The 144,179-nt window shown below is 35.6% G+C and overlaps 2 long non-coding RNA genes across 2 annotated transcripts in view; both read left to right on the top strand.

Annotated features, from left to right (window-relative positions):
• The window catches only part of LOC116421110, a 21,100-nt gene extending 15,222 nt beyond the window's left edge, over nt 1-5,878 (top strand). The window contains exons 5-6 of the long non-coding RNA XR_004231426.1: nt 4,204-4,357; nt 5,679-5,878. This is a non-coding gene — a long non-coding RNA (uncharacterized LOC116421110). The remainder of the gene's footprint in view (nt 1-4,203; nt 4,358-5,678) is intronic.
• A 55,579-nt stretch (nt 5,879-61,457) lies between these two features.
• On the top strand, nt 61,458-117,270 carry LOC116421494. The gene is made up of 4 exons (XR_004231868.1): nt 61,458-62,440; nt 101,332-101,447; nt 103,382-103,494; nt 117,145-117,270. It is a non-coding gene; the product is annotated as an uncharacterized LOC116421494 (long non-coding RNA).
• Nucleotides 117,271-144,179: the final 26,909 nt, after the last annotated feature.

Raw genomic sequence — 144,179 nt, 5'->3', positions numbered from 1 at the left:
TTAATCTTAAGGACTAACATTTTTCTCCATCACTTCTTTAAATCTAGATAATCAGCAAAACAATAGATCAAACCCTTATTTGTAGCATTTGTGATTTCTGAAGTTTAAATGTTCACACTGAAAATTTAACCAATTCAAGCTGATTCAACACTGCCCCAGTTGCAATATATGGTAGAGAGTACACTATAGTCTTGAATTTTGGAGACCTAGACTGCCAGCTACATGATCTTGGGAAAGTAATTTCTCCTCTTTTGACTTGAGTTTTCTGCTCTATAAAACCAGGATATTAGACTAGAAGACTTCTATCTCCAAATTCTCTAACAATTTTCTAGTGGCTTTTTTTTTTTTTTTTTTGCATCCCCAATACCAATTGTATAAAACATGCTTAATAAGTATTTGTTGAATTGGGATGGAGTTGTATTGAATTGATTCATGTAAGTGCTGATACTGAAGAAAATCTAAAGGGCAAAAACAAGAGGCCCAGAAATACTTGTTTGTGTTTTCTAGAACCCAAAATCAACAAGGATAGGAGAAGGCTTTCCCAGTTGTTGCTACCATTGCTGATAATATTCCTGCTAACTTCTTTCTTTCCTGTCTATACATTCTAAGAGATTCTGGTGGGAGAGAAAAAAATTTGTTTAGGGATTTGATTCCTGAATAGCAATAATAGATGCATTAGCACTTTAGTGTTTGCAAAGTGATTTACAAGTATTATTTCATTTGAACCTTACAATAGCACTGGGAGATAGTTGCTATTATTATCCACATTTTACAGCTGCGGAAACTGAGGTTGACAGAGTTTAAGTGAGTTCTCTGAGACATCAAATTAGTGTTAGAAATTGGATTTAAAATCAAATCTGTCTTGACTTAAGGCCCAGCACTCGACTTGCTGTGCTACCTTGATGTTTTCTCTTTTCTCTATCCCTCTATGGCTCCAAAGGTACTTCTGCTAAGCAGAAAGTGGTGAAACCCCCCTTCCTCTTTCCTACTCCCAGGAAGCTCCATATTCAACTAAACACTTTTTTCTCCCCTTTGATCACTCTGGCCATTTGGTTTTTTATTGTTCAGCCACTAGCATGTGGTTCTGAGGCTCTAGCTGGTACAGCCAAGGAAAGCAAGAAAAGTTAAAAACTTAATGCTTAATTTGGTTACCCATAGTTAACCTCCCCTATTGACTCTTTATGTCTAAGTGCAGGGCTAGGAGAAAAAGATTTGATTGGAAAGGGTTGTTTGTTTGTTTGTTTTTTTGACCAAGAAGATAAGGCTGAAATTTGTTCTATATTTTAGGAGAAGGGTCTGCAATTTGCATTTTTTTAAAGTAAAGTTTGCATTTTTTAAAAAGTAGATATAAAGACTAAATGTATATTCTCATTAGTATAGTAAACTCCAGGTGAAGGAACTCCTTCTACCAATGCAAGTCAGCACACTCTCTGCAACTTTCTAGAGCATTGAGAGTTTAGGTAGCTTGTCTAGGGTCATAGGGATGTGAAGTCACACCATTCCTGGCTTTAAGTCCAGGCCTCTACTCACTGTATCAAGGTGCCTCTCCTTCTATTCAATTAACTTAAAGAAAAATGAATTGGTTAAATTTTAGTTTCTTTACTAAATTAAAAATTAATGTCTCATATATAAGTATGCAATAAATATTGGCCTTCTACTAAAAAAAAAAAAAAAGTAAAACTCCCTAGGTTCACATTTGAATACACTTACTATATGAGCAAAAGCTTTCCCACAACACTCAGTGCTATCTGGAGAATGATATATAAAGACTCTTTTGGACTGCTAACTCTTCCCCTACCTTAACATTTCACCTCTGTTTTCCATGCGTTTTCACAGGCTGCCTTTCACCAGGAATTGTCTCTGACAAGGCTCTGCCCAGGGGCTACATCATTCATGAAACCTCTTCTGTGATTCCCCTTACTCTCTCTGCATTCTCCCTTCTCTCCTCCCCTCCCTCCCCCTGGTACCATTGGTACTTTTTCTCTACTGTAATAATATTAGAAGTTGGGCAGATCTTTTGTCCCACTATCCTTGTCTCTGTCCATAATGTATCTCCCTTCTCCTAAGAGGATGTAAGCTTCTTGAGAGTGAAGGCTGTTTCTTTTTTGCCTTATCCTCAGTCTGACCCAGTGCTTGGTCCAAAAGTAGTTGCTTAAGAAATATTTGTTGAATTGAATAGGGAAGGACTCCATTCATGGACAGAGGTGGCAGGTGGAAGTCACTCAGTCAATAAACTTTATTAAGTGCCTGCTATGTATCACACACTTTACTACTACTATTTACTACTAAATACTGAGGATTACACAGACAGTGTGAATCTTTGAGGAGCTCACAATCTAATAGGAGAGACAACATGCAAACAATTACATTCAAACAAGTTTCATATAAGATAAAAAAAAATAATCAACAAAAGGAAGGAAACTTGGCTTTCTACCTCTCCTACTTTTCTGTATCAAACCCTATTCTCCCTAGGTAAACTATGACTGAAGAAGAATCTACATGAGTCTTGTAGGACGAATAAAGGACAACAGATTGACCACCTTACTAGCAGACTTGCTGCCATGAGACCACAAATGGTCAACTTGATAGGATAAATCACTTTTCAAGCTGCTTGAACCAAGATGAGAACAGAGAATATGTAAGGGGGAAGGTGGGGAAAGCAGGGACAGTCATTGATTCAGGTATTCTATACTAAGAACTGATAGATTTTAATAGGAGTATGAGAGCCATTTACAAACTTTGCAATTCACAAAGTGCTTTCATACTCCTCATATTATTTGACTCATATGACATCTGCATGAAATAAAAAGTAAACTGAAAAAACTGAGATTCATAGACAGGCAAGCAATAAGCATTAAGTGCCAAGTACTGGGGATACAAAGACAAGCAAAAAAAATAATAATAATGTAAGAAGCTTACATAAATTGAGTGGACATTTTCATACATAAAAGAGAAAAAAAGGATTTCACATGAAATTCTGTTACATGTAATTTGCTTTTCTTTTAAAATATATAATAATTTCACAATGTAACTTTTAAAGCTGTACTCCTTGTTTGTGTTTCTTTCTGGATTTCTTTTTTTTCCTGTAAATTGAAAAAAAATGTTTCAATGACCTTTTTCTTTTGCTTTTCTTTTGAGTGAGGAGGGGAAAGGAAGTTAACCTAACCCTAGACATAAAGTTCTACCCTTCTTCAAATAAAAATCAAAAACCAAAATTCTTTTAATAAATAGTCTGCTATTCTTTTTGCTTTCATACAATATCCTACTACCATTAATGTCCTTGGAGTCCGTGATCCAATGACACTTGGACCTTTGGTTAGTTATTAAGGTATGCTAATACCAAGAGAGACAACATTTTGTCTGGGAGTTTCCAGGGCCTATAACTGGTTACTGAACTGTCAGAGAGGTCACAAATTCACTCTGTGGGTGAACTTTATCCTCTTACTGAATAATTAAAATTATTTGTACTTGTTGGCCTCTAAAACACATTCACACAAATGGATTTGTGACCTCATCCATGTAGATATTACTCCAGTGATGCAGACTACAACCTCATCTAGGCTTGCCCAAACTATGAAACTCTTGTCCATGTCTTCCTATAAATCTGCCACAGAAGCCCATTGTTTTTTTCTTTATTTTTTGACATCACAAGGATCCCAGAAGAGTATGCTCATGAATCAGTCAACAAGCATTTAGTACATGAGCTACAATGATTACATGTTATCTGTTATTTTTAACATGTGACAACTCCATTTTTTGTTTTTGATCATACAATTCTTTGATGACATTCTTTGCTCTTGTTCTCCTTTGTTTTTCCTTGTTTGTTATGTTTTGCATTCTGTTCACACCACCTGCACGTTGCCCTCTGGGAAGACCTGACTGACTTTGAGCTCCAATGGCACAGCCTTGTTAGGAGCCCATGATCCTTTTCCCCTGCCCCAGTCCTGTCTTTTTTTTTTTTTTTTTTTTTTTTTTAATACAATGAAGCATTAAAGTAAGACTTTTTTCAGATTTGTAAGACTTCATTCTGAAATGACCATTATGTGATTTTCATTCTCTCTGCCTCATAAAAGACAGTGTATAGTAGCCTAATCAGAAACCTTGGGGCCCAGCTCCAACTTATCTGTGTGACTTTGAGGAGCCCCTGAGCCTCAGCTTTCCCCTCTATCAGATGGGGATAACAGCTATTATGTTGCTTCACAGGGCTCTTGTAAGGAGCAAATAAGCTACGATGCTGTGCCATGTATCCTATCAGTATGTTTGACTGATGCAATTCCTCATCTAGACTAGGCTGGTGAGCCAGCTTCTCAGAGAATCATCACGATGTGTAACACAAGTACCTTGAAGAGATTTGGAGGTATGTGTAGACATTCTGAACTGCTTCCAGTTAACACCACAGGGTGGACAGCAGCCACTTTGGCTACAACTGAGGAACTAGAAGAGGGAGTCAGGCCTTTAAAAAGCCTTAGTCAGCTGTGACTGTCTCTTAGTTGGATCTCCATTCTTGGCTTGGTTCCTTCTAGGGGTTCTCCTGAATACTTTGAGGTATGTCATTTTTTGACCCCTAGGAACAACTTCTGGTAAAGATAATTTTGGGAGGTGAGAGGTGTTTGCCCTTTGAGGCTAACCTTTGGCCCCAGATATAAAAGTCTCAGATATTTGCCTGCCTTTTTGTTCTGTTCCATTTTAAATGAAAGAGCTCAGTTTTTAGGACATGATCTTTTGAATTTCAAAAGATCAGGCAAGTGAGTTATTTGGGCATCCTGGTATCCAAGCATCTGAGAGCTTGGAAGTCAACTCCCTGCCAGGTATTGCAGATATCCCAGATATGATGCCCTAAGGCTAGAAGAGTAAATGTCAGGACCCAAATCAGTAAATGCTGAAAAAAAAAACTTATCCAACATATATGCCAAATTTATATGTGAACTTAGTGTACTGGAGGACTGTGATATGAGTTAGCCCATTCTCTCTCAAGACCAAGAAAGTTTAAGGAAAAAGATATCCCCAACCCAAGGTAATATCTTCAAGTTAACTTCTTTCTAAAAACTAATTTTTGTTAAGTGGGTAAGTGGAACTTGGTCTCCAGTCACTTACTGATAGTTCACAGTAAATGGAGCATAACTGGTGGATAATGCCAACAGCATTAAAAAAATGACATACCTCAAAGTATTCAGGAGAATCCCTAGAATTCTGAGAGGGAGATATAGCCAGAGCAAGGCCAGAGAATAGTAGCCACATTAGTGTATGAGATGTTTTTGTAGGGATAGTGTATAAGTTATTTTCCCACACTGCCTATGTTCAAGAATTTGTGACAGAACGATTTACTATTAACCAGAGGTATGTTTGATGGTACTGTGGGCAAAGCATTGGGCCTAAACATCTGACTTCAAATTTAGACTTAGGCATTTACTAGTTGTATGTTCATGGGGCAAGTCATTTAATCTGTTTGCCCCAATTACTTCAACTTAAAATATAAATAATAATAGCACCCATCTCCCAGGACTATTCTAAGAATGAAATGAAATAATATTTGTAAAATATTTTACATGGGACCTGGAACATAATAGGAATTTAATAAATGTTTCCTTTCTTCTTTCCATTACCACAATGGATAAAGCAAATTTGATTATGGAGTGTGTGTTTAATTTTTAAATTTCATTTTATGTTTTTTACTTTAGGTCCTGGAAATCCCAAGGAACAGATCATTACAGAATTTATCTGAAGTCCATTCATGTCAATTAAGCTAGCTTTGAAGAGGAAAAAGGACAGATGAGACCCAGAGGATTTCTGCTGAAGAAATGCATGAAGCTCTTCTTCCAATGTTGATATTTCATTCCAGGCTTCTCCAAATCACTGATAATAAATACTTTGATAGCTTGCCTAGAATTTTGTTGTTCAGTTGTGTGTGACACTTCATGACTCCAGAGTCCTTACCATCCATGGGGTTTTCTTGGCAAAGATAGTAAAGTGATTTGCCATTTCTTCCTCTAGCTCATTTTACAGATGAGGAAATCGAGGCAAACAGGATTAAGTGACTTATCCAGGATCACATAGCTAGTTAGTGTCTGAGGCCCAATTTTAACTCAAGTTCTTCAGAATTCAGGCCCTGAGTTGCCTCGTTGCCTAAAATAGATGTCTCATAAACGTCTGTTGATTGATTTCTGAATGAGAAAACCAGAATGATTTAGTGGAAAAGACAGAGTTTAAAGACAGAAGAGCTAAGTTCAACTTCAGACTGTGTCACTTACTATCTAGCTGAGCTTAGTCAAATCATTTATTTCACTTTGGGACTCATTTGTAAACTGAGGAAACTAAACTAGATGATCTGAGGAACCCCAAATAGATCTAAGACTATATTTATTTTTTATTTCAAGACTGGACAGATCAGTCGTTTTTACCTCTCCAAACCTCTACTTCCTTATTTGTAAAATGGATCTATATTATCTGATTTACCTGTCTCACAGGCAAGGCTCACATGAGCTAGTACAAGGTAAAGACCTATATAAATGCAATCAGTTGTTACCTCACTCTTAACAAACAGGAAATGTTTACTATTGAGATAATGTCAGCCTTTTATCAGAAGCAAAGCAAGGAAGAGGATGGCAATTCTAAATTTTATATTTTGCACTGATTCATTCAATTGACATTTTTAAAAAGGATTTGTGTACTAGATTGAGACATTAGAAATCTGAGTTTATAGTCAGAAAGCCCTGAATTCTAATCCTGTATTTGTAGTGGCAGTAAATTGTGTGGCCATAAGCAAATAAATCACTTAATCTCACATTTCCCTAGGCACTTCTTTAAGACTATAAATTAAAGCACATTGTCCATCTGTTTCATTGGAGGGTATTATAGGTTCCCTCCCTTCATGATAAAATCACTGGTTCTGATCAAAATATACATTCAAAACAGCTTCTTGAACTAACAAGTATCTTTAAAATTCAGATTGATTCTAATCCACTTGAGATAGTTTGAAAGGAATCTTCTCTATTAATGAGATCAGGAAGTAGGTAATCTATAAAAGTTTCTCCTAACTTTTGCAATTTACTACTTCCTAAGAGAGAGTAGGAAACAGACTGGTTTCAAGGCAGGAGGGGAGGGATTAAATTGCATTTTTTTTTTTAAAAAGCAAAATTCAATTTGACCTAAGGATACTAATGATTAAACTCACATTTATAGAGTGCCTCAAGTTTTGAAAAGTGTTTTATATTCATCTCTTTTGAACCTCGCAACCATTCTGTGAAGTTAGTACTATTTTTATATCCATTTTATAGATGAGAACACTGATGTTCGTAGGGGTTAAATGGCTTTCCCAGAGTCCCGTTGCTAATAAGCAGCATTTGAGGCAGTATTGAAACCCAAATGTTCTCATCTCCAAGTTCAGCATTCACTAAGCCATATTTGTTCTATGTCAAGGCAGATGACTACATGTCTGAGGAACATGAGGTTTTGCCTAAATGGTCACTAAGATGGGAAAGTCCCTATAAAAGGTTTCATTCTTCAAATTTAGGTCTTTCAGTCTGCAGGGAAAGGTCACAACGACCTGCTCCTGCTTCTGCTCTTAGAAGTTTCAAAGCCTGTGTCTTCTTTGGCCCTTTGTGCCAAATCAGTTATAGGGAAAGGTTTCTCTTTCATCTCTCTAGGAGGGTTGGCTGCTGGGAGACAAGGTTTTGAAAAACCACGTGACACCCAATTATGCAAATAAGCTTTTCCCCTGAGAATTCACTTTGCTCTGAACTTCAAACATCTTGACCAATAATTTCACACTATACTGTCTTTAAGTAGATTATATCTGCCCCCTAACCAATTAATTTAGCTCAGGGAAAGTTTACCAAACACTTCTCTTTGATCAAACAATCCATTTTCCCTACAAAGGATGCATTACTTCCCTGATGGTGGTTGGCCAGTGATACCTTTCCCACACCACTTTCAATTAATATCCTCATCAACAAAGAAGAAAACGGCCCAATTCCGGAGGCCATATTGTTTTCTCAAATATAAACTCCTTATTCCTTTGTTGAAGGCCTTTCACAATCTTACTCTCACTTTTGTTTCATTTTGTTTTTCTGATTCCTTTCCTTTATACTTGATCTTGTTCTTAGTTCTTTGATTTCATCCTGTCCTCTTTCACTTCTATGCATTCCTCAATAACTAGAATACCTAATTATGACTGTTAACCCTTTTCTTCCTTCAGAGACAAAGTCATGTGTCACAACTTTTATGAAGCCTTTCCCAGTCTCCCTGATGAAAAGTAGTTCTCCCTCCTTCTTCAAATTACCCTATGTCACCATGTCTGGATCTCACTTGTGCATTTAGCTACAATCTACTTTTTAGCATATTCAAGCAGATGCATTACCTTGCTTCCTTTCCTGCTGTCCCATTACATCATAAACACTTTGAGAGTTGAGATTATGTAATTTTTTACTTTGGTTCCCAGGAGCCTGGTAAATCACCTTTTGAATATAGTAAATATTTAATAAATGTTTGTTGAATTAAAGTGAATTGAACTGAAAACATGGGTGTTTCAGATGCCATTATCTAAGAGATCTCTCTGTGTTGTTTGGGGTTCTCAATGTCTTCTCCAGTTTCAAACTTTTCTCTACTACTTAAAAGATATAGAAGGCAATTTGGGAGATCCCAGAAGAGAATTCCTAAGAATAAGAGAGTCCAGAGAGAATTAAGAGCCCTCAATTCTCTCCTACAAACGAAACACGAATCCCTTCTTTATTAGAACAGAATAATTATTATGCCAAGTTCAGATTGTGACATTGGGAGAATGACTTTGTCTCTCTGAGCCTCAGTTTCCTCCTCTGTAAAATAAGCAAGTTGGACTAGGTGATGTCGAATGCCATTCCCAACATACTGTGATTATCAAAAGATAAAGTCTGCCCCAACTAATCTTTTCAGCTCTGTCCCTTATCATTTCAGGTTTACTTGTCATTCAAGTTCATCAAGATGTGGATACATATGAGTCATTTTCTTTTTTTCTTATTATTATTATAGCTTTTTATTTACAAGATATATATGCATGGTAATTTTTCAGCATTGACAATTGCAAAACCTTTTGTTCCAATTTTTCCTCTCCTTCCCCCTCCCCCCTCTCCCTGATGGCAGGTAGACCAATACATGTTAAATATCTTAAAGTACATATGAGTCATTTAAAAATCATAGATATGCAATAATTCTGATAGATGTATATATGCATGAGTTAGGATGAGTAAAGGGGTTTCTAGGTGGCAGTAGTAGGCAGTCTCACATATCCCATTTCTCACTCTTTCTCCTCAGTGCCATCACCCTTTGGGGAGCACAGTTGAAGGGATATTTCTTCCCCTTTCATAAACCACCCAAAAATCATATAGCAAAAAAAAAAAAAAGAGATTCTTGAACTTGTAATCCTGCAGAACACATTTTAAATTTAGCCCTTGATCCTTCTTTGTCTTCCATCTCATTACAAAGACACCACTAAAAGATAGCAGACATTATTAGTATCATAAGGTGCACGTTCCAGGGCATTGGATCTGGAGGCAGAAAACATTAGTTCAAAGTTTGACTGTACACATTGCTTGATACATAACCTTGGATGAGTCACTTCCTTTCTCAAAGCTTCTGTTTCTTCTTATACAATGAGTGGATTACACTAGATTATTTCCAAGGTCCCTTTCAATTTTTTAGACTACTACATAGTGATTCTTTCATTATCTTCCCTTCCCACATGGAGAAATTAAGTTTTGGAAGTGACTTGAACCTGAACTGTAACTCAAAAAACCAACAAATCCTCAGACTGATTCTTCTGGACTCATTAGCTATGTGACCTTAGGTAAATTAATCCTGGGTTAGTCAGTCTCAGGCATACAAAATCAAGGTTCCTGTTCAGTTGTCTCTCAGGTCCCTTCCAACTCTTGACATTGTATGATACAATCAATGTCTTTAGCTATATGGGTCAGTGAATATAATGACTCATCATTCCATCATCTGTGTGACAATTAGAGGCTGGTATGTACAGCTCAAAGTGATGATCCAATTCAGGAAGCTGTGCCTAGGCCTTTCGAATCAACCCTTGCCTGAGGAGAAAGTATCCCCAAACAAGCCTAATGTAGATAGAGCCCTCTGTGCCAGACCCAAACCTGTTCCATTGCACAAGTCTCCTTCCTGTTGTGTTGGGGAGACAGAGGGATTAATTGGGGAGTCAACTAGAATGCCTAGAAGACATCTGGGGGTGGCAGTCATCTGGGAAAAAGTGCCAAGAACATTTAATAACTGATACAAGTCTTTGTTATTTTCTTTGGTACATGATTTTATTAAATATCTATTGCTCTGATTTCATGAGTCATCTGGTGTGGTCTGGCCCGTAGTCATTGGACGGGGGCTCAGGGCTGCGGATTTGAAAAGACAATGATCCAAACATTACTCTGATCACTGGGGGGCTGAGGAGGTGCCACATCGGGGGGGGTCTACGCCACACAATCTTTGTGCAGTGCTTGGAATTCACTGAGTTGGCCACATAATAGTAAGAGTAACAATGCCAAAGACAGATTTGTACAGCTTCCATTACATAATCTGGCTTTCTCTGGTGCCCCAATTTAAATACCTCCCCTTGTTAGATGACTTTATGACTCAGAAACCTCTGGGATCAATCCAAAACCAGGAGAAAAGCCATCGCTTCCTTCTCCCATGGGGAAAAAAACAATAATAATAACAATACTACACAAAAACAAAGAACCTCAGATTAATATTGTGGCTTTGCTTTGTTGAAACCCTACCTGAAAGTAAAGATAAAGGAGCACATTAAAATTGCATACCATGGATATTATTGTAGTGACCAAGTCAGTAAATTTCAAAACTACTTTGGGGATTAAGCCCTGAGATGGTCTCTTCTTGCTTAGACTGATGTGTAACAACACCTCCCCTCACACTAAGCTCTGGACCATTATCATAAGATAAGCTGGACGGAATCCTGTCTACTCTAAGCCCTTTGCTTTACAGAGGAAACTTAGACCTGGGAATGGATAGTGACTTACCTAAATTTACAAAGGATCTAAGTGGCAGAGCTGGGACTAGAATATATGTCCGAGGATACTTAATCCAGAGTTCTGTCCATCACATTATTTGGCCTCTTTTGCAGAAGTAGCTAGGTGGTACAGCAGAGAGAACACCAGGCCCAGAACTAGAAAGACTTCTTCCTCAGTTCAGATCCTGTCTCAGATACTTCCTCGCTGTGAGACCCTGGGTGAATTATTTAACCCTGTTTGTCTCAGTTTCCTCATCTGCAAAATGAACTGAAGGAAGGAAACGGCTAACCATTCCTGTATCTCTGCCAAGAAAACCCCAAATAGGTTGTAAATGACTGAAACAACCAAAACGAAAGACTGACAACAGCTCGCTCTACTCAGATCTACCATAAAATCTTTCCCTGGTGCCTTCCTCAGATGCCTCACCACCCAGGCTTCTCAGGGTCAATAGAGCCAACGCTTTAGCTGGCATACCAAGCTGAGAGAGCTCCAGGCACGGGCCTAGTGACAGCCTTTGTCTATTGGCCTAAAGTAAGTCCAGCTAAGGTGCGATGTGGTTTATCCACAAAGGGCTAGAAATTAGGTGACTAATTTTTTGATGAGAGGACAGGGGACACAGCAACTCATGAAACAGATAAAAAATCCAGAGTGACTGTCAGCATTCCAATGCTGCTTCTGCTTCCAGCTGATTGTGGTAGAGAGGCTGAAGACAGGCTAGGGTATGGTGAGAATCTCACAGATTTTTATATAGTCAATTAATGGTTAATGGCTAAAATTAATTGGTATTCTCATTGTGTGATCTTTGTCCAATGGCTGAGCTGACTTAACTGCCTGAGGAGATGCATCACTTTGCCTCCCTCCAACATTCTACTCTCCCTGGGCCCATAATTCTAAAGTACCTAGACCTGAGGCCCTCTCTCCTCTAGCCAGAAACCCAACAGACCTAAAGGAGCCAATTATAGAAGAATATTCTCTAAAACATCCAGATTCTAAAGTCTACTTACCAAATGAGCATGTCACAACCATCTGCCAGTTACTAATACTGACTCTCCAGTTCCAGGTATCTAGCATCCCTTTCTTACATGTAAGTGGCATGACGATGGCTCCATTCACTCAAATGAGATAATATTTGTAAAGTGTCTGGTGTGTGGTATATGGTGCTTAATAAATGCTTGTTTCCTTCCTCTTTTCCCCCCTTCATATGTTTTTAATATTTAATATTTTTATTTCCCCCAGTTATGTGTAAAACATTTTTTTACATTGTTTTTAAAACCTTGAATCCCAGATTCTCTTACTTCCTCCCTACCCCAAGCTCCCATTAGGAAGGCACATGTGAAGATCTGCAAAACATTTCCATAAAAATCATGTTATAAAAGAAAACATACATCTCCCCCTCCCAGAAAAAGAAACCCTCAAGAAAAATAAAGTTTTTTTTTTTTTTTTTTAAAGTATGCTTCAATCTGTATTCAGATACAATGAGTTTTTTCTCTGGGTATAGATAGCAATTTTTCATAAGTCCTTTAGAGTAGTCATGGATCATTTTATTGCTGAGGATAAGTCATTCTTAGCTGATCATCCCACAATATAGCTATTACTTTGTACATAGTACATTTCACTTTGCTTGAGTTCATGGTAGACTTTCTGAGAGTGTCCTGTTCATTATTTCCCATAGAATAATAATATTCCATCATGATGACATACCACAACTTATTCAGCCATTCCCCAATTGATGGCATCCCTTCAATTTCCAGTTCTTTGTCCTGAGAAGAGAGCTGCTATAAATTTCCCCTTTCCTTCAACCACATCTTCATCTTGTTCTACTCATCCTGTCTACCCAGTTCCTAGACTATTTTATTCTGCCTCTTGGAATCTGAACTCTATTATCAATAAACTCCACATCCCATACTTGAAAAAATAGATTTTTATATATATATTTAAATCATCTGAATTTTTACCCATATCCCACTGCTTTACCCTTCCCAGAGAGCCATTTTTTAAAAATAGTAAAATATTTTTTAAAAGAAAATTTGCTAAAAATCTAATCAAATCATCAAAAAAGTTCATATCTATGAACTGTCACCTTGCAGAGGAGTGAGGGAAGTTGTCTTTACATATATCTCTTTTTTTACTATATATGTATGTGGAGGAAAGAGGGAATTTGGTTATTATAATTTTGCAATATTTAGTTTTGATTGTTTTAATGGTATTCTTTCCATTTATACCATTGTAGTCATTGTGTATATTCTTTCCCTGGCTCTGCTTACTTGAATGAGAGAAGTCTCATTCCATCCTGTTCTCATACTGACAGATCTAGGTTCTCAGAGAAGGACCATCACACAAGTTGTTCTTAACCTCTCTTAGGATGCTAGGAATAACCTTGAAGAAAGGCAGTGTAATCCTTGTATTTAACATTTTAGCTCATGATCTCCCAGATATTCATTCCTATTTACAGAAACAAGTTCTTTACAATAATGACATTTTCAGATCTTAAACGTAATTATTTACTTTAAATAGGACAAAATAAATAAGAAATAACTTCAGAGATACTTACATCATTAAAACAAATGCATGAGTAATAAATACATCACAAAATACACAGAAATTTATTCATTTTCCATCAATGTACCCAGTATCTCTAACACAGAGTAAGGCACACAAGTGAGGAAAATCCATGTGCTCAAGCTAACTCTGCTCTGGGACTAAAATTTTCTTTTTGTTGTTGTTGTTTCCATAATTTGATTTTATTAATTTTTTTAGGTTAAACATATGCAGTTCTTCTAAACATATTTCCATATTTGTCATGTTGTGCAAGGAAAATCAGATCAAAAGGGGAAAAAGCCAACAAACAAACAAACAAAAAAAAATAACACCCCCAAAAGGTTAAAATAGTACACTTTGATGGACATTCAGTCTACATAGTTCTCTCTCTACATGCAAATGGCTCTTTCCATCCACAAGTCTATCAGAATTGCCTTGAAATCACTTCATTGTTGAAAAGAGTCAAGGGACTATAATTTTATTTTTCTTTCTTTTTTTTTTTTTTTAAATAACTTTTTATTGACAGAACCCATGCCACGGTAATTTTTTACAACATTATCCCTTGCACTCACTTCTGTTCCAATTTTTCCCCTCTCTCCTTCCACCCCCTCCTCCAGATGGCAAGCAATCCTATACATGTTAAATAGGTTACAGTAGATCTTGGATACAATATATGTGTGCAGAACCGAACAGTTCTCTTGTTGCTCAGGGAGAATTGGATTTAATAGGTATAAATAACCTGGGAAGAAGAACAAAAATGCAAACAGTTTACATTCATTTCCTAGTGTTCTTTCTTTGGGTGTAGCTGCTTCTGTCTATCCTTGATCAATTGAAACTAAGTTAGATCTTCTCTTTGTCAAAGAAATCCACTTCCACCAGAATATATCCTCATACAGTATTGTTGTTGACGTATATAATGATCTCCTGGTTCTGCTCATTTCACTCAGCATCACTTCATGTAAGTCTCACCAATCCTCTCTGTATTCATCCTGCTGGTCGTTTCTTACAGAACAATAATATTCCATAGCATTCATATACCACAATTTTCTCAACTATTCTCCAATTGATGGGCATCCATTCATTCTCCAGCTTCTAGCCACTACAAACAGGGCTTCCACAAACATTTTGGCACATACAGGCCCCTCTCCCTTCTTTAAAATTTCTTTGGGATATAAGCCCAGTAGAAACACTGCTGGATCAAAGGGTATGCACAGTTTGATAACTTTTTGGGTATAGTTCCAAATTGTTCTCCAGAATGGCTGGATGTGTTCTCAATTCTACCAACAATGTATCAGTGTCCCTGTTTTCCCACATCCCCTCCAACATTCCACATTATCTTTCCCTGTCATTTTAGCCAATCTGACAGGTGTGTAGTGGTATCTCAGAGTTCTCTTAATTTGCATTTCTCTGATCAATAGTGATTTGGAACACTCTTTGATATGAGTGGTAATAGTTTCAATTTCATCATCTGAAAATTGTCTGTTCATATCCTTTGACCATTTATCAATTGGAGAATGGCTTGATTTCTTATAAATTAGAGTCAATTCTCTATATATTTTGGAAATGAGGCCTTTATCAGAACCTTTGACTGTAAAAATGTTTTCCCAGTTTATTGTTTCTCTTCTAATCTTGCCTGCATTAGTTTTGTTTGTACAAAAACTTTTCAATTTAATATAATCAAAATTTTCTATTTTGTAGTCAATAGTGATTTCTAGTTCTTGTTTGGTCATAAATTCCTTCCTCTTCCATAGGTCTGAGAGGTAAACTATCCTATGCTCTTTCAATTTATTTATAATCTCATTCTTTATGCCTAGATCATGGACCCATTTTGACCTTATCTTGGTGTACGGTGTTAAGTGTGGATCAATGCCTAGTTTCTGCCATACTAATTTCCAGTTTTTCCAACAATTTTCGTCAAAAATTGCATTCTTATCCCCAAAACTGGGCTCTTTGGGTTTGTCAAACACTAGATAATTAAAGTTATTGGCTGTTTTGTCCTTTGAACCTAACCTATTCCATTGATCAACTAGTCTATTTCTTAGCCAATACCAGATGGTTTTAGTAACTGCTGCTTTATAATATAATTTTAGATGTGGTGGGACTATAATTTTCTAAGTCCTCTTTCTGTCAGAAAAACTATTCATAAAAATTCCTTATAAATACAGTTTCTTTGTCAAACAGATGCTTTCACAGTTAAGCTGGGATGATCCATACTATGTTTGACCTATATCTCACAAGGCATTATGTCTCAACTAAACTAGTCAATTTACTGGGTGATTTCACTGATTTATTCCTGCTCAGCTAGACTTAGTCCTCAATAGCAAAAATAGTACACATGTCAGTTCCAGCTTCAAGCTTAGCTGATGGATATCTGAAATCTGTCTTTTCCCCCTTCTTTTCTCTTATCTTTCTGAGTTCAGACTTGGGCCCTCTCTATAAAAGACTTCTCTTTAACTGTGGTCTATAACTAAATTCTCATCTTCTTTCTATAATCAAGTAAATCATATTTGTCCCACATGACATAGTTGTATTATCTATATCTTTCAGAATTCTACACCTTATTACAATGGGAAAAAAAAAGTGGTCTCAGAAATGAGAGCTGGAATAATTATTTTTCTTAAAACTGCCTATCCTTGAAACAAGTGACCTGTGAATACAGATTTAAATCAGCAGTAAATTACTAGTACAGTATCTTACACATACTAATCTGTATTAATCAATTTAATAGTTTCATATACCTTAATAATGTCATTATGTTAGTGGATCAAAATTTGTTTAGTCATTCTCAAATTCATTATCACCTTTGTTTCTATTTCTTCACTAACACAGAGACACATACACAAAAGTACAATTATAAATATTTTGATATATATGGAAATTTTCTTTTTTGTCATTGACTTCCTTGGTTAATATGACTAGCAGTGGAATCTTTGCTCAAAATGTATTAATTTTTAGTCACTTTATTTGCTTAATTCAAAATTGCTTTCTGGATTGGTGGTACTAATTGACATCTCCAAGAATGCATTGGAGTGTATATTGGAGTATGACCATTGTTCAGATATTGATTATTCTTTTTATTTCTTCTAATTTTGTAATCTTTCATCTTATTAATTTTTTATTTTGCTAATTTGATTTTTGTTTTTAATCTATTCTTTTTAATCGGACTGGCTAAAGGCTTATCTTTTTTTTTTAGTTTTTTTCAAAGAAATATTTTCAGTTTTGTTTATCAGTATGATGTTTTGTTTTCCCATTTATCTATTTCTTTTCTAATTTTAAAGGATTTTTCTTTAGTGCTTGTTAATTTTTTTCTAATGTTTTCACAATGCAGATTTAGTTCATTAATACTCATTCCTATCCTGTTAATGACTTCATGAATACAATTTTTCTCTAAGGAAAACTTTAGCTGAATTTCAGAATTCTTCATATTTGCCTCATCATTATCTTTCACATAATTATGAATTGTTCTTATGATTTGTTTTTGGCTTTCATATTATTTTCAATGTCATTATGACCTCTATTTACTTTAATCTTTTGTTTGTATTCCATAAATTGATGATTATTTTTACTGTTTTCTGTCTCTAAAGGATATGTTTAACATTTTTGATTTTTTACATTTTTTTCATTTTAAACTTAATCAAAATATTATTTTATATTTATCATTGTTATTGTAATTATTTAAGTTCTCTGTGTCTTAACTCTGGTCTATTTTTATAAGCATGATACTAAGAAACATATATGTTCTTTTATGGTCCTATTCAGAATGTGCTATAATCATTTCACTCTAAAATTTTCCAAAAGTTTATTCTGGTCTATATTTTTCCCTTTTGGTTATATTTATTATATTTGTCAAACTCTGAAACAGAATTTCAAAAGCACTGCTATAATATTATTATCTAAGTCTATTGTAATTTAGTGAATTTCTTCTTTATCAGTATGAATGCTATACTATTTGAAGCATATATATTTAATATTGATATTGGTTCAATGTGAAGACTTCAAACCATGATAGCTAGGTGAACACAGATCACAGTATAGCTCCCACATAAAAATTCAATAAATCTCAATATTCAAAGAAAATTCCAATAAATCCAAAAACTCAAAGAAAAATATAAGTGAATGATAATTAAGAAAATGAATGAGAAATTATGGCAAATTATTTCTTGTACCACAGAATTGCACAAGTCACTGGGACAATAGAAATGGGGGCCACTAGCTAAGTTAATGCCAGCACCAGCAAATAAGCCAGCAACTTCTCAGCATTATTAGAGATAGGCTATATATAGTATGCATGGTCTAAAATGCTTTCTGTCCAATGGAAATCAGACATTAATTTTATTTTATCCTAAGCCAAAAGAGGGACATGAAAGGCTTTTAAATAGAGGGATTATATGGTCAGGCTTATGCTTTTGGAAGTTTTTTTTGTTTTGTTTTGTTTTTTGACAATTGCATGGTAGATAGATTGGAAAATGGAATAACTGTAGGCATGGAGACCAAATTGGAGGCTGCAATGACTGTATGCAAATTAAATAAGTAAATTACTAAGATTTCTACAGGTTCATTTTAATTTTACCTCTTTTTCATTGTAATATAGAAGACTAGATATATAGAAACAATTTAAGTATCATAGGCCTCTCAGAATAGCTTAGCAGATCAAAAAATTCTGAACATCACAGTCTCTAAAAACAAAAACAAATCTTATGGCACAAACTCCAAGACACATAGGGATTCATTACAACAATTTCCATGACAAAACAACAAATTATGCAAATGATCAGGAAAAAAAAACTTAAAATATCAAGGGAAGGAAACTCAAATAGTACAAATCACAGGAGGGAATGGAATAATATACTCTTAAAAAAAGTAAAAGAGCTAAAATGGTGACCAAAAATAACATATCTTATTAATACTACTAATTACTAATAGTAATTATCAATTTAAAAATATGGCTATTCAATAGGAGAGTTTGAAACATTTCTACATGCAAAATAAAAACATACTATTTAATGTGCAATACCTGAAACAACAGAAACAAAAGAAAAGTTAATAAATATAACTACCAAATATGGTACAAATACCAAGTTGCTCCATCTCTAGAGATTCTTTTAAAAGGAAAAAAGTTAGAAAGGGAAATTTATAAAAAAAAAGAAATAACAATAGAAGGAGTATTTTGAAATTTCTTTGTACACAATAGAATAAAGAGGAAAGTAGAATTAAAACAAACAAAAAAGACAGTGGAGGACAGGCTTAAAATACCACACACTAAACATCATATCTCACTCTCTTAGAAGTGAATCAACAAATTATAAGAGATTAAATTATAGAATAGGATTATAAAAGGACAAGGGAGATAGAAGGTAGAAGGGAAGATATGATGTACCATGGTACAAATCAGTGATAAAAAATGAAAGTAAAATAATTTCTATCCTCTTAGCAAGCAGAAAGCCAACTGGAGAATGTATACAGTGACATTCTAAGGAGAGATTTAAATAGATGAAAAAAGAGACCTCAATTCAGTGGTGGGAGAAGGTCCCAATGTAGAACACTTTCATGGAGAAAGATTTTTGTAATGAGAGAAAGGGGCATTACAATGAATATAATCTGCAGGAATCTGGTACTTAGAGAGACCGCTTTTTTTGAGAGAGTGTTGTACCTCTATGAATAATATCTTCAGAAGAACAGCTTCAGAAGAATGGAATTCAAAACTACTGAGAGTAACATCCAAGAGTGTAGAATGACATAGACCAAAATAAGAAATTTTACAGCAAATGGGGGATAGAATTAGAACTGGAACTCCCCAGGGAAATATCTAAGATGGGGCAATGTTTATATCTTCCTTACCTTTTGCATATATTGATAATTCTAAGAGTGAAGTTCAAGAGGAAAAAAGGGAGCAGGAGGAGGCAAGATCTAGAAAGCAATAAAACAAATTGTTTAGAAGAAGGAACTCATAGTTGCCACTTTAAAGACTTTAATTCTATAAGGAACCCAAAGAAAATAAAAGGGAATACATAAGTACAAAGATCAAGAATCAAGGAATAAAAGTTTAGGACATTAAAAAAAAGAAAAGAGAATTAATAAATAGAACATAGTAAAGAATTTTTTTTTTAGAAAAAAATACAGAAATTAAAAAAAAAAACAAAACCCTAACCAACAAATGAAGATGAAGAGAAAGACCAGAGAGGAGATTTTAATGAATTACTTAATTGAGGGGAAAGGGAGGAAGTAGGGAAGAATTATATAACAATAAAAGGAAGGGGGGAAAAAAGGCACTCATAAATTATGTAAAACTCCCAAATTAGAAAATATTGTGACAAATGGACAGGAGGAATTGGGATTGAAGGAAGAAAACCTATGGAAATAAGATTGTCTTAAAGTAGATCAAACATAAATAATTTAGGGACAATGCACAGTCTCAGAAGAGGAAGAGAAATAAAAAATCCTAATTAGAAAAAAAATGATATTGATGACATAAATGGATATTCTTTACTGCCATGACTTTAAAAGTGAATGGATTAAACAATCCAACAAAACAAGAGTGATAGTCTAAGAAAACAAAACTATACAATGTTTTAAAAGAAAAAAAAAACCTGAAAAAGCAAAATCATATACAGAACAAAAATGCTGAGCTAGAATAAAATTTATTACACATGAGATGAATCCAAAAAAGCAAGAGTTAACAGTTATCCTATTAGACAAAACAAAGTCAAACATACAGCAAGAAATTAAATTATTCTGAAAGAAACCATAAACATTTAAGTGTTTTAAAAATACCTTAGCTTTTAAATCCATAAAGGAATAATTAGCTGAATTACAAGAAAATATAAAGAATGATACTGTAATAGTAGAATACTTTGATGTCATTCTCTCAGTTTTGGAAATTTTAACAGAAAGAGAAACAAAAGGGGAAATATACAATTGAATAAATTGTTAGAGAAATGAGAGCTAAAAGTCACATGACATCTTTTAAATGGAACCGTTAAAGGACATATGTATGTCTGCACTAAATGGAACTTAAAAAAAAAAATTTGACCATATATTAGAGTACACAAATACAACAAAATGTGAAAAGGCAGAAATAATGAACATATCCTTTATAGATCTTAACATTGTAAAAATAGTACTTAGTTCAGGTAGCATAAACAAAAAAAACAAAGTTCTAAATGTACAGTTAATAATGATATACTAGGTAATGAATGAATCAAAGCACAAATCATAGAAGCAATTATGCGAAAGACAATGGTAATGATTAAGTAACATTCCAGAGTTTCTGGGATACAGCTAAAGTAGTCCTTCTAAATCATATCCCTAAATACATACATTGGTAAAATAAAAAGGAGAAGATTAATTAAGTGAATGTACATTTCAAAAACTTAGAACCCCTAACAAATTCACAAATCCAAAAGGAGTATAAGTGAAAAAATATGGAAAGTAAAGGAGAGATGGACAAATTAGAAACCTAAAAGATTGTAGCAATGATAAAAACAAAAGCATGTTATTTGAAAAGACTAAAATTGATAAACCTTTAGCCAACCTGATTAAAAAGAAGAGGAATAAAATCAAATAAGCAAAATAGCAAATCTGAAATCTCAACAAAACCAAAAGGAGTTAAAAGAATTTTCAGGACCTATGATATGTCGTTATATGGTAACATTACTGAGCATACAAAATAAAGGATTACATTCAAAAATATAAAATATCCACTTTAACTAGTTGTGAAGACACTAGCAAAGGAAAAGAAAAAAATACTCCTGATTCTCATGGGTTTATCATAAGCAAGCTACAAAATAAACTCATAAAAACCAATATTTCTGAATAATATCAAAAATATAAGAGACAATAGGAAGGGAATTCTTAGGTGAAACACTTGTCTGGATTCAGTTGCACATTGCTACTTAATAAAGAATAATTTAAACAACTGGAAGAATATTTAGTATTTGTTGCTGGGCTGGACAAGTATAATAAAAATGATAATACTACCAAAATTAATTTATTATTAAAGAGATACTTCACAGCATTAGACAACAAACCAAAAACATTTATTTGGAGGAACAAAAGATCTATAATATCAATGGAATTTAATGAAGAAGGTAAGAATTAAAAGGGAATAGCATTTAAGATTTTATATTATATTGTTTCTAGACTTTACATTATAAAGCACTAGTCATCAAAACCAAATAGAGAAATATGGAACAGAATAAACATCAAATATAGTGTAACTCAATAATTTAGTTCCCTAAATTACCTAGACAAGAACTCTTTATTTAATCAGAATGGCTGGGAAAAGCAAAAAAGCAATCTGGCAAAAATTAAGCTTAGGTTGATAACTTCTATCATATTCCATAATAAATTCAAAATGGATATATGACCTGATCATATTATAATAGATTTATTATAGTACATATTTTATAATTCACAATACTAAATTATCATTAATAATTTTATTATATTAATATATTATATAATATTAAAATTATTACAATAGATCATATTATAAAAAATTATAAAAGAAACAAATCATATACCATTCATAGCTTATGGGTAGGAGATATATTCCTTAGCAAAGCATCTCTTCAGTATTCTGTACCCCTTTGAAGAGCAGAGAGTTCCTCCCAAAACTCGTATTTAAGAAGGATCCCAGGTCTTTATTTTCTACTCCAGTGGAATTCTTGAATACTTTAAATCCGTGACTTCTCTATCAGGAAATAGGTAGTTTTCATTATCAGTCCTCTGGAATTATGATTAGTATTGGCCGGTTAATGATAAAATATTTGGCCAGTCTTGAAACTGTTATAAGATGTGAAAGGATTGCAGGCTGAATCAATGGAGAGAGTTTCTTTCCTTGATGAAAAAATTATGAATCTTTTGAAGTAGTTAGGTTTTGAAGTAATGAGACCAGAAAAAGAGTTGAACCAATCATGTAAAAAAGAATGAGATACATATATTATATGTAGAGTAAAATCTGATGGTTAATTCTTGCTCCCAAAGCTATGTCTGGCAATCTGAGCAGCCCAAAGTATACCCTTAAGTTAACTTTATAAGTCACGATTTGAAAATAATAATTCTTAATAATTATGTAGTACTTTAAAGGTTGAAAAGTACCTTATATCTATTTTCTAATTTAATCCACACAATAATCCTATTATATTCCATTGTTGTGCCCATTATAATGATGAGGACAATGAGACTGAGAAGGGTTAAATGATTCATTCAGTGTGAAATAGTAAGCATTTAATGCAGGATTTAAACCCATACCTTCTTGGCTGTAAGTCCACTGTACTATTTACCATGCCATACAGTTCCCCAAAAATAATATAAGTAATTAAAAGTAATCAGTTGAATGCAAGAGGGATTAATTAGTATAGTGAAAAGCAATTCACAGAAGAACAATATTAACAAGGCTAGCCAACTGATGGCTTCTATCTTAACTGATTCTAAGTAGACATTAAGTTCAGTTATTTTTTTTTTTATTCTCTATTTTTCTTGAATCAAAGGCTCTTGATTCTTACTTGTGGCTCTGGATATCCAGAAGGAAATAAAAGAAACAGAGAAAGGCTTTTGGGGGCATGTTAGGAAGAATGGTGGGGAAAAATGTACAAAAATCACATAGAAAAAGAAGGTTGAGAGGGCTTTAAAATGGTGTCATTGAAGAGAGTGTAGACATCACTGAGATCACAGATTCTTTAATTCAATGAAGAAAAAGGTATATTTGAGGCTATCAGTCACATAACACTGTTCCTTCATGAGGTTTAAAAGTGAAGAGAATGAGAGACATAAGACAGTGGCTGGTGAAGCTAGAAAGAAAGGATTAAAGAAATTTAAGTATATTTATAGGTTCATGGGAAGAAGTCAATGAAAGTAAGCGATCAATAGTATGTGAGAAAGACGGCTGGCTAACAGATAAAGCCAGTAACAGTGGAATGTAGAGGGGAAATGATCGGGCAGAGGTATAGGAACAAGAAGTAGAACAGGAAGGAAGGAGGTTGGAATAGGAAATGATGGAGAGAAGTTTTGAGTAATGAAGGATGGTGAATAAACTTTCAAATGGTCTCTCTCTCTATTTTTTTTTTGCTGAGGCAATAGGAGCTAAGTGACTTGTCCAGGGACATACAGCCAGGAAGTATTAAGTGTCTGAGATCAGATTTGAATTCAGGTCCTCCTGAATTCAGGACTGGTGCTTTATCTACTGCGCCACCTAGCTACCTGAGGTCTCAGTCTTTTTAAAGAAGTAGGAGACTATATTATCTTCCTTTCTTGATTCCTTAAATTGGGTATTCTCTAAAAGATATGTCTTTTGTCCTCTTTCCTTTCTGTATCAGGGATTTTTAGCCTTTTTTTTTTTTTTTTTTTTTAAATCATGTATCATTTTGACCGTCTGCAGAAGTTCATGGACCTCTTCTGAGAATAATGTTTTTTAAATGCCTGTTAAAATACACAGGATCCAGCATCAGCGCTGAATTCAGGAGGACCTGAGTTCAAATTTGACCTCAGACACTTAACACTTCCTGGCTGTGTGACTCTGGGCAAGTCACTTAACTCCAATTGCCTCAGAAAAAAAATGAACAAAAAAAACCCCTAGGATTACAAAGATTAATTTTTTTCTCCCACCCAGTGTGAAGAACTAATAACCCCTGTTTTCCAAGATTTTCCTTATGGTTCACAACTAGGGTTTCCCCCAAAAGGCAAGAATAAAAAGATACTTGACATATAGCATAAACCAATATGGAACAAGTAACTTTTTTATACACAAAAGAAAAGCTAAACATAAAAGACCGTATGCATTAACAGGAATTGGGACTTAAAATTGTTACAATCTGCTGTTTTATTTAAATCTCATTTAAATATAAAAGTAGTTTGTAGATTTACCAATTAGACATTTTAAATTTCACTTTGACTTGGAACTATCCACGTAATTCCCTGTACATGTCTTCTGGTAAAATGGTCAGTCTTGAACCAATCCTCTCGGTGATTGTTTTCTCTAATTCAGAAGCTTCCCTTGCCAATAGCTCCATCTTGATGGAACTCCAGGCCTCTGGACCTTTACAGCTCACAAGACTGCTTCCGAGTCGGACATGTTCACTTCAAGTTATTCATTAACCTAATATAGAAAGAACAAATACAAAAGAGGAAGGCCAAACCCAGGCTCAGTCTATCCTAGGAGTGACATGTGCTTTGTGTTCATAACCATATACAGGTCTAAATAGGGAGATGGAGCTGGCTACTCTCAGAATGCTGCTGGACAGAGTCTGGTACACACAATGTCTGGAGTAAAGGCATTATCAGGTCTAGAGTTTCTCTAGAGATCTATCTTAACTAATCAGGATGGCTCAGCTTCCAGAAAATGTATTCCAAAGGTGTTCTTCCAACTAATTTTCTCTATAGAGTTCTTGTACACAAAGTATGGCAACCATAGGAGGAGTATGGGAAATGAATATGATATAGACACAAACATACAAAGTATACACGTATGTATAGATATATATGTAATGTATACAAAGTATGTGTACATATAACATGAATATGTATGTGTTTGGTATATGCCATGTACACACACTTTGCATTTGAGAAGATGTAATCATGTGAGAAAATTCTCTGCCCCTTCCCAGTGAGGGCCTTAATGCCAGGCTTTTTACCACACATTCTCTCAGGCTGGCCCAGGATCAAGCATCCTTCCCCCTTCTGCCTAGGAAATGATCATCAGACAAATATCTAGGACTATCTTTGCTGAGAGGGGGCATGAGTAATTAGAGGCCCATAGTCAGCAAGGGTCCACACACCAAGCCTCTCACAATTTTAGTCACCTGAACTAGCTCATTGCCAACAGGCCTCATTGCTAGTTTCCAGCCTTAGCTCATCTTTTTAGAAAATCAAATCAATATCCAAGTTTTGACCTATAACATGGTGTCTCTTCCTATTAAGAAAATATGACAGTCCACTGTTCTATGTCTAGCAAACTCTTTTTCCTTTTTCCCAAATCCCTGTGATTTGAAATTGAAGACTGCAGAGTTGGGAATTTTGTGTTCTGATATTATTACCCAAGTTTCCATCCCACTCTGTTTTAGCTCTTCTCTTTTAAAGTCTCTGTTCTCTCTGTGACCTGCCTTTCCACTGCGACCTTTAAACACCCGTTCTATTGTTAACAAAATGTCATTAACATTAAACCTTTTCCTCTCACATGCCTTTCATATTCTTGCAATCACAAAAGCCTGACTTCTGAAATTTAGCTATGGAACCTGGGGAAGTCACCTAAACTCTATTTTTCCTAACTTCTTCAACTGCAAAATGAGGATAATAAGAACACTTACCTTGTAAACTCCTCAGGATCAAATGAATTTTTACAAAAAGTGTCCAGCACCGAACCTGGCACATAGTAGGCATTATATAAATGTTTATTCTCTTCTGGGTCTCATTCCCTCTCACTTCACCTCCCTTTACTCTCTCCAGTACTGATCACCTTCTGTAAAGCTCCCCATGTATAATACCCCTAGCTGTTCACCATTATTTCCACACATTTTCTCTTTGGCCACCAGAGTAACCCCTTCTCCATTCAGACATCCTATTCAGATCCTAGTGCCAATTATCTGCCAGCACCTGGGGCATCTAGTTTCTTTCTCAAGTTCACTACCTAGTTCACAGTCCTCTACCACAACCCCTGCCTTTATATTCAGGGATTTCAGTATATAGTATGGGTTATCCTCCCTTCAAACACCTTGGCTTCCCAATTTATTAACTTCCTCACTGCTATGACCTACACCTTCACTCTAAATCATACACACGGGGTGAAAAGGAGTGAAATTGATCCCATCATCACCTACAGTCATCCAACTTTATGATCAAGAACTTTGAAATTCTTTTCTTTGATCTGAACTCCCTATCTCTCTATCTCTTATGTTTCATCCTTCCTAAATCAATTCTTTTACCTTTTAGTCATTCCTTCCTCCTTGTTTTCCATTACCTCTACTTTGACCTCACTTTCCTTTCTTTGAAATCTTCATGATAAAGTTGACTTATGTCCTCTAATCCCTTGATGGTTTATATCATCACCCTTCATCCCTTTCCAAATGCCAACTCTGGATTATCTCCTGCTCTTACTTGCATGTGGCTGATATATAGTTAGATGCAGTAACACAATATGTTGACTGAGTTAGAGATAAATTTATTATTTATTATGTAATTAGAATGATCAAACTTGTCCCTCAGGAACAAAATAGAAAAATGAAGCTTCTTCCCTACTATGCAGAGATGGGGGATGATGGACATAAAATATTACAGACTTGATTGATGCTCTAGTTAGTTTGGCCGCATTGATTTTTTTCTTTCTGTTTATTCTTTAAGAGATGGCTCTTTGAGTAGAGGCCAAAGGTAGTTGATATATAAACAAAAATATCAAAAAAAATTTTTAAGTTATATTATCTAATCTTAACTTCCCTCCCCCACTCTTGCATGGCAATCTTTTTATTTTTTTCTAATTGGTTCCTTATTTTACTCATCACAGCACTTATTCCAAACTTCATCTTCTCTCCTCAAGTCACCTTGAAACAGCCATTTGTCAACCCCTCTTAACATAGGATCTCACATCCTACTTTACTGAAAAAAATAGAGTTTATACATTGAAGAGCTCCCTTGGCTCCTCAGTGTCACACTTCAATGTCATCTCTTATTCTTTCTCCTTTTTTTTGTTTTTCAAATTTAGTTTCCTTAAGAGAAGTTTATGAAATAAATAATAATGATGTTGCTGCTGATGATTTGAAGGATTTAAGCTTTTGTATGTATTCATGGATTCTTTTTTTTTTCTCCTTTTGTTTTAGTTTCAGAAAAAGACTCCTTCTCCTCTCTAGGCTAGTTTCTCTTCTTGTGTACTTGGTCTTATTTCCTTTGAATGAATTTCTTTGAGAGGTAATCCCTTTGATAATTATCTTTCCTGCTAGTCTTTATCCTCTTGCTTCTTCCTGTTGTCTAGAAGCATAGTCTTCTCTCACTCTAAAAAACAAACAAACATGATCTTTCCATTTCCTTAAGCTGTTACCTATCTTTCACAATTTGCACAGCTGGATGGAGATTTTGGTCTGTCTCTTTCTTTCCAACCAGAAGCTGCCTAAGATGGCTGGCAGTTACCACCATTGGGGACACCCACCCATGTTGCTTTCCCCCTTCACCTCAGCAAAATTCTTCTGGAAAGGCTTGCCAGCACAAGGACTCTCTTCTCCCCTTGCTTACAAGTAAATCTAAACCAAAACAAAGAAGTAATTGGAAAAATAAAACAATACTTTTCCTTAAGGAGCCTGCATTCTTGCAGGTAAGAAACAACATATGTAAGAGAGTGGTGGCCCTAAAAGTTGTTTTGCTCTGGGAAGTATCAGAGATAGTGGTTGTAAATAATTGGACAAACAAGTGATAGTGACTGTTCAATTCAATTTAAAAAACACTGAAGTGCATACTATATGCCAGGTATACAATTAAGAAAAAAAAAAGAGTGGGACATCCCAGGTCTCAAGGAGCTTTCAATTTAATGGGGGAAGACAACACATAAAAGAGAGTTGAAAGGAATTGGGAGGCATCAGGGCATCCATCATATTGGTGGATATTTCTACAAAACCAAAACTGAGCAGAGTCGCTGATGGAAAATGGAGAATTATTAGAAAGTTGAATCTTCTATAAAAGGAAGGCTTTGGAAGGAGTTTAAAGCTCTTCTCTCTAGCCCTCCCATCAGAGAAGAGAGTAGTGGAAGGAGAAGTAGCAGAAGCCGAGTTAATCTGCATAGCATGATCAGGTGATCATTTAATTCTAGAACAGACATGGTGTTCCCATGGAATCAAGAACCACTGATGAGAAATGGAGACAACCAATTAATGGACATCTTCCATTTCCAGAAGCAATGATAGTATTGATTTTATTATGGTTCCTAAAGCAAGAGATGGAAAGAGTTATAAAAGTGTCAGCTTGGAAAATGGCCAGGGCTTAGAGGGCATGGGCTCATCTGGGGCTGTCTCATTAATCAGGAGAGTTAACCTCAGGTCAGGAGTTCTATAACATACACCTCTGCAGAACCCCTCAAAGAATATAATATGGGGTGATTTCCAGTTTAGGAAATGTAAAACAATATTCCAAGAGGCAGAGCAGGATGTTTGGATTACTGTACTCCCAAGTGAGAAGATTTGACATAAAAATCCTGACACTAACAATCTGGGCCATGTGAGTCTCAGTTTTCCCTTCAGTTAAGTGGGAGAATCAGCATGAATTAGTGAATAGAGAACTGAGTAAGAGCTGGGAGGATCTGGGTTCCTGTAATTCCTGTAATAGGCAAGTTCCTAACCTTCTCTGCTAGGTGGTGCAGCAGGAGTGCTGGGCTTGGAGTCAGAAAGACCCAACTTTGAATTCAGCCTCAGATACTTCCTAGCCATATGACCTCAGCCAAGTCACTTCAACCTATTTGCTTCAATTCCCTCAATTGTAAAATGGTGATAATAATAATAATAACTCCCAGGATTGTTGTAAAGAATAAAGTAAATAGTATTTGTAAAGTGCTTAGCACAGAGCCTGGGAGTATAATAGTATGGGGGTATAAATAATAGTATAAAAGTATGTAGCAGTATAAAATAGTATATGGTAATATAAATTATAGTATAAATGCTAGCTGTCATTATTATTTTATTCAAAGATAAGAATTCATGAAATAATTGTAGATCTGCAAATGTAAAGGGAATTTCCTCTCAGCTCTGAAATCACAGAGACAGCTACGTGGTACAGTGGATAGAATGCTGGGCCTAGAGTCAGGAAGACCTAAGTTCAAATCCAACCTCAGATACTGTCTAGGTGTTATCCTGAAAAAGTCACCTACCCCTGTTTGTCTCAGAGTCCTCATCTGTACCATGAGCTAGAGAAGGAAATGGCAAACCATTGCCATATCTCTGCCAAGAAAATCCCAAATGGGGTCGCTAAAAGTTGGACATGATTGAACAACAAAAATGAAATCGCAGGTACCAAACAACAACAGAAAAGCAATCATGATAATGTCTGCATTACTAATCTTATAAGCTTATTGGGTCACTGTGAGTAAAATGTTTCATAAATTTTAAAATACCATTTACATGCCAAATTAATGCTCTTGTTCCATGATAATATTCATTTTTCATCTTAGCTCCAACTACTAGTCTTCTGTGGATGAGAGGATTTGACTTAATGTTTGCTTATTGAGGGGATTATAGGATTCTAGAGCTGAAGAGTACTTTAGAAATAGATTATACTCACATATATTGTATTTAACATATATTTTAACATATTTAACATGTGTGGGACTACCTGCCATCTAGGAGAGGGGGTGGGGAAGGAGAGGAAAAGTTGGAACAGAAGTTTTTGCAAGGGTCAATGTTGAAAAATTACCCATGCAAATGTTTTTTTTTCAATAAAAAGCTATTAAAAAAAAAGAAATAGATTATACTCTACTCATTACTTTGAGAGTGGAGAGAGAACAAATTAAGAGAGTCAGGATTATTTAAAGTAGGGAGTCAGCATTTGAATCCAGGACTTGAGATTTCAAAGTCAGTACTGTTGTTATTATATTTCTTTGAGTGATAAAATAATTTTTTATCTCTAACATCACCCTATATTTCTAGGGTTATAGATCCTTTCTCTTGGTTTTAGTTTCTTCATCTGTCAAAGGAGGGAGTTGTAAAAGAGAACATAAAAGCACCTTCTGGCTTTGAGATTGTAACAAGACCTCCTGTGTTTCTGCCTGTGAGGTCTGATGGACTAATGCATTACATTTTCAAACCAGAAGGAAGTGTAAAATGGAAACATGAAGCCAATAGTTACTTGGGTAGACCCAGAGTCCTGTTTTGTGACTTAATATTTGAGTAGAGTGAGACACCATTTTAAGAAATCTGGATCCACTTCAATGTCTTTTCATTGCACAAGTTCCAATTCAAAAGGTCCAACCTTTCCAAAACTTTCATTTGCTTGCTGTTATAGCCTATTGTTTATTGGAGCAGCTAGACAGTGAAACTCGGGTAAGACACATGCCCAAGGATCAAGTGTTTGGAAAAGTTACACTATGAAAAGAGGGCTACTCCCTAAAGAGAATACTTATTTAATAAAATTTATTAACTGTAGCATTTATTCATTCAGAAAGAATCCTAGAAACAATCAAAGCAGATAAATGTTTATTCAAGCAATACAGGAGATGAGAAACTATGCACTTGGGTGATTGCTTCAATTGGCCCACACACATCATGAATGATAAAGCAGGAGTGACATAACCCTGTATTAAGAATCAGAAGACGTGGGTTCCAATTCTGGCTTTTTCCCTTACTAGCTGTGTGGCCCTAGACAAGTGACTAAAACTCTGAGTTTCATTTTTTTTCTTCTATAAAATGGAGGTAATACATACCCTGCCTATTTTTAAAGATATTATGAAGATCAAATAAAATAATGCATGATACAAATAGTCCAGAACACTGAATCTGTAACCAGAAAACCTGAGTTTAAATTCTAGCTCTGATATTTATGATCTCAATAATTTTGGGCAATTGAGTCCCTTTACTTTTATGGACCTCAGTTTAAATATCAGGAACATAGACTAAATTATCTCTAAGATCTCTTCCAGCTCTATACTGTATGATCCTAGAGTATGCATAGTATTTTGAAATTATAAAATCTGAAAACTGAAAATGACTTCAAAGGCCATCTGGTTCAATTCATTTTTTAAAAAGAATCCCATTTTTTCTTAACAACCACAAAAAATTGTCATCAAGCTTTCACTTAGATATCTCTAGTGGAAAAGAACCCATTCCATTTTTTTCATTGCTTCAGTACAATCAACCATTCAAAAAGTAATTATGAAATAATTGCCATATACCAGATGATGGGTATACAAAGACATAAATACCTGCTCTTAAGAAACTTATATCCTGTGGGATAGGACAAGTACAGAGTAGATATCAGGTGATAGAGGTGGGTGGTACTTAACACTGAAATTATCAGAACAGACTTCATGGAGAAAATGGCACTTTCCTTTGAAATAAACAAGGGATTCTAAGAAGTAAAGGTAAGGGGGAAATGTATTCCACAAATGGAGCACAGATGTCACAGTGACAGGAGATAGTGTCTTGTGCAAGGAACAGGAAGATGGTCAAATTACCTGAACCATAATATGCATGAAGGGGAATAACAAGGCTGAAAATGCTGATTGGATTAGGATAGTGATGTATTTTAAAAATCAAATAGTTTATATTTACTCCTCTAAGTAATAAAGAGCTGATAAAGTTTATCAAGGGAATCAGTAAGTAAAATCTGTGCTTCAGGAAAATCACTTTGGCAGCTCATTGAAGGTTAGATCAGAGTAGGGAGAGATTTGAGGTAGGATGATCATTGAAGTAATTCAGGAAAGAATTGAGAAGGTCCAGAAGTAGAATAGTGGCAAGATCAGAGGGTGAAAGTGAAGAAGGGTTTGTATCATAGTAGTGAGAAGGGTCTAAGGTAAAACTTTGTCATCTCTGTGGAGAGTGGATTGAAGAGGGGAGACAGAGGAAATCAGCCAATTAGGAAGCTAGTGCTTCCAGGAGAAGTTTTTCATTGCACAAGCCCCAGAAAGAGGTAATAAAGTTCTAAACATAGTCACTAAACTAGTGGTGACTATGTAAGTAGAGAAAGGAATAAATGTGAAAATTCAGCTAGCCAAGTCACTTTGGTCACATGTCATTTTGTTGCAGAGAGAGCTTGAGAGGGTGATGGGATAGTGGGCTAATATGAAGAAAAAACAAGAAATAAGAGCAGAACCAAAGAGAACATGAGAGGTCACTGGGCTGTCTGGACTTTTTAGTGTTTTCCCTTTTTTCTCTCTGGATAATCACCGATCTGCAGAAAGGAATAAAAGTTGCATGAGAGATGTTCGCATGTGTGTATGTATAGGGGTGTGTGTGTGTGTGTGTGTGTGTATATGTGTGTGCATGTGCATGTGCATGTGTGTGTGTATATATATATATATATATATCTTTCTCTCTCTCTCTCTCTCTCTCTCTCTCTCTCTCTCTCTATATATATATATATATATATATATTCCTTGAGTTGTCTAAATGGGCCCATAACTACATTGTTGAATTATCCAGAGTAAAGGTGGATTTGACCATTGGGGAATGAAGTACTATGTCATAGATTCATTTAGAATTGCAAGCCTGATTGTGCTGATTGGGTCTCTGATAGGCTCTTGTTGAGAGTTACCAGCTCACAACCCTAGGCAGTCATTAAGGTGGTAAAACCTAGTCATAGAGAGTATCAAATCTATAAAAAGGGACCATAGGCAAAGCCTTCAGCTCATGCAGCATCTTTTCAGCCACATCTGTTCACTTGAATGACAACACCATTATTAGTTTCCCATCACAAAGGATAAAGAATGTTAGAGATGGCAGGGATCTTGGTGCTTTTATATTCTCTTTTACAACTCCCTCCTTTGACAGATGAAAAAACTAAAACCAAGAGAAAGGATCTGTAACCCTAGAAATATAGGGTGATGTTAGGGATAGAAGTGATTTTATCAATCAAAGAAATATAATAACAGTACTGACTTTGAAATCTCAAGAAAAATTTGTTTTGTTGTTGGGGTAATGAAAGCCAAAGATAGAGAAAAACTGATCTGATGTCACATCACTGGTTAGTGGTGCAGGAAAAAAAGTTAGAAACTGGCTGCTTTAAAAAAAATTTAGCATCATTTATACCTTATGAGATGATATTTTCTTTTTAGCTTTATGAAAATATTTGCAGTGTTTGGACAAAACTTAGTGAAGTATCATTGCTATTTTACCACTATTGGGGTTATCAGCCCCAACAATTTTAAGCAATCATATCTGTACCTGAAAAAAATGAAAATCTCCTCCATATTCTTCCCAGCATACCTGTTAATATTCAGAAAAGACCCCTGAAATATGTCTGAGTTCTAGACTTTCAGTGCTTCTTTGGGCTGGCAGGTATTTGGGGAACATGGATCTTTTCCCATAAATAACCAACCCATCTGCAGAGCATTCAATTAGTTAGTCTACTTCAGCCACTTTTGGGCACATTGTGTCTTGCCTTTCTTCAGGGGATTCATCAAGCCATGCTTTTGATGCATTGTGTTCTGCAGATGGTGTTTCTGTTGAGTAGATCCCAAGATTTAAGACTGAAGAGTAAAAATGTTACATGAAGAGTTATTTCCTTTTAAAAACATCCCATAGATTGGTTCATTTCCAGCCTCTAGCCTTGACATGTTCAAAGGATGGGGCTTTTCTGCTGAGGAGGCCTCTCAGAGTTGGAGGACTCTTTGTCCTTGGCACACCATCTCACTGTGCCCACAGCAGGAACAAGACATCTATCTCTTTTCTGACTTTTTCAAGCAACCCTAGCCAGGCATTCTGAAATACTACCAAGCCAATATTTTATTCAATCATCCCTGGCTCCAGGGGAATGGAAATTAGCCACAATACTATTCCAACTTTAAAAATTATTCCCTAAGGATTTGCCCTTGTTGATAGTTCAGGGATCTATGATTTTTATCTGTCCATTTTCCCTCTGCTGATAGATATGGCAACCTATCCACACCTTACTATATGGTTTTCATAAATTTTTGTGGCCAAAAATTCATCCCCTAAGGGCCAATCTACACAGGATGAGCCTTTCTAGGATTAGTTAGTTTGATCCTTAGATGACAGGCATGTACCCAAATAAATTTAATACATATTCAAACAAGTGCATAGGAGAGGTACAAAAAAAGCTCAGTGAAAGATCCAAGACCTGGCAGTAAGGACAGAGGGAAATAAGAGAAGGCTTCATTAAGAAAGACATTTGAGGTCATGAGCTAAGAGACCACGGAAAGTGGAGACAGCAGCCCACGGGTGACAAAGAGCCATGAAGCACTCTGAGGCAGAGATCTTGGATGCCAAAACACAGAAGAAGCTTTGTTTCTTGGATAGGGTGAAATCCAATGCCACCATTGTAGAGAACATTAAACTCCTCACAAAACCATATCTTTGTTGGTAGATTGCCCCACAGCCCTTTCAGGTGGATCCCAAGGGAAAGTCCTTAAAGGATGAGGACTTTCCGAAAAAGCATGAAGACATTCTGCAGAGACTATGTGTGGGGATGAGAATCACCCTCTATTTCAGAGACAAGGGATCATTTGGAATCCGTGTTCTGGTCAGAATATGTGGATTCTCACCTCATTTATCTGCTGTTCCACTACCCAGTTCCCCCTTCATCTATATTTACAAGCACAACTTTAGGTCCAGCTGGCATAGTAGGGTTTGTCTTCCCTGCATCTTTTGCTCATTCCTCTATGAAGCACTTATGGGAGAAGTTTGTTCACTGCTTCTCTCGCAGAGAGAATGGCATCTTCAAGAACTATACTGTCTGCATAGCCTCTTATTAATAGCTAGCATTTATATAAGCAAATTTGAAATTTGAAAAGCACTTTACAAAAAGTATCTCATTTGATCCTTACCTGGGAGGTGGGTACTCTTATTATTTCCATTTTACAAGTGAGGAAACTGAGTCAGGCAAAGATTAAATAATATGCCCATAGTTATATAGCTAGTAAGTTCCTATGGCTGGATCTGAACTCAGTCAGGTCTTTCTGATTCCAGGACCAGGGCTCCATCCACTGTGCCTCCTGGTTCTCACTCTTTATATTCTCCCAAAATATGGTGGTCAACATGGGAGATTGGCTTTTGGCATCTTTGTTTTGCTATATAGATAACATCTCCATTTACATCACTCTTGAAAATCTGTACTTGGCAGATTCAAAGGCCCCAAAGATACCTTATAGGATCAAGAACCCTTTCCTATGATCCCTGTTGATACTGTCCCAGTTACACATGTGAGGAAAGGTCCTGCATCAAGTTTGCCAATCTGATCATGTGGCTCTTTTCTTCTTCCTTGGAGGCTTCATCCAAATGATCATCTGGGCCAAAGGAAAGCACCAGAGCTACCTGAAAGAGCTCTACAATTATGTCCCATCCCCACCTTGCTCTCCCATCATCCCTTTCCTTTTTCCAACTGCCACTTAGAGTAACTTCTCTCCTTCCTGAGTTTCAGTAGACAGCCCCATATTTTATGTCCCAAGTAGGGCACAGGATTCCCTTCACACCACTGATTAGGGGCCGTTTCAGCTCTTCCTGGGACAAAGGACTTGACTCTCATCTATTTGTCTGATTGAAATAGAGCATGGGCCCTGAAAAGAAGATGCAACACTTGGAAAGCCTTCTATTTTCTGACTACAGTAAAAAAGAAATTTGAGCTGGGCCTTGAAGATTGATTAAGATGTGAAGGAATAAAATGGTTGATGAGAGGAAGGAGGATAAGACAGAATAGGAAACAGAATAGGGTTAGGGTTGATAAGCCTGAGAAGGTAGTGTAGAAACACATGGTGAAGTAATTATCTTGAGTTCCATGTCTAATTGCTCCTCCTAAAATATCCTATGGACTGTGTATTATTATGAGAAATCTCCCCTTCCTCCTGACTCCTCTATTTCTGTTCCTGGCCATGCCATTCTTCCAGTTCCCTAGGCTCTATTATGCCTTTTACACTTTTTGATGGGCATTGACATGTTATTTTTTTTAATATCATTATAATTTTCCCAAATATCCCTGTCTCCCCAGAGCCATGCCATATAACAAGAGAGTCAGAGACAAAGAGAGAGACAGAGACAGAAAGACAGAGAAGGAGGGAGGGAAGGAGGGAGGGAGGGAGAGAGAGAGAGAGAGAGAGAGAGAGAGAGAGAGAAAGAGATTGAGAGAGAGAGAGAGAGAGAGATTGAGAGAAAGAGAAAGAGAGAGAGCGAGAGAGAGAGAGAGAGAGAGAGAGAGAGAGAAATCAATGTAACTAATTGTGAAAGGACCAGTGTCTTCCTGAAATAGTTTTGTTTCTTTCCACCTACAACATGGGGAGATTTGTACTAAAAGAAGACAAATTATCCCTCCTGGCTTCATGGTCAGCTCGGGGCATAAAAATGGCAGCTAAATGAAGTCTAAGCCTCTTAGACCTGAAACTGCCCAAGACAATTCAAGTTGCTGTACTCTAATAACCTAACCAGATGAGTTTTCATAAAGAACAACCAGTCTAGAGAATTTAGTACTATTGGATACTTCTTGTGTGTACTTGCTCTGTTAGGGGAATACAAACCTCCTTTTGTAAATTATTTGTTCAATGACTTATGAGTGCTTCATTGTATCCCAAATTTGATTCTCAATTAAGAGTATGCCAACAATAGAGTCATACCTGCAAAACTAATATATTGAAAAGATATAGAAATATATATTTCTTGTGGAACTCCCATTTCCACAGAAGCGTGGGGTGAGATGGCTTTTAGTAATTTTTCTTTTGAATCAGGTTTTTTCTTTAAAATGTAGTAAGATTCACTTGTGTATGTGTTTGCGTGTGTTTTTTCTTTCCATTTTCCATTGTATTATAAGGTTTTCTTGACTATGCTTACTTCACTCTGCATCAGGTCATATAGATTTTTCCATTCTTCTTTATATTCATCACATTCTTCATTTCTTTTTTTTTTAATAGCTTTTTATTTACAAGATATATGCATAGGTAATTTTTCAGCATTGACAGTTGCAAATCCTTTTGTTCCAACTTTTTCCCTCCTTCCCCCCATCTTTTCCCCCAGATGGCAGGTTGACCAATACATGTTAAATATGTTAAAGTATATGTTAAATACAATATATGTATACATGTCCATACAGTTATTTTGCAGTACAAAAAGAGTCAGACTTTGAAATAGTGTACTATTAGCCTGTGAAGGAAATAAAAAATGTGGGTGGACAAAAATAGAGGGATTGGGAATTCTATGTAGTGGTTCATAGTCATCTCCCAGAGTTCTTTCCCTGGTTGTAGCTGGTTCAGTTCATTACTGCTCTATTGGAACTAATTTGGTTCATCTCATTGTTGAAGAGAGCCACGTCCATCAGAATTGATCATCCTATGTATTGTTGTTGAAGTATATAATGATCTCCTGGTCCTGCTCATTTCACTCAGCATCAGTTCATGTAAGTCTCTTCAGGCCCTTCTAAAATCATCCCACTGGTCATGTCTTACAGAACAATAATATCCCATAATATTCACATACTTTATTCAGTTATTCTCAACTGATGGGCATCCATCAGTTTCCAGTTTCTGCATAAAGAGGGCTGCCATAAATATTTGCTACAGGTCCTTTCCTTCTTTAATCTCTTGGGATATAAGCCCAGTAGTAACACTGCTGGATCAAAGGGTATGCACACTTTGATCCAGCAATGTTACTACTGGGATTATATCCCAAAGAGATTATAAAGAAGGGAAAGGGACCTGTATGTGCACGAATGTTTGTGGCAGCCCTTTTTGTAGTGGCTAGAAACTGGAAACTGAATGGATGTCCATCAGTTGAGAATGGCTGAATAAATTGTGGTATATGAAAATTATGGAATATTACTGTTCTGTAAGAAATGACCAACAGGATGATTTCAGAAAGGCCTGGAGAGACTTACATGAACTGATGCTAAGTGAAATGAGCAGGACCAGGAGATCATTATATACTTCAACAACAATACTAGATGATGACCAGTCCTGATAGATCAGGCCATCCTCAGCAACGAGATCAACCAAATCATTTCTAATGGAGCAGTAATGAACTGAACTAGCTATACCCAGAAAAAGAACTCTGGGAGATGACTAAAACCATTACATTGAATTCTAGTCCCTATATTTATGCACACCTGCATCTTTGATTTCCTTCACAAGCTAATTGTACAATAATTCAGAGTCTGATTCTTTTTGTACAGCAAAATAATGTTTTGGTCATGTATACTTATTGTGTATCTAAGTTATATTTTAATATATTTAACATCTACTGGTCATCCTGCCATTTAGGGGAGGGGGGGGGGGGGGTAAGAGGTGAAAAATTGGAACAAGAGGTTTGGCAATTGTTAATGCTGTAAAGTTACCCATGTATATATCCTGTAAATTAAAGGCTATTAAATTAAAAAAAAAAAAAAAAAAAAAAAAAAAAAACAACAACAAAGGGTATGCACAGTTTGATAGCTTTTTTGAGCATAGCTCCAAATTGCTCTCCAGACATTCATCATTTCTTATAAAACAGTAATATTCCATTAGATTCATGTACCATAGTTTGTTTAGGCATTCTCCAGATGATGGACATTTATTTTGTTCCCAATTTTTTGCAATCCCCGCAAAAAGTGTGCTACAAATATTTTGTTATGTGTGGAATTTTCTTCTGTCGGTGGTTTCCTTGGGATTTAAGTCTATTAGTTAAATCTCTGGTTCAAGGAGAACTGGCATTTTAATTATTTAATTTAAATAATTATACATTACTTTCCAAAATGATTATACTGATTCACAGGTTCACCAATAATGCCTATATTTTCACAGTCTCTCCTAAATTGAATATTGACATCTTTTTCATCTTTGGCAGTTTCAAGGTCTGAGATAAAACCTAAGTTATTTGCATTTTTCTTTTTATTAATGATTTAAAGTATTCTTTTACATGGCTGCTAATACCTTAAATTTCTTTTGAGAACTCTTAGTTTAAATCTTTTGATCACTTATTTATTGGGAAATGAGAATTGTCTAAATATCTTTGATAATAAACACTTATCAGAGAAATTTGATACAAAGATTTCCCATCTCTCAATGAATTAATTTTGTTTGTGCAGAATGTTTTCAGTTTTATATAATCAAAATGATCAGTTTTATCTTTTGTAATGACCTTTATTCCTTGTTTGATTAAAAATATCTTCAGTCCTTAACTGTGAAAAGTATATGATCTTTTCCCCTTCTAGTTTTTACAATGCTCTTTTAAATATGATCTTTAATATTAATACTATCCTTTTAGAATGTATTTTTGAGTAAAATCTGACATTGGTCTTAGCCTAACTTCTGCCCCAGTTTTCCCACCAGTTTTAATCTAAAAAGCAACAGTTCTTTCTTAAATAAGATTATTGTACAGTGGACTATTGAGTTGAATTGTCTGATTCTAGTATTTTTTCCCCCTAGTCTATTTGATCTGCCTCTCTGAGGACTGCTACTTTAGAATATAGTTTGAAGCCTTAAAGTGCTATTCTTCTTTTGTTCTTCCCTCTTTTCACAACTTCCCTTAATGTTCTAGATCTTTTATCTAATGAATTATTCATTTCCAGTGCCAAGATGGCAGTCAGGAAGGAAGAATAACATGCATTCTCATTTGGATATAGCAATTTATCTTACCAAATACTTCCCTATAAGGAAATTTTTTAAATGGGGATAATAAAAGAAAGAGCAAATGATAAAAAGAAGGGTATGGTGGGGAAGGTTGTGATCAGAAATAAAACACTTGTAAGGAGGAAAAGGTTGAGAATAAGAAAGAAGGTGGGGATAAACAAGAGAAAAATAGCTTGGAAGGGAATAAAGTTATCTTAACTATAAATGTGAATGGGATGATCTCACCCATTAAATGGAAGCAGATAATAGAATGGATTAAAAACCAGAATCCTACAATATGTTGTTTATGAGAAACACAATTGAATCCGAGATATACATATGGGTAAAGGTAAGGGACTGGAGAAGAATTTTTGTTTTAGCTGAAAAAAAAAAAAAACAGAAGTAGCAATCATGATCTCAGACAAAACAAAAGCAGAAATGGATCTAATCAAAAGAGATAATGAAGTTAAAATATGTCTTGTTGAAAGGTATCATAAGCAATGAAGTCATATCAGTACTAAATATATGTGCACCAAATGGTAAAGCATCTAAATTTTTGAAGAAGTTGAATGATTTACAGGAGGAAATAGATAACAAAACTAGTGGGGACACCTTAACTTCCCTCTCTCAGAATTAGATAAATCTAACCAAAAAGTAAACAAGAAGTTAAGAAGATAAATAAAATTCTGGAAAAGTTAAATACATTAGATTTCTGGAGAAAATTGAATGGGAATACAAAGGGAATATACCTTTTTCTCAGCAATATATGACATCTACACAAAAATTAGAACATTAAAAACCTCACAACTAAATGCAGAAAAGCAGAAATAATAAATGCAACCTTTTCAGATTATAATACAATAAATGTTGCATTCAATAATTACATTCAACAATGAAAAAAGAGGTTAAAAATTAACTGGGAATTAAATAATCTAATCATAACAAATAATTGGATCAAAGAACAAATCACAGAAACAATAATTTCATTAAAGAACATGACAACAGTGAGACAACATACTGAAACCTATGGTATGCAGCCAAAGCAGTACTTGGGGAAAATTTTATATCATGAATTGCTTGCATAATAAAATAGGAGGAAAGCAAATCAATGAATTGGGCATGCAACTAAAAAAAAAAAAACTGGATAAAGAAATTAAAAATCCCCAATTAAATACCAAATTGTAAACCCCCCAAATCAAAAGAGATTAATAAAATTGAAAAAAATAACATTGAGCTAATAAAACTAGAAGCTGGTTTTGTGGGGATAACCCCAATAAAATAGATGACTCATTAATTAATTTGATTGCAAGAGAAAAGAAAACTAAATTATTAGTATGAAAAAATGAAAGGGGTGAATTCACTGCAATGAAGAGGAAATTAATGTAATGGGCTAAAACTGAGCAAATGTACTTGGATAGCTGAGCACTTAAGGCTCATTACTTATTGGACAATACTCTATTAACATATACTTGGAAAATGGCCCACCCCACTATTCTGTGCTAGCTTGATCTGTTGGTGTATAAAGAGATTTGGAGAATGGATTAGAGGGTGGAGTAAGACAAGTGAGTGTGACTCCTGGTGGAGTGAGGAAGAGGAGATTCCAATTTCCATTCCTCTCATTTCGACCAAGAATAAAGGACCAAGGATTTTTGCTTATCCCGACTCAGGTTGATTCTAACAGATTAACAGAAGAAATAAAACATTTAAGTAACCCAGTCTTTTAAAAAAATTGAACACTTGATGACTTCATCAATCAACTTCCCATGAAAAAATCCCCAAGTGGGTTCTTGAGTGAAATCTACCAAACATTTAAAGAACAATTAATCCCATTACTATATAAACTATTTGGAAAAATGGGTGAAGAAGGAATCTTACCAAATTCCCTTTATGACACAAATATGGTGCTGACATCCAAATAGGAAGAGTCAAAACAGAAAAAAAAAATCATAGACCAATTTCTCTAATGAATCTTGTTACAAAAAATGTTTAAATAAAACATTATCAAAGACATCAAAACAATTTATTATGATAATAATATGTTATGAACATATGGGATTTATGTCAGGAATGTAGAGCTAGTTTAATATTAGGAAAAAATCAGCACAACTGAAAAAACTAGTACAATAGAAATCATGATTATCCCAATATATACATAAAAAGCTTTTGACAAAATTTTACAGCACCCATTCTTGTTAAAAAAAAAAAAAAATACTAGACAGCATTGGAATAAGTGGAACTTAGCTTAAAAAGGATATATAGTATTTATCTAAAACCATTAGTAAGCATTATCTATAACAGATTTAAGCAAGAACTCTTCGCAATACAATTGGGGTGAAGCGAAAATGTGCATTATCACTTTTATTGTTTAAAATTGTACTAGAAATGTTAGCTATACAATCCTTTTTATAGTGGCAAGGAACTGATAACTGAGTGAATGCTCATCATTTGAGCAACAGGTGAATAAGTTATGGTATATCAAGGTAATGGAATATTATTGTTCTACAAGAAAAGATCAGCAGGCTGATTTTAGAAAAGCTTAAAGAGACTTACATGAACTGATGCTAAGTGAAGTGAATAGAACCAAGAGAACATTGTTACATAGCAACAACAACATTATGTGATGATCAGCTGTGATGGATTTGGCTCTTTTTCAATAATCAGGTGATTCAGGCTAGTTCCAATAGACTTGTGATGGAGAGAGCCATCTGCATTCAGAAAGAGAACTGTGGGGACTGAATGTGGATCACAACATAGCATTTTTACCATTTTTGTTGTTTACTTGCTTTTTTTTTTCTCCTCTTTCTCATTGCTTTTTCTTTTTTGATCTGATTTTTCTTGTGCCATATGTTAACTTTGGAAATACGTATAGAATAGTTGCAGATATTTAATATATAATAGATTATTTTTCTGTCCAGGAAGGTTGGGGGAAAGGGAAGGAGAAAAACTTGAAACACAAGATTTTGCAAGGGAGAATGTTGAAAACTATCTTTGTATATATATTTGCTGAGGCAATTGGGATTAAGTGACTTGACCAGGGTGTGGTCAAGCTAGGAAGTGTTAAGTGTCTGAGGTCAGATTTGAACTCAGGTCCTCCTGATTCAGGGCTGGTACTCTATCTACGGCACCACCTAGCAGCCCCTATATTTACATATATTTTGAAAATAAAAAGCTGTTATTAAAATAAAAATATATTATGTGGTCTTTTGCTTTGCTTTGTATATTTTTAAATCTAATGAAAATTTGCATAAAGAAAAGAATTTTTTTTAAAAAAAGAAATGTTAGCTATAGCAATAAGGGAAAAAAAAGTTAAATAAATTAGAATAATGAGGAAAGAAAACTATTGTTATTTGTAGATGATATGATGTTATACTCAGGAAATCCTAGAGAATAAACTAAAAAACTACTTTGAAATTATTAATAACTGTAGCAAAGTTGTAGGATACAAAATAAGCCTACATAATCATTAGCATTTCTATATATCACCAGCAAAGTTCAGCAGGAAGAGACAGAAAGAGAAATTCCATTTAAAACAACTGTCGACAATATAAAATCTTTGGATGTCTACCTGCCAATTCAAACCCAAGAACTATATGAACACAACATTTTTCTAACAAATAAAGTCAGATCTAAAAATTAGGAAAATATTAATTGATCATGGGTAGGCTGAGCCAATATAACAAAAATGATAATTCTATCTAAATTAATCTGTTTGGTGCCATAGCAAATAAACTATCAAAACATTATTTTATACAGCTAGAAAAAATAAAATTCATCTGGAAGAGCAAAAATTCAAGGATATCAAGGGACTCAACAAAAAAAATGAGAAGATAGTCTAAATGTACTAGATCTCAAATTGTGGTACAAAGCAGTAATTATCAAAACAATCTAGGTGAGTAAGAAATAGAGAATTATTTTATATAATTTATATAATCAAAATTATCTACTTTGCACTTTGTAATGCTTAGTGGATTAATAGAATAGTGAATTAGTGGAATAGATTAGGTACAAATTTCATCAAAGTAAGTGACTATAGTAATCTAAAATAAACTCAAAGATCTAAGCTTTTGGGAATAGAAGTGTAGAGGGCTGAAATTCTGAAAAGATGTGCTTAAGTCAGATAGCACTTGAATCAGATTAGCACTTAAGGCTAATTATCTGTTTGATGTGAGATAATGGCTCTATAAGCATATACTTAGATGATATGGTAATGTGATGGCTCTCCTCATGACTGGCACTTGCTGAATGTTTGGTGGTGAGGTAATCATAGGCAAGGATTGGAGGGCTGAGGGAGAGAGGTCAGGGTCACTTGGCTGCAGGACAAGGAAGAGAGAGGCTGAAGACTCCAGATTCCAGAATCCAGTATACATTTTTGGCAAGGTATGGCAGCTTGCCTGCCTCCTTCACTTCTCTCCCTAAAGACCAAGGACTTTGATTGATCTGGACTCTGACTGATCCTGAGGCCCTCCAGGGAGCTAGCCTGGACATTATACAGGAGGATCATACACACACACACACACACACACACACACCTGCTAGGAAAACTGGAAAACAATATGGCAACAACTAGGTACAGACTAACTGCTCTACTGTACACCAAGATAAGATCAAAAATGGGACATTAAAGATTTACAGATAAAGGATGACAAATTAAGCAAATTAAGAGAACATGGAGTAGTTTATCTGTCAGATTTATAGATAATGGAAGAATTTAAGACCTAAGAAGTTATATAGAGAGCATTACAAAGTGTAAAGTAGATAACTTTGATTATATAAAATTAAAAAGACTTTGCACAAACAAAACCAATGCAATCAAAATTATAAGGAAAACAGAAAATAGAATTTTTCTTTCTTTTTTTTTTTTTTTGGCAATAAGTATCTCTAATAAAGGTTTCATTTCTCAGATATATAGAGAGCTGAATCAAATTTATAAAAATATGTCATTACCCAGTTGACAAATGGTCAAAGGATTTAACTAGGCATTTTTCAGACAAAGAAATCAAAGCTATCTAGAATTATATAAAATATATATAATTATATATCTATATCTCTATATCTAGAATTATATCAAAATGCTCTAAATAACTATTTATTAAAGAAATGCAAATTAAAGCAATTTGCTTAATCTGAGGTATTACTTTACATCTATCATATGGGCAAATATGATCCCCAAAAAGTTGTATGTTGGAGGGGTATGTGGGCTGTGAGAACATTGCAACATCAATGCATTGTTGATGGAGTTATGAACTGATCCAACCATTCTGGAGAGCAATTTGGAACTATGTCCAGAGAGCCATAAAACTGCATATTATTTGATTCATCAATACCACTGCTGGGTCCATGTATCAAAGATATCCCAAAAAGGGGAAAAGGACCTATTTGTACAAAAATGTTGTAGTAATGGTTTTTGTGGTAGCTTAAAATTAGAAATCAAAAGGATGCCTATCATTTGGGGAATGGCCAGACAAGCTGTGGCATATAATTGTAATAGAATGTTATTGTGCTATAAGAAATGATGAGCAGGTTGATTTCAGAAAAAAATCTGGAAAGATTTACATAAACCAAAATGAATAGAACCAGAAGAACATTGTACACACCAACAGCTATCTTGTTCCATGAAGAATTGTGAATGTTAACTATTCTCAGCAATACAATGATCCAAGACAATCCCAAAGGTCTAATGATGAAGCATATTTTCTGAGAAAGAATTGATATTGTTTAAATACAGAGTGACAAATGCTATTTTTCACTTTCTTTCATTTTTTTTCTTTTATTCAAGTCTTATACAAAGTGATTAATTTGGAAATGTTATACATAATCATAAATGTATAAAAGATCTGATTGCTCACCATTTCAGGGAAGGGGAAGGGGAAAAGGGAAGAGAAGGATAGAATTTGGAAACCAAAAATTTAATAAAAATTTTTTTAAAAATGTAAATAGGAAACATTTAATGAAACAAATATATATATATTGTGTGTACATATATGCATATGTATGTAAATACTATCTAGTTTATGTCTAAAAAGAATTATAACTTTATCAGGTTCTATAAAGTAGAATAAATTTTTAAAGGAAGTAATGCAATCTATCAACCATATAAAATTCTCTAAATTAGTAGTAATTACAGAAATACAAATCACCACATTATTCATCAGATTAAAAGTGTTGGGGAAAGAAAAATGGCAAATGTTGGAGGGGTTCGCTATTGCTTTATTGATGAAGCTATTAATTGTTCTAGCCATTTTGGAAAGCAAATCAGAACTGTGTTTCTCTACTCCACCCCACTCCCTGCCACCACCAAAAATGGTTAAACTAGTCATATTGTTTGATCTAGCTACATGGCCACTACACCTAAATCCTTAAAGAGGTCAAAGAAAGAGGAAATCTACAAAAATATAGTGTTACAAAAGAGTTTAGGGATATTCTGTATTTGTAATAACTTCTTTCATTGTAGCTGAAAATTAGTGTCTTATTTGGAAATAACTAAATAAATTAAACAAACAAATAGAATTTATAACAGTCAAATATATATGCAATCTATCTTTAACTTTCTTGAAGGTTATGTCTAGATAATGGGATTTCTGAGTCAAAAAGCATATGAATGCAATATACATATATGTTCTGTTTAAGGTAAATGAAAGTCAAATTATATTTAGTGAAGACTAGCTGGGAATCAATCTGATACAGAAGAAGGAGCACTTAGAATTTAGAAGCTGAATTTTCTACATACTGATGTAGCAATGAATTGGAAATAAAGTAGTTCTGTCCTTCAGTTGGGGAATGGCTAAATAAATTGGAGCACATGAATGTACTAGAATATTACTATAATGTAACAAATGATGAATGTGATGAATATAGAGATGCATGGAAAGATTTACAGAAACTGATATAAAGTAAGTAGAGCCAAGAAAATAGTGTATATAATACCTACAAAATTTAAATGGAAAGAACACATGTTCATACACACACACACACACACACAGAGTTATGCAAATCAAGTTTAACCTCCCTCTCTCCTCAAATATAAAACCCATTCCTTTATACAGGTAGAAGGTCTGAAGCTATTACATATTATGCATGTTTTCAGACTATTACTGTGTAATATTGGTTATTCTTCTCCCCCCACTCTCTTCTCTGTTTTTTATCTTTAAAAGTACTATTTGGTATGTGAAATGGATGTCTGGGAAGGTGTAAGGAAGAGATACTGGTGGATATTATGAGGATATAGAAAACAAAAACATTCACAAAAATGTTTTTAAAATAAGAGCTGAGTTTATAGCCTCGCATTTGCTAGCCTTCTCACCCTGGGCAAGTCATATGACTTTTCTAAAATTCAATTTATTTCTTTCTAAAAATGAAAAATTGAAGGCCTGATACCTTAGATATTATCTAGGAATCAGGTAGGGAAAATGAGATGAATAATTTCTAGTGGAAAAGATAATAGCACCCATGCCTGGTACATATTAAGTCTTTAATAAACACTTGTTGATTTGGATTGACTCATTTAGGGTTAGAATGGTCCTTGGTAGTCATCTAGTCCAATTCTTTCATTGTACAGATGAGAAAACTAAGGCCCATTTAAATTAAATGAGCTCATTTAATAGATGAGAAAATAGAAGCAAACAGGACAAAGTGACTTGTCCAGAGTCACATAGCTAATAATTATCTAAGGGTAGATTTAAACTCAGGAAAATGAGTCTGCTTGACTTCAGTCCAAGTAGTCTAGCCACTGTGCCATCTAGCTACCCATTCTGATTTGATAAGGATGTTGATTAATATAACATTTGTTCAAGTTCCTCTGAAGGGATATAGACAAGGAAATTGTTGTGCTTATTAGCACAATCACAATAATTACTAGCAGTCTAGGCAATGAGAACATTTTAAGTGAATGGATTACATAAATGTCAGTTATTATTTGTAGTAGATTTATGATGAGAATATAAGTATGCATTTACTTAACATTTAGGGATAAACAAAACATAAGGATGCCTCAATTATTGTTTTGACCAAATTTGTCCTTCAAAATGCTTTAAAATTTTTTATTATCCTAATTATTAATACATGTGAACATTTCAATATGCAAAAGAGAACCACACCAACAAGAGAAGATTGCATTTAAATAGTGGACTTCTACTTACAGAGAATCTCAACATTATTTTGGCATGAGTTTTAGCTAAAGTTGATTTGGAGATTTCCTAATTCCAAGCAGGGGTTGAATGAATGAACCAAAGGGCTAAAAAGGTCCCATTGGTTTAGCCCCCATAAATCTCTGTAAGTCAGGAAGTTTTGGGGGACTCTGACACAAGGGTTATAATATTAATGAGTAGGTCTAACATCATCACTTATAATTTATGAATAAAAAACTAGAGCTCAGTGAGATTAACTCAGGGTCACCCAGCTAGTATCAGAACTAGGTTTTGAAACCTGGGTTTTACTGGCTTTGGATGTGGTCTTCTTACGTAAGCTTCATATTACCTTAGTGCCATGGAAAGCTCTGTATACATAATAGATACTTAAAATGTTTCTTCTTGTCATTTCCACTGCACCTGGTTAGATTAGCTACATGATTCCTAGATGTTGGCCAGGAGAAGCAGAGCAGTAGCAAAAAAAAGTTAATTATATAGCAGTGTGAAAGCTAGCAGGTAGTCAAAATGAAAGTCAAGGTTGGCAAAGGAAAAGTTTTTTTTTTTCTTTCTGGAAGTCTGGCTTTTCTTACTGTCAAATCATTTGCATACCAATAGGATAGAAAGCCCAGAAACTCTGTACCTAAACATTTCCCTGAACTCATTCATGCAACAAGCATTTGTTGGCCAGACTGGACTAAGAAACATGAAAGATAAGAAAGATGAATACCCATTCCAGGAAGCAGCCAGCCACAATACCACACCCTCTCATAGGCAAGGCTAAGAGAATCAGGAAGGATACAAAAGATACTAAAAAAAGGATGTAGTTTTCACTAATCTTATGTCAACATTATTGCCTAGCCTGAATCAGGGTGGTGGCTGTGTCAAAAAAGAGAGGGAAGAATATGCAAGAGATGTTACAAAGGAAAAACTACAGGACTTGGCCATAATTGGAGGATACTGTAATAAGTGAGGAATCAAGAATGATATATGGGTTGCAAACTTGGGTGACATTGGGGAGAAAAGTGATTGGGGATTTGGGGAGAAAAATGATAAGTTCAGTTTTGAACATGAAAAGTTTAACATATCTATGGCACATTCAATTCAAGATACCTAATACACAAGACTGAAAGTCAGGAAAAAGATAAGGCTTGAACAATTAGACCTGAAAATCGTCTGCCTAGAGAGGAAATTGAATGGATGAGATCATTAAGTAAAATGGTATGAAGGGAAATAAATGGATCATTCAGTATTTTTTTTTTTTTTTTTTTTTTTGAGAATGGGAAAGACATGGTCATGTTTGAAGGTAGTAGGGAAGCAGTCAGTAGACAGGAAGAGATTGAAGATAAATGGGAGTGAGGATGATAAGAGGAGGCATTAGGTAGTAGTTTTATAGTTAGTAGATTACCTGGAAGAGATGGGACAGAATGGGGTCATTTGTGCAATTAAAGGGGTTTGCTTTGGCAAGAAGGGCCTCCTCTTCACATGATATAGGGCAGAAGATATTTCAATGGTATGAGATGAAGGAGGGAGAAAGTTTCTGCAAAAATCTGTTTTTTCAGTGAAGTATGAGGCAAAACTTTCAACTACAAGGATAGTAGAAGGGGCATTGTGGAAGGTTTCAAGGGAGATTACAAATTTTGAAAAAGTGGATTTTGATTCCCCTTTTAATTCCACTTTACATTATACATAATAACTTAAATTTATGTTTATATACATCCATTCATTCTGTAGCATTCTAAGGATTGCAGAGGGCCTTTCCTCGCCACAACTCTGTGAGGTAGGTAGTACATTTTATAGATAATGAAACCAGAATTTGAATTCAAGGATTTTTACTTCAAGTCCAGGATTTTTTTCACTATATCACAAAGCATCCCATTATAGTATATCATCATTTTATTTTACTTGTTTGTGTGTGTATAAGCAAACACGAAAGTGGGGCTAATAGGTTGTTGTAAAGGATCAAGTGAGATGATATAAATAAAGCATTTCAAAAACCTTAAGATCCTATACATATGTGAACCATCATTATTACTAACTAACTTGAGATTTCAGGGAGTTTCTAGGAAGGATGATCTCTCTACATATGCAAATTAGCAATAACCCTACAATTTACATTTTTAGAAAATTGCCTTTGGCACTGACATGTTAACTGGCTCACTCATGCCCACATATCCACCATGTGTCAGAGTTAGGATTTGAATGCATTGCCCTGATTCCGAAGTTGGTCTATGCACCTTAAACACAACTTCCCCCAATCTCTTTTCCTTACTGGATTGAAAACTCCATAAAAGAAGGAGCAAAGTAGAGTCTGGTTCATTTTTGTATATTTGGCACACTAGTGAGCATCGAGAAAAATGTGCCTATGAATGTTAGCAATTGGATTCTTGCTAAATCTTTTGAAAAAGCTAATGAAGGGTAAGTGATTAGATAGAATTGGGGTGGTGATTTTTGGCATCTAACAATGGAACAAACTCACCAGAATGGAGGATCAATCTGATAGCATTAAAGATTTTCCTAATCAGTGATATTCCTAGAACCCTGAGGGGAAAAAGTAGCAGGATTTTCTCTGGAAGAGTGAGTCTAGAGTAAATCATTGCATTTACATAGTCCTGGCATAAGCGTAAGTACATAGTAGGGACTCAGGAAATATTTGTTGACTGAATCCAGTAGATGTAACGTCATTCAGTCAGCTTTTCCCGTTTCCCGTACTCCTACAAGTCTCGCTTAACCCTGATGAGCTGTAACAAAAGGAAGTGGTTTGCTGAGGTGGTGGTTAAGCAGGTCCTCCTATTAGGAACCACACTGGAATTAGCTTCCAATGCCTCCACATTTCACTGAACACAATAATGAAACTTGAAACAACAGAGTCTAGATCCAGGTTTAGCCTTAGGCGTAGATTGGAAAGCTAATAGTCCTCTTGATAGAATATGATTGTCACTGAAAGACATTCCTTCTCTTAAATAAGAGCTACACTTGTCTGATTAGGCATCTGACTATCCGTCATTAGATTTACTTCCTCAAATAAATACAGAAGACTTACAATCAATGCAAAAGCATTATTTGGAGAGAAAACAGAACTCTTAAGTCCTAGTCTCATCAGAGATGCAAGTAGCCTCTCTGTATCTTTATCTCATATATAAAATGAGAGGTTTAGATGAAATGATCTTATAGTTAATTTTCATTCTACAATTATATTACATGGATAGCACTTCTTAAATATTTTACAAAAAACATTAAAATGTTGTAAATATTATGTTAGATATCTTTCTTACTGACTTTCACTGAAGCTCCTTGAGGACACCAACTGGGTACTATTCATCTTTGTATCCCCCTCAACACTTTGTCTAGGCAAGTATGAACTCAGTAAAGGATTGTTGAATAACCAATTAATACGCAAATATCAATTAAATGTTTGGATTATCTATTGAGTATCTGGCAAAAAGCAGACACAGAACAGTACATTTCAACGGGCATGAAGAAATTGTAAAATTCCCTAATCCACCCTATAAGGGATGAGAAAAAGCTGCAAAAATAACCTTCAGACCTTGGATTTCAAAGCCCCAGGGGAAACAAGGTGTTGTTATGAGAAACTTCCTCTTTGAAGCAGCTATGTCCATTCCTAGATCTTCTTATCTCTTATGGTCTATTTTATTTCATCCTGTCTTCTTGTCTGGCTTTGGCTCCTTATTTCATCCTAACCACCAATATCTATATACTCTCTGACTTCTTCACTCCTTGGTCTCTTGACTTCTAATTTCTCTATACTTCCTAAGTTCAAACCATCCCCTTCACTTGTTCCTAAATGAATCTCCTATATGTCCAATTCCAATAGACTTGGGATAGAAAATACCATCTGCATTCAGAGAAAGAACTATGGAGATCGAATACAATTCGAAGCATACTATTTTCACCTTTGTTGTTGTTGTTTGCTTTTTAAAATATTTTTTTCTTTTCTCTGATTTTTCTTTCACAACATGACTACAATGGAAATATGTTTACAATGATTATACCAGTATAACCTATATTAGATAACTTGTTGTCTTGAGTGGAGTGTTTGGGGGGAGGCAAAGAAGGGAAGAAGATAAAAATTGGATCTCAAAATCTTATAAAAATGGACATTGAAAACTATTTTTACATGTAATTAGAAAAATAAAATATTATTGGAAATTTTTAAAGTACTTTTCTTTGAACAGCCTGTAAAAATAGGTAATAAAAGCATCATTATCTCCATTTTATAGATAAAGAAACTGAGGTCAAAGACACAAGTGACTTGCTCAGGATCACATAGTCAAGAAGTTTCAGAACTGAGACTGAAATCTACGTCTGCTGCCTCCAGAAACAGGGCTTCTCTACCCAATACTAAAGGAGTCTGTACACTCTGATCTTCTGTAACTTTGCTGTGGGATCCTAGATTAATACATCAAATACCTAGTTTTTATTGCTGAGTATCTTAGGAGGAATGGAATGCATTATGTCTAACATTTCTGTCGTATTTTAAAAAGTGAACTTGGGAAGTGATCAGCAAGTTAGGAAGACTGAGATTGTGATCTGGTATTCTGGATCAGTTTCAAATAATAGGAATAACAAGTTCATCAAAGACTGAGAGGACCTAATAGAGATGGGTACGAACATATTTGTTGAGTGTTTTAGAAATCTTTTTTAAAAGACTTTAAAACTGGAGAAAATGAGGGTGAAAGAAGAAAACTAACAATGTTTATTAATTAGACTAGACATAATAGAATGACTATAATGAAAGACAAAGAATATTTGAAATACCCAGAAATTCACGAGACAATATCCCTCAAAATGGCAACTGACAAAACCTATACTCTGTGTTTATACATAAATGCCCAAAGTTAAAGATAACACATAATATAAATAAGAAGTCCTAATGCAAGGAGTTATATTTTTTTCAAAGGCATTACCAAGACTTGGTAAAATGAAATCCTGGACTAAATCATGGATTTGGACTGATAGAATTTTATTGAAGAGAATTTTATTGAATGAGGAGAGATTACAGAGGAAAGGGGAGGGATAAAGGGGGGGAAATTAGCATTGCATATTGCTGTTGCTCAGTTATTTCAGTTATGTCTGACTCTTCATAACTCCATTTTCTTTTTTTTTTTTTTAATAGCTTTTTATTTTACAAGTTATATGCTTGGGTAATTGTACAGCATTGACAATTGCCAAACCTTTTATTCCAATTTTTCCCCTCCTTTCCCCCATCCCCTCCCCCGATAGCAGGTTGACCAATACATATTAAATATGTTAAAGTATAAATTAAATACAAAATAAGTATATCCAAACAGTTATTTTGCTGTACAAAAAGAATTGGACTTTGAAATAGTGTACTATTAGCCTGTGAAGGAAATCAAAAATGCAGGCAGACAAAGGTAGAGGGATTGGGAATTCTATGTAGTGGTTCATACTCACTGGGTATAGCTGCATAACTCCATTTTCTTGGCAAAGATACGGAAGTGATTTTCCATTTCCTTCTTTCAGTTCATTTTTCAGATGAGGGAATGGAGGCAAATAGGGTTAAGTGGCCTGCTTTAGGCTCACACAAATAGTGTGACTGAAGTCTTCCTGACTTCAAGCCTATCACTCTATCCATTATACCACTTCGCTGGCCAAAGACTCATCTTCCTAAGTTAAAATCCAGACTCATATTTTGTGCTTAGTTCTGTGCTGTTTAGCATTTTCATTATTGCAAAGGCATAGATGACATGCATGTTAAATCTGCAAATTTCACAAAACTGGGAGGAATAATTAACAAATCAGACAACAGATTCCAGATCTAAAAACATCTTGACAAGCCAAATCACTGGGATGATAATGAATAAAGGCAAAAATAAAATCTTTTACTTGGGTTCAAAAGATGAGTGAGGATTGATCTGCTGAGGTTTATAGATGGTAAGATCAATGAGATAGCAAAGTGCTATGGAAGCCAAAAAAGTTCATGTAATTCTGACTGACAGACAGTTTGTCTGATTACATCTAGAGTTTTGTGTCTAGCTCTGGGTACCATGGTTGAGAAATCCAGCAATAAATTGGAGAGCATGCAGAGAAGGATAACCAGATTGATGAAAAGCCTTGAGTCCTTTCCATATAATAATAGCTTACATTTATAGAGAGCCTAGCATGTGCCAGGCACAGTGCTAAGAGCTTTATAAATATTATCTCATTTTATTCTCACAACGCCCAGGGAGGTAAGTGCTATTATTATCCCCATTTTACAGATGAGGAAATGGAGGTAACCAGAGATTAAGTAACTTTCCCAGACTTACAGAGCTGATATTATCTGAGACTGTATTTGAATTCAGGTCTTCCTGACTCCAAGCCCAGAGCTTAATCCATTTTGCCACCTAGCTGCCAATGAACCATCCTGTGATGGCCAGTGAAAAGAACTGGAAATATTTAGCCTGGAGAAGTGAGAATGCAGGGAGACACAATAACTATTTCCATATGTTTGAAAAATAGTCATGGGCAAGAGGAATTACATTCATTCTGTTTGGCCTTGAAGGAATGGTTAAAGTTGGAGAGAGGCAAATTTATTTGTGACATAACAGAAATCTCCCTAACAATCAGAGGTATCCTAATATGGAATGGGCTGCCTTGGAAGGTTGTAACTCCTCAATGAAGGACTTTAAGCAGAGGCTGGGCATCTACTTCTGGGAATGTTATACCGGTGATTCCTTTTGTAAAATGATTGGATTAGATGACCACTGAGTTCCCTTCCAACCCTAAATCCTTTGATTCTAACCTACAAAAGACATATGAAGGAAGATCTATCTCTATCCAGAAAAAAGAAATGATAAATAGAAGTTTATACAGAATGATTTTACATATGTATGTATATCCACATATATGTATTTATGGCTAATAGTGGCCATCTCTAAAGTGGGGGGAAGAAAAATGGGGGAAAGGTAATTTATATAATAACTTTATTAAATATTTAAAAAGAATAGCAAGTTGTATATAATAGATTTGCAGTTTCATATGCAATCTTTTTTAAAATTATACTATGTTAGAGAAATGCTTGTTTAATTCTGTAAATTAAAAATAAAATCATTCAAAAAAAGTTTTTTCCCTCCATCCACCAGGGAGATAGGTATTTCAAGTATAATTATATCCAGTTGAGCAATGTGAGACTAAGTGATAGAAAATAAATTGTTAGAGTCTTTCAGAGACAGGATTTAAATGGACTTCAAATGTAAACATTCAGGGACTAATCCCCCACAAGTACACCACTTTAAAAGTGGTGGAGACAAATTTCCTAGGCTTGGAGTTAGAAGAACCACTCTAGTTCAACCCTATTACTAGATATATGGCTAAGAAGCTGAGAGGCCCCTAGCACTCAAGCAATTTGCCTAAGGTCATATGGGCATCAAGCACCAAAAATAGGGTTGGAACCTTGGGCCTTTGACTCAAAGTCCAGCATTCTTTCCACTGCACCATTCTGCCAAAGGTAGAAAGGGAAGACTAAAAATTATAGACCAATCTAAGGCTTAAAGGATAAGCTCCCTGAGAAAATAGCAGCTTGTATAAGTTGAGACTTGCTTTCAGTCTGTCATAACAGATCTATACAGATCAGGGATCTTCAAGGCTGCTGTCTGACAAGCATTTCTGGGAGGCAACAAATATAAGGATACCTATAGGATCTCTGGGACCAGACTCTTTGCTATGGGTCTTGTGGCCTAGAAGGAAAATGACCTCATCTGTTTTTTCCTTTCATTGATACTCTTAACACTGGATGACATATACAGTGTTAGTACTTTTGTTATGTTTGAGGTTTTGTGGGTTTTGTCTTACTACTCTAGAAACTTAGGATTCATGAAGTACTTTGGAAACTCTGAGAGCCTGGGATGGAGGGTGAGAAGATCTGGGTCAAATCTTTTCTCCAACACTGACTGAGCTTTATGACCTTGGACTAGTCATTTAACTTCCCTTAGATGTTCAGTGTCCAAATTTTTTATTATTTTTTAATTTTTATTTTTTTTGTTCCAGAGCTATGATTTAATCAGTAGAAGGAGGTCATAGTGAGGGAACTTCCTTTATTAGTACAAGTCAGGAACTATTTTTAGAGTGTTGTCTGGGTTAAGTGACTAGTCTACAGAGTTACACAGACAGTAGATGTTAAAGGAAGGGTTTCAGCCTAAGTCTTCTTGATTCAAATTATTTATGTTTCCTCTTCACCTGTTAAATGGAAATAATAAAACTTATACTTCTAACTTGACAGACTTTAAGGTCACAGATTTAGTTACTCTTGTAACTTTGAGATCATTGAGTCCTATCCCCTCATTTTACAGATGAAAAAACTGAAGACCAAAGAGGAATATTTCGCCCAATAAGGGACAAGAACTCAGTTTCACATATAGGTCTTTGAATTACAGATTCTATATGTTTTTCCATTGTGCCACTATTAATTGTTGCTATTCAATAGCAAGTAGGTTTTGGCAAAAGGTAGGTTGGTTTTAGAGCCCCATAAGCCATATTTAAGAGAGATGTTGTAGACATTCTGAGAGGCAGCATAGGATGTTGGAAAGAAAACTCAAGTTGGGTGAGTCTTGGCCCTGCTATGTGACTTTGAACAAATCATTTAAACCTTTCTTGTTCAAGTTTCCTCTTCTGGGTTGACTAGATGATCTCTATGGTTCATTCTTACCACCCAGTCAGATAATCTTGGAAAAGCCAGAGATGGCCAAGTCTGAATGTCAGTTCTGCTATCACAAATCTCAATCATCACTTTCTCACTACAAGATTTGTTCTTACAGTCCTTCTATGTCTCATTCATCCCAATCAAAATGACTGCAGATCCAGCAAGCATAGAGGTATCGTAGAATGTTGGGATGGGGAAAACTCCTCCAGCCCATTTTCTGATCCAGAGGCCTCCAACACAATGTAGGCAAGAAAATCCACAACCTGTTTCAGCAGTGCATTCTTTGCCAATGGACACAGTCAGTGATTATAGTGCTGGACATGAAGTATTGAAGACTTGAGTTTGAATTCTACCTTAGATCGTCACCCAAATAAATCCCTAAGCCAACTCAAATCGCCTCATGAATAAGAGAGGGATAATTATAGCACCTAACAGGGTTGTTGTAAGGATCAAAAAGGATAATTGATGCAAAATGCTTTGCAAACCTGAAAGCTTTATATAAATACTAGCTATTATTACATGTGAAGCTGGGAGCCATCGGTAATGAGGTCAAGAAAAGAGGACTAAGTCTAATGATACTGGATATGAAATTGGGAATTGGGCAAAGGACAATATTAGTTAAACAGTTGTATAAATTGGGTAACTAATTATATAACATGATTTGGTTTGTAAAGTGTTCTGCCTATGTTATATAATAATAATATTATTAATACAGCATTTACTGTGTGTCGTTCTCCCTGCTAAGTGGCTTTACAATGATTATCTCATTAGATCCTCACAACAACCCTGGGAAGTATGTACTGTCATCATTCCAGTTTTATATATGGGAACATTCCAGCTTTACACATGTTAAGCGACCTGTTCAGGGTCATATTGCCATTACATATTTGAGACAGGCTGTGAATTGAAGTTTTCAAATGAAGTGCTCCTCGCTCTTCTATTTGTTATGTCACCTCACTTGGGTTAACAGCATGAAAGAGGAGGTAGGAATACCTTTTAAAAAGCTATTGCAATAATTAAATTCAACAAACTCTTAAGGAACCATAAAGTGAGAACTCAATGTTTTCAGATATTGCATTTGCCTTAAGGTAGTATTCTGTTTAAACTAAAACTTGGCGATCTCTATACAATTTTCTCCATTTCCTTTTCTCCCCTCTGATTTAGAAGCATATTCCATAGCTATCTTGGAATATTTTCCTTTCCCATTTTGTTCACATTCTTTTTAGTTTTTCTGTATATTGATGTTTTAGCTTCCACTTAAAAGAATATAAATAAAGAAGAAATACAATCAAACCACAGTCAATTAATGAGCATTTATTAAGGACTTAGCCAAATACTATACTCAATGCTGGGGATACAAAGAAAAACAAAAGATAGGGCCTGCTCTCAAGGAGCTTACAGTCTAATGGGAGAGAGACCATAAATACAATTATATACAAACTAGTTACAGACAGGATAAATAGAAAATAACCAAATGTGCAAAGGTACTAGAATTAAGAGACAATAGGAAAGAATTAATTCTGGGACTTGAAAAAAGCCAGGGAAACCAGGGAGATGCAGAAGAGCAAAGAGAACATTTTATGCATGGAGAATAGCCAGTGAAAATGCATGGAATCAAGAGATGGAGTGTCTTATTTGAGGAACAATCAGGAGGCTAAAAGAGTACATGAGAGAGTGTAATGTATTGGAAGGCTAGAAAAGTAGGGTTTGAAAGACTTTGAATACCATATTATTCACTTTCCCTAAGAATAAAAAAAGATAGAAATCATCTCAATTTATCTCCATCAAGTCCAGCTACATTTTGACTATGCAAATTTATTATGATTATTACTAACAACCAATAGAAGATATGGGACAATCTAGGGACCTTTTCTCCTTCATTTCCTCTTCCCTAATTGAGAAAATCTGGGCTTTTGTGCTGGAGAAGATTTTGAGATCATTAAAAATGCTGCAAAATTACCAAAACACATTTTTGACCACTGTTTTCCTCCTGTCTAATTCTGGATTGAATTTGCTATTTTTAATTTTCTATCCCACATATATGTCCTCTGCTACTAACTCAATGGACTTAATATTTCATTTGTACATCATTATCTGAACAGAATACAGTTTTCCTCCATTTAATCTTTCCTCTGTGAATGACTGGGATGAAAATCCCTTTTGAGGAGATGCTGGAGAGTCCTTGCGTTTGTTGAATTAACACAAATCCTCCATAAACGAAAGTCTCTATAGGAAAATCACCATCTAGAGGGATTTCCTTCTTTAGGACTCTCCAGATGATATTCTCCATGATTACTTGTAAACACTTTTGATGAGGATATGTCTCCTTATTTAGTGCCTCATGATGTTAATAATTAGAGGGTTATTTACCAGTTATCTCCATGTTTGTATCTGTCTATCAAAGCATTATTTATGATCTTAACATAGTCATGGGAGACTCCTTGTTGGAGCAGAGCATATAAGCTATATTTTGCTTTACCAAATAATTTTTATTTTAAACAATACAATAATTTTTTAAACAATAATTGTAACACACTATTAAAACTGGGTTACCTGGCTAGCAAATGTGACTGTTGACTCTTGATGTTAGTTCTGTAACTGACTGTGTAATGAATGGTGAACAGACACTGAAGTCAAGATGACCCAGCTTTAAGTCTCATACATGCTGACTTTACAATCTTAAATGAATCATTAAACTCTCAGTGTCAAAAGCAACCCTCCAAAGCTATAAATTGCAGAGAAGGTTGATGATTGTCTTTGATAGAAGGATTTTCCTTACTGGGAGTTCTCTGGGCCAATGAAGTCATATTCAAATATGTTCAAATGAACAATGGAATCTTGTTTTCTTTGTTTTGTTTTTTTTTAAAGAAGTCATTTATGTGACAGTTACAATGTGTTCTGTGATAGAAAGTCATCTATGAAAACTTTTTAACTTTCTTCTTAGATTTTCATGAATGATGCCTTCTATACATGTGTTGATTAGTCTTATAGAGATTAGAAAGTATGCACATGGCTCAGTAATTGCTGATGTCCTATAGATTGCCTTTGGGGAGTATTAATTGTGTTTGTGGTTTTTTACCCCTTTCTTTTGGTATGTTACTCTCCCTAAATGGCTTGTAAAACGATCCCTTAATGCTTTCTGGATTGTGTCACCTTGAACAAAACAGAGTCAGCTTACACCATTTTTACTTAAAGTAACTTTTCTAGGAATATAAGCTGCTAAAAGGATGAGGACTGCTCATCTTTTCCAGGGAGATGATACTCTCTTTGAACACCCTTGTTAAAGAATATCAACAGGCTGATGGAGATGCTCTCCTAATTTATATGCAGGCAGTATATTATAGTAGGAAAAAAAAAAACAGAGTTGAATTCAAAGCAATTTGATATTGATTTTCCATATGAAGTCATGCCAAACATTTCCATATTAGCCAAGTTATAAAAGAAAGCAGGCAAAAAAGAAAAAAAACAAAGTTTTTTTTTTTTTTTTTTTTTTTTTTTAAAAGAATGCTTCAATCTGCATTTGGAATTCATTATTTCTCCCTCTTGAGGTAGACAACATTTTTTATCCTGGGTCCTTTGGAATCATCTTGGATCATTGTCTTAATCAGAGTAGCCAAGATTTTTGTAGTTGATCCTCTTTACAATATCACTGTTACTGTGAACAACATTCTCCTGATGCTACTCACTTCACTTTGCATTACTTCATAAAAGACTTCCCAGGTTTTTTTCTCAAACCATCCTTATCATTTCTTACAGCACAATGGTATTCCATCACAATCATAAACAATTTGTTTAGCCATTCCCCAATTATTGGGCATTCCTTCAGCTTCAAATTCTTTGCCACAACAAAAGGGCTGCTATAAATATTTTTTAAACCTATAGGTCCTTTTCCCTTGTCTCTTATCTCTTTGGGATACACTCCTACTAATGATATTGCTGGGTTAAAGGGTATGCATAATTTTATAGCCTTTTGGGTATAGTTCCAAATTGGAAGGACTTAGATCTTGACAAGAAATAGATATATGCAAAATATAAGAGACATTAGCAGCACAGGGGATTAGGAAGGCCTCATGTGAAAGATAGCAGCTGAGTTAAACTTTGAAAGAAACTAGCATATCTGAGAAATAAAGGTAAGGAAAGAGAATACATTTCAGTTGTGGGGGACAGATCCATAAAATGGAAGACAGAGTACTAGATATGAGGAGCAACAAGTAGAAAGGTTTTGCTGGACCGCAATGTGTGTGAATGTGAATGGCGTGCAACAACTGCAAAAATGGGTTGGGGTCAAGTTTTAAAAGATTTCAAATGCCCAACATTTATATTTTCTCCATTGAAGATTACTGAGTAGGATTGTGACAGGATGAGCTTATATTGTTTGTTGTTGGTTGTTACTTTTTGTTTTTATTTTGTTTGTTTTTTAATAAATGTTAATTTGACAGCTATGTAAAGGATGGATTGGAGAAAAGAGAAATTTGAGACAGAGTGCTCAATTAGGTAACTTTTACAATAATTTCAGGAGAGAGGTGATGAGAGCATGAACTAGGATAGTGGTTAGCTGAATGGAAAGAAGAAGACTGATGCAAGAGATGTGCAAATTAAAACAAGATTTGAAACCTGACTGGATATCTGTAGTTAGGAGTCAAAGATGATATTGAGTCTTGAAATCTGGGTGACTAGAAGAATGGTGGTGTCTTCAAAAAAAAAAGATAACTTCAGAAGATGGAAGTGTTTATGGAGTAGGGGGGAAAGAGATAATATATTCTGTTTTAGACATATCAAGTTTGAGATATCTACAGAAGATTCAAATTGAAATGTCCTTTGTGATACAAGACTAGAATTTAGAAGACTATGGTTCATTATCATAGAGATGATAATTCTACTGTGTTGGAGAGGGGTTTGAGAAGAAAGAGAGAGAGAGAGAGGGAAGGAGAAAGAGAGAAAAGACAAAGTTTAGAGGGTACACCACCAGTTAGGGGATGTCTTCTTAATTAAAACTGAGCAAAGGAGACTGAGAAGTAGTGAATGAGGTACAAGGAAAACAATTATCATTAAAACCCAGAGAAAAGAGAGTAACTAGAAAGAAATGGTGATCAACTAAGCCAAAGGCTGTTAAGAGGTCAAGAAAGATGAGAATTGAGAAAAGGGCATCAGATGTGGCAGTTAAAAGATCATTTATGGCTTTGGAAGTTGTAGTTTCAGTGATGTAGTTGTAAATGAGATTGTAGTAGATTTAGAAGAAAATGGGGAGAGAAAAGAAGACAACTAATATTGGCATTTTTTTTTCAATGCATTTAACTGAAAAAAAGGAGAAAAACTATAGGATAGATGCTTTGGGGGATACTATGATCTAGTGAGATTTCGTTTTCTTTGTTTTAAGGATGGAAAATGAATGTTTTAGAGACTTTTGTATTAGTGAATTCTCCCTAGATATTCCCATTAAGATCATCATATTTTGATAGCCATTTTATCATATAATAAAGCTTATTCCTCACTGCAGCCTAGTAAAGTGGTAGTTCAAGTATCATTCTTACTTTATAATGAAGGTAACTGAGGACCCAGAATCAGGACTCTCAGCTGGCAGATATTTCTCTCCTAGATGCTTGTTAGCTATTTAGTTTTCTACTTAAAGGCCACCAAGGGTGTAGTTGATCCTCCAATGTGTGAATGATTAACTGCTGGAATAAAAGTTGTGTGGCCCAGTGGAACACCAGAAATATTAGGACAGATGCTATATTGCTGAAACCCTCTATTCTAGACTGAGTCTGACTCAGGCCAATGTGTTGATAGTTTAGAGCAGGTATTAAAACACAAAGAGATAGATATCCACAAAGATGTCATTCAACAGTTAACAGAAGGAAATTTATTTAGCCATATCAAGGACATACACTGAAGATACCCCAAGCTGATTCAGGTGAGCAAAGCTTCCTTGCCATCTTGATCCTCCAAGAATCAGATCATGCCTTGAGTTATTTGTGATTGTTTTGTACTCAGCCAACTGGAACTTGAGCCAGAATCCTTAGTCTCTTGAGCCAATAAAGTGTTGAGGAGAGTTGTAATACCTTTTCATGAAAAAACTATCTTAGCTTGCATTAAGGCAAGAACTAGATGTGTACATTTAGGCCACAAACTTCAAGGCAATGACTTTGTATCTCTTTTCCTCTCTTGCCATAATCCTGACCATGGCCCGCCTCCTTGCTATGACTGCCTCTGCCTCACCTTCTGTACTCCCAGCTCCATATGATTTCCCTCAGGTTCTCTTCTCCAACTCAGTGGATCTGGATTTCTTTTCAAGTCTGCTTTTTGTAAACTGACTGAAATGATTTAAAAAAAGATTTTTATTGATATCATGTTTCTATTATCAAGCATTGTTTTTTTTCTCCTTAAATCTCTCCCCAAAATAAGAAAAAGAAAAACAATACCCTTATAGAAAATATGCATAGTCAAGCAAAATAAATTCCTATATTCAAAATGATTGTCTCATACTGCCTAGTGAATCCATCATCTCTTTGTCAGAAGATGAGTAACATGCTTCATCATTCATCCTCTGGAATCATGGTTGATTGCATTGACGAGATTTCTTAAATCTTTTGAAATTGTTCAATTTTGCAACGTTGTTATTTTTAAAATTGTTCTGGTTCTGTATACTTCCCACTGATTTAGTTCATACAAGTCTTCCCACTTTTCTCCAACTATCTCTTTCCTCATTTCGTATTGAATAATAGTAATCTATCCTATTCATATAGCATTTCAGTTCAGCCATTGCCCAGGTGATAGATATCTCCTTGGGTTCTAGTTATGTGTGAAAAGACACTGAAAGATTATACAAGGATGTGATCAATCATTGTTCTTCTTATAGTCCTACTCCCTTTCTCATTTACCTTAGGGACTTGTTTGTTCCTCAACTTCCTAGAGTGGCTGTATTTTTATAGTTAATTAAACACTTACTAATTAATTGCCCCTTCTCTGTAATTAGATCCTAGACTTTGAAAAGACCATCAAAGTCTAATGAATAAGATACTAGATTTGGAAGCAGAAAGAAGAACGTTTAAATCCTGCCTTAGATACTTACTGTGTGACCCAAAGCAAATCATTTAATTTGTGTCTCTGTTTCCTTATCTGTAAAATGAAGGGGCTAGACTTGATTGCCTCTCGGGTTCCTTATTGCTCTAAATCTATGATCCTATGAATTTTCTTTCAGTGGAAATTTCAGGCACAGAGGTAGAACAGTAAGAGAGTTCTTTAGGATCAGGTAATCAATAAGAATTTATTAAGTATTTATTTTATGTTTCAGGCTTGCCTTGATGATAGTTCATATTCTGATTACATACTGTAAATGAATAGTGCATACATCATGTATGTAAATGAATAAGTGCATACAAGATACACACAGAGAAGAATGAAACCAATTTCAGAGGGAAGGCACTGAGGGACAGAAGAGATAGAAGACCTCCTATAGAATAGATTTTAAATGACTTTTGAAGGAAGCCAAGCAAGCCAAGATGCAGAGGTGAAGGAACTGTCTTTTGCAGGACCTTCTTGACAATAGATCCTATTGAAAACTGCCCCTTCTGACAAACTCTGAAGAAGAGCAGATGCTAGGTCCCATCACTGATCTGACGGCTCTGAAGTTCTACTGCTTCTAGGGTGCTACAGATCATATTGAAAGAAGTGGATTCTCTTTGACATCAGGAATAAATTCAAATCTGTCAAATTATTTAATTTAATGTAAGTAGCAAAGCAAGGAGAAACAGATCTGGAAAAAGGAAACATTGAAGGATGTTTGCTCATCTAGAAGGGAAAATTTGTATAATGTATAGGAAGGCTTTATATACAGATTCATAACACTTTAGAACCAGAAGAGACCTTAGGACATAGAGCACAGAATGTTAGAACTGAAAGAGCTCTTGGGACTTGGAAAGCCAGAGCTGGAGGAAATAGGAGCGCTGTAAAGGGACTTAGAAGATATAGTTTCAAATGTAGAAGAGACACTAAAGATAACTTATCTCAAGTAGATTGGTCCAACCTTTTCATTTTACAGAAAAGGAGATAAGGTGAGAGAGATTAAAAAGGTACTTGTCAAAGTCACTTTGTGGCCACCTTGGAGCTAAAGTGATGATCATTGCGTGCTAGGGAAGGGAACAAACTTTGGTAAGGTGGCCTTAATAAAATTCTATTTTTGCTTCTATTATCCATGTTATACAATTATTTTGAATAAGTCATTCTGTCTTTGCTAATGTCAGTAATGACCTAGAGTAAATAAAATTGTATATGAATTTCACAAGAGTATTTTCATCCTTTATATCTTTATTGCAGATAAGTCAACATTGTCATATTTCAATAGATGTAGGGAAGGAATAAGATCTTGCTTAATTAACAAATGATGACCCTTCATAGGTTCATGACTTTTCTCATTTCCTCCGATACTATTTTTTGTATTACTCACTTGGGTCTTTGAGAAGAATAGAAATTTTGGTTGAAGGAAGCCAAACGGTGGTTGGGCACCCAGGAAACTGTCTTATGAGCCAATCAAAGTCAGAAGATGTCTGGGCTGGAAAGAACTTTAGAACACAAAATGTAGGAGATAACTGTAGGAAGGAGACATAACATTAAACATAGATGGAATATTAGAGACCATTCACTCCATCCTACACAATTTTCAACCAAGGAAATCTCAGTGCTATCTTTGTACCCCAAGGCACCTAACATAATTTCTCAAACATAGTAGATGCTTAATTAGAGTTTGCTGAATGAATTGCCAATCAATAAAGGATCAGTGATTGGCTCAAAGTCATATTAGTGACAGAGGCAAAACTCAGGACCAATACTTCTGACCCCCAGGCCAGTGCTCTTTCTACTATACCATCTTTCCGTGTGAAAGTGTTCTGAGAAGCCTAATGGCCTATGCAATTGTAACATACTATTAAAACTAAGTTAATTGGCTAGTAGATATGACTGTTGACTCTTAAGGCTAGGTCTATAAACTGAATGGAAAAGCCGGATTCCAGTTTCCCATGGCACACGAGGCATGGTGTCTGCCATGGCCCTCCACATGAAAGTCCCATTAGTCAGTGCTTAGACTGGAAAACTAAGAATCTCCTCCCTTCCCTTCAGGGCTTCAACCGTCTGCAGGCCCAGCAGCCCAGCCCCAGTGGGAGTCAGTCAGCCTCTTTCCTTCCTCCTCATATCTTTATTGTTGTTGTTGTCAGGGGAAGACAATAACACATAAAAACAGGAGAAAGAAGGAAAGGGGAGAGGGGTAGGGAATATCCTCTAACTTTCCGCTTCCAACGTCATAGAACATCAGAGCAAGGAAGCACCTTACGGGTCACTTCGTTTTACCCTCGAGTTTTATAGAAGATCAGGACTAAGACACGACAACTGGTTTGCCCAAGGTCACATAGCAGAGCTCTAACCTGTGTTTCCTGTCCCCGAGTCCAGGGCCTGTCTCTCTATCCTGAAGGATTGCAGTTCTTGCCCTTGTCCACCTCCCTGAGTTTTTGTGAGGGAAGTACTTTGTAAAACTTGGAGGGTTACAAAAATAGGAATTATTCTTATTTTAGAACTGCCCTCTTCTTTCCACTGAGAGGTAGGATGGTATAATAGATGGGGCCCCCAGGAGATTGAGAGTCAAGAAAAAGAATAACTGCCATTTATAAGATGTTTTAAGGTTTGCAAAATGCTCTACATGTGTTAGCTCATTTAGTCCTCATTAGAGTACTGTAATGCTGGATTTAAGTAGAGCCATAATTAGCCCCATCTTATAAATAAGGAAATCAAGCTATAAAAGGAGTGAGGCAGGATTTGAAATTGCCTCCCTGCTTCAGCCTAGCATACTATCTACTATGCAGTCTAATTGCTTCCAGAAGACCTGGGTTCAAGTCCTGTTTCAGATCCTCAATAGTTGTATGACCTTAGGTAAGGTTTTCAATCCTTCAGTTCCTTGGTTTCTTTATCTTTAAATGAGGGAGGTGAACTCTTTTCTGAAGTTCTTTTCCAATTTTGAATTTGTGATCTCATTCCTTCTGTTTTCCTCTCCATTTTTATTCCATCATTCTTTTCATTTCCTATTTCTATATGTCTTTGTCCTCTTCTCTGAAGGGATAATTTCATTCTTTTAACCTCTTCCAAATTATCTTTTTTAATATATGTCCTTCTGCAATATGTCACCTATAACCCACCAAGTTAACTCTACCCCACCAGGTTATGTCTTAGGTAGGAGTGAGGAAAGCTAGTTGATTATTTTAAAAGTTTCTTCAGTATTCCTCTCTTTATAGAGCATGAGCTCTGATTTTTAAATCAAATTTGTTTGTAGTGTTCTTTAGTTGAGGGAAGAGAAGGATGGTGTAGGATTTTCTATTGGATTTTTAATACCAACAAAGAGAGACTGAAAAATGTAGTAGGTTTATTGACCTTTCATTTATAAAACTAAGATTAAGGAGTGGAAATGAGTCAGAAGCAAATAGGCTCACCTCCCTGAAAACTTGTTGAAGGTTTGGACCTTAAGGGAAAAAAAGACTTAGCAATATGACTCAGGATGGTTTAAATGACCTTCCCTAAATGATAGTTGATACTTCTTGGGGACTGAGCCACCTGATTCCAAAAAAGTCTTCCAAAAAGTGTAAAAATATCATCGTTGTTGAATTGTTTTAGTTGTGACTGACTTTTCATTCTCTTTCGGGGGTTTCTTGGCAAAGGTACTGGAATGGTTTGCCATTTTCTTCTTTAGACCATTTTAAAGATGAGGGACTGAGGCAAACAGGGTTAAGTGATTTGAATACCAAAAAACTGTGTCTTAACATGGCTTGCAAATATACTTATTTACCACTCCCACTTATTAATGTCAAACATATTTCTTTCCTCCTTAAAACAACATCAAGAATCTTTCTGGAGTTCTGATACTCACAGCTCCCTGTTTTGAGGAGGGAGAACTGTGCTTCAGGTGGTAGAACTAAGAGAGCATGAATAATTTGTTTAGATGCTAGGTCTCAGATCTAGAATGGGGGAAACTGGGAAAGCTGAGCACAAAATTTCAGACAAGGAAGATCTAACAATTATTAATGAGAAACTAGGAAGAAGATCAGACACCAGACAAGATCAGCCATAGGAACTAAATCTGAAACTCTATCATGATTAGTCTGATGAATTTGCATAGTCCAGGCTCTGTGTATGGACATCTCCCTTCCTCTCCCATCTATAACTTATTGTTTGATAAGGCTAGGATACCTCCTTCCCCTAGAAAGTGCCCCTAAACCTTCGGATCTGTTTTGTGTAAAAGGTGAAAGATCACACAACAGGTAAAGAGCATAGAGTTCTTGGCTAACTTTCATACACCATAATGTAGCCCATAACTTTCTCAAAATAGGAAATGTCCCCAAGGCATCCAAGAATAATACTTCCTTGACCATGAAGTTAAGATTTGGCTGAAAGACCTGGAGTTGTTTAGCCTAAAAGTGACTCACAGGGGATGGGATAGCTAACTTCAAGTGAAGAACAGATATTATTCTTATTCTTCTTGATTCCAGGGACAGAACTAGGAGCCATGGGTACAAGTTACAAAGAATAATATATTGCTTTGGTACACGGAAAATCTTACTAACATTAGATCTATCTGAAAATGAAATAGGCAACCTTGCCAGATATTTTTTCTTCATTAGAGTTTTTAGAGCAAAGAATGAATAACAATTTCTTGGGTGTTGTAGAAAGAATTCTTGTTCAAGTATGGGTTTTTTAGATGGCCTTTGAGGTCCCTTCCAACTTTGAGATTCTATGAATTCTTCTTACTTATCATTACTGATAGAAGAAGTTGAAGAATCAGGGGTGGAAACCTAGGAATTTATGGGTTTTCTAGAACAGTGATGAATATAATACTAGCTCTTTATAGTCTTAGTGGACTTTAGTCAAAAGGCTACCATCATCATCAGTATTTTTGGGGAAAGCACAGCATTCTCATTAGCCCATTTCTAAAAAGTCATCTAGTCTGGAGTTTCCAGGTTCATAGGCAAACTTAGATACTGACCTTCAAGGATTCATCAGGGTTTTATGACCATTGACCACACATTTATTTATGGTCTTGAGAGGCTTTAAGTTAGTCCAAGTCCTCCAGGATAGCTTCCAACTCTTCTAGGCAATAGTAGCCTAATGAAATGGTTCTTAGAAGTATGAAGGATGAAAATAAATTGGTAGAATCGGTAGTTGATAAAAATGATATATTCTGGGTGGAAGTGGGAAACGCTTTGAGGAAATAGTGTCTTTTAATGAAGGACAATTTACCTGATAGCATTTTGTGCCCCAGAACAAAAATGATTCTCCTCCCAATCCTATTCCTGCTTCGGAACTTCAAAACCTGGCTGTCTCATCCTGGATGTTCCTTCAGCAACCAAGGCCTCTTGGATAGAACTTCCAATCATTCCCATGGCTTCCCAACATGAAATATCCCTCTGTAAGGCTCATCTTCTTTTTGCATTGGTGAGTTCCTCCTAAAACCTCCTTAGAGTTCCAGTTTACCTTCATCTCCGTCCCAACCCTGTTTCTGTCTTCTGAACTTCAAAATCTTGCTCTTATTAAATGCAATCTCCTTACAGGCAGGAACTATCATTTTCTTTACTTGGATTTCTCTTCCCAATATTTAACACAGTCCTTGGTACATACTAAGTACTTAATAAATATTTGTTTCCTTTCTTCCTTCCTCTTTCTCATTTGGCCATTATTGGAGACATGTCACACACTGGCAAGAAGGATCTTAGAAGGCAGAGTGTAGGAAAATATGGACTAGAAATAAGGAGCAGTGATCTACAAAGGGAGGTAAAGTGATCAGGTAGATCATAAAGCTGGAACATTTCCAGGAGGAGCAGTAACTCTTCTTCCATAGTAACTTTGTGCATAGAAATGCACAAAAGGAAGGAAATAAATTATTTTCATCAAAATATTCACCACCACCCTCATGGTATCCTGGCAATGGAACTGTACAGGTTGGTAGTAAAGCCCAGAGCTACCAAAGACCAGTGTAATAGCAGCACTTTAAATTTTCCTATCAGGTCCTTGACCCAGATGCTGACCACATGTAACCAGAAGTTAATAGTGTACTTCCTATAATCCCGGACCACCAAAGGTAGTTTTTTCCCTACCTTCCCATGATAAACTATGGACTAATTCTGAAAGAATTAAAGCCCTTCCATCTGTCTGTACCCAGGAGTGGAAACACATATTGAAGAGTCCATCAGAAAGAGAAGGTTGGATTTCATACAGGGTGGACAAATATGTCAAAGAGGAGTTATCCTGCCATAGTGACTACTAAATTCTCCTCTCTCTTAACTTTGGCAGGTTGGGCTGAGGGATTGCTGCTCCATATCAAAGCTCACAAATTCAGGTCTGCATATAAGACTTCAGACTGAGTTGTGTTACCATGCAATATGTTAACAAATCTTCCTGTGTCTTAGATGAAGGTGCTTAAGATTGTAGTGACTTGTCTGGGTCACCAGTAAATCCTGGACTTCTTGGGGATTGTAGAATCATGCTTCCAAAGCTGTCTTAATTGTGCTTTATCCCTTTTTGAAAACTATCGTTCTGCACTGGTAAAGAAAGTGTAGAGAAGAAATAGGCTGATTTTAATTTAATTCAAAAGGTTTATCCCCTATTAGAGGAACACAGGCTCATGGATTCTAAGCCAGAATCATCCATTCATTCATTTATTGAACATTCAAACATTTATTAAGTTCCTACTATGTGCTAAACATTATGCTAAGCTTTCAAGGAGCTCGGATCCTAATGATAGGAACAACCTATAAATAGCCATGTGCAAATAAGATACAGGAAATGCTGAGGATAATCTCAGAGAGAAGGTGTTAACATTTAGGGAGATCAGAAAAAGCTTCTTTATAGAAGGTGTAACTTTAGCTGAGACTTGAAAGAAGTTAGAAGGTAGAAGGAAAAGAGAGAACTTTCCAACCTTTGGGACTATATGGTAAAAATAATAATTGGTTTTGGGAAATATAGTGTCCTGTGAGAATAGTAAGGAAGCCAGTACTGTCCAAGTGCAGAGTATATAAAAAAGGTAAGGTGTAAAAAGACTGGAAAAACAGGAAAAAGGCATTTGTGGAAGAAGCAGTTATCAATCCACAATAGAGTGATGATCATGTCCAGTGAACCACCTCTAAAAATAATGCACCATAGACCCATCATGATCATAGGGCCTATTTATGTTGGGATGGTCTCCATTTTCTAAGGTTCATTCTCAACTCATTATAGCATACAAGGTACTCCCAAGAATTCAGTCTCTTTTTGGTTAAATTGGTATTTTTCCAACTTTGTGTGTAAGTGGTACCCAAATTACCATGGTTCCTACTAAACGGATATTTTTGTGTTCTTTGTGGAATAAACAAATGTCTTTCAAATATAGAACTAATATAGATCTGATAGATCAATAATTAAGACACTTGATATCTATTGGTGAAGAAATAATAGCCCAAACTTTAGAGGCAAGAAATGGAAAGGGATGACTCTCACTCTGGGCCCTTTCTAGATAGCCTTTCCCCCCACTCTCCCATTGTGTGGTCCAGTTGGGAAACCAAGCTTAACAATAGCGTATTTGCCCACAAGAATCCTTCTTTTAACCAATATTCTAAAAGAATCAAGTGGGACCAGATACTGCCTCATTGCCTGAGTTCCTTTGGATCAGCCACTAGAAGTACATAGCTGCCAGATTGGATTCTGAAAAGACAGATTTGAAGTATTCCCTTAATACAGAGGCTCCATATAATCAGAGTTGTCAGAAGTATGAGTGGTTTTCAGCTTGTGAATTCATCCTTTACTAAGTTCATAGGATCCCCAAACAAATGGGTCTCATTTCGAGTCTCTCTGGAAAGAATAAGCCCTGGCCCTATCTGATAACCAAGACTCTGTGTTGTTTGTTATGTCTTTAAAGAGGTCTTTACAGATTTGCTGGATATCAGAATCAGAATTCTGAGTTTTCTGTCATGGGAATAATTTTCCTTGCTCATGGCCTTACCCATTGTAGAAGTAGGTAGTGATTAATGAGAAATCACTAGGCCAAAGCTGTTAGGTAATTTATAGAGATTATAGTTTAAGGTACATTGAAATCTGGGCCAAGAACTCAGACAATCCTTGAGATTATCTAGGAAAAAAATATCCTTCTGGAGCTCAAGGCCAACAACTGATTGAAAGACTGTTTGTTAGTGCATTATCCAAAAGGAAGCCATTATTTTTCTCCTTGACCAGTAATCGGCTGAACCTGGATTCTGGGTGGGTCATTTAGGACATAATTCAGCTCGGTTGGGAGTTCTATAATTTGTTATGACTGTATCTTGGTGGGATAGAGACAAAGGAAGTCTTATATATTCTTGGGCTATCCACTGAAGGGGATTGTGGATACTGTTATCAGAAGGTACATACAATACTTATTATGTATCTAATTTATATTTTAACATATTTAACATCTACTGGTCATCCTGCCATCTGGGGGAGAGGGGAGGGGGAAGGAGGGGAAAAATTGGAAGAGATTTGGCAATTGTCAATGCTGTAAAGTTACCCATATATATAACCTGTAAATAAAAAGCTATTAAAAAAAAAAAGAAAGAAGGTACATACAAAATGTCACATCTCCAAAGGGATGGAACGTGGCAGGACCAACAGCAATTTACACCAAGTCAAGGTCTTAGTGGTGCTCTCATTTGGCTTAGCAAAGTTATTTGGGGGGAAAACAAGATCTGAGAATAGGATTTTAGACAAGGAAGGATGAGAACCTGGAGCAGGGAACCCATAACTGTGACATCAAGTTTATAAGAACTAGGAGCTTTCTCTCTTTCTTAAGTGATTGACAGAATTTGTCTGTTCAGGGATCTCTGATCTATGGAATATTCTGGGAAGAATGGGCTCTACTAATATCCTATAACTGGGCCAACAGTGAAGCCCAGAAATTCTCCAGTGGGTAGAAAGAATTGTGGACCATTCTATAGTGGACTTTGGATGCAGGAGATCTGGCTTCAAAATTCTACCCAGCCTTTCTTCCTACTTCTGTAAGAAGGATAGATCACTTTGCTTTCTAATCTTTAATTTTTTCACTCTGTAAAATGTGAGTGATTACTTCTTTATGGTCCATCTCAATGTCCTTTAAGCCATAAAGTGCTATATTACAATTGTTTTCCTTATTATTTTTGTAATAGGGAAGCATGGTGTGGTAGATAGAGAGCTGATCTGAATTCAAATTCTGCCTTTGTCACATCCCTGCTAAATGACTCTGGGCAGGTCATTTAATCTCTCTAAGTCTATAAATTATAGAAAGAGTATTGATTCGAATTCATAGAGGATGTTCCTCACTGGCCCTCCTTGCACTGATGAATTTCCAGGCCCAATCCCCATACCCTCATGAAGTATTACTGCTTATTATGTGAGTCTGGACAAGCCACTGACCATCCAAGTCTCAGGTTTGGATCTGTAAATATTATACCTATTTTACAGAAATTGTAGAACTAATAAAGGGTGGGCAGGCAGGTGGTGCAGTGCATAGAATGACAGATATGGAGTCAGGAAGATTCATCTTCTTGAGTTCAAATATATCCTCTGATACATACTAGCTGTGTGATCCTGGACAAGTCACTTAATCCTGTTTGCCTCAGTTTCCTCATCTGTGAAATGAGCTGGAGAAGGAAATGGCAAGACACTCCAGTATATTTCAAGAAACAAAACAAATCAAAACAAATATGGTCATGAAGAGTTGGATATATGGCTACCCTTTTTCTCCATTCACAGTCCAGACATCTTTCCTAGTCTAGACATCTTTCATCCCATACAAACTACTGGACTTCTGTGAGGTCCAGAGAGGTTTAATTATTTGCCTAAATCTTCTCCCTGTTTCAAATACCTCCTCATTTGAGGCCATCTTCCACTCCAAGAATCTTTCTGAAAGTATAAATATGGCACTTATCATCTCCTGACTCACAAATTCTAGTGATTTCCAATTACCTTCAGGATCTAATATGAAATCTGTTTGTTTTTAAAAGTGTTTCCTTAAGACAAAAATTTGTGTAGCAGCCCTTTTTGGTGAAGGTAAATAATTGGAGACTGAGGAGATGTCCATCAGTTGGGCACTGGCAGAGCAAGCTGTGGTATATCACTGTGACGAAATACGATTGCGGAATAAGAAAAATGGAATGGTTTCAGAAAAAAACTCAGAAGACTTAGATGAACTGATGCAAAGGGAAGTAAGTAGAACTAGGAGAACATCGTAAACAGTAGCTATTGTTGTTTATCTTTCATTCTCTAAGAGGACTATAACATCAGAGAAGTGATGCCATGACATGCATGTGAATTGGATCTGAGTAAGGGAAAGCTGTGCAGGGTTATCAGTATTGTTTCCCTTCAGAACCATCTGGGTTCAATGGCAAGATAATAATCAAGACAACTAGAGATGGTCCTGGATGAACACAGTAATAGTGATATTTTAGCAATTATCAACTATGAAAAAGCTACTCCAATCAATACAATGATCCACAACAATCCCAAAGGTCTCTTAAAGAAAAATGCTATCTGTCCTCCATAGAGAGAACTGTTGAACTCTGAGTACATGATTGAAGCGTACTATTTTCACTTAATTTTGCTTGATTTTTTTGAGGGGGCAACATGGCTAACATGGAAATATATGACTTTACATATATAATGGACATTGTTTGGCTTCTCAATGGATTAGGGAGGAACTAGAGAAAGGGAGAGAATTTGAACTCAAAATATAAATATGAAAATCAAAAGTAAAATAAGGCATTCCCTTGTCCTTTCCAATCTTCTATTCTATGATTCATTGATTCACCAACATTGGTCTCTTTATTGTTATTTCTACACAATACTCTATCTCTCTATCCTACGTTTTTCCCCCTTTTCCTCATATCTGAAATGTTCTCCCTTCTCACCTCTGTCTCCTGGCTTACATCAGCTCAATTTCTGCTTTCTGCCTTTCCTGGTCTTTCCCCACTGCCTGTGCCTTCCCCTTAGATGATTAGATTCTTAGATCCTATAAGATTACATTCCATTTATACTATCTTTATCTATTGTTTGCATCTCATCTCTCCCCATTAGGGCTTGAGTTCCTTGAGATAGGGACTAGATGTTTCCTTTCTTTGTATTCCCAGCATCTAGCATCACACTTGTCATATAGTAAGTTCTTAATAAATGTCTATTTACTGATTGGCTGCACTCTTAGGGAACTTGAGCTATGACCATCATATCACAAGATCAAGAATTTTTTAAACAGCTTTTTATTGACAGAACATATGCCTGGGTAATTTTTTACAACATTATCCCTTGCACTCACTTCTGTTCTGACTTTTCCCTTCCCTCCCTCCACCCCCTCCTCTAGACGGTAAGCAGTCTTATACATGTTAATTATGTTACAGTATAGCCTAGATACAATATATGTGTACAGAACCAAACAGTTCTCTTGTTGCACAGGGAGAATTAGATTCAGAAGGTAAAAAATAATCTGGGAAGAAAAACAAAAATGCAAACAGTTTATGCTCATTTCCCAGTGTTCCTTCTCTGGATGTAGCTGCTTCTGTCCATCATTGATCAATTGGAACTGAATTAGATCTTCTCTTTGTCAAAGAAATCCACTTCCATCAGAATGCCATCCTCATACAGTATCATTGTTGAAGTATATAATGATCTCCTAGTTCTGCTCATTTCACTTAGCATCAGTTCATGAAAGTCTCTCCAAGCCTCTCTGTATTCAAGATCAAGAATTTTTAGAAGATTTTAGAAGTTACGTAGTCTGATCATTTTATTTTATAGATGAAGAAACTGAATAGTAATGGACAGAGCCAGGTTTCAAATTCAAGTGCTTCTACTAAGACTTCTTTCCATATCACCTTGCCACAAGGTTGATTTCATTCTCTTTTAACTATCAATTGTTTGGAATGCTCCCTGGCCACGTTAGCAGAAACTAGCTATTACATCTTGCCCTAGGAAGAGATATAAATTAAAGATGAAAGGAAAACCAAAATTTTTTTCTCATCTGGGAAGAATTTGAAAACTATAAGCATTTGCTCCGGCATATTAACAGATGTAGAAGTCTGTTCATGTACATATTGGTACTATAACTCTTAACCCATCTACACCTGCTTCTTCCATTCACTCTTGTCCATGCCCTCAATGGGTCCAGCCAGTGTGCTAGGGTCACACTGACTTTTCCTTAATATTTTACAGCTACCACCAATGCTGTAAGCTATTCCCAAGTCATCCTTCCCTCTTGCTACATGACTCATCCATCCTTTTATTTCCTTCTTGATCTTTCTCTGATGATACAACTTGATACCACTTCTCCTGTGTAATTCCTCATTTGTAATGTGTAGCTTGCTTGCCTCCTTCCAGCCCATTCCATTTTCTTTTGGGATATCTTCAACTTTGTAAACTGTAGCATTCCATGACTCATAGCTTGCAGTTACATTGGAAGAACACTTCACAATTACATTAGAAGAACACTCCACAATTACATTGGAAGAATATTTCATAAAATAAGAACCTGCATTTTGTTTATTAAAAAACAAAAAGCATGCCTTCTCCAGTAAAGCTTAAGAAAAAATAGCAGAATTTATTTCCATTCTAGTGGATGAAGCAATTTCCTACCAATATCCTAGTGTGATAAATTATACATTTCATAGATTTAAAGGTGGAAGAGATATCAGAGATGTCTGAGCAAGTAGTCTAACCCCTTCTTTCTACTGAAGGATAAATTAAAGCCAGAGAGGTAAAATTATTTGCTTGAGATCATTTTGGGACTAAGTAGCAAGAGTCAGAACTTGAACCCAGGATATCTGCCTGTAAATACAGTGAAGAAACTGAAATCCAGAGAGGGAAAAATGCTTTGGAATCAAATCTGAAGGTGTCTTAGACCACAGAATCATAGATATATAAATGAAAGGGATATCATGGATTTTATCTAATTCAATCACCTCATTCTACAGATAAGGAAATCAAGGCTCAGCAAATGACTTGCTTATGATCTCACAGATAATGTCAGAATCAGTATTTGAATGCAGGTTCTCTGAATTTATATCCAGCTGTCTTTACACTGCCCCATACTGCCTTGAATGTTCTGGAAGGCGCACTGACAAATAGAATCATTGATCCTTCAAGTAAAACTACTAAAAATAAATGTGAGCTACTGTTGTTGTTGGTTATTATTACTGTTATTGTTCATTATCCACCTTGTCTTATAGAATTTTACAGTAGGGAAGGATCTTAGAAATGATCTCATTTTATACTTGAAGTAAAACCCTCTCTCTCTCTCTCTCTCTCTCTCTCTCTCTCTCTCTCTCTCTTTTCTTTTCTTTTCTTTTTTTTTAAACAGATGAAGAAATTGAGACTCAGAGAAGGAAAAGGATTGTCTCAAAGCCAGAGCTAATAAGTGGCAAAACTGGGAATCAGCCCCAGATCTTTTGTCTCCAAATCCCCAGATTTTTCCAAATCCCTATAGTTATAGAATGGAGGCTTGAAACTAAGCCTTCTCTTTCTAAATCCTATCTTTGAAAGCTAGATGAAGAAAAAGGAGCAATAGTAAAGCTCAGAGGAACTTCAGAGGCTAAAAATTCTGGATTCCACTCCAGCTGTCTCTCTCCCTAGCTGTGTTCCACCAGAATCCCCAGAGTCTCTTTCCATCATATCATGTTGTCTTCTTTTTAAAGAAAATAAGATTACAATCACATTGGGGGCATTGGAGGGCACTACCTCATTTGAAAACACTTAGTGTCCAGTTAATTCTATTATTGTATGCCCCTTGATTATTTTCCTGGGGATTCTCTAGTCTAAAAGCCTCATCTATGATCAGAAGCCCAGCAGACCCTCGGGGTATGAGTTCTAGCGGACTCTATAAAGGGCACACATATAATTATTTGTCCCAGTGCCTGAGTTAGTGCCTTAGTTCTCCACTTAGTCCTCCAGAGTAAGGACGGACTCATTTCAAATCTGACTTCAGACACTAGCTGTTTGATACTGGACAAGTCATTAAACCTCTGTCTGCCTCAGTTTCCTCAACTATAAAAAAGGGTAATAATAACACCTACCTCCTACAAGTTGTTAAGAAGATTAAATTAGATAATGTTTATAATATTTGTAAAACACTTAAGCACAGTGCCTCATACATAGTAAATGCTTAAGAAAGCTTCTGAGTGCAGGAGAAGAGAAGGAGGTTAGAGACAAGAGGGGGGATATGTAGGATTAGGGGAGAGGGGTGAGGAAAGCAAAGAAGAAATACCACTTACAATTAGGAGTCGGAGAACTTGGTAAAACCTGCCCAGAGAGCCAGCTTGCTTTCAGATTAATTAGTGAATGTCTGTACAGTACTTTGAACATGAAAAGCACTATATAAATGCTAAGTATTATTATTAAAAAGTAAAAAGTTCTCTAAGTAAACCAGCCTGGATAGCCCAGGGCTAGTTTAAATAAAGTGTACGAATGGAGAAAATTAAGCAATTAAAAGGTGATATTTCAGGATTTGCAAAAAGCTGAACAGATGCTGGCATTTTATTAAATTCTCTCCCCACCCCCCTTCTGCCTCTGCAGTGCCCTTTACCAAATTCTCATCCTGGGGCTGTCCCCACACACAGACAATTGACAGATGGTTTAGATGTCCAAACTAGACTGTTCTTCCCATTTAGTGGGGATAAGGGAAACTAGGTGGGGAAATAAACAAGGGATGAGAACTAGAGTAAAAAAGTATTTGTTAGAAAAAACTGAAAAGTTCTGGGTTCATGTTTTAGCACCATCTGTTCCTAACTATGTGCTTCTGGGTAAATGGCTTTATTTCTTTGTACCTCAGTTTCCTTGAATTCTAGGTGTAGTAGAAAGAAAACTGAATTTGGAATTGGGAAACCTGGGTTCTGGTCTAGGTCCTTTCATCAACTTGCTTTTTAACACTTAGCAAGTCTCTTTGAGAGCCAGCATGGTATAGTATGAAAAAGCACTGGTTCTGGAGCCAGAGGACCTGAGTTCAAATTCTACCCCCAACACTGAGCACTTATATTTTGTTATCATTTTCAGTCATGTCTGACTTTTTGTATGCCCCATTCAGGGTTTTCTTTGCAAAGATATTGGAGTGATTGAGCATTTCCTTCTCTCGTTCATATCACAGATGGGCACTGAGGCAAACAGTTAGGTCATTTGCCCAGGATCGTTCAGTAGAAAGTAGATTTTTTTTTTGGACTAAGTGAAAGAAGAGATCCTTTGCCTCAATTACTACCTAGTTTTAATTACTGAATGGGTCAAACTGAGACCTGGTGAAGACCTTAGCTTAAAAGTGCCAAGGTTTCCTCTAGCATTCATCTCCCCCATCTTCAGTCATCCTGATCTATATCTGGCCACCGGACCTAGATGGCTTTGGAGGGGAAAGTGAGGCAGGTGACCTTTCCCAGCCTCCCTCACTTAAGTCCAATTCACTTGCATGTCATGGTATTACCTCCCCAATGTCATTGTCCCCTCCGAGAACAAAGGACAAACAGCAATAACAGTCTGAGATTTGAATTTAGGATTATGAATCTTACTGACTCCAGTCCACCACTTTGTGCACTATGGCACCGCCAGATGCCCATTTATAGCTACTTCTATGGGCTGATCACTTACTGTCCCTGCATCCCAATTTCTTCTTCTGAAAAATGAGGAAAAATTAAACTAAATGTCTTAGTGACAGGGAGGAGTCCCTTGAGATCTATGACCCACTGACCTATTCTGGATGAAGCCATGATGGCTTTTTTTTTTCTGGGTCTGACTTTTCTTTTCCCTAAAAGGAGAAAGTTGAATGAAATAGTTTCCAAAGTCTCTTCCAGACCTGGCTTTCCATATCCATAGGATGGAGCCATGCCCAATGACCCCAATGAGACAGAGGAGCTCAAGTTAGAGCCTCATTTCAACATTTGGAGAGATCAGGCCAGGGAAACTGTTGATGCCCATCTAAAGATGGTGTTCACAAGGGGACAGGTAAAGAGGAATAATATGAATAGTAATAATTTGCATTTACATAAGCTTTGTAAAAGTTGTAAGCTTTACAAAGTGTTTTAGATATACTATCTCCTTTGATCCTTATAACCCTTGAGATGTCTTACTATTATCCCATTTTATAGGTGAGAAAAGTAAACTTGCCCAGAGTCATATAGCTATTGTTTGAGGCAAGATTCTAATCCAGACCTTCCTGACTCCAATTCAGATCTCCATTTCATATGCCAAGTAATAGATTCAAGGTACTCAATAATAACAACCAAATAAGTAGTGATGGATAGAGCACCATACACCGGGTCAGGAAGATCTGAGATCAAATGCACTCAGGTACTTAATAGCTGTGTAACTCTGGGCAATGCTCTCAACTTCTGTTTGCCTCGGTTTTCTCATCTGTACAATGGAGACAGTAGCAATACCTACCTCTTGGAATTAGTGTAAGGACCACTAGGTACTATTGTAATGTGCTTTGCAAATCTTAAACTATTATATAAATGCTAGCTATTATACAGATAATTTCCAGGAGGGGTGCTAACACCTAGGGAGTTCAGGAGAGGCCCACAGGTAAAGTAGTTCTTGAGCTGAGCTTTGAAAGAAAGTACAGATTAAAGGGAAGGGGAAGGAAACAAGCACCTATTATATCAGCTACTATGCTAAGCACTTTACAAATAGTATCTTCATCAAAAAAGTAAAGTGCCATACAACTTACTACATGACTCCCCTGCTTAATGTGTCTCTACTCTTCACAGAATGAAATGAAAACTTTATGACTTAACATTTAAGGCCTTCCTTAAGTCTGGCTACAACCAACCCATTTTTCCTGTCTTATCTTTTCTTACCTCGTTTTCTTGCATTCTACATTCCAGGTGAACAAGACTGATAGATCTTTTGCAGTAAAGTCCTGTTTTCTCTAGCTTCAGGTCTACTATGCCTGAAATATACTTGTTTTCCATCCAGGCCCACTAAATTGCTTTTATTCCTATAATGCCCATATTTATTAGGAGGAGATGCTTCTTCCTCCACGAAATCTTCCCTGAACCATCCCTACACACCCATACCCACCCACCCACACACCCACACACACCCACACACACCCCCCCACACACACACACACATACACACACACACTTTCCCCTATACACCACCCTAAGCTGTAAGGGATTTCTTATCTAATTTTTCAAGAGATGGAAATTCTATCTGCATCTCTCTTTTGCATCCATTGTATAACAGCCTGAATTAATTTTATTTGTATTCATGTCATATCTTGCTTATCCCCATCCCAACTACTTTAGATTGTTAGCTCAATTAGAGCAGGATCTATGTTACTTTCCATCTTCTGTATCTCCCCAAAGATGTTTATTGAATGTTATCAGTGAGCCCCACAGCAAAGGAGAACTATGTTTGCTTTTACTTGTTTTTCTCCAAAAAGAAAAAAAAAAGAATAAAAATACAGTAGTTAAATTAGATCCCCTTGTTCCACTTCACATGCTCTCTACCTATATGACTCTAGGCTTACTTTACTCATTTTTGTTTGTTTGTGGGGGGGGGGGTTATCTTTCTAGTAAATTTATTTTTAATACACATTGCTTTACAAACCATGTTGGGCGAGAAAAATCTGAGCAAAAACTTTAATCATTAGTAATATGAGGTGATTGTGATGAGGTTTAGATTTGGGGCACCCAAATGAAATTAGGATTTCTGGTGGTCAGGGAGTTAAATAAGGTCTAGTGGTGGTGTAAGGGGAGGGAGTTCTGAGGATTCCTTTTCTGGTGGCACAGAGTCCCCTGTAAAGGAATTTACAGACCCGAAAATCTAGATTGATAAAAGAGGTTTATTATGGAGACTGGAAGTAAGGTTAAAGTCTAGTTAAGGAAAGTGGTTAGAGTAAAGAGGCACTGGACACAGTATTCTAGTGGGCAGAGACTCTTAGCGTGCCAAGCGTGGGGCTGGCATGTTTGGAATCTTTGCAAAGAGAGGGTTTTAGTTTGGAATAATGAGAGATTTAACTAAAGGGGGCCCGTGGGTGGAGTCCCAAGTTGGCTCAGATCTAATGGGGACTGTGAGAGCCCAAGTTGACTCAGATCTGGTGGGGGCTGGGACAAGCCTGGATCTCTTATTGGAATTCAAAGGGATGCTTTTGACCAGGATTTGTGAATCAAAGGTCCTAGCTTCCTGAATTGATAATGCATCAGCCAGGGGGGCTGGGAATCAGAAAGGATTAGTTTCTTAAAGGGACTACAACCCACTTCAATTGGGTCAGATGGCCTCTGAGGCACCATCCAATTTTAGAACTATAAATCTCCCACCATCCAGTCATAGGGAATTGAATAGACAGAGGAATAATGATAATCTCTCCCTTATGTAAGGCATTTGAAAGTTTAATAAGTCCTTTTACATCCATTGGTCCCCTGTGACTTTCACAGGTCCATGAGAAAGCCAGGGCTAGGCTTTTTGCCCCCATTTTACAAAGAAGGAAACTGAGGCTCACAGAATTTCATTTTAGCTATCCATTCAGAGACTCAAAAAAGAGCCATGGAGATTCTTTTGTCTCTTGTCCAGAATGATACACACACTTAGTAGATGTCTAGGTTAAATTTGAATTCAGATCATCCTGACTCCAGGTCTAGTGCTCAATTTATCATAGTACCAGCTGCCTTTGAGAAGGAAGTCATCAAATAACCTTAGTCAGTTGATTTCTCCCCCCTCTAAACCTCTAAATGAAATTGTAGAAAGATCTGGTAATGGAAACAAAGGTAGTGTTATAATCTCAAAAGAAAGCAAAGAAATATTTATACTTTGTTATACTTTAACAAGATAAATACAAGTTTTTCAGTCAATCTTAGTGAAATTACAAGGTGCCTGACTTTTTGAAGAATCAGCCACAGCCCCAATGATTTTAAAAAGTAAAATACATTCTAGGGAACCAGTCAAGGAAAGAGAAGATTCTAGGGTGTGAATCAAGTGAGGAGTTGGCTGTGGAAGAAGAGCCTGTCCCATAAGAAGGTATCCTTCCTCACCTTGGGAGGAAAGATTTCTCTCTTATCTCCAACATGACATCTGGTAATAGGAGACACTGCTGAGAGCAGTGCTAGAAACTCCAGCAGAGTCGACTAAGGCACAAAACATGAGAAAATTTGTGAGTTGAAAAGGAATTATTTATGTCTATTAGGAGTAGAGTCAGAGTTACTAACTTAGGGATCTCAGCTGATCAACCTGTCCTACAGTTAAACTGCATCAAAAGGCAGCAATGTTAACATTTACAGACATAAGAAGTAGGGAAGAGCTCTAAGCATCTACAACAAAGAATATGGGCACTCAGGTGCTAGAGGTATGAGTTGTCTAGGCCATTGCTGCTGTTGTTCAGTTGCTTTTCAGTTGTGTCCAATTCTTTGTGGCTTCATTTGGAGTTTCCTTGGCAAAGATACTGAAGTAGTTTTTAATTTCTTTCTCCAGCTCATTTTACAGGTGAGGAAACTGAGGCAAATAGAGTGAAATGACTAGTCCAGGATCACATAGCAAGTGTCTGAGGCCAGATTAGAATTCAGGTCTTCCTGACTCCAGGCATAACACTCTATCATTCATACCAGCCTGGCTATCCATATGCTTTCCCTAAGTGTGTGTTTCACTATTAATAAATTTTATATATGTGTCTATTATTCCCACTCATGAAGTGCATATTTGTGAGAGATTGGATCCCCGATTTATGGAGGAGATATTTTGTAGCTACTATTTTTAAAATATCATCAAAGTAAATGCCTTTGTTTGATTTAAGCAAATCTGGCTGACTATTAAGGGATAATATACATATAGGGAACTGTGAGCTATAGTTTTAAGAGTGTAGAAGGAATTATAGAGGACCTTAAACCTGAGGTAGTTACATCTCGAAGGGATCCAACCTGTGACCATGAGTTGAAGGAACTTTGCTCAGAGATATGATTTTCCTTTCCACATTCTCCATTTCAGATGGAAAGAGAGGACTTGTCCTGGAGAAACACTTTTCTTCCAGAAGGAATAAACAAAATTTGTCTTCCCCAATTGCCACCAAATAAATGAAAATCTCTTCCTTCACCTCCTCCCAGTCATCTCACCTCCTCCAGAAAGCCTTGTAGCCTTGAGTTGATCCATCCCATTTCCCAACTGAATTTGAATCATATCATTGGTCTCTCATTGACTTGTCATTTTATAACTGTTCTAAAGTCCTAACTTTAGAAGACTGACTCTAACACTTCCTTTGCTGAGTGATTTGGTGGAAGTCCCTTAGTCTCAATTTCCTCTTTACTAAAATAGAGATAAGAACACAAGGTTCTTAAATCCTTATGGTCTGGAAATGTGAATTTTTAAAAAATTGTTGTTGTTATTGTCAACATTTCTTTTATATCCTTCCTATTCTTTCCATTATGACAAGCTCAACACACAGCAGCTCCTTGATAAATTCTTGTTAACTGCTCTGACCTTTCAAAGGCTTAGGCTCCCAGTCTCATGAATGGAATGCACAAATCAAGCACATATATCTCCTGACTGCTGGGCAGAACTCTGCTTCCTGCTAAAAGACAGACATTCTCCAGGATCCCTGGTAGAACACAGGCTTCTACAGAAAAAAAGGAATGGTTCTCTGTCTCTCATGTCAGCAGATCTTTCATCCCCTGTGCTCAGCAAACTATGAATTCCCCCTTGGTCCAGCATATGACTTTTTAAAAAATGCATTTGGATTACTGTTATTAATGATAATGATAGGAAGGTTCGCTTTCAATTTACATCATTTCAGAGAGTGTCCTTTATACTCATTTGAATGAATGCAGAGCCCCTCCCAGAAAGACATCAGAATGGACAGAAGAGGAGAGTCTGGCATGTTCAATCTAGCAAAGTCAAGGGTGTTTCTGGCCTTGAACTAGGGCAAGTGACACACAGTTGTCATTTGGCTTTCCTTCCTAAATAATCACTGTCTGTGGTCACCAAAGTGCAACTTGGCTCATTCATTCATTCATTCATTCATTCAAGCAAGTTTTTATTGCCAGGTTTTATCCCTTCAATGCATAATGTCTTAGTGCCACCCAGTTTCAGAGACCTAGGACACACAGAGAAGAATGAGATCCCAGGCCCCACCATCCAGGAGCTCTCAATTATGATACACCAGAAAGAGATGAAGAAAATAAAAGATAACCTTCACTTTGCAAAAGTTAGAACATCCTGGATTTAGAAATAAAAATACCTCAGAGGGTGTCAAATACCATTTTGTCTTTTAGCAAATGAAGAAACTGAGGTCCAGAGAGGAAGAAACAGTGTAGCAGGGACATACTGGCAAATATTGAAGAAATGTCCAGAAAAAAAGTTTATATGACCCATTTTAAGTTTAATCTGCCTTATTAATATTTTTCTCTTTTGCTTTCTTGAGCCTATTAAATCAACAAAGCAATCAATCATGCCCTAATTTTTAATGTTTGCAATTTCTGAGGTGTAAGTGTTTATATTGAATATTTAACAATCAGCTAGCCTTGAGATCTCATCACAAAGAAGGCACATATCCCTAAAGAGATCAAAGACATAAAGAAAGGCCCCATAAACACCCAAATATGTATAGAAATATTTTATGTAGTAGCAGAAAGCTCAGGACAAAGCAGATGCCCATCAGCAAATGATCCACAGCTAAGAAAATTGTGATACATGAATGTAATGGAATGTCACTGTCATAAATGATAAAGATGGAGATTATAGAGAAGTATAGGGAAACATAACAGCATATGAAATGAGGCAAAATGAAGCAAATGGAACAAATAAGGTAATAATTATTGCAATAAATCATTACAATAACATAAATGGAAAAAATCTCAACAATGGCAACCCCCTCCCAAAAAAGGGCAACCCTCTGAATACATGAATAATTATTTCAATGACCATGGATAGTTCCAGAGATTAAAAAAAAAAAAAGTCTTCTTTCTCTCTTCTTTGCAGAGATGGAAGACAAGTTGCTTATTGATACTTTTTTCCCCCTCCTTTTAATTTTTTTATTACAAGGTTTGATTTTTTTGAGTAGGAAAGGAGAAAGAAGAGAGAAAGACAGAGAGAGAGAGAATAGAGAGAAAGAGAGAGAGAGAGAGAGAGAGGAGCTAAATATAGATAAATATAAAGAAAGGTGACATCAAAATAAAAATCTATTAATAAATGAATGGGGATGAGAGTTAAACCCAGACCAGTAATTCTTAACACAACTATACTATAGAGTGATAAAATGTTAACATCCTCAGTTACAATTTATCCTCAAGGGATAAAGGGAAAGACAGAGTGAGAGAAGGAATGTTCTAGTTGGTTCAAGATGTTGGGCATAGAGGAATTGAATTCGAAGAGAAAAATAAATCATTAACTTGAATGTTGAAACTAAATGAGACCTTAGAGATTTTTTTAATCCAACCTATAGAAGAAGAAACTGACACCCAGAGAGGGGAACTTTCCCAAGGTGAGACATCTAGTTAATGCCTGAGCCAGAACTCAGACCTAGTCTTCTGACATCAAGAACAGTGCTTTTTCAATTCAATAAACATTTGTTAAGCAACTACTATGTGCAATACATTTTGCTATGCACTTTACAAATACTGTTTGATCCTCACAACAGCCCTGGGAAGTAGGTTCTGGTTATTATCCATATTTTATGATCATCTTCATTTTACAGTTGAAGAAATTGAGGCATTAAATGACGTGCCCAGGGTCACATAGTTGAGAAATGTTTGAAGCTGAATTTGAATTTTGATCTTCCTGACTGTAGGCCTAATGCTCTAAGTACCATACCACCTAACTGCTTATTAGACAAGCTTAGCCATCTGCTTGTCCTAAACAGAAAAAAAAAAATAAGAACAAAGGGAGGGAGTGAAATGATAGAAAAGCAGGTTTCAGGTAAATATGAAGAATTTCCCCATGATTGTTCTCCATTCATGATCCCCTCCATTGTTCTCCATTCTGTGTCAACTCATCCAACCTCAGTAAAAGTCAAGAGAATAAGTGGTCATCAAAACCATTTGGTACTGGTGAAGAAATAGAATAGTTGATCAGTGGAATAAGTTGGGTTCACAAGACACAGTAGTCAATGACTATAGTAATCTAGTGTTTGATAAACCCAAAGACCTCTGGGATAAGAACTTACTATTTGACAAAAATTTCTGGGAAAACTGGAAAATAATATGGCAGAAACTAGGCATTGACCAATACCTAATACTCTAGACCAAGATAAGGTCGAAATGGGTTCATGATTTAGACATAGTGATACTATAAGCAAATTAGAACAAAGGATAGTTTACTTCTCAGACTTTGGAGAAGGAAGGAATTTATGGCCAAAGGAAAAATAGAAAACATAAAATGCAAAATGGATAATTTTGATTACATTAAGTTAAAAAGTTTTCATACAAACAAAACCTATGCATACATGATTAGAAGGGAATCTGAAAATTGAGAAAAAAATTTTACATCCAAGATTTCTGATAAAGGCCTCATTTCTTTGTTTTTATTTTTTTATTGAAGTTTTTTTATTTTAAAAATATATGCAAGGATAAATTTTCAACACTGGCCCTTGTGTTCCAATTTTTTCCCCCTTCTTCCCACCCTCTCCCCTAGATGGCATGTAATCTAATATATGTTAAACGGTAAAATATGTATTAAATCCAACATAGGTGTATATATTTATACAATTGTCTTGCTGCACAAGAAAAATCAGATCAAAAAGTTTAAAAAAATGAGAAAGAAAATAAAATTCAAGCAAATCGCAACATTGGCTAATGGCCTCATTTCTAAAATATGTAGAGAATTGACTCATTTATAAGAATGCAAGCCATTCTCCAATTGATAAATGGCCAAAGGATATGAACAGATAATTTTTAAATGAAGAAAAACCATTTCTAGTCATATGAAAAAATGCACTATATCACTATTGATCAAAGAAATGCAAATTAAAACAACTCTGGCATACTGCTCTTACACCTCTCAGATTGGCTAAGATGACAAGAAAAGATAATGCTAAATGTTGGAGGGGATGGGGAAAAACTGGAACACTAATACATTGTTAGTGGATTTGTGAACTGATCCAACTATTTTGGAGAGCAATTTAGAAGTATGCCCAAGGAGTTATACTGTGTATACTCTTTGTGTCTCTATTGGGTCTATATCCCAAAAATATCATAAAAAAGGGAAGAGGATCCACATGTGCAAAAATGTTTGTGACAGCTCTTTTTGTAGTACCAAGAAACTGGAAACTGAGTGGATTTCCATTAGTTGCGAAATGGCTGAATCAGTTATGGTATATGAATATATGGAATATTATTGTTCTGTAAGAAATGATCAGCAGGATGATTTCAGAGAGGCCTGGAGAGATTTATATAAACTGATGCGACATGAGGAGAACCAAGAGAACATTGCATATAGCAACAACAAGATTATACAATGATCAATTCCGATGGATGTGGCTCTTTTCAGCAACCAGATAATTCAGGCCAGTTCCAATGATCTTGTGATGGAGAGAACCATCTGCATCCAGAGAGAGGACTGTGGGAATTGAATATGAATCATAACATAGTATTTTCACCCTTTTTATGTTGTTTGCTTGCTTTTTGTTTTCTTTCTCATTTTTTTCCCTTTTTGATCTGATTTTCCTTATGCAGCATGATAATTACAGAAATATGGATTTAAAAATTGCACATGTTTAACATATATTGGATTGCTTGCTGTGTAGGTGAGGGGGAGGGAGAAGGAGGGAGAAAAAATTTGGAACACAAGATTTTGCAAAGGTGAATGTTGAAAACTATCTTTGAATGTATTTTAAAAATAAAAAGATATTTTTTGCTGAGGCAATTGTGGTTAAGTGACTTGTCCAGGGTCATACAACTAGGAAGTGTTAAGTGTCTGAAACCAGATTTGAACTCAGGTCCTGCTGACTTCAGGGCTGGTGCTCTATCCACTGTATCACCTAGCTGCCCCAAAAGATATGTGAAAAAAAAGTCAATAGCATAATTACCCAGAATAATATTTCAAAGTGACACATCAGGATGGTGATAGTTCAGTGACACTTATGAATGGACTTTCAAAACTTTACAAGGGCAAGAGAGGCAGGAAATAAAGCTTCCAGAGAAAGAGACGGATTTGCCTGTAAGTAACCTGAGTATAATGCAAATAATGACTAAGCCCCCCAAAAATGAAAATCCAGTGCAGGAGGCCCACCTCATGAGAGCTCTTCTTTGCATTCTACCTCAGGTCAGGGTAAAGGAAAACGAGTTATACAACTAAATGTGCCCTTGAATCTCCAAAGTAAATTCTTTCGATTTTCAAAGTAAATAAATTCAGGCCTAAGAGGGCCTGGTTTCATTGGTATGACTTCAGTATTCTCATTATCTGAGTCAAGATTCTTTTAAATTACTTTTTTAACCAAATTGATGAAGTGCAAGAAGGTATAGTATAAATCCCACTGGCTACACTATTAGAAAGAAGAGCAGCTGTCAAATCCTAGCTTGCTACTCATTGATTATGTGCAATTGGTAAAGTCACTTAATCTCTTGGAGCCCTTGTTGCCCCATCTGTAAAATGGATCCTATTATCTAATCAAAGGATTTAAAGCTAGAAGGACTTTCAGTGGCCATAGAGTCAAATCTCTTCATGTTCCCTAGTCCAATAAATGCTTTCTACAAAACAACTACATGAAGTAGGTGGTTCATGCATCACCTTCATTTTTATTAATAAGAAACCTAAAGTGTAAATAGGTTCATTGACTTCCCCAAAGAAGTCAGTCTCAAGGGGAGACAGGCTCTTATTATTAAGAGTGGTTCAGCATAAGCAGGTCTGAGATTGAGGTGTTATTAGGGATTGGGTCAGTGCCATAAAGACAGAATTACTGTTATTTATGGAATCTTAGATGAATCACTTCTCCTTCATAGTGAATGATGGAATTGGAATAGATGACCTCCAAAAGTCCATCTACCAAAGGGTTTGCCACTCTCTGAGTGAGAAGAAACTATAGGTCACTCAGTGGATCAGCTTCTTGAACTTGTCCTAGATTTTGATTCTACAGAGAAAATGGTTCAAATCCCAGCTCTACTACTTGCTGTGATCTCACGTAGGACATTTTTTTTCCTCTGGAAGCTTCAGTTTTTATAATTAAGAGTTGAACTAAATGTCCTCTAATATCAATCTCTGTATCTTTGTGCCAAAGTCCCTTAGAAATTCAGTGATTATATGAATGCCAAGATTTCACTTATATAACTGAAAGTCTAATGTTTCTCTGGTACCATGGAAACTACCATTTTCTCCAAAGAATATCAATTCTGTTTCATACAGAGTTTGAGTGTTTCATGAAGCTTTCTTTCTCTGATGCCCCTAATATGAGAAGCAATTTAGCATAACAGAGCAATGTACTTTGAGTCAGGAAAGATCTGGGTTTGCATAATACCCCCTACACTTGCTAGGTGTGTTACCTTCAATTGAATCACTTAATGTCCCTGAGCCCCAGTTTCTCCAGCAATAAAACAGGTATAATGATACTAGTGACTCTAGACCTTATTTCACATGGTTATTGAGAGGAGTAAATGAGATAACATATGAAAAGGGGGGGGAGGGAGGAAAGAAGGAAGGAAGGCAGGAAGGCAGGAAGGCAGGAAGGCAGGAAGGCAGGAAGGAAGGAAGGAAGGAAGGAAGGAAGGAAGGAAGAGGAGGGAGAGAGGAAAGGAGGAAGGAAGGAAGGAAGATCAGGGAGGGAGAGAAGAAGGAAGAATTTATTAAGTGTTTACTATGCACTAGGAACTATCCTAAATACTTTAGGAATATTGTCCCATTTGATCCTCACAAAAACTTTGGAAAGTAGGTAATATTATCGGCCCACTTGGTAGTTGAGAAACTGGGCTACCCAGCTGCCCATCTAGAGAGCAGGAAAAGAGTGGAATAGGTGACAATCCTGCACCCTGACTTTATCATATCCACTCTAGACTGTGCTAAAAAAGTTTTATTACTAAGTCTGTTTTCTGGCTGTCATACAATGGGCTGTTGAGTGGCTTGCCTTGAATTAATTGGGGAAGAGCAGATAGTACAAAATGACTTGGTTTCTTGGAAAACTAGAATGTCAGATCTGGAAGGGTATGCAGAAATCATTTAGTTCAACTCTCTTCTTTTACACAGGAGGGAACCAAGTCCCAAAGAAGAGAAAAGTCTTGTTTACACTCATCATTTAGGGACAGAGTTAGAATTAGAACCCAGTTCTCTTGCCTATTAATCCTACCTTTAACATTTACTAGCTGTTTGACTATAAGCAGTGAAAGGAGCACTGAACTTGGACATCACCAGATAGTATTTGAAGCTTGACTCTATGTATGAAGAAGAAGGTAGGCAATGCAAACAGTGCTGATTGAACTTGGCAGTCAGAATCCTGGGTTCAAGTTTTGAATGTGTAATTTATTACCTTTTACCTGTTTCCTTGAGCAATTACTTAACCCCTCTAGGTTTCAGTTTCTTTATCTTTAAAAAATGAGAAACAGTTTCCAAGATCTATTGTTTCAGTTCTAAATCTGCGTTTCTATATATCCATGATCTCTTAGCCTCAATTTCAGGAACGGGATTGTGGAGGAAATAATAATTATCCCGTTGCTTACCTCCCCAGGTTGTTTTGAGGATAGCAGTTGCTAGCATTAAATTATTCTAGAAATGTGAGCTACCATTATTAGACAAGTGGTACTTCTACTCTGGTAGAATGCTGGTGTTAAATAAAATCATAATTTATTTCCAAGCTCAATAAGTCCTCCATCTTTTCTGCTCCCTATGGAAAACATCTGTTCTCCACAAATCATATCTTAAGAATCCACAAAGATGATGAAATACAAGAATCCTGTCTGAAACAACCTCTCTGGTGGGTCTTTCTGTTACCTCAATACTAGTATGTGAAGACATTCCCTCCCATCTTGAGGAATCTGCTCATTGGCATGATGCAGCTGGTACAGATGTGAGGAGATGACAACTACATCTGGAGGAAGGCAGTCACACACTATTCGGCTTAAAAGTTCTGCCAGTCCCTCACCATTCATCATGTACTTTGAATGTGTCTCCTGATTCATGTTAACATTTTTCTAATGGTTTACAGCTTACAAAACATTTTATATTCATTATCTCACTTGATTTTCACAACAATCCTATGAGATGAGATCTATGGCATTGTTGTTCCCATTTTGCAGAGGAAAAAAACCGAAATACTAGGGAAGTCACAAGCTAGGAAATCACTTTAGTCCGGACTTGAATCCAGATCTACCTGACTGCCAAGTTCAGTGTTCTTTCCAATGCACCACACCTTTTTTCTCATAGATAGTCTTTCCCATTTTGCAGAGGAAAAAAACCGAAATACTAGGGAAGTCACAAGCTAGGAAATCACTTTAGTCCGGACTTGAATCCAGATCTACCTGACTGCCAAGTTCAGTGTTCTTTCCAATGCACCACACCTTTTTTCTCATAGATAGTCTTGCAATAATTAGTAGTGATTTTCCATAGTGTGTAAATAGAAACCACTGGTCCATGTGGGCACAGGATGTAGATTCACTGAAGCATAATAGCTCTTCCAAACAAGAGAGGCTTGCTGGGTGTTTCTCATGAATCTCTTATCTACCACACAGAGCCCCAACCACCATCCCTACCCATAGTTTAACAACAAGTATTGGCAACCAACATTTATCCATAGCTATGAGGTTGTCTTTTTCCTAGTCTTAACAGATGGGAAGAAATGGCAAGATTCTTCCAAATATCTAAGTGCGATAGTATTGTTTATTCTAAGTGTGAATCATAAAATCTAGAAGGAATGAACCTCCACTTAGCAAAAAGCCCTTTATAACCACAGTCAGAATAATCTTTTTTCATGTATGGATTGGATCACATCACTCCTCTGGTTAAAAATCTTCAATGATTCTGTTGCCCACAAAGTAAAATTCAGACTCTAAAGTTCAGACATTAAAGTCTCTTCACACACAATCTGATCATTTTTTTTAAAGCTGTATATTACTTTACTTCACATACTCTTCCTTTTAGCCAAATTGAATTCCTCTCTGCATACAGTAAATTTGAATCTTTGCTGAATATTTTCAATTTTAGAGGGTAGGAAGCAAAGTTCTAGAATGTGTGACTTAGGCAGGGTCTAATATTCCTGGGCTAATATTTTTCTCTTAGACTATATTGTTTCTCCCCAGGATCATTCTCCATTTTAGTATTTGCAAGTTGTAACTGATTAAACAGGTGATTTGTGATTTTGTCAGTAGTATAGAATTCCCAGCAAAAGAATTCTATCAATTGAGATAGCCACTCATCTATTACCTAGCAAATAACTCCTAGAGAACTACCTGAGATCAGAGAGTTTAAGGGAGATGCTCAGGATCCTACAGCTCATTTCAAAAATAGGACTAAAATTCCAATCTTCCTTACTTGGAACTGAGGATTCTGTCCTCATGCCATGCTGCTTATGGGAATCCAAAGGACTCAGAACCTGAAGAGATGAGAGGAGAAGGAATGAGAAAGCCAAAACTAATACTAAGCTTTCAGATTTAGCAAATGGAGTAAATAGTGATGCTATGGCAGAAATAATCTAGGAAAGCAGAAGGAAGAGCTTTTGAGCTTCTTAGAGCTGTCATTATCTTAGGAGCCTGGGAAATTTACATCATCTCTTTGGGTCTCAGTATGTTGACCTCTAAAGCTCCTCCCATCTTGAAAGCCAAAATCTGATGATCCTGCTCCTTTGACTGAAGGAAAGATGGTAATCTTAATTTTGGACATTCTAAGTTTGAAGTGTCAGTAGGCTATTTAGGTAGAAATATCTTGTAAGCAATTGGAGATATGGCTCTGGACTAGGGCTCAAGAGAGAGAATAAAGTTTAAGGGAAAAGTTTTGTGGCCATCTGTATGCAATAAAGCAAATTGAAGTTATGGAAATGATTGAAATCACCAAGGCACAGATTCTAAAGAGAATGAAAAAACAGAAGCAGAAGGCAGAATATGAAGGAAAAAATGAAACAGCAAAGAGAAAGTGATATAAGGAGGTAGGAGATGAATCAGAAAGGCTAGTCTCAGTATTCAGGGGAGGAAAGAGTAATGAGAAGGGGGAAGTATAACTTTTCACAGAAAAATTAGAAGGATGAAGACTGAGAAACGGTCACTAAAATTGGCAAGAAGATAGTACTGACAACCTTAGAGACCAATTTAATAGATACTGTGAATTGCAACTTAACTGCAAGGAGTTGAGATAATGAATGCTAAAGAGATAAAAATATTGTATCTGGGCAACTTTCTCAAGAAGTTTAAACAGGAGGCATGAAGAAGGAGGAGGAGGTGGGACCTGGATAGGATAGAAGAATCAAGGCCTTTTTTTAGGACTAGGAAAATATACTTAGATCTTCCTAGTGTGCTTAGAACTTGACCTAGTTTGCCATTCTTGGCAAAATTGTAATTAGCTGTTGATACCTAGTTACCTTTTTACTGTTTAGAATGTTGATGTGGAATGTAATGCTTCACCCTTCCAATACTTGGCTGTATGAGAGTGCAAGACCTGGAGTAAGAAAAACTTGGATTCAGATCCTACCTCTGCCATTTCCTATGTGGTCATGGACCATTCACTTAATTGATGTGAATCTTGGTTTATTCACCTGTACAAGGGACATAACAAAAAAAAATGTGGCACTTATTTGTTTTTTTTTTCTATGAAAGCTTTTTTATTTTCAAAACATATATATGGATAATTTCCAACATTCACCTTTGCAAAACCTTGTGTTCCAAATTTTTCTCTCCCTTCCCCTACACATCAAGTAATCCAATATATGTTAAACAGGTGCAATTTTTATACATGTTTCCATAATTATCATGCTGCACAAGAAAAGTCAGATCAAAAAGAACAAAAATTAGAAAAAAAAAAACAAAATGCAAGCAAACAACATCAGAAAGACTGGAAATGCTATGTTGTGGTCCACACTCAGTTCCCACAGACATCTTTCTGGGTAGATGGCTCTCTTCATCACAAGATCACTGGAACTGGCCTCAGTCATCTCATTGTTGAAGAGAGCCACGTCCATCAGAATTGATTATCATATAGGCTTGTTGTTGCCCTGTGCAATGATCTCCTGGTTCTGCTCACTTCACTTACCATCAGTTCATGTAAGTCTCTCCAGGCATCTCTGAAATCATCCTGTTCTTAAAGAACAATAATATTCCATAACATTCATATATCATAATTTATTCAGCCATTCTCCAATTGATGGGCATTCACTCCATTTCCAGTTTCTAGCCACTACAAAAAGAGCTGCCACAAACATTTTTGTACATGTGGATCCTTTTCCCTCCTTTAAGATCTTTTTGGGATACAGTCCCAGTAGAGACACTGCTGTATCAAAGAGTATATATAGTTTGATAATGCTTTGGGCATAGTTCCAAATTGCTCTCCAGAATGGTTGAATCAGTTCATAACTCCACCGACAATGTATTGGTGTCCCACTTTTCCCACATTCATCATTATCTTTTCCTATCATCTTAACTTATCTGAGGTATACAGTCATACCTCAGAGTTGTCTTAAATTGCATTTCTTTGAGCAATAGTGATTTAGAACACCTTTTCATATACAAGAAACGGTTTCAATTTCTTTATTTGAAAATTAACTATTCATATCCTTTGACCATTTATCAGTTGGAGAATGGCTTGCATTCTTATAAATTTGAATCAATTCTCTATATATTTTAGAAATGATACCTTTCTCAGAACCCTAGAATGTAAAAAATTTTTCTCAGTTTATTGCATCCTTTCTAATTTTGTCTGCATTGGTTTGGTTTGTTCAAAAATTTGAAACTTTATATAATCAAAATTATCCATTTTGTATTCAATAATGTTCTCCAGTTCTTATCTGGCCATAAATTCCTTCCTTCTCCACAGATCTGAGAGGTAAACTATCCTTTGTTCTTCTAATTTGCTTATAATATCACTCTTTATGTGTAAATCATGAATCCTTTGCAAGCTTATTTTAGTATAGAGTGTTAGGTGTGGGTCATTGCCTAGTTTATGCCATACTAATTTCCAATTTTTCCAGCACTTTTTGTCAAATAGTGAGTTTTTATCCCCAAAGTTGGAGACTGTGGGTTTGTCAAACACTAGATTACTATAGTCATTGACTATTTTGTCCTGTAAACCTAACCTATTCCACTGATCAACTACTCTATTTCTTAGGCAATACCAAATAGCTTTGATGATCTCTGCTTTATAATATAGTTTTAGGTCTGGTATAGCTAGGCCACCTTCATTTGCATTTTTTCCAATTAGTTCCCTTGAAATTCTTGACCTTTTGTTCTTCCAGATTAAGTTTGTCATTATTTTTTCTAGCTCTGTAAAATAATTTCTAGAGAGTTTGATTGGTATGGCACTTAATAAGTAGATTAATTTAGGTAGTTGTCACTTTTATTATATTAGCATGACCTACCCATGATCACTTGATATTTTTCCAAATTATTTAGATCTGACTTTATTTGTATAGAAAGTGTTTTATAATTGTGTTCATATAGTTTCTGACTTTGCCTTGGCAGGTAAACTCCCAAATATTTTATATTATCTACAGTTATTTTAAATGGAATTTCTCTTTGTATCTCTTGCTCCTAGACTTTGTTGGTAATATATAAAAATGCTGATGATTTATGTGGACTTATTTTGTATTGTACAACTTTGCTAAAGGTGTGAATTGTTTTAGTTGATTCTCTAGGATTCTCTAAGTATACCATCATATCATCTGCAAAGACTAATAATTTGGTTTCCTAATTACCTACTCTAATTCCTTTTATCCCTTTTTCTTCTCTTATTGCCAAAGTTAACATATCTAATACAATATTGAATAATAATGGTGATAGTTGGCAACCCTATTTCACCCTTGATCTTATTGGGAATTACATATGATGCTTGCTGGTGGTGGTTTTAAATAGATGGTACTGACCATTTTAAGGAAAACCCCATTTATTCCTATACCTCTAGTGTTTTATTATAAACATGAGTATTAGAATGTTATGGAATGGGTATTAGATTTTGTCAAATACTTTTTTTCTACATCTATTGAGGTAATCATATGATTTTTGTTAGTTTGATTATTGATACAGTCAATTATGCTAATAGTTTTCGTATTATTGAATCAGCCTTGCATTCCTGGTATAAATCCTACTTGGTCATGGCATATTATTCTGGGAATAACTTGTAGTAATTTCTTTGCTAATATTTTCTTTAAGATTTTTGCATTTAAGTGGCATAATGGATAGAGTACCAGCCCTGAGGTCAGGAAGACCTGAGTTCAAATCTGGCCTTAGACACTTAATACTTCCTAGCTGTGTGACCCTGGGCAAGTCTCCCCCCAACTCCCCGGGGAGGGGGGGGAACTTAACTCCAATTGACTGAGCAAAAAAAAAAAAAAAAAAAAAAAGATTTTTGCATCAATATTCATTGGAGAAATTGATCTATACTTTTCTTTCTCTGTTTTGACCCTACCTAGTTTAGGTATCAGCACCATATCTGTGTCATAAAAGGAATTTGGCAGGACTTCTTCTTTCCACATTTTTTCACATATTTTGCATAATATTGGAGTTAATTGTTCTTTAAATGTTTGGTAGAATTCACATGTAAATCTATCTGGCCCTGGAGATTTTTTCTTAGGGAGCTGATTAATAGCTTATTCAATTTCTTTTTCTAAAGTGGGACTATTTAAGTAATTTATTTCCTCTAATATTAATCTGGGCAATCTATATTTCTGTAAGTATTCTTCCATTTAATTTAGATTATCAAATTTATTGGCATACAGTTGAGCAAATAGCTGCTAACTGTTGCTCTAATTCCTTCTTCATTGGTGGAGAGTTGTCCCTTTTCATTTTTGAGACTAACAATTTGATTTTCTTCTTTCCTTTTTCTAATCAAATTAACTAAAGCTCCATCTATTTTGTTGGGGGTTTTTTTCATAAAACCAACTCTTAGTTGTGTTTATTAATTCAATAGTTTTCTTACTTTCAACTTTATTAAAATCCCCTTTTATTTTCAGAATTTCCAACTTGGTATTTAATTGAGGGGATTTAATTTAATTTCTAGCTTTCTTATTTGCATACCCAATTCGTTGATCTTCTATTTTGTGCAAGTAGGTATCTAGAGATGTAAAACTTCTCCTAAGAACTACTTTGGCTATATCGCATAATTTTTGGTATGTTGTCTCATTAATGTCATTGTCTTGGATGAAATTATCAATTATGTCTATGATCTGTTGTTTCACCCACTCATTCTTTAGGGTTAGATTATTTAGTTTCCAATTGATTTTTGATCTATTTTTCCCTGGTCTTTTATTGCATGTAATTTTTATTGCATCGTGATCTGAAAAAAATGCATTTACTTTTTCTGCCTTTCTGTATTTGATTTTGAGGTTTTTCATGCCCTGGTCAATTTTTGTATAGATTCCATGTACTGACTGAGAAAAAAGTATATTCCTTTATGTCTCCATTCAAATTTCTCCAAAGGTCTATCATACCTAACTTTTCAAGAATTCTATTTACTCCTTAACTTCTTTCTTCTTTATTTTGTGGTTTGATTTATTCAGTTCTAAGAGAGCCAAGTGGAGATCCTCCACTAGTATAGTTTTGCTGTCTAATTCTTCTTGCAGTTCTCTTAATTTCTCTAGGAATTTGCATTTATCATTTGGTGCATATATGTTTAGTATTGCTATTATTTCATTATCTATGGTTCCCTTTCACAAGATGTACTTTTCTTCCTTATCTCTTTTAATTGGATCTATTTTTCTTTTGCTTGATCTGAAATCAGAATTACTACTCCTGCTTTTTTTTTTTTTTTATTTCAGCTAAAGGATAATAGTTTCTGCTCCATCTTTTATCTTTACTCTGAATGTATCATTCTGTTTTAAATGTGTTTCTTTTAAACATATTGTAAAATTCTGGCTTTTAATCCAGTCTGCTATTTGCTTCAGTTTTATGGAAGAGTTCATCCCATTCACATTCACAATTAAAATTACTAACTCTGTATTTCCTGTCATCCTGTTTTCCCCAAGTTATACTTTTTTCTTTCCTTTCCCCCTTTCCTTCCTTCCTAATATTTTGCTTCTGGCCTTTTACAGCCCCTCCTCCTTTCTTATACCTTTCCTCCTTCTACTTCTGATCTCTCTTCTATTAGCCTTTCCTTTTCCTTTCCCCTTTCCTCTTCTACTTCCCTATAGGATGAGATGTTTCTCTGTGAAGCTAAATATATCTGATATTCTCTCTTTGAGCCAAATCTGATGTGAGTAAGATTCACATTCCCCCCTCCCTACTTTCCTTCAATTGTAATAGATCTTTTTTGCCTCTTCATGAGATGTAGTTTACTCCATTTTAACTCCATTTTCCTCTTTTTCCAGTAAAATCCTCTTTCCTCCTATAGTTTCTTTTTTATATCATCACAATAAAATCAAATTATATCTGTACCCTCTAAGTATACCCATAACAGAAATACAGATCTAAAAAGAGTCAAACATATCATCCTCCCATATAGGGATATAAACTTTTTATCTTTTAAAAGAAAGTGATTTTTTCCTTTCTTTTTTACCTTTTTTATACTACTCTTGAGTTCTATATTTGAAGATAAAGTTTTTTGTTCAGCTCTGGTCTTTTCATCAGAAATAAATGAAATTCACCTGTTTCATTGACTATCCATCTTTTCCCCTGAAAGATAATGCTCAATTTTGCCAGATAGTTGATTCTTGAATGCAATCTGAGTTCTTTGCCTTTAGGAACATCAGATTCCAGGCCCTTTGATTCTTTAAAATGGAAGCTTCTGGGTCCTGGACATTCCTAATTGTGCCTTCTCAATATTTGAATTGTTTCCTTTTGGTTGTTTTATTCTCTGTTTCGAGGACATCAGGGCAGTTTTCCTTGGTGATTTCTTTAAAGATGATGTCTAGGCTCTTTTTTTCCACCATGGTTTTCAGGAAGTTCAGGAATCTCTCTCCTAGATCTATTTTCAGGTCAATTATTTTTCCAATGGGTATTTTATATTTTCTTCTATTCTTTCATTAAATGAGATATTTTGTTCATTGGAATTTTTTTCCTTTTCACAAATTCTGTTTTTCAACAAATTGGTTTCTTTTTCAAATCTATTTTGTAAAGAGTTATATGGGTTTTTTTCCCCATTTCATCAGATATATTTTGTAAAGTGTTATATGTTTTTTTTTCCATTTTGTCAAATCTATTTTGTCAAATTTAGGGAGTTATTTGCTTTTTCCATTTCACTAAATCTATTTTTAAGGAGTTTTCTTCAGATAATTTCTGTGTTTTCCTTTCCAAACTCTCTTGCAACATTCCCATTTCCTTTCCCCATTTTTCTTCTATCTTTTTGATATTCTTTTTGATTTCTTCCAAGAGAGCCTTGTGAGATGGGGACTAATTCATATTATCCTTTGGGGTTTCATCTGGAGATGATTTGCCTTTAGGATCCTCATGGTTTGAGATCTGTTCTCTTTCTCCATAAAAGCTTTCTATGGTCAGAGTTCTTTTTGCTTTTTGGTCATTTTTTTTTAAAGGTTGAGGTCTGCTCTAAGAGCAAAGGGGAGATTGTCCCAAGCTTCTTCTACAGGTGACAGCAGCTTTACTTTGCTCTAGGCCAGTGCTGCTGACTTCCTTCCAGTGCTGGGTGGGCGTGGTCAATTCCACATTATTCTGGGGTTCAGAAGCTCACTATTTGCCTTTTGTATTTGCTTTGGATGTCTCACAGCTAATCTGTTGATTCACTGGTTTGTAATCAAGATAGAATAGCCAATGCTGCTGTATTTTTACTAATAGTTTCTTGATAGATTCCCTGGCACATGAATACCACTCCACCCTGGGGTCCTTGTGCTATACCCGACTGCCTTCCCTCCTCTTCCCCACCCCCACCCCCCATACACGATTGAAACATGTTTTCTGGAGTTTTTCCAAAATATCTTTTACTGGAAATGTTACATTTCAAATATTTGTGGGTTCTGTCACTCCAAAACCAGTTTAGAGGCTTGATCTGGTGTTGATCTGAGAGATACTAGGAGGTGCTCAGATAAAGAATGATTGGGGTGATTATATACAAGAGAAATAAAATTTTAAGAGAAAAAAATAAGAATTCAAAGAATGAAAAGCTCACGAGTACTGACTAATTAAGTAATGATAAAAGCATGAAAAATGGAAGATATTATGAAGAACTTTAGAGAAGTGGAAGAGAGTTAAATAAGGATGGAGCTGAGGGTGGAGAAGTTGACTCCTCTTGGGATGGCCTCAATCTTCTCAATGTAGAAGTGGCCTAATTCATATATTATCAGGATGTGTGGAGTGGGGTTGTGAAAATGGGAATTTAAGAAGAAAGGAAAAGATTTGGGATTGTTCTGTGTAGAGAATGAAGAAAGGAAACAATGAGAGTGCTATGCTTCTTTTAACCTGTATAGGATGAAAACAAATGCCATGGCTTTCTTCATGTACATAAAGCATCATAGAAGAGGAAGCAAAGGGATCAGCTGGTAAGAGTTACATGGACTTGAGCATGTCAGGAATGGAGGAAATCAGGGAGGCAAGAGTTACTAGGATGATAGCTAACTAATTAATCATTTGGGTGCATCGGTGCATCATAAGATCAAAGGTTTTAGAGCTGGAAGGTGTCTTAGTAGTTGTCTGATCTTATTCCCTTCTCCCCTTTGTCTTTTCATTTTTACAAAAGAGGAAACTGAATCATAGAAAATTGAAGGAAGTTGCCCAAGGCCAGACAAGCTTAGCAGAGTGAGAGTTTGAATCCATATCCTCTAACTCTAAATCCTCTGCTTTTTAGGCTGCCTCTCAAAACTAAGAATGAGGTCAAGACAACAAGCACTTAGAAAGTACTTTCTACACCAAACTCTGTGAAGAAGCAAAGTTCAAAGTTGGGAAGATGACCTGGAAGATTAGGTAAGTATCAAAGCAACAAAAGGGCAAATGTGTGAATGAGAGAGTTGAAGAGGAGAAAGGATAAAAATTTTTGTAGAAGAACAGAATTTCCAAAGTCAAGATTTGGAGAGTAGTATAGTTAGCCTATTATGGGAAAGCCTAAACTGATTCTCAGAATTCTAGAGTTGAAAGGGACTTCAGAGGTCATCTAGTTTAATTGGTACTGGAGTTTAATTGGTGCCATTATGAACCATATCCAGCCATACCAATGTATGGTTAAAACTGGGGAGACAAGATTGGTATTACAGTTGAATAGGTTGAAGAATTGGGTGATCAGAGTAACCAAGGAGTCATCATTATGAATATTTAAGTCTTTAAAGATGATGGCAGGAGATGGGATGGAGAGAAAAACTTTGAAGGATGAAAATCACAGTTCCTACCCAATATACCTCACAGGGTATTTTGATCAAAGTGGGAAAGTATGGGAAAGTGTTTTGAAAAATCTAGGTTAAACTGAATGCTCTGAAATCTAAATGAACATACTTGGCCCCAAAGAAGAAACATTAAAAGGAACTTACCTTCTTCTTCCTTTATAGAAGTACGAGACTGAGGGTATAAAACATTTCATATAAAAATTACACGTTTTCCAATATAGGTTAGTTTTGTTTAATAATTCCCCCTTATTTTTTATATTGTTTATTATAAGGGAAAGATATCTGGGAGCAGAAGGAAGAGTATATTAGGAAATGTGATGTTGAAAAAAGATATCAATACAAATTTATTTTTTAAAAAGTCAAGATGCTATAAACATGTAATGAATTCTTATCATATAGGACAAATTTCTCTTTTGTTTTTCCTTATTTTTTTGAACATCTCACAGGATTGAAATGTTCAGAATATGAATTAAGGGTCAACATTCTGCTAATTGTAGATTTCTTTTAAATAAAAAAGGTATGCTATAGGGGACTAAGTTTGAATGTCCTCACTAGGCTATGCCATGTATATAGAATAAAGAATCCCTACTTCCTGGTTGACTCTCTGTTAATTCCCTAATAACTTCCAGAAGGTAGCTGTCTTCCAGTCCTTTATGGAAATCTTTTATCATTACAGCAACAGGCAGTGGAATAAAACAATTATCCTCCCTAACTGCAGGTGCATGTATGCTCTTTCTAAGTAAACCACAGGAAGGTATTATGACAACTCATTCTCAAGCCCAGAGAGCTTTACCTGTGCATTAAGCCTGGCTGCTCTAAGAAATCAGTATTGCCCATAGAGTGACATAATAAAATATCAATTTAGAAGAAAGGAAAACAAAGCTCAAAGATAAACGATGAATCAACCAACAAGCAGATACATTTGGGAGACTCTGAAAGAGGGTGGATCCTTCTGACTCACTGTGGTGATCCATTTATATATTCCTAGTGACCAATCTTAATTTTTCCATTACATGGCAATGATTCACCATTTGCTGTCAGGTCTTATGTAACTGATATTTTGATCTGTTTGGATATTCAAAACATATATATATATATATATGTATATATCATCTTCTTGCATCATTATAAGATCGCCTTTCAGATACTTTGATAACCACTTGAAGAAACAGAAGGTCAATCCCAATGACCAGAAACTATAGTTCTCCATTCTCTAATAATAAAGAATAAATCATATCTATACATATATGTATTGTTTATGACTACAAAGGACTCTATATACATTACCTCACTTAATCTGCAAAACAACTGCATGAAATAAGTAATGTACATATTCATTGGCCGCATTTTACAAATGAGGAGATTGATATTCAAAAAGGTTAATTGACATTTTCTAGGCTGCAGAATTGGTTAATGATAGGAATCTGCCAAGTCTTCTGACTCCAAGTACAGAGTGCTTCTCACAACACCATGATACTCTTTGCCATAGAATAGTTTTGATGGGTCTCTTCTTTGTTATAGGGAGACTCAAGGAAGCTTTGAGCCTGGATTCTCAAGGAAGAGTACAATCTTTGGCAAGATACAGCTAAGCTGAAAAAACTTGGAAGATGGTACCTAAGAGATCTTGAGAAAAGGTTAATTAAGTTTCTAATATTTATCAGCTATGCAGGTGTCATTGCATTTTTACTTCAGTGAAAAAAGGTAGACCTCAGTTCAAATTCTGATTCTGCCACCTAATTGCTTCTGTTACTTTAATCAAGTTGTTTAATATATTTGGGTCTCAGTTTTCTCAACTCCATTATGAGAAGGTTGAATTAGATTAGTGGTTCAAAAAAATTTTGGTTTCAGACTCCTTTTACATTTTTAAAAATTGAGAACCCCAAAGAATTTTTTAATTATATGGATTATGGCTGCTGGTTTGCCATATTAGAAATTAAACACTATTATTATGAAGCCCCTGAAAGAGTTTTGGAGATGTGCAAATAAGTTTTGCAAAGTTGAATATTGAAAATTATCTTTGCATGTATTTGGAAAAATAAAATACTACGCAAAAAAAGAAACTATTCAACTAGATGCCCCTGAAAATTCCTTCCATTTCTAGATTTATACTTTGAGTCTATGACTTTGGAAAAGCCATTTAATCTTCCTGACTCTCAATTTACTCATCTGTAAAATGGAATGCTAACCTATATACTACCCAACTCAGAAGATTGTAACAAGAAAAGTACTTTATAAACTTGAATCCTATACTAACAGGAACTTTCATTAATAAGGATCAAAATAACTAAATGCAGAAGGCTATCATTATGGCATTGACTCTAAAGTACTGAATTTTTTGGTAACCCAATACCTATAACAAATTCAAAACACAAAATGGTCCTTCTTCTTAAGTAATGACAATAGTGAAGAAGTAGAAGAGAATGCAGATGCTGGTTAAATATGCCACAGTTCTTAGATCATCTACAAATATTAAATTAGATAATATTAGACTGAATATACAATATCTTGTTCAATGGTCAATGATCAAGGAGCAGATCTTCTACTAGAGAGTCTGAATTAAATCCATTTTGATGCCATCATTACAAATAAAACTAGAAGACATCAAAAGTCATAGCTAAATGAAAGAATGATTAAAAAGTAGTTCTTGGAATAAAAGAGTAGGTGGAATTGGTTTCAAGTACCCATAAACAACAAGAAATATATTTTCACAGGACACATACTGATTTCATTTTAGTGTGCTCAAGATAAGCATAAGCAAATGGACCACCAGGAAGATAACTGCAGCTTACATGGCAACATCTGTTACAGAAGATGAAATTTAAAATAATAATAATAAAGAATTTGAAAAGATACTTCAAATTAAATCAACATATGTTTTGATACTTGCTGATTTCAGTGCCAAAGAAAACAAAAGGGAAGACAATCAAAACTATTGGAAAATATGTTTTGGGATTAAGAAATTAAAATTTTTAAAGTTATGTGGACCATTGTGTAGCCTCAAAGAATCACGGAATTGGAAGGAAACTCAAAGGCCACCATCTAGTCTGACCCTAATTTGAATAATTACAATCCTCACTGCAATATGCTTAAAGACCTCTAGTGTGAGAAAAACCATTCCACCCTAAAGCAATCCATTTCATTTTTACTCACTATGCCCAAGACCAAGTAATTCTATATCTGGAGTCCCCTTAACTACTCTGGTTGCTAGTTGCTTCTGGGCAACTATTTCTTCTCTTTGGGTTGGATACAGCTCTAGGAGGAATAATCTTCTCTTAGAGATTATGGTCTTCTAATGTGCAAAGTTTATTATTACTTTTTTTTAATCACATACTTGTCCCTACCTAATCTCCATAGAAATATCCTTTAATGTCAATCTTTCCTTTCTCTTACCACGGTGAGAGTCCTCTTCCATTACCTCTATCCCTGACTCTCTTGTCCTTTGTTTTTATGCTCCCACAATAGCTGCCCTTGTTTAAAGATTAAAGAAGTCATTATCTCTGCACTGCTCACCTATGAATTTAGTGGAGGTGTGTCTCCAGCTTCCCTTTGTTTCTTACCTCCTCTCTATCCATCCATGCAGCTTCTAATTTTATTATTTTTTTCATGAAAAATATTGATTCATATATAGGGGACTTTAGGATTTTGTTGATGGAGTATTAATTCAGCTCGTCCTCTTTCCCTTCTCTGATTCTTTAAGTTCTACTTAAATCTTTTTGGCCTCCCAAATAGTTTTTGGCCCTTAATAATATTCCCCCCCCCCTTTTTTTAAACTCCTCAGTTCAATTTTCCTTTTTTTTTTTTTTAAAAAGGGAGATAAAATTTGTGGTGTCATTAAAATTTCATAACAATCTTATTGCAATAGTGCTTGCAGTAAGCAATTATTAAAGTAATTTTAAAAGCAAATTTAAAATAAAAAAAGCCAAATTAATTGCTTAATTTTGTGTTTTTGTTATTTTGTAGTGTTTAAAAGTCAAATCTTCTCAATTGTTGTTGCTTTTTTTTTCCCCCAAGAACATCTCAAATGACTTACCAAAGGTTCATCTTATATCATTCATATTTAAAATCCTATTTTCAGGATGTTATTGTGAGTTACAACTTAAGCCTTATATCTCTTTGGAATATACTATCCCATTCTCTTCTTTGGTTTCTAATAATTATGAAATAATTCTGGGTTATCAAAAATAGCTTCAGTTCATATCAGAAGGGCTTTCTCTTTATAACATGTAAGATTTATCGTTTGTTATTGAAATTGTGAAATTTACCTACTATATACTTTGAAATTTCAAAGATTGGATTTCTTCTGCCAGTGGTTTATAGACTTGATAGACCAGTGCTTTATTTTCTTTTTTTCAAAAATTTTTAGATATTGTTATGTTATTATTTCCTGTAGTATGGAATTCACTTTTTAAAAAATCTGTCAGCTTCTTATAGAATTCTTTTTATCCTTAAATTATCTATGCACCTGTTCTTCAAGGTCATTTGCCCTGATATATAATATTCATGAGTTCTTTTAATATTGCCTTTCAGTCCTCTGTTACCAAATTTTCTTTCACTTCTATATTTTTGTGTTGTCATTTCCCTTTCAGAGCCCCTATATTTTTGGACAGAAAGTTTATTATGTCTTATAAATTCCTTATTCTGGTGTTATTTTTTTAAAAATTCTGATTCCTAACAATTTAATTCTTAATTATTTTCTTCTAACCAAAACAATTCTCTTTTGAACAACTTTGGATTTCCCTGCTTTTTTTCCATGATATTAGGGAAGGTGGAAGAATTCTCGTTTTTGACTAGGAAGTATGGGCTCATTTATCTTCAAAGTATAATGTTTGTTTCTAGAATTTTGACTTTAAAAATTTTTTAAATTCATTTTTCCTTCTGTCTTTATGTGTCTCTCTCTATTGGTTGATGTATTTGCAGACTCCATTTTTAACTTAGGTTTTTCTCCCTTGGCATTTTAGTTTTTGCACCTTTTTTTTTTTTTTTTTTTGTATTCTTACTCAATTTTTTTCTAGTTCCTTTCATATTCTTTACTCTCATCCCCTTCCTATGATGAATAGACCCACAAATCTGAGTGTCCTCAGTCTATTCTTTGGGGGAGAGGGACCATGACCCTTGCCCAGACTAAATTGTAGGGGGAAACGACTGATCTCAGGTGAGTTTCCAGTCTTCTTCTTTTTTTTTTTTTTTTTTTTTTTTTTTTTTTGGCAAAAGCTCTTTCCCTTCTGTGATTCACTCTGCTTTCTGTCACCTAGGCAAGTTACCTCATATCTCTCACCATTTCAGTTTCCTCATCTGTAAATTGAAGCTGTCAGACTAGATGAGCTCTAAGATTAAAAACTTTGAGTATAAGTTTAATTCTCAGATTTGACACTATTTATGTGACCATGAACAAGTTATTTAACATCTTGGAGCCCCAATTTCTTCTTCAGTAAAATGGAGATTATAGTACCGATCTCACAAAGTTGTAAGAATCACAAAAGGTGGTGTATGTAAAGTATCTTGGTCACCTTAAAGTGCTACATAAATGTCTTCTATGTCAATGTACATTATTTCTCTTGAACCTCAGAATAAATTTATGAAGTAAGTAAAACAACTATTCTTGATTGTAGATTTTTATGACCATGAAAGAAGTTGGGGTATTCATATAAGGAGAATGAAAACTAACAAATGCCTGAGTATCACATTGGTATCTTCTAGATGCAGAAAATATCAGCAGCACCTCACTGGGTGGATATCCTATAGAAATTTAGGGGGAAATATATACAAAATCATACAGAATAAAAATTATAGAGGGATTATCACCTATACTGGGTACAAGAGTATCCACACTGATGAGATGATGATTCCATCAAAGAACAGAGTACATATGAGTATCTATATGAGAAGATATCATTTTCATTCTACAAACATTAATTTTTATCTGACTGCCTCAAATGTGGGTGTGGTCCTGTGTTCTTGAAGGTTACACCAGTGGAGAACAAGCTCTGGTAATGTCTAACAAACTGGAAAAGGTTTGAGTATGAGTTGACAACTTCTATCCCAAGAGGATCAACCTAGCTGAGTTAATGGAAGCTCATCACCAGAAATTTAGCCACCAGGGGATGATATATATATATATTTTTTACTATAAAACAACTCATGAAAATAATATATTCAGGTATGGATAGCTTATAACCCTTGACAGAAACAATATCCAAAAGGATGAAATTTCAAGTCATTTAAAGTGGTTGAAGCTCTGAAAAAGTTCCTCAATCAAATTCATGGAATTATTACTGGCTATTAATTGATTAAAGGTTCAATCACATCATGGAAACCTTTAAACAGTAAAATATAGTTCTTTTTTTTTCTTTTTTTCTTTTTTCTTTTTTTTTTGCTGAGGCAATTGGGGTTAAGTGACTTGCTCAGGATCACATAGGTTAAGTGTCTGAGGCCAGATATAAACTCAGGTCCTGCTGACTTCAGGGCTAATACTTTCTATCCACTATACCACCTGGCTGCCTTTAAAACATAGTTCTGAGGAGATTAAATGGAAAGAGTTATCCTTGCTAGTCTAGAAGAGAACCAGCTATGAAGAAAGAATCCAGCTCTTTGCCTTTTCCTTTGAGCTTCCTGTACAGTGTATAAAGTATGAAAGTGTGGATAGGAGAAAGGATTTCTCTCCATTAATCCTACATTTTAATGTCATCTTGAAGTGATGAAACTTGCCTATTAGGAACTTACAAACCAAGGAGTCAGTTGAAAATCCAGCTATGGAACTGAGTTGAAATTATGGAGAAAAGGCCTACAGGGCCCATCAGAATATCACCACCCAGCAGAAACATTGAGCCCAAGAAAAATTAAACATAAGAAGTGTTTTCTCTTTCCAGAGGCAATGCCAGAGGTGTGAGTTGCTTTGGCCAAGTGTTTGCCATATGTGTGTGTGTGTGTGTGTGTGTGTGTCTCAAATAGTATATATGGTCATTGGTTCTGTGTGTATTTATGGGAGAGTACACACCAATTTAAGAGGACAATGTGTTGTTGCTATTGTTCCTGCTATGCTATTTCAGTAAATGTCTTCACTTTGAGGTAACTACATCTGTGAATGCTCACGAGCTATAGTTTTAAGAGTATGGACCCAGAAAATATTTTGAATCTAGAACTGGGAAATTTAACATTTGAAGTGGAGCAGGGTGGATATAGATCCAGAGATGAAGGATAAAGAGAGGATCACACCATAAAATAGTTCAATCTAGACCTAAAAAACTCCCTCTCCAACAACTATGATATTTTTTCATTCATGTTTTGCCTGAAGGTCTTCAGCAACAGGACAATTCATGACTAAAGCCTTTTTGCCTTCTTGCAATTTCCACCCAAGGCTCCTAGTCCTGCCAAGGCCAAGAGAACATGTCTGTCCTTCTTCAATGAGACATGTCTCAAAATTCTTTCTGACAACTCTAGTATTCTCATTAAGTGTTTTTCCAGTTTACACGTTCTCAGCTATTTCAACCAATCCTTACATAGTAATAGCTAGCATTTAAAAATACTTTATGGTTTGAAAAGCATTTTTTTCCTCATTTGATTCTTAAAACAATTATAGGTTGGCCCTTCAATCAGCAAATTTTTTATAAGCTCCTGCTATATGCCAAGTACTGTGCTAAGTGCTAAGAATCCAAAGAAAGCCAAAAGACTCTCTCTGCTCTCAAGGAACTCACAGTCTAATGAATAAATATTTTGTTAAACTCATTTTATAGGTGAGAAAAGTAAAACAAAAAGTTTAATGTCTTATCACTCTAGTTTCCCTCCTCTGGAGACTGCCTTGCCAGTATTCCTCCTAATATATGGTGTCTAGATTTGAACTTCATGCTCTAACTGTGTTTTAAACAGAGTGAAATACAGTGTGACTAAGATCTCCCCATTTCTGAAAGTTGTTTCCATTTTAACAAGACTACAGTAGTTTTCTTAGATGCCATATCACTCTGATGGTGCATACTGAGCTTACAATTCATTAAAAACCCAAGATAATTTTTAGATAACTGCTTAACTAGCCATATCTCTCCCACTGTGTATTTACCTATATTTTTATTAAATTTCATTTTATTCAATAGAGTCTAATGTTCTTGCTTTTGACTTTAGGCTCTCTAAACCATATGGCAGTATTATTTCTTTAAACTTTAAACAGTGTTTACCCACATCAGTAAAAAAAAAAAAATTTGAGCATACGCTTCCAATATATGTGTCCACTTAATAAATTATACATCATATCACAAAATTCTTAGGGCTGCTTTAAATTTTAGTAGTTTAAAATTATATTTTTAGGGCACTCTATATCTGTATTATTGTCTATGGGATTTCCTTGTCAAAAGATGCTGGAGTTGTTTACCATATCCTTTTCTAGTGAATTAAGGCAAACAAAAATTAGGTGACATGCCCTCTGTCACACAGCTAGTAAGTGTCTGGGACTGAATTTATATTATTGTACTGTATTGTATTAATGGCAAGAACACTGTGCTATATTTAATTGTATTACTGTATTAATAATTCTGCATAAAGTAAAACACAAAAATAGACATTTTAAATATGAAATTAAAATGAAATATTTAATTCTTCACTCTATAGGAAAAAATTTTTTATTGAATAGGGGAATAGCATGGTCAGATAAGGAGGCAACTAAGTAGTTCAGTGGATAGAGCAGTGGGCCTAGAACCAGGAGGAGTTCAAATCTAGTTTCAAACACTTACTAATTATGTCACCTTTGGAAAAGTCATTTAACCTCTGTTTGCCCTAATTCACTGGAGAAGGATATAGTAAAACACTCTAGTACCTTTGCCAAAACATCCTGCCACAGACAGGATGATCTAGTTATGACTGAATGGTAGAACAACAACATGATCAGATGAGTGCTTTAGAAATTTTGGCTGCTATATATAGATTGGAGTGAGAAGAACTTGAAGGATGGAGGCCAATAAAGAAACTATGGCAATAGCAAAGTGAGAAGTGAAGTAAAGGTTTGAACTAGGGTAGTGGCTGTGCATGAATAGAGAGGATGGAATAGATGAAAAAGATTGTAGAAGTAGAAACAATAAGATTTGGCAACTGATAAAATATATGAGGAAATGCTCTATTATATGAAGAGAGAGAGAGACAGAGAGAGAGAGAGAGAGAAAGAGAGAGAGAGAGACAGAGAGAGAGAGAGAGAGAGAGAGAGAGAGAGAGAGAGAGAGAGAGAGAATTAGCAGTTAAGCATTTAGTATTTTTCAAGAATTGTGCTAAAACAGTCCCTATCCTTAAGAAACTTCCATTCTAATAGAAAAAACAGCACATAAAGGGACTGACACGACAGCATAAGTTAGAGTTAGTCAAGAAGGGAGGTAGAAGCCTGAATCTGAGCGAGATGCAGCTCCAAATATAGCACATTTCCCCTCTCATTGTGCCTCTCATTCAGAAAACCCTGCTGGAAAAGCTGTCCCTGCCACTCACCTATCAGAGTCCAAGGTGGTTTCAAAGATTTAGTCCAACTTTCTAGGGGGAATCAGGAAGGAGAAAGGAATAGTCAGGAAATCTATTTTGGAGTGGCAGGAAAATGAGAAAGAGGAAGGGGCTAAAAAACACTGAATATGTGAACCTGAGTGAATAAATGGTACTCTCAACAGCAATTGGGAAGTTTGGAAGAAGGATTGGATTGAAGGGAAAGATAATGTAATCAGATATGCAATGAGGATCACAATCTCTGCCTTTTAATCCTGTGCTATTCATTCTATTTCACTCAAAAGAAGAGGGGAAGGCATTGTCTCAGAGAAAAGTCTACTATCTGCTATTACCATGAGGTGAATTGGGATGGCTTTTCCACCAGTGTCTTCTGAATGAGAGGCAGAATAGTATAGGAGGAAATGTACTATATTTGGAGCCATGGGATCTGGATTCAAATCCTTGTTTTTCTACTTAGAAATTGTGCTACTCTTGGCAAGATTTGGTTTTTCTTCTTATGAAAAATGATTAGATGTGTTCTTAGAGCTTTTTGAGCTATGGATGTATGGTGCAATATTAGTGGATGACCAAGTAGTAGCATAGATGGAAGTGTCAGGCGTGTTGCCAGTCATAAGACTCTTGGCCTGCCTCCACTAAGGGCTGAGGGGATTCTCCACCCTACTCCTCTCACCTTCCTGAGTAAATGACAATAGCTGACATCTATATAATTATTGAGGGTTTGCCATTATCTTGATATACATCATTTCATTTAACCCTCACAGTAACACTGTTGCATAGATGTTATTACCTTTTTTACAGTTGAGGAAACTGAGTCTTAGATTAAGTCACAGTCACACAGCTAGTAGGTGCCTGAAGCAGGATTCAAACCCAGCTCTTCTTGAGCAAAGAGCCAGTACTCAGTTCTCTGAAGTCTTTAGGTCTTTCCAAAAGTATCTGTTAAGTAAGATTTCCCTCAGAAAGTTACTAACCAAATCCAGATAAAGGCAGAATGCCTAGAAGTTGTTGTCCAAGATAATAAGATGCTTAGTTTCCAGGCTCAATAGCTGGGGTGATGAAATCTTCCAATTCTCATTGGAATAAACAGGCACAGACTGTGGAGATGCTTGTGGTCTAGAAATGGCTGGAAGTAATGCTTTTCCTAGTTATGATCCTTTCAGCAAGTTTGCCCTAACAAAATTATCTTCCTAAACCTAAGCAGCAGATAGAACAATGGTACAAAATTGAACATTTTCCAACATTGCCTAGAGGATTAGCTTTGGACACAGGTGATCCGGTTTGCTTTCTTGGCTTGTCTGGCAAGGCGCACTGAAACAAATCAATCAATCAACAGGCATTTCTTAAACTCCTATTATGCATCAGGCACTGTGCTAAACTTTGAAGATACAAAGAAAGGCAAAAGACAGACCCTTGCCCTCAAGGACATCACAAACTAATGATGGAGACGAGATGGGAACGATATTGAACATACAGAATATATACTGGATAAAAATACAGAATTTGGAGTCAGTATACATAGGTTTAAATATTGGTTCTGCCATTGAGTAACTGAATAATTGTGTAAGCTACTTATTGTGGCCTCAATTTTCTCACCTATTAAAAAAAAGATTTGGATTAAATTGGTTTAAGGTTCCTTTGAATTCCAAATCCTATAATTCTACCCTAAGAATAAGACCTAGTCAGTAACTTATTAATAAGTTCATAGTTCCATGGCACTTTAAGATTTGAAAAGCACTTTCTTCACCTGTGAAGTAGATCATAAAAAGATTTTTTATCATCCATTTGACAGATAAGGAAATAAAAATTCAGGAAGATTGTTATTTGTCCAAAGCTACTTGTAGAACTTGAATCCTATGCAGATTAAATCACTATTGACCTTTTCCTCCAGAATTTCTAAATATTGTCTTCTTTCCTCATTGTTATCCAACTTTGTTCATTTTTTCTCTCCATTTACCTATAATTCTTCCTCTTTGCACTTTGAAATTGACTGATGGTTACAAGTACTTTAAGCAAATGGAAGCCAAAAATGGTGAGAAATTTTGAGATAGAGGAAAAAATATCAGCATAATTAATTGATACAAGGAGAAAGTCTGAAAACATAAAATGTGTGATACCTGTGGATCTCCCATATCCATCAAGGAATTAAGTTAAAAGTATATTTTCATCTCTTCATTCTAGTCTAAGTTGATTTTTATAATTTTGTTACATTTATTTTTTTTAATTTTTAGTGTCACTGTTCTTTCCATTTGCATTGCAGTTACTATATAAATATTTTCTTTGTTCTCTTTATATTCATCACATACATCATTTCTTGTAGAGCAATAATATTTCATTACATTTGTGTATCACAATTTGTCAAACCTTTCCCCTATCAATAAGTATTGACTTAGCTGTTACAAAAAAATGCCATTATAACTATTTTGAAATGTGTAGGGACTTTTTTTCTTATCATTTGGTTTCCTTGAGGTATAAGCTCAATAATAGAGTTTAAGGTTCAAAGAGAAGAACATTTTAGTCACTTTATTTGAATAATTCCAAATTGCTTTCTAAAATGGCTGTGCCATTTCACAGATCCATCAACAAAGTATTAATATGCTTATCTTCTTATAAGACTCCACCATAGATTGTTATTATTTATTGTCATTTTTGCCTATTTGTAAGATGTAAGATGAAACCTCAGAGTTGTTTTGATTTCCACTTCTATTATTATTAGTTATTTGAAGCATTTTTCCATATGGTTATGAATAGTTTGCAGTTATTTTGAGAATTGTTTGTTCATGTCCTTTGATCATCTATTGGGGAATTACTATTAGTCATGCATATTTATTAATTATTTATAAATCTTGGGTACCAAACTTATAAGCAGAGAAATTTGATATGAAGGGTTTTTTCCCCCATTTAACTACCTCCTTTCTTATTCCAGATTCATTAATGTTGTCTGAGCAGAATCTTTTCAGTTTCAATAATTAAAATTATCTATTTTATCTTTTGTAAATAAATGTGAGAGTAACACAATCTTTTTCTCTTCTACTTTTTTGTGTACAATCTTTAATATTAAGGTCAAAGGGTTATTGAGTTCTATTGTTTCTGAATCTCCCTTGTTTAATTTGTTCCATTGGTCTATTTTTAACCAATATCAAATAGTTTTGATAACTATTCCTTCATAACATAGTTTGAGGAGTGAAAGTACTATTCCCTCTTCATTCTTAGTTCTTTTCATCATTTTCCCTGATAATCTAAGATGTTGTGGGTTTTTTTAATGATTTTTTTTTTATTTTATCAAGCTCTGTAAAATATCCTCTTGATTTAATAATTTGATTGTTATAGCATTAAAAATATAAATTATTTTTAATAATTGGTATGGCCTAGTGCATGAGGACTGAACAGCCATCCTACTATTTAAGTTATTCTTTAATTCTTTAAAGAGTGCTTTGGAATTGAATCTCTACAAGTCATTCAAGAGACATACTGGCTCCTGGTTTCTTGTCCAAAAGATAGAAGGTCAATATGAAGCCAGATTTAGTATACCTGTGATCCAATGAATTGTGGGGACAACACTTGTTTTCACATCCAACTCTGTATCTCTGCTCTGTAGAAGCACCTGATGTTTGCTGGGGTTTGTCCTTTCCTCCAAATCCACAGGGTTTCATTCATCTCTTTTTTTAGTCTTTTCCTATCATCCATTGTATCCCAAGCCTCATCAGTCATAATAATATTTGTATTACCATTGGATTTCAATACCTCTGAAGGAAAAAGTGAGGCTGACAACTTTGCACAGCTTCGCCCCACTTAAATCCAATTCAATTGCAAGCCAAGACAACACCCTTGTCATTTCATTGATCCTCCTTGAGAACAAAGAACCAACAACAGCATTTTTGTGCCCTTGGGGAGGTTGATACATGTTATTGCTATTTGGAATAGGATTTCCCTATTATTGCTTCTTGCGTTTTGTTATTGTTATTTAGTTTCCTGATTTATCTCTTTATTTTTTGAATGTTTATTTTTGTCTGATGTTTGATGTTTGATGATGAATGTTTGCTTTATCTGATAGCATAACAACTCTTGCAATTTTTAATTTACTTGATGCATAGAAAAAAATTTCTATTCCCTCAGGTTTATTTTGTGTATGTTTTTATTTTTATGTGTGTTTCTTGTAGAATTTTTGTTTTCTTAGTCACTCTGTCACTTTTTTTATTGGAGTGTTCAGTCCACTAACAACTAAGGGTATAAGATTTAGGTTTATATTTTCCTCCATCTATCTCTAAAATGAAGGTTGTTTTTTTTTTTTTTAAGTTATGATTTTCCCTTCTGCTATAGACACTGTTATATTCCTTCAATTATTTTACTTTCATTTTTTAAAGGTGATCCTGTTCCCACTGAATCTTTTCTTCTCAACCCTAATCCCCTCTTTTTGTTACCCTTTTCCTTTTAGAGTTTTATTTATTAGTTTCCCTGTCCTGCTTTTATCTGGTTATATATTTTTACTCTTTTTTTTTTTTTTTTTTTTTTTGCTCTTAGTCAGATTTCCCCATTCCTCTTTCCTTCAACTAGTCCTGTTTGCTAGTTTTTTGTTTTTAGCTTTTCTCAAAGTATGCTTTTGCCTTACCACATTTTCCTATTTAGTTGATCAATTTTGGATATAAAATTGCCCCCAATTTTATAATAAAAACCAATCATTTCATTATTAATGCCACAGGAAGCCAATCTCTAAGGGTGATTTTTTGTTTTGTTTTGTTTTGGGGTTTTTATCACATTCAATAGTCTTTGAGGCCAGACCTTCCATGACTAAATATTACCTCTTTCCTTGGGATGATTCAAGGAATAGATTGTTCATAATATGAGTTGGGGAGAGACCTTCCAATTCCTTCTTATTGTCTGCCTTCAACCTAGCCTGGGGTTTCGGAGTTTTCTCTCCTATTGGGGTAATCTCACAAAAAAAGCAGCTTTTCTATGTAACAAGTGAAATCTAAGAAGTGTTAGAACCAGTCATCAGTACAGTTGGCCCTTCTTCAGCCCTGCCCCCTTCTTCTCTCAGTATTAAGTAGCCCAACTCTTGTTAGCTTGTACTGTCTTCAAAGCAGTGTGGTTCCCCAGAAGTATTAATATAGTTATTCCTTCTCCTTTATTCTTCCTTAAGTTGCAAATACAGAGTTCTCTATTAGTTCAAGATGTATTACATCCCATTTTCTTGATAAGGGCTAAAAGGAGATTTTGAAAGTTATCTGGTCCAGCCCCCTCATTTTACAGAGGAGGAAACTGAGGCTTAGAAAGGGATAGTAGATTGGTAATGCTGGGATTTGCACCCAGGTCTTCTCAATCCTGGTTTAGTACTGTGAATTTTATAGTAGTAAAAAACATTATACATATAGCTAGTTAGAAAACTCAGATCTGCTAATTTTGTCAAAATTAAAGCTCTAAAGAAATGGGAGTCCTGATATACCCTACTTTGTAAAATGAAGGATCAGGTTCAAGAAGTGAGAAGTGGAAGAGGGGGGAATAGGAGACATGGAGAAACAGAAAGAATACTGGGGGTGGGGTGAGAAAGAGACAGAGAATGAGAACTGGAGAGACAATAAATATCAAAGAGGGAATTAGAATGAATAAAAGAATTCGGTTTTTAAATTGAGAAAGGGAATCAGCAAGATTAGAGAATCATAGATTTAAGAGTTGAAAGGGATCTCTAGTATGATCTGGTTTAACTTTTTCATTTTAAGGATGAGGAAACTGAGACCCATAGAAGATAAAGTGACTTACTTTTATGACTATAAATAGTAAGTGGCAGAACCAGAATTTGAATCCAAGGCCTCTGACTCCTGTTCTAGAATATTATCCACTGTTGTTTCAAGATTTAGAAGCTCATTGATGTGGGAAAAGGAAGGAGACTCTCATCTTGTAAACCAACTCCAAATTTTTTAAGCAGTTCCACTAGAGGTTAATGCCACATTAAGGTAATTCTTTTCTCATTATGATTTGATAAGTTTTATTTCACAAATTATAATACCTTGGGTTTTCTTATAGTAGCTATTTCCTCTGCCTTTTGTTCCTCCTGTGAGTTCCTCAGGTGATTTCTTATCTTGTACGATTAAGAACAAGCTGTCCAAAAGTTACATGAAGACTCTTTCTCTTACCTGAAGTCAGAGTTTTGCTAGTAGTGTGAACAGTAGTAAAATTAATGGCTATGTCAAATCAAGACAAAAGTCCCTTATTGGCCAGTAGAGTGCTTTAGAAATGGAGGAGGGAGGAAAAGGGAAGAGGAAACTTTGAAAGAAACCTAAGACTAGGAATCAGTAAACTTGTGTTCTAATGCTCCAACTCTGTCTTAAGCAGCTCAGTTTTTCCTTCTAAAGCAAAAAGATTGTACTGGATCTCCTAAATTTCTTCCAGTTCTGACTTTCTATTCTGAACAGGAAGCCATATAAAACCTGAGGTTGTTCTTTGACTTTTAATTAAATTAAAAAAAAAAAAAAAAAAAAAAAGGAATGACCACTGAGGACTGCAAAATGTTGAGCTACGAGCCAGAAAGTTCAATTTTTTTTTAGTCCAGCAGGAATATTTTTACCTAAGAGCATAGCATTTAAAATTGAAAAGTATCTTAGAACTCATCTAATTAAACCCTTTCCTTTAATATTAGAACAAACTTATTGGGAAAACAAAAAAGAAAGAAAGAGAGAGACCGAGAGAGAAGAGAAGAGAGAAGAGAAGAGAACAGAAGAGAACAGAAGAGAAGAGAACAGAAGAGAAGAGAAGAAGAGAAAAGGAAAGGGAAACTCAACTTCACACCCTAGTCATCTAGTCCTCAAATCAGTATTTTTTTCCTACTTTTCACAATTTCTTCCAAGTTCTATGCTAAAACATTCATGACAGAAGTTCTCTATTCCCAGCTACTGAGGCCATGGACAGGTATGGAAATTCATAATAAAACCAGGCCTGCTCTCTTGACAGCTGCTCTGGTTTAAGCCTACCCAATGGAGTGGTGTTATAGTCTAGCTGTCACCTTGAATAAATACCCAGTATTCTGCAACATGGAAAATAAAGGGAACAGATAATTCCTTCCACAGCCCATTGAAGTTCCCTTGGCATGGGCCTAACAAGTTAGGACTGCAGGCATACCACTAAATCTCATGAGTGAGTGGCTTGCCAATTTTTTTGGTGATGTATTTATAGGAGACCAAGAGGAGGAAAGCACAATTACATTTACAGTGTTAAGTGGAGGATTGTGAGAAGGAATAACATTAGTATTGCAGAGAAACCAAGTAAGAATGGGAGGCAAAGTAGGGTTGTGTTATTTGTTTCTCGATCTGTCACCCACTGTGATGTCAATGGAGTAAGTGCATTCATAGTTGTCTATGTTGGTTCAGGATTAGACAGTAGGTCCTTATTCATACACATCTGGTCTTTACCTTTAGAATATAAGTGTTTTGACAACAAGTGCTTTTTCTTTCCAACTCCAGCACTTGGCACACTCTCTAGAATATAAGCTCTGAATGCTCATTAGTTTATGATTAGGGTAATAATGGGGCTGTGTTGTAATCAACCTAAGACTACCTTTCTGAATTGTACCCACTGAGCTTTCTTTCTAAAGAAGGGCTCTTGGAAACAGCCTTGGATGCATGATATTTGATCAAGAAGATAGGACAAGAAGGCTTTGAGGTTGGGAAAACCCAGCATCATTGTTCCTCTGAAAGATAAAGTAGCTCTACCAGTGGCAAAGATTTAAAAAGATAGCAATAATCCATGATAGAGGGTCTGAGGAAAATAAACATTAACAATGTTGATGGAGCTATATATTGGTTGAGATAGTATTTTTAAAAAAACAGTTTGGTCTTATAAAAGTCATGAAACTTCATGTCCTTTGATCCAGTGATCCCAATATGTACCCCATAGATGCCCAAGGCAGAAAGTAATGACCTATATATATATCCACATATCCATAGCTGAACTTTTTGTTGTAGCAAAATTAAATGGAAACAAATTGTGGAATATGAACATAATGAAGTATTGTTGTGCCATTAGAAAAAAGAGAGATGAGGAATTCAGATAGGCACAGGAAGACTTGAATGAGTCAATGACAAATGAAATATATAAAATCTGGAGAAATAAAATCTGGAGAAATATGCATAATGACCAGTCACATAAATAAAAGAACTATAAAAAGTAGCTTAAATTTGAATAGTTACAATGACAATCTTGTTCCCAAAGAGTAGAAATGAGGAACTATAGATACAGAAAATTGGGTTTACTTTCAGACACAGTCATTGTTTCATTTGGTTTTATTTTTTTAAATAAAAATAAGAAAAGGGAACTGGGTTATATGACCTCTAATTCCTCTTCCAACTTTAGCTCTCTGCTCCTTTAATCTATGACTTGCTATCACTTTTTTTTTTTTTTTTTTTTTTTTTTTTTGCCAAAGTCCTATGTGCTTCTTCCACACACCTTCCACACAGATTTTCTTTGTGGCCACCAAGAAGGAGAGAGAGCAAGTTTCCATGGAGCTGGGATGGCATGTTGATGGGAGTTTGATTGTTTATGCTTCCTTAGACTTTAGGTTTTAGCTTAAAATTCCTGAGCAATAAAAATACAAAGGGTATCATGGTATAGAGGGGAAAGCTCTGGATTTGGGATCACAGGCCCAATGTAGCATAGTCCTATTGGCCTCGTATCCTTATCTCTTTCTTTCTTTCTTGAAGATAATTGGAGTGAAATTACTTGCCCATTATCACACAGCTGGTAAGTGTCTGAGACAGATTTGAACTCAGGTCTCTGACTTCATCTCTACCCACTCTGGCACATCATTGCCCCTAGTATCCTCATCTTTTCAATGAAAGATTAGATTAGATGATCTTGAAGGTCATTTGTAGTTCTAAATTCTAAGATATTTTAAATAACTACAAATATAAGTACCACTGCATTCAGCAACTGGGAAAGAGAAAAGATTTTGACCTCATGGAGCTTACAGTCTAGTAAATGAAAAAGGACAAAGAGGCTACTTTTCTTTTCAAGTGAGGAGACAATTAGTTTTGATTCACAAGTTAGTCTATGGAATCATCAGGCTGATTCAGTTTGGCAGCTTCTCATCTTGAAGCAAAAATTAACAGGGAGCCAAGAGTGTCAGCTGTGATGAATAAGAAAGAGCTTTGGGGGCATTCTGAGAGACTCATAGTAGCCATTCAATAAATCCTGGATGAGTGGAATTGAATTTCACTGTTTCCTTAATAAATTGATGATTAGTTATGTTGAGGGATGAGACAGAAAACCCTGAAGTTGGATTGAAACCCAGCCCAAGAGGTGGCTGCCTGCCCTATAACCTCCAGGACCTGCTGAAACAGGCATCTCTATCTATGCCTTGAGTTATATACAGCAACCCGCTAGTCTGTTCCAGCATACAGCGGGTCGGGTTGGGCTTCCTCCCCCTTTTTGTGGGTGCAACTCCGGCGCCCAGATTTTCCGTTTGGCCATTCATGCCAAGTTTCAGCTTCGAATAAAATCATCTATGAGTTAGAAACCTTTGAAGATATGGATTCATAATGAAAATGCTGAGACAAGCCAATTACAGTGGCAAGAATGGTAATCACTATAATAAGGTTAATTGTGTTGGATTTATTAGAGCTGACAGTGAATTTTTTTTTAAGTAGAGAAAGAAAATAATAAACTGATATTTAAACATGATTTAAGTTTTCCATTTAACTTACAGGAGGAAAAATCTTAGATGGGTTTAATGATTCTCAGGGAAAGTAGGGATCATAAAAAAGACCCTTTTTTGACTCAAATATTCTCTTAAGAACTATCAAATGAGGATGGAGGAGAAAGGAACTTAGGGAATTCATCCATGGAAGAGCTCAAAACTCCTCTAAAGAATATGAAAGAAAATGCTAGGCTTGCCTGGCTTTATATTTTAGCACTAAAATTGTTGAGAAAGTTGATACTTCTTAGCCCAAGCAGGAGACAGTATCCAGCAAAGGAACAAGTCCTTTACTTGTATCAGGGGAATCCCAGGACTAATCACCTTCTGCCTGTGTCTAGCTATGTTGAACTACAGCATCTCACTTTCTTGATCTGAGTTCTAAGTTCCTTCACTTATAAAATGAGATGGTTAACAAAAGAGGAAGAAAGGCTTGCTTCTACCTCTGAAATTCCACAGTGCTATTAATGTGTTCTGTACTCTCTACAAAATATGAAGATGTCATAATGAGTAAAAAGTGAAACAAGGACAAGAGGCCCTTTTCAGATTCTGCCTCTAGATTCAATATGTGATTACTTGGGACTTATGTGCTTGCACTGATTGAATAGGAAAAGAGAAATAATAGCTGACATTTCTCTAACACTTTAAGGTTTATGAAGCACCAAAACAATCCTAGGAGGGTATTGCAGATGAGGAAACTGCATCTCAGAGAGACTAAATGGTTTAGTTATAGTCACACAGCTAGTGGGTTTAAGTGCCAGCACTTGAACCTATCTCTTTAGAAAAAGGTTCAAGGAGAGGAGGAGATATAAATTCATTACCCTTATTGACAGATGAGGAAACTGAGACCCTGATAGTTTAAGTGACTTACCCAAGGACAAGGAAAGGAGGAACCTGACACCAAGAGAAGGTAAGTGAATTTCCCATGATTAAATAATTTCAGGCATATTTGACCCTCTGTGATCCTATTTGGGATTTTCTTAGCAGAGATACTGGGATAGTTTGCCATTTTCTTCTCCAACTCATTCTACTGATGAAGAAACTGAGGCAAACTGGATTAAGTGACTTGTCCAGGGTCATACAACTAGTAAGTGTCAGAGTTGAAATTTGAACTCAGGTCCTCCTGATTCCAGGGGCCAGTGTGCTCTACCCACTGAACCCATATCTTCTGATCCCAGATTCAGTAGGCTTTCCATTGCAATAAATAAATCATGCTTTCTGAGATTCAGGCCCTAGTGTTTTTGACAGGGATTTTTCATCTCATCTTTTCTATGTAGTTGTAATTCAAAATACTCATAAAAATATTTTAGCTCTCATGTGTCACCAGAAGGTCCTTGTAGCACAGATGGCATCCATTCAAAGTCAGTCTGATTAGGTGAAAAGAGATTAGGAACAAGGAAAACTGGTTCCAGTAGCAGTATGGGTCTTATGTGGGTCTCTTCTCTTCTCTCTCCAACTTTCTTATTTATCAGAAGAGAAGATTATAGTAAATGCCCTAGAAAATACCCACACAGATGATATTCTATATTATTCAAAGTAGAAAAGTAAATGATATATTTCATTTACAGAGTACTTTGTACCAAAGCTTCTTAAACTGTAGGTTGCAACCCCACATGGCGTCATATAACTGAATGTAGGGTTATATATAACAGTCATATAACTGAATGTGAAATTGTAATTTATTATCAGTAAATGTTTGATTTGTATATCTATTTTATATAACTATATATCTGGGATTGCATAAAATTTTTCAGGTGAAAAGGGATCATGAGTGGGAAAAGTTTAAGAAGTCTTACTTTGTGGTATTCAAAATTCCATTTAATTCTTACGTGAGGTAGTTCAGGGCCAAAATCATTACCCTTATTAACAGATGAGGAAACTGAGGCCCTGATAGTTTAAGTGACTTGCCCAAAATAACATGGTTAATTAGTGGTACATTTGAACCCAACTTCTGACTTACAGAATGAAAGAACTGCACAGTCAGTAAAAAACCTTACAAGTGATTTAATGTAACTCCAACCTAAATAAATCCTCTAGATAAAAACCCCCAAAAATTCCCCCAAAATTTGGGGTCCCAAAAGTCTTAGTGTAGTTTTAAGGTTTAACACCTTAACATAGACATAAACTTTTAAACAGTTAAAAATCCTTTGCAATTATCATAAATATTTTCTAGAAATAAACATCTCTTCGGATCATAGACTTAGAACTGGAAAGGTCATCTAGTCTTAACTCCCTCAGCTTACCAAGGAGAAAACTGAAGCTAAGAAAGATTAACTTGTTTTCCTATGATCAAAAAAATAATAATCATTTTAATAAGTAAGATTTTCAAGGTTCAATACATTAGAATTGCACTAAGACATTTGGGTTACCCTATACAATACTCCAGTCTTTACCTGAAGAACTTTAACCAGATGGGGTTTCTTATCTCACAAAGCAATACAATTTATAGTTCTCTTTTTTAAAGGAAGTTTTCACTGATATGCAGTCAAAATGAGATTTACACTGATTCCATGCATGAGTCCTTGTTCTGCCCTAGAAGGCCACTGAGAGCAAGATTGATCTTTCTAGATAACAACCCTTCACATATATAAAGGCAGCAATATTCTCCCAACATCTTCTCTTTTCCAGGCTAAACCCTCCCAATTTTCTCAATCAAAAACATTTCAAGTCTTTGTTTCAAGTCTTCATACCATCCTGGCCATTTTTTCTGGATATACTCCAAGTTATAAAAATCCATTCTAAAATGTGGTACTCACAAGTGGATACAGTCTTCCAGATGTGATTTGACCAGAGAAAATTTGGCCCTTACTACTTCTGGATACTGAATTTCTATTATTGAAGCCAAAAATGAAATGGTTTTTGGCTGCCGTATCAAACTGTTGACTTCCATTAAGTCCATGAAAGTCCCGAGAAGTCTCTATCCTGTAGACTTTTTTCAGTTATTTTTTTTTACAAGCCAAGTTAGCTTCATCTTGTTATTCCAAACTGTCAAGATCTGTTTATATCCTGACTTGGTTTTTTAGGGTGTTCACTGCTTGCTTCCAGGTTCAAGTCATCAGCAAATTGGATAAGCATGATACCTATTCTATTATCCAAGTCACTGATAAAAATGTTGAGCTGATTGGTGCCAGAGACAACTCCCTGAGCCATTTCTACTATAAATCAGCTTTCAACATGACTTGTTAATGATTTCTTTTTTAGGTCTGGTCAATTAACTAATTCTGAACCCATTTTAATGGATTATAATTCAGATTATATGTTTCTATCTTGCCCACGCAAATTGAGAGAGATGCTATAAAAAATCAGACAAATCCATTATATTGCACCCACCACATTTCTCTAATCTATTTGTCTAGTAACTCCATCAAATAAAGGGATATGAGATGAGTCCAATGTGACTTTTCCCATAATGATCCCCTGATACATCATATTGACTACGTCTTCACAAACCATTTCTTCAATATGTTCTAGCATATCACCTGGAACAGACACAATGGTCATTGGCATAGGGTTTCAAGAATTTACCTTCTTCCTCTTCCTGAAAATCAGGACAATGGTATATTCCTATGCCCTCAGAACCTTTCTTTTAAAGTCCATTTCATAGGGTAAATCAACTGCTGCATTTTGATGTTGCTGCTCACCCTTCCCAACTTAAGCCATCATGGAATGCTGGACCAAGGGTCTACTCAGGATTTGTTGCATTATTCCAAAGAAAAAAAAAAAAAAAAAAAAAAATCCTTTAGAATTTAATCACATTTGTTCCTCTGATTGTGACCAGGATACAGACTCAGTCTTTCAGAAGGTGTATTATAATAATAAGAAGAGACAACTTTTATCCCCTCCCCCAGGCATCCTAATTACAAATGTGGAGAGAGCAATGAAAAGAGCCATAAGATTACACTATTACAATTCATTTGATTTGTGAGCATGACAGAATTTGTTTCTGGATTTCTACTTCCAAAATGGAGTATCTGGTAAATTTTAAGTCATAGCAATAATCATTTAATATATGCTTAAAATGTTCCAGGCTCTGTTAGGTGTTGAGAATACAAAGACAGAAATGAAATCATTTTTCCCATCAAAAAGAGCTTATATTCTATTAGACGAGATAATGATTGCATATAAATACTTAAGGTATATACAAAATAAGTGCAAGGTAATGAGGAGTATTGGCAAATGGGAGACCAGGAAGAATTTTGTGTAGAAATTGAGGCTTGAGCTGATACCTGAAGCAAGCAAGACAGTGATGAGGGAGTGCACGCTGAGCAAAATGAACAGCTTGAACCATTGTATGGAATCAGGAGATAGAGGGGTACATGTGAGAAACAAGAAAAATGGTGTAGTTAGATCATGGAATGTAGGAAAGGACATGATGCATAACCAGACTGAAAAAAAAGTAGGTCGGAGTTAGGCTATAAAGAAATACCAAATAGAGAAGTTTATATTTTACTCTAGAAGCTATAGAGAGCTATTGGGGTTTAATGAGCAGGAAAGTGATACAGTCAGACTTGTAGCTTAGAAAAATTGCTTTGGCATTTTTATGGAGGATAAATTAGAGTGGAAAGAGATTTGAGGCAGAGGCCAATTAGGAAGCTATTGCAATGGTCCAGGCAAGAAGTGATAAGGGTGTAAAATAAGTCATATGAACAGAGAAGCTGATGAGTATAAGAGATGTTGCAGAGGTAAAAATAACATAAGAATTCAGATGGGAAGAAACTTCAGAGATAGTTTACTTCAGTCCCCTTATTTTATAGATCAAGAAATATTTGGTGCCTAAGAAAGAAGAGCATAGGTCACAGGAAATGAGGTTTTTGTTATGTTCCAAGAATTTCTGAATTTTTCTATTGTGTGATCTTGGGCAAATCATGTAGTCTATCTGAACCTCAGCGTTCTCTGTAAAATGAAAATAAAAATGCTTATTATACTTTCTATCTCTAAGGGCTGTTATGTAGAAGCTCCATAAGTTTGAAGTTGAACTATGCTAAGTAGAGGTATTCCATTTGGATTTCAGCATGTGAAAATTACAGCTTTGACCAGCAGCAAAAAAATAACAGATTTAGACCCTGCTCATCGAAAGATCCAGTGACAATATTCAACATATGTTTTCATCCTTGCCTATTTAAACATGATTGCTTTACACCTAGAAAAACAAAAAATCAAGACTATCAAAGGAATTAATATAAATTAAAAAAAAGAAAGAAGGTGCCTTAGCCATACCAGAGTTAAATTGTATTATAAAGCAACAATCATTAAAATTATTTTATGTGTTTAAGAAATAGAGTGGTACATCAGTAGGATAGATTAAGTATACAAGGCACTGTAGTAAATGATTATAGCAATTTACTGTTTGATAGACCTTAAAACTCTTACTTTTGGGATAATAACTCACTATTTGAAAAAAAAAAAACTTCTGGGAAAACTGGAAAATAATATGGCAGCAACTAGGAATAGATCTACATCTCACACTTAGTACCAGCATAAGGTCAAAATGTGTACATGATTTAGACATAGTGATACCATAAGCAAATTACAAGAGCAAAGAATAGTTTACCTGTCAGATCTACAGAGAAGGGAAAATTTTATAACCAAAAGAAGATATAGAGAATATTATGAAATGCAAAATGGATAGTTTTGATTACATTAAAGTAAAAAGGTTTTACATAAAATCAGTGCAACCAAAATTATAAGAAAAGCAGAAAAATGAGAGACAATTTTTACAGCAAGTATTTTTGGTAAAGACTTTGTCTAATATATAGAGAACTGAGTCAGATTTATAAGAATAAAAGTCATTCCCCAACTGATAAATGGTCAAAGTATATGAACAGGAAGTTTCCAGATGAAAAAATTAAAGCAATCTATATACATATGAAAAAATTCTCTAAATCATTGTTGATTAAAGAAATGCAAATTAAAACAACTCTGAGGAAGTGCCTCACACCTATCAGATTGGCTAATGTGGCAGAAAAGGAAAATGATAAATGTTGCAGATGTGAGAAAAATTGGAACACTAATGCATTGTTGGTGGAGTTGTAAGCTAATCTAACCGTCTGAAGAGCAATTTGAAACTAGGCCCAAAGGTTATAAAACTGTGCATATTCTTTCATCCAGCATTACCACTACCAACTCTGTATCCTAAAACAATCATAGAAAAAGATAAAAGCACTCATATGTCCAAAAATATTTATAGCAGTTCTTTTTGTGGTGGTAAAGGATTAGAAATTGAGGAAAAGCCCATAATTGGGGAATAGCTGAACAAGTTGTGGTACATGAATGTCATGAAATACTATTGTGTTTTAAGAAATGATAAGCAGAATGATTTCAGAAAAACTTGGAAAGAATTACATGAACTGATGGTGAGTAAAGTGAGCAGAATCAGGAAAATATATGCACAGTAATAGTTGAACATTATATAATGATCAACCATGATTTATTTAGCTTTTCTTGTAATTAAAAAAAAAGATTTTAAAAAAAGATTTATAATGAAAAATGTTATCCACTCCCATAGAAAGAATCTGGAACCTAAATGCAAATGAAAGCATAATATTATTTTCACTTTTTTTATTATTTTCTTTCTCATGGTTTTTCTTTTTTGTTCAGATTCTTCTTTCACAACATGACTAATACAGAAATATGTTTAACATGACTATACATGTGTAATATATAACTTTACTTGCAATCTTGGGGAGGAAGAGGAAAGAAGAGAAGGAAAAAAACTTGGAACTTAGAATCTTACCTATAAATGAATGTTGAAAGAATAAACTATTTTTTTAAAAAGCAGTTTTCTGTTTCTATGTATAATACTGTGTAAAGAATGTTAATTTTGGAATTCTAGAACCTGAGTTCAAAACATAGTTCTGCTTTTTTGTGTGACATTGTACAAGTTATTTAACTACCTTGGGCCTCAGTTTATTTATCTTTAAATTGAAGAAATTGTATGGGATGACTTTTACACATTGCTTTAGTTTAAAGTCTGTGATCTTAAAATTTAATTATCTCACTATTTCTTAGAACCACTTCAAGCTTCTTGGGATTAATTAATTCATGCATTCAACAAACATTTTAAAGAATTTTTTCAGACCATGGAAGCTTCAAAGAGAAATATAATCCCTGACCTTAAGTTGTTCACATTGGGTAGGGTGTAAAGGAGTAAAAGGGTAGTCAGGGCAGTGATGTTGTGAAGAAGGAAGAGCTGGACTTGGAATTATGAGACAATGCTTACTAGCTATGTAACCATGGAAAAGTCTCTTTCCCTCTCTGACCCTCAGTTTCTTCTTCTGTAAAGTTATGGATTTGAACTATAGGATTTCTAAGATCCAGGTCTAGATTCTCATTCAGAATAAGTGTCTTCATCCACTTCTTGTCCCTAGTCCTAATACTTCCATACCTTCCATCTTGCCTGATTTAATATGATCTGTATAATTTAATTCTACTTTACCCCCTTTTTCTTGGTTTTTCCTGTACATAAAACTTTTAAGTCAGTCATCTTTAGCATATCCCTCTTCTTCAACCCTGACATCCAAGTCTTTGGCAAACATTGTCATTCCTTCTGTATAATATCTCTATTATACCTTTCTCTTTCTCTTTTGTTCACAATTTAGTCATAATGTCAAGGCTAAAATCTTTCCCTTATTTGATTTCCCCTCTTCCCTTCTCTCTTCCCTGTGGTCTCTTCAAAAAGTTCCTGCCAGAATCTTTCTCAATTCTGTAACCACATCAATGTGCCTTCTTTATTTCCTCCTCTTCTTAACTGTTTTTACCTCCCCATATCTAGTCCTTGCCTAGACCTTTCCAGGCTTCTTGTGTCAAATTCTAATTTCCCTAAGAAAATAAAACTGCAGGCAGACATTGCATGTACATTTTTTCATTAGTTCTTTTTATTCTCTCTCACCAGAGAGAGATTTGTCTCTGCTGATTTGCAGACTGCATACAATATTATCTATTAACTTCAGGCTTTCTCAGTCAAATATCTTCAGTTGATCTTTTCTAATTAACCAAGAATCCAAGATGGGTACCCTCTTTCAAAAAGGGGCCTTAGTTTAGAGCTTATACAGAGAATATTTACTCTTGGAACATCCTGGTCCTAGATAGAAGTATTGAACTCTTTAGTTTATCATGTCCCCACTCTTAAGTTCCCAGCAAAAATTTCTTAATTTTTAAGTTTGATTCATGCATAAAGTTTCCTCAGAATGAATTAAATGTTCCCTCTGGGAGGATATTCAATATATAAAATTGTTAAGATATAGGACAATTGTTTATTTCCTCCATCAAAAAGGAAATTGTTGTCTATCCTTCATTTTGGAAAAGGATTGATGACATAATGTCTCGATTTATATGTGAATTGGATTTAAATGAAACAGAATTGCACCGAATCCTTAGGTCAACTCTCTCTCTTTGGGAATCATCAAGATCCAATGGAAAGACAAAAATCAGGACAACTGATGATGACCTGGAAAGTACTGGACCATGTCTGACCCAGCTGTAAGCGTTCTACAGCATTGACTTTAGCCAAATTTATGCTTGTTGGAACAAATTGTTTTTATCTGCCCATATGGGCAGAAGTCTTCACATGCTTGAGATAGACATCTACCTTTTTGAGACCTCTGGTTTAGTTTGTCTGCCGAGAAGGTCAACTGGGGTGTGGCCACTGTGCATGCCACAGCTTCTAAGCCACAGGTGAGAATTAGGTAAAGGTGGACATGAAAGGTGGATAAGCAGCCCTGAAAAGGACTCAACAAGTTGTCAAACCAAATGTTCTAGTCCTAAATACTCCATATGCTCTATAAAAGAAATGCTTAAATACAAAAGACCCATAAGCATGCTTTTGACAAATATTTATAGAACATTTTTCATAACCATCACTTCTATTGTACTTTCCCTGGAGACAAATACTTTACATATTCAAAGACTAAACATTTTATGGAACTGCTGCTGAATAGGCAGGTTACCTTCATCTGAACTAACTCTCTCTCTCTCTCTCTCTCTCTCTCTCTCTCTCTCTCTCTAATATATATATATATATATATATATATTAGCTTTTTATTTTTCAAAATACATGCAAAGATAGTTTTCAACATTCATCCTTGCAAAACCCTGTGTTCCATATTTTTCCTCCCTTCTTTGCTCCCTTCCCCTTTCCCCTAAATAGCAAGTAATCCAATATAGGTTAAATATGTACAATTCTTCTAAATGTATTTCCACATTTATCATGCTGCACAAGAAAAATCAGATCAAAAAGGGGAAAAAATGAGAGAAAAAACAAGCAAGCAAACAATAAAAAAGTGAAAATACTTTGTTGTGATCCACATTCAATCCCCACAGTCCTCTTTCTGCACATTTCACTTAGCATCAGTGCATGCAAGTCTCTCCAGGACACTCTAAAATCATCCTGCTGATCATTTCTTATAGAAAAACAATATTCCATAACATTCATATACCATAACGTATTCAGTCATTCTCTAATTGATGGTTATTCACTCAGTTTCCAGTTTCTTGCCACTATAAAAAGGGCTGCCACAAACATTTTTTGCACATGTGGGTCCTTTTCCTTTTTCTATGATCTCTTTGGGATAGCAGGTCTATCTCTTCTTAACAAATCAAGGTATGGCTTGGCCTTTTCTTCTTGTGTTTGCTCAACTCCTCCAAAAAGTTATTTCAGAGATTATGCCTTACTAGCAACCAGCATTCAGAACCAGAAGTTTCTGATCTCTTGAACTTATGAGGTTGCAATTATGGTTAGAAATATCCATCTCAGTACAACGGGGTACCCAGACTTTCTCTGCAAAGCAAAAGGAGGAAAATCTAAAATCTCATAACAAACTTTGGAAAACGTAGTTTCAGAAAAATGGAATTTTTTTTTTCTTGCAATGAGAGCAGCAAGCTAAGGAGGCAAGCTAGTTAGCATTATGGAAAGGGAACAAAATTTAATGAGCACCTACTATGTTCCATAAGCACATGTTACATTCTACAAGCATCTACTATGTGCCAGGAACTATGGTAAGAGCTTTTTGAATGTCAATTCATTTGGTCTTCACAACAACTTTGGGGAGTAGATGCTATTAATATCTTTAATATTTTAATATGCTAGTATTGAACTGAAGTATTCTGGACTCCAGGCCCACTTCTCTAACCATTGGGCACCTAGTCCAAATACTTGGTTATATCATAATTTCTCTTTGGTCACCCACACTCAGGATAACAAACACAAAGCTCACCTCGGCAAGTCTATAAACCTATGTATCTTCCCATGCAAGCATCTATCATTGCTGCTGGAACTTGGAGAGGGTAAAGAAATATTTTCCCTCTCTTCAATTAAGGTTCCAACCACACATTCACATCAGAGGAAGAAGAAAGAAAGAGAGAACAGTTGTTTTTACTTTTAGAATCCAGTGAGTAGGCAACTCTTCCTCTTCAGCTGTGAATCCTATCAAACAGAGCAAGGATATCCAGAGGGAGGAACGAAAATCTTCAATGCACACATGTCCCTTAGCAAGAGATTCCTTCAGGAGAAAGGATCAAAGTACATGTTCAGCTGGGGGAGGGGCTGGAATTTCCTTGGTATCCTTTACTATCCTCCCCAACAGGTAAATATTTGCTATCCTTAGCAAATCAGCAAGAATTATTTGACACATTTTGTCCACATAACAGAAATTTCTTGAGGAACTTGGAGAGACTCAAGCATATTTTTTGTATTTTCATCTAGTGCCTTGTATTAAAGAATTTCAATAAAGTCCATGTAGTCCTTGATGACCTGTTAATTATTTGAGAAGCTCTAGTCCTTCATTCAGCACAATTCTTAGACAACTTCAAAATTAATAGTCTCTTATGAGAGAATAGGCCTACTACCATAGGTAGTGGTCCTAGAGATTACAATCCCCCCAAATACAAATTTGTGCAAAATCAACAAAAAATTCTCATACATATCTATCTAGTACTTATAAAGGCCTGTCCCAGCCCAAAACAATTAATAAAGAAAAACTTTTAATTAAAGTCATTCTATATTCGTATGAAAAGATGTTCTAAATCACTATTGATTAGGGAAATGCAAATTAAAACAATTCCCAGGTTCCAGATTGGAACCTCCCAGATTGGCTAAGATGACAGGAAAAGATGATAAATTTTAGAGAGGATGTGGGAAAACTAGGACACTGATACATTATTGATGGAACTGTGAACAGATCCAACTATTCTAAAGAGCAGTTTGGAACTATGCTCAAAAAGCTGTCAAATTCTGCATACCCTTTGACCCAGCAGTGTCGGTACTGGGCTTATATCGCAAAGAGATACTAAAGAAGGGAAAGGGACCTGTATGTGTTTGTGGCAGCCCTTTTCATAGTGTCAAGAAACTGGAAACTGAGTGGATGCCCATCAATTGGAGAATGGCTGAACAAGTTGTGGTTTATGAATGAAGCTAATGGAATATTATTATACTATCAAAACTGATAAACAAGATGATTTTAGAGATGCCTGGAAAAATTTATGTGAATTGATGCTGAGTGAAATAAATAGAACCAAGAATACATTGTACACAGTAACAGCAAGAATGTGTAACGATAAAACCATGACAGACTTAGTTCTTCTCAGTTGTTCAGTGAACCAAGGCAATCTCCATAAACTTTGAATAGAAAATGCTATTTGCACTCAGAGAAAGTAGCAATTGAATGTAAATCAACATATTCTATGTTCACTTCTTTTTTTCCTCTTTTCTTTTTTCCTTTCCTGTGATTTTTCCCTTCTGCTCTGATTTTTTTCTCTCACTATGATACACAAAGAAATGTGTATTTAAAAAATATAATAAAAATAAAATAAAATCCTGAAAAAAAACTTTTTAAAAAAGTTCAAAGTCAAGAGAGAGTGATTTTGTTCAAAAAGAAGCAAGGAGGTCAGTGTTTTTAAATCACAGAATATAGGATGGAATGTAAGATATAAAAAATGAAAAAGGAGGCAGATTATTAAAGATTTTGCATGCTCCACAGAGGACTTTACATTTGATCCTGAAGGTTATAGGAAGCCACTGGAATTTGTCAAAAAAAAGGGGTGACATGATCAGACTTTTGCTTTAAGAAGATCATTTTGATAACAGAGTGAAGAATAGATTGGAATAAGGGGAGATTTGTGGTAGGTAGACCAGTTAAGCAATTGTCCAGGAATGAAATAATGAATACTTGAACCAAGATGATGGCAGTGGCAGTGGAGAAAAGTAGGTGTATGAGAGAAATGTTATGAAGGTATAATCAATGGAGATGAGAGAGTGAGTAGTTGAGATTGTGAGCTTGGAGGGCTGAAAATAGAGTAGTGCCCTTGAAAAAAATGGAAAAGTTTGGAAGATTGTACATTGGGGATGAGGGGAGAAAGGAGGAAGAAGATAATGAGTTCGGTTTGAGGCATGTTGAGTTTAAGATATTTATGGACTCCCAATTACAGATGTCTGTTAGAGTTAGAGATGCAAGACTGGAAGTCTGCTGGAAGATTAGATCTAGTTAAATTGATTTGAGAATCATCAGGATCTATGGGAGCTGATGAGATCACTAAATGAAATAGTAAACAGGAGGAATTAAAGAGTAGATAATATGGGACAGAGTCCTTTGGAATATCCATGGTCAATGAGTATGACCTCTATAAAGATCTAGCAAAGGAAAATGAGTCAGATAGCTAGGAGGACAATCAGGCAAGATTAGGAGTGGTTTGCCATTTCCTTCTCCCTTGGATTAAGGCAAACAAAGGTTAACTGACATACTTGGGTTCATGCAGACAGTAAATGTCTGAAACAATATTTGAATGCAGGTGATCCTGACTCCAGGTTACTGAACACCTAGCTGCTTCCTGACTGGCACTTAATAAGTGCTTAATAAATGTTAATTGATTAATCGACTTATTGATTGAATTGAACTGAACTTTGACCTAAATTCAATTCAAGGGATGTGGCCTCTTTTTTAACCAGTTTAATAGAAAAAATAAAATAAAAAGCAAAGTTCATAATGGTTTCTGTCAAAAGTCAGAGAATAAAACCTTTTGTCTAAGTTAAAAAAAAAAAAAGTTTGTTGATGGGGTTAAAGCAGTGTCTGTGTATCTCTGTGTGCGTATGCATTGCGTGTTATTATGTCTAAACATCAGAACAGGGAGATTATTTTCCTGTCTGGAGAGCGATGCAGTTTTTCCTTTTTGATGTACTGTTGCTGTCCTTTTGAAAAAATGTTACGGATTGCGAATATCTTCCTCCAGGGTTTTATGTAACTCTTCTCAGTGGTTTGGCTCAGTCTCCGTTTGTGTAGGCACTGCCTTGAAACTTTCCCCTCAGTTAATAAAAGCCAAGTTCTGGAGTAGGTTACCTCAGTCCATGTTTCCTGGCCCTTCATTCACAGTGATCTTTTTTCTTTCTTTTTTTCTTTTTTTAACTGTCACATCTTTGGCTTCTTCTTAGTCTGTCTTTTGAGGCTCTATATAGTCAAACTCAATCAATCACTAAATACATAAGCATTTTTTTAAGCATCTATGCTAGTCACTGTGCTAAACTCTGGGAATACAGAGATAAAAATGAAAATGATTTCTGTATGAAAGGACAGTTTTAACTTAAGAAAATGACATGTAAAATACATATATAGCTAAATGAAAAATAGATACACAATTGACCCAAGGCAATTGGGAGAATGGGAAAGAGCTATACTGACTACAAGGGAGTTCAGAAGAGCTTTCATCTGGTAGAAAGAACATAAGCTAAATCTCGAAGGAAACCAAGAATTCTGAGAAAGAAGATAAGAAGGAAATATATTCTGGTCATGGGGAATAGCCAGGGCAAAGGCTGTGAGATAGATAGATAGAGGGAGCTCCAAAAATGAAGAACAGCAAGAAGACCAGTTTGGCTGGACCATCGTGTGCAAGGAGGGGAATAATGAACAATAAGGCTGAAGAGATAGGTTTGGGTCTTTAAATGTCAAACAGGAGTCTGTACTTAATCTTTAGCGATATTAAGGAACTACTTGAGTTCATGGAGTAGGAAAATAGTATGATTAGATTAGTGATCTACTCAAGTCTGTCTTTTCAGATTTGTTTCAAGCTACTCCTCTTCATATTCTCTACTTTCAATGGAGGTATTCTCCATTTGCTTTGCTATCTCCCATCTGCATGAATTTGTAAAGCTCATCCTCCATACTTGATTCCTCTTCTTTGACTTTTGAAATATTCCATTTCTATCAAAATTCATCTCAGATGCCATCTCTCATTTTCAGCTCTAAGTCAGTCACACATTAAACATTTCTTTATCATTTACTATATGTTTGGTAACTAGGTGGCACAGTGGATAGAGATCCAGACTTGGAGTCAGAGAATTCATCTTCCTAAGTTCGAATCTAGGTGTGGGATTCTGTGCAAGTGACTTCATCCTGTTTGACTCAGTTTCCAATCTATAAAATAATTTGGAGAAGGAAATGGCAAACTAGTATCTTTGCCAAGAAAATTCCAAATGGGTTCATGAAGAATTAGACATGAGTGGAATGACTGAACAAAAACTACAAGTTGAACATTCCATACTGTGGAGCTCACTCACCTATTTAGCCTTATTTCATATTTCTCCCCTTCAGACAATTTGTGTTCCGGTTAAAATGGTACACTTGTTCCTCTATTCATGACATCCCATCTTTCTGTGATGTGCCTTTGTATAAACTATTCCCTCTACCAAGAATGCATTCCACCCTCACCTTTACCCTTTAGAATTGCTAACTTTGTAGCAAACTTAGCTCAAAAACTGTTTCCTATATATGATCTTTCCTGAGCTAGAGTGTTGAATACTTTCTATATTTGTTTGTGCAGATGTTATAGTCCCCAAGAACAGTATAATTTCCTTGAAGGCAGGGACTGTTTTCATCTTTGTATCCCCAAGCGATTAGTATGGTAAGCACTCAAGAAATGCTAAAATTGAGTTAAATTGAATTTTGGTGACTACAGAATAAAACAACCTACTTGAGTTTTAAAGATGTAAAACCTTAATTCCTACAGATACACTGAGACTTCTCCATTTTATAGAGAAATCATAGAGGACTGTTCAATATTTTGTTTTGTTTGTTTTATCCCAGATATCTCAGAGCTCAGTCTACTCTACACTTGGATCAAACATGATTAGATCACTGTCCCTGAATGATTCTACCTCCCCTGTTACCTCTTAAGACTTTGAAAGGTCTCTTTGATATTGGAAAAAATAATCTTCTATTTTTCTTCCCCCCTCTTTACGCTTGGTCCAAAAAAAAAAATTAAAAGGATGAGTAGTTATTATCTGGTGATTGTCTAGTTACTGGCTGGTTTCTCTCCATTCTCTCCATTCATATTGCCACCAGCATAATTTAGATCCCCATCTCCTCTCACTGGACTAATGCAATAACCTCTTAATTGACCTTACTGTCTTATCTTTCTCCTTTGTAATTCTTCCCCTACAGAAAGTGCCAAAAGAGTTTTCCTAAAACATGTTTATAACCACATCAGTCTCCTACTCAGTAAACTCTATGGACTCTCTATTACATTGGGGAATCAAATACAAACCCCTCAATTTGACATCTAGAATTCTATACAATCTGGCCTCTTTCTAAAAAAAATTTTTTCTGCATTCCTCAGTCATGATGTTTTACTGGCTGCTACACACATAATTCTCCATGTCCTTTCTTGGTGTCTTTGCCATAGCTGTTCCTTCTTCCCCCAGTCCTCACTGTCTCCAGCCCTCAGCCCATGTCTGGAATGCTCTGCCTTCTCATCATGGTTTCTCATAATCTGCAATTTCCTTCAAGACTCAACTCAAGAGCCACCATCATAAAACTGTTACTGATCTTGCCAAATGCTAATATGTTATTGTTCAGTCGTTTCACTCATGTCCAACTTTTCATGACCCCGTTTGGAGTTTTCTTGGGCAAAAAGACTGGATTTCTTTGCCATTTCTTTCTCCAGCTCATTTGACAGATGAGGATTTTGATGAAGGCAAACAGGGTTAAGTAACTTTGCCCATGGTCACACAGCCAATAAGTGTCTGAAGCTAGATTTGAACTCAGGAAGATGAGTTTTCCTGACTCCAGGCCTGGCAGTCTGTGTCACTTAGCTTGTTCTCTCCTTAAATACCTTATATTAATTTTGTATTTTTTCTGTATATACTTATCTATGGACTGTTGCCTCATCTAGTAGAATATAAACTCTTTGAGGATGAAAAATAATTCACTTTTGTCTCTGAATCTCTAGAGTTTAGTGTAGAGCAACAAGAAAAGGGATTAATAAATTCTTGTTTTGGTGTGATATCTGAAAGGAAACTAATGAACAAAAGTAAAACTTTCTCCTAGTCCTTCAGAGCATCATCAGAGCCTAAATCATCACTACTTCACCTCATTGAATATCTTGGTCTTATTCCCATTGATCCAATATCTTTCTATTTTGATGATATTTTGATATTTTCCCTGGCACCACTTTGTTAATATCTATTCCCTTACTAACACCACCCTTAATTTCTTTTCTTCATTTGTAATAGTTAAGAAAATGGTTTCTTGATTTAGGCTAAAATTATTCACCAGAGATAATGTTTTTACATCTCATCATTTTACAAACTTAAAATTCAGATTTGAAAGAGAACATCAGTCTAATACTTTTTTTTTTTTTAAACAAAGCTCCAGATAGAGGAAGATACTTATCCAATTGGGGTCACATAGCTGATCAATGTCAGTGTCAGGACAAGTATTCAGATCTTCTGCTCCCCAGGCAATTGTTTTCCTTTATCATGTAAGATACAGGTTTGGGACCTGACTTGTTTAGTCATTTTTCAGTCTCTGGCATTTTGTGACAAATATACTAGAGAGGTTTGCCATTTCCTTCTTTAGCTCATTTATTGTAGAGGGCTAAAACTATTGGGTTGATGCACTGAGGTCGGGACTGCTGAGCCTTTGAGGATAACTTCTGATTGGACAGTACTCTATGGGCATATGCTTGGAAAACGGTCCTTTCCACTATCTGTACTGGCTCAATGATTGGTGTATAGAAGATTGCAAAAGGGTCTGGGGGAGAGGGGGGTGGAGTGAGACTAGCCAGAGACACCCTCTCAGGGGTGGATGAGGGAGAAGGCAGTCACGGAGAATCTGCTTCCATCCTTTTCAATCCTACATCTGAGGACCAAGAATAAAGATTAAGGACTTTTGCTTATCCTGACTCTGGCTGAAAGTGTCCAAGGCTAGATTTGAACTCATATCTTCTTGACCCGGGTTGACATTCTATCCTACATGTCACCTAGCTGCCCTGTATTGGAACCTATATTATAATCAATAGTAAATAGTGATCATAATCATGACAATAATGCACATTTCTATGACTCTTCATATTGACAAAACATTCTCCTCACAATAAATTCTGTGTGGTATGTTGTACAGTTATCCCCACTATTCAAGTGAGAATACTCAAGGAAAGACAGAAATATTGATGTGCAGAAGATCACATAGCTAGCAAATATCAGAGCTAGATTAGTTGATTCTATAATCAAGAATGAGTACTGCAAGTAAATTGGCACATTGGAATGTAAAAGGAATCACATAGGGTCTGTATATTCAAGGAATTGCAATTCTACTAGAGAAATAAGACAAGTTTATAGAGAGACTAACACCACTGATGAGGCTAAGTGCTAAATGAGGGTTACAGACAAAAAAAAAAAAAAAAATGGGACTTAATGGGAAAATAGGTCTCCATAGCAGGAGAATCTTGCTTGAAAAGTATCTTCTTGAAAACAAATTTTCTTTTTTCTCACTTATCCAATGCTAAAAGAACTGATTATTTCTTTATCTACTTTTTTTTACATTTTTTACTTAAAGGCTAGATTGTATTTCCCTATGAAACTAAGGCCAAAGGAAGCATTTTATTTGCCCCTTCCCCCAACATTTGCAGATAAATATTAATAAATCAATCAAGCATATTGGATATAACAGATGATAAATTTTTGTTGAATTAATTTCTAAACATTCAATTCAATTAAAGAAACATTTATTAAGTATATATATTATGTGTGAGGCACAATAATGGGTACTAGAAATACAAAGCTAAAAAATAAATAAAACTAACAAACAAAAATTCTGTCTTCAAAGAGCTTTTCACCCGAAAAGAAGTATAGAATAACAGAGTTGGAAGAACTGAGAATATCATTTCATATTACAAAGGCAGAAACTAAAGCTCAGAAATGTTAAACACAGCCAGTAACAGCAGATTGCAGATCCCAAATTAGGTGTTCAGACTAATTTGTCATTTTCATAGAGGAGTCAATAGAATAAGCTAATTGCGCACAGCCTCTAACAAATACCTTTTTTGTATGTCATGGACCCCTTTAGCAGTTTGATGGAGCCTATGGACCCCTTCTCAGAAATGCTTTTAAGTGCATAAAGTAAAATATGTAGGATTACATTTGTCCCTCCCCTCACCAAAGCAAAAACTTTTCTTTTGTCTACAGGTGCCAGGTTAAGACCAACTGCTTGAAGAGAAGGTGAGAGAATCATAGAGTTAGAGCTCAGAGACATCATGGAGGGAATTGAGTACAATCTGCCCTTTACAAATGAATCAACTGAGGCAAAGAGATTGTGATTTGTCAAGGGTCACACAATAAGTATCTGAATTATCCTGCCTCCAGCACTTCCCTCAACCAAACCATAAGGCATACTAGTGGCTTTCAGTGCCAGATCCACTGAGTACCTTTTCCAGGGAGGATCCTGTCATGCACATTTAAAGCTCCCTAGATATAAAGTATTATTTTTAGATACTTTTCCTGGATTCATTCTATTGGGTATCACAAACCAAAGGAAAAGATTAACTCTTTGAGATTAAGTGACCAGGATAGGACCCAGTTTGTGTGAACCTAGATTTCTTGAAGAACCTTGGGAAATTGAATATATTTTGAGGACTTTACCCTAAAGGAGTTAAAGGACTTGTTAGAAGTTCAAATGATAGTACATGCAATTGCTGAGGAGTTAAGCAAGTTCTGTTTGTACAACTCTTTAGCCTGAAGAGATTCAGAATTTTAGTTACTAATAAGCTTTGTCACTAGGGACTAATCAGAAGATGCTGCATCACACATACAAGCAAATATTTTTCAGCAAGGGGCAAGATTGTATATCCAGCTCTATGAGAGATACCTGGATCCCCCAAACCAAAAGCTCTCTTAATTATCTCTGGTGCAAAATAAATAGTCCCTTCCATCACAGAGTTTATATTCTATTAGAGGAAACAGTATACCATAGAAAGCAAAACAAAATATATACAAAGTAATTTCTAGAGAATAAACACTAATAACTGGGGGATAGGATAGACTTCTTCAAGGAGGGGACAGGATCATATATCTGGATCTAGAAAGAACCCATAAAGGTTATCAAGTCCAACCTGTTCATTCTGCAGATGAGGCAACTGAGCCCCAGAGAGGTTAAATGATTTGCCCTGAGTGAAATCGCTAGTAAATATCTGTAGTGGTTGTTCCTGACTTCAAGTTGAATAGTCTCTCTCCATCCTCTCTTGAGATGATAGTTTAAGCTGAACTCTGAAGGAAACATTCATGAGTGCATCCCAAGCAGGATGAATAGCTTATACAGAGGCATGAAGATGGGAGGTAGAATGTCCTGCATCGAGGAACCAGAGAACAGAGACAATGGAATGTAGAATGTGTGAAGAAGAAGAAAGTGCAATAATCTTAGGAAGGAACAGTAAACCCAGACTGTGAAGGACTTTAAAGGCTAATCAGAGGAGTTTGCATTTTATCCTAAAGGTGGGAGCCATTTTAGTGAACAGGAAACAAAGTTCAGATAACCTATTCACTCTCTTCTGAATGCATAGCATACTTGTGTCTTTCCTGAAATGTGATCTCTAGAACTGAATAGCGTGTTCTAGATGTGGTTTAACAGGAGAAGGAGGAAGAGTAGGAAATAAGCATTTATTAAGCATCTACTATTTCAGGACAGCTGGGTGGTACAGTGGATAGAGTACTAGGCTTGGATTCAGGAAGATTTGAGTTCATATCTTGCTTCAGACACTTATTAGCTATGTAATCTTGGGCAAATCACTTAATTCTATACACCTCAGTTTCCTCATCTGTAAAATAAGCTGTAAATCTCTCTTCTACTTCTAAAAACCATAATACTATGAATGATACTACTGTAACATTTCCAAAAGTATTTCTATTTTTTTTTAAGAATAATTAATATCATGTGGAGATTCTTCCTGAGGAAGGACTGATTTTTTCCACCCTTTCCTTTTTTAGATAGAGAAGATTTGATTAGTGGTTGCTATTATGACAAAAACAGATTTAGTAGTAGTGAGTGAAGAGGAGAAATGGTGAGAATGTAACTATGTGGTCAATGAGAGGCTTTTGAGAATTTGAAATATTGGAGGTAAAGTAGTCAGACTCTGAGATCAATTACTGAAGGAGGATTGCAAACCATTGTCAAGAAATCCCCCCAAAAGAGATAAAGAATGGGACACAACTAAATGGACAAGAACCATGTTCCAACTTATCACTTTATAAATGTCTCATTTGATCTTCACAATAATCCTGGAAGGTTGATGCTATTATTATCCCCATTTAATGATTGAGGAAACTGATGCAAACAAGTTCCAGTGATTTGCCCAGTGTAACAAAGAAAGAAGTATTTGAAATAGGACTTGAACTCAGGTTGTTCTGAATCAGGTCCAGAATTCTATCCATTGTACCATCCAGCTGCCAGAGTATACTACTGAAACTCTTGCTTCATTTTGAAAATCAGGAATTTAGGCATGAATACTATACCTAGTATTATATTGTTGCTTCATATAGAATTGGCAGAACATTCTTTTTCAGAGGGATTTTCATATTAAAATATTCAACACATAGGACTCTTCTTCCCAATTTGACATAAAATCCTTAATGATTACTTTCAGTTATCTCACCATTCGATTAAACCTAAATGCATCTAATTACATTTTTGTCCAGCTTGTATCTTCATATTTTCCATAATAATAAGCACAAGAGACTTTGTCAAATGCTTAAAATTAAAAATTTTAGTGTGGAGAAAAAAATTATATTTTTATTTTGGTTGTAAAAAGAAAATAATTTTTGTCTGTTAAATAAATAACACAAATTACTAGGAACCAAATATCTATGTTCTATTCCATAATATTTTTTTTAAATCTGTCACAAACCCCAAATAAGATTTTTTAAAAAGGAAAAGTACCAAAGTGGGGAAAAATTTAAAAGCATGGAAAGATGACACATGAAATCCTGATATGCATGCATGCATGCATAAGAAACTATTTTTTAAAATATAAGACAATACAGGGTATTGTACACATAGTCAAAGAATATGAATAGATAAATTATGAGGATATACAAATTGTTAATAGTCACTTAAAAAATACTCATAGCAAAACAGATACATTCATACTTTAGTGGAAGAATTATAAACTAATAGAATTTTTCCAGAAAGTAATCCAGCAATACTTTTTAAATGTTAGAAAATAATCATATCCTTAGGTAGGATAATTCTTTTTGTTGGGAATATGTCCCAAAACAGTAACAACATGAAAGCTACCTGTTCAAGCTAGTATGACATTATGATATTATTTATAATTACAAAATTTTGTAAACAACTTAAATATCTAACCGTAGCAAATACAGTTATTCTAGTTGTCTGGTTTGTATCTTGTCCCCATACTAAGCTGTCATCACCATGAAGGTATGGACAATTCTTATCTAAACTTTGCTTTTCACTCCAGCATAATCAAAATGATGGTGATAAATTAGTTAATTAAATTATTATAGGCTCTCAAACAAAAATGCTGGCAAAACAAAGACACATCAGTTAACTGACAAAATATTTATTTATTTATTTATTTTTTATTATAGTAACTTTTTATTGACAGAACCCATGCCAGGGTAATTTTTTTACAACATTATCCTTTGTACTCACTTCTGTTCCAATTTTTCCCTCCCACCCTCCACCCCCTCCCCTAGATGGCAAGCAGTCCTATATATGTTGAATATGTCCTAGTATATCCTAGATACAATGTATGTGTGCAGATCCAAACAGTTTTCTTGTTGCACAGGGAGAATTGGATTCAGAAGGTAGAAATAACCCGGGAAGAAAAACAAAAATGCAAACAGTTTACATTCATTTCCCAGTGTTTTTTTCTTTGGGTTTTTGATCAATTGAAACTGAATTCGGTCTCTTAACAAAATATTTATTATGTACAATTTATTCTGTATACAAGGAAGGATAGAAAAGCCTATGTACTGGTAGAGCATTTATACCTATGATTCAAATGGTACGAGGCTATTACTTCAATTCAACTCACAAGTATATGAAGTACTAAATATATCTTTAACTAAATTGACTTGAAATATGTAGAATTCTCCACAAATCCTTCTCCAATATACCATCCTGGTGTGGAGGAGACAACCTTCTCAAAGGCTTTAGGTAGAGTCAAGGCAAAAAATTGTGTCTGTTATTTGAGGATCAACCCAGTTAAATATAGAGAAGATTATTACCAATAGGCTGGCCACAAGGTAATTAATTATTTGGCCATGACAACCCATGAAATGAAAAAAATTAGTCTAAGTGATCCTTGGTCCTCTCCCACCCCATTCTCCTTCTGCAATGATGGCTCCAGAAAGGGAGAATTGAAATGGCAGTCTAGGGACTGCTAGTAAACCAGCTTCTCTGGGACATAGAGTTCACAAAGGGAAATAGTATGGAAGATACATCACTAGAAAAAGAGATTGGATTTAGACTCTGGATGGGATCATAAGGTCACAGTGTAGAGTTGGAAGGATCCTTCAAGACCTTCTAATCTAACCATTTAGTCCTTCAATTGGACAGATGAAAATGCTGAAACCCAGAACTAAAATAATGTGCCCAACATTACACACCAAGTAAATAGCAAAACTGAGGTTTAAACCCAGGTTCTCTTACTCAGAACAAAGGTTCTTTCCACCAAATTAAACCACCTTAAATGCCAACCTTAAATTCGCGCTGGCGAATTTCTTTGTCCTATAGGTAATAGAGAGCCTGGAAGTTTTAAAGCAAGGGAATAACAGTTTTTTCCAGTCGGTGTAGACCAGTCAATGAATGCCTACATACCACTTGAGTTCTCCAAAGAAATACTGAATTTAAACTTCTCTAACAGAGATATATCAACTAGCAATTACACTTCTCATCCTAATGG

The sequence above is a fragment of the Sarcophilus harrisii genome, chromosome 2 (genome assembly GCF_902635505.1).
Source record: "Sarcophilus harrisii chromosome 2, mSarHar1.11, whole genome shotgun sequence".
NCBI lineage: Eukaryota > Metazoa > Chordata > Mammalia > Dasyuromorphia > Dasyuridae > Sarcophilus > Sarcophilus harrisii.
Note: the sequence above shows the minus strand (reverse complement) of the source record. Positions and strands in the feature narration are given on the sequence as shown.